This window comes from Anolis sagrei, chromosome X (genome assembly GCF_037176765.1).
Source record: "Anolis sagrei isolate rAnoSag1 chromosome X, rAnoSag1.mat, whole genome shotgun sequence".
In the NCBI taxonomy this organism is placed as follows: domain Eukaryota; kingdom Metazoa; phylum Chordata; class Lepidosauria; order Squamata; family Dactyloidae; genus Anolis; species Anolis sagrei.
Window position 1 is genome coordinate 108,748,426 of NC_090034.1, and position 141,327 is coordinate 108,889,752.

At 49.3% G+C, this 141,327-nt stretch overlaps 6 protein-coding genes across 7 annotated transcripts in view; 1 reads left to right on the forward strand and 5 right to left on the reverse strand.

Annotated features, from left to right (window-relative positions):
* Positions 1-846: 846 nt before the first annotated feature.
* On the reverse strand, positions 847-10,946 carry LOC137095015 (small ribosomal subunit protein eS19). Its single transcript, XM_067461166.1, has 6 exons — positions 10,837-10,946; positions 8,556-8,626; positions 6,902-7,002; positions 4,751-4,934; positions 2,582-2,636; positions 847-919 (listed from the first exon to the last, which is right to left on the reverse strand). Exons 2-6 carry the CDS (start codon positions 8,624-8,626, stop codon positions 893-895), a joined length of 438 nt encoding a protein of 145 aa, XP_067317267.1. The 5' UTR covers positions 10,837-10,946; the 3' UTR covers positions 847-892.
* Positions 10,947-20,314: 9,368 nt separating this feature from the next.
* On the reverse strand, positions 20,315-38,781 carry LOC132772528 (guanylate-binding protein 1-like). Of its 2 annotated transcripts, none has more exons than XM_067461170.1 (11): positions 38,560-38,781; positions 32,667-32,875; positions 29,705-29,832; positions 29,107-29,216; positions 27,188-27,387; positions 26,674-26,916; positions 25,089-25,369; positions 24,717-24,929; positions 22,118-22,220; positions 21,672-21,865; positions 20,315-21,418 (listed from the first exon to the last, which is right to left on the reverse strand). In XM_067461170.1, the coding sequence occupies exons 2-11, from the start codon at positions 32,860-32,862 to the stop codon at positions 21,158-21,160; spliced, it is 1,929 nt and encodes a 642-aa protein (XP_067317271.1). In that variant the 5' UTR covers positions 32,863-32,875; positions 38,560-38,781; the 3' UTR covers positions 20,315-21,157. The 2 variants fall into 2 exon arrangements, with proteins under 2 accessions (XP_067317271.1, XP_067317272.1); XM_067461171.1 differs by having other exon boundaries at positions 38,556-38,607.
* Positions 38,782-59,724: 20,943 nt separating this feature from the next.
* LOC137094775 (guanylate-binding protein 1-like) lies at positions 59,725-71,738 on the reverse strand. The gene is made up of 11 exons (XM_067461174.1): positions 71,493-71,738; positions 70,876-71,084; positions 69,752-69,879; positions 69,357-69,466; positions 68,300-68,499; positions 67,786-68,031; positions 66,122-66,402; positions 65,393-65,605; positions 62,267-62,369; positions 61,912-62,105; positions 59,725-60,739 (listed from the first exon to the last, which is right to left on the reverse strand). Exons 2-11 carry the CDS (start codon positions 71,069-71,071, stop codon positions 60,527-60,529), a joined length of 1,884 nt encoding a protein of 627 aa, XP_067317275.1. The 5' UTR covers positions 71,072-71,084; positions 71,493-71,738; the 3' UTR covers positions 59,725-60,526.
* An 8,008-nt stretch (positions 71,739-79,746) lies between these two features.
* On the reverse strand, positions 79,747-88,076 carry LOC132768012 (guanylate-binding protein 1-like). The gene is made up of 10 exons (XM_067461172.1): positions 87,869-88,076; positions 87,548-87,675; positions 87,300-87,409; positions 86,975-87,159; positions 85,478-85,711; positions 85,083-85,366; positions 84,782-84,994; positions 84,585-84,687; positions 84,262-84,455; positions 79,747-79,884 (listed from the first exon to the last, which is right to left on the reverse strand). The coding sequence occupies exons 1-10, from the start codon at positions 88,044-88,046 to the stop codon at positions 79,756-79,758; spliced, it is 1,758 nt and encodes a 585-aa protein (XP_067317273.1). The 5' UTR covers positions 88,047-88,076; the 3' UTR covers positions 79,747-79,755.
* A 14,686-nt stretch (positions 88,077-102,762) lies between these two features.
* Positions 102,763-120,140, forward strand: LOC137095016 (guanylate-binding protein 1-like). The gene is made up of 10 exons (XM_067461167.1): positions 102,763-102,956; positions 108,131-108,258; positions 109,529-109,638; positions 110,470-110,675; positions 112,308-112,550; positions 112,810-113,090; positions 116,735-116,947; positions 118,033-118,135; positions 119,166-119,359; positions 119,491-120,140. The coding sequence occupies exons 1-10, from the start codon at positions 102,767-102,769 to the stop codon at positions 119,767-119,769; spliced, it is 1,947 nt and encodes a 648-aa protein (XP_067317268.1). The 5' UTR covers positions 102,763-102,766; the 3' UTR covers positions 119,770-120,140.
* Positions 120,141-140,744: 20,604 nt separating this feature from the next.
* Positions 140,745-141,327, reverse strand: part of LOC132767996 (guanylate-binding protein 1-like) — a 14,719-nt gene continuing 14,136 nt past the window's right edge. Inside the window, exon 10 of the mRNA XM_067461173.1 lies at positions 140,745-141,220. Within this exon, the coding sequence (XP_067317274.1) occupies positions 141,008-141,220 (213 nt within the window). The 3' untranslated portion in view covers positions 140,745-141,007. The remainder of the gene's footprint in view (positions 141,221-141,327) is intronic.

Genomic DNA, 141,327 nt, shown 5'->3' on the forward strand with positions numbered 1-141,327 from the left:
TATTTAATTAGTCTACTGTTTATGTTTGTGCAGCAAGAAACTCTATTCGTAGGCCTAATGCAGTTGAAAAGTCTGAAAGTTGAAATGTCGCTTTAATCGTGACTTGAGTTTCTATCCTGTTTGCTTCTCTTGACTTTTCTTTTGTCTTCAAGGAAAGGATTCCCTCTTCCAATGAATGCTCCAGCAGGAGTCTGACAGCATGGACGGAGTCCATTGGCCTTGATCTCTTTTTTCCAGAGTGCTTTATTGACACACGTGCGAGGAGGCATCACTACACTCAAAAGAACAATGTAAAACAATGTTTAACGAGACTGTCTCAGTCTTCAGCTGACTGACCCTCACCGTTCAAAAGTCTGGTCTTATAGAGGGCTTTCTGGCTTTTGCACACAGCACTAATACTGTGTCATCAAACTTTCTAGAGTATTCTAGAATCTTCCATAGTGTAAGTTGCAACATGCATTTTTTCAACCATACGTGATCACGTGATTGCTTATATCATAAAATCTAGAGCCAATATACATTTTTAAATGTCATTTTTGTTTTCGGCACCCCAAAATCATAAAAGGACAACTATTTTCAGGCCCGCAACTTTTTCTCCGTTGAACAGTGTAATCAATTCCAGGCTTGCATTGCAAATAATGTTGAAACAGCCATGAAATTGCAGTAAAATAAGACAACAGGGCCACAGACTGCCTTGTAGAATAATCGAGTGACCACAAGGGCCATCTAGTCCAACCCCCTTCTTCCATGCAGGAAAAGCACAATCAAAGCCCCCTGACATCTACCGCAAACCAGCCAGAGTCTTAAGAGGAGTCCTACCCTCCAAGGAAAGGAAGCCACGCTGCATCAGCAAATAAAGAGCTTTATTCATTTCATTAGACTGGACATCAATTTAATGTTTCTTGTTTGCAGCTGCCACCTGAAAAGAGAAAAGAGGAAAGTCTGTTGAGATACAAATGGACATGAGCCAAAGGCCAGGTGCCACCAGGAACACTCCAGGCTCTGCCATGGTAGCCTCAGCAGCGCTGGAGGGAGCCAAGAGCAGGCACGGGCAAACTTCAGCCCTCGCTCCAGGTGATCTGGACTCCAACTCCCTCAATTCATAACAGCCTTCCGGCTCTGGGAGTCCAAAGCACCTGGAGGGAGGGCTGAGGCTGGCCCGTGCCTGTCCTAGGCCTTTCGCCTAAAGACTACAAAAGGCGCTCTGCTTCAGGCCTCTTTCCAATTTATTTATTTATTGACAGCTTTTCTATTCCGCCCTTCTCCTCACCCTGCAGGGGACTCAGGGCGGATTACAGTGTACACATACATGGCAAACATTCAATGCCAACTTTAACATACAACATATACAGACATACACAGAGGTTATTTAACTTTTTCTGGCCACCAGGGGAGCTGTCGCTTTCCTCGTCCATCTGCAACGCTGATGAAGCACTTCCGCATTCCCCGCATGCTTCCCCGCTGGAATGCTTTTGCTGGAGTCTTCTTTATGGCCTCATAAATCAGTTAATTCAGCCTCCCCACACTTTAAGGTGGTACCTAATTTTCCTACTTGACGGATGCAACTGTCTTTCGGGTTGCAAAGGTCAACAACAGGCTACATACAATTGGTTGGAAACCCACTCCAACCCGGGCTGGCTCCAAACTCATGACCTTTTGGTCAGAGTGATCTTTCCAAAGCCCGGAGGAAGCTGCCCTCCTGCAAAGCCACCCTTACCGGGATTGTGGCGCATCTGGCTGAGTGTCAGCTGCATTAAGATCACTCTGACCAAAAGGTCATGAGTTCGAAGCCAGCCCGGGTTGGAGTGGGTGTCCAGCCATTGTGTAGCCCGTTGTTGACCTTTGCAACCCGAAAGACAGTTGCATCTGTCAAGTAGGAAAATAAGGTACCACCTTGTGTGGGAGGCTAAATTTGACTAATTTATGAGACCATAAAGAAAAAAGACTCCGGGGAATGTGGAATGCGGAAGAACTTCATCGGTGTCGTTGATGGACGATGAAAAGCAGCATCTCCCCTGGCGGCCAGAAAAAAGTTAAATAGCCTCGGTGTATTTGTGTGTTAAACGTTGTTTGTCAAAACTGGCATTGAATGTTTGCCATATATGTGTTGACTGTAATCCGCCCTGAGTCCCCTGCGGGGTGAGGAGAAGGGCGGAATAGAAATGCTGTAAATAAATAAATAAATAAAATTACCTGGGTTGCAACCTGGGTTGCTGTAAGTTGCCTGGCCATGTTCCAGAAGCATTCTCTCCTGATGTTTCACTTCCCTCCATGGCAAGCCTCCTCAGAGGTTGTGAGGTCTAGGGTTCTATCATCATGTTGACTTCACAACCTCTGAGGATGCCTGCCATGGATGCAGGCGAAACTTCAGGAGAAAATGCTTCTAGAACATGGCCAGGCAACTTACAGTAACCCAGATTGCAACCTAATGCCCAAACAACTTACATCAGCCCAGGTAAGGGTGGCTTTGCAGCTTCCTCCAGGCTTTGGAAAGAGGCCTGAAGCAGAACATGGCCAGATGACCCAAAAAACTTGCAGAAACCCAGTGATTCCGGCCACGAAAGCCTTCGACCATGCTTACCTGCCCAGCGATCCTGTCCAGATCCCTCTGCCCTTGAGGCGTCAGTTTGCGGCCACTGAAAGAAGAAACCAGGGAGCAGGTTAGCATCTTGGAGGCTCCTGGGAAAGGACAGGAGGGGTCAGGCAAGGGCCAAACAGAGTCCTGGGCCCCTTCCTTCGGGGCTACAATAGCCAGGGTTATTACTAAAGTGATAGGAGCAACTACCAAGCTTGCTATCTTTGTGTTTTGTTTGTTTGTTTGTTAAAAATGCAATACAACTGTTTGGCTTGCTCCTGACATGATAAGTAAATAAATAAATAGGAGCAATGACGGATCTGCCCCATTCCCAGACTGCAGAATAGCCTGCTCCTGGGAGAGATTTGGCAGCTAAGCCCAAGTAAGGCCGATCTTTTTCTGGCTGACCAACTCTCGGTTTAAAAAGTTATTGGTACGCATGATTCTAATGTGTTGTGGCCTTTATCCTAGAGCTGTGACTACACTGAACGCTATGATTTCACACTGATGTGCCAATAACAATGAAAAGGTCAAAGGATGGGGTTTTGTTTCTGTAATCCTATATATATATAATGTGCATTGGGGGTGGCATTTAATTCTTTGTACAAGCACAATAACAAAGTTAATTCTATTCTAATCTCTCCCTACCTATCAATTACTTTCTCTGTCTTCCTCTTTCATCTACTTATTCTACTTAAATCTAGATTTAATATACTTAAATCTAGACATAGTTTTCTTAGATCTATAGAGACACTCGCTGGAACACCTCAGCAAGCGAGAGTCCAAAAGTGGCAGGCTCAAACCCAGAACCTCAACCAATGGCTGAAACCAAATGAGAGACTCGCCCTGGGCACACAGAAAACTGGGCAACTTGGAAGGCATTGAACAGACAGCGCTCTGGCACCACGAGATGCAGAGCCAACCTTCAGAAATGGGGCCACAAAGTGGAATCCTCAGCATGCGAGTGCGGAGAAGAGCAAACCACTGACCACCTGCTGCAATGCAACCTGAGCCCTGCCACATGATGCACAAGGGAGGACCTTCTTGCAGCAACACCAGAGGCACTAAAAATTTATTATTATTTATGTACATTATTTCTATCCCGCCCATTTCAGCCTGAAGGCAACTCAGGTATACACAGTCGGCACAATTCGATGCCAAAACAAAATACATACATTGATAAAGCAAAAACATTAAGTGCAATTAAACATAAACGACAGTGCATAATAAACAATTTAAAAAGAAACTATGTCCTCTGTTCAAATCTTCATCCGTTATATTGTCTTGGCCATTCCTGGGTCAATTTCCAACTCTAGTTTGTCTGTTTACTCCGGGGTTCTAAATGCTTGCTCAAAGAGCCAAGTTTTTACTCTTTTTCAGAAAGTCAGGAGGGATGGGGCTGATCTAATATCCCTGGAGAGGGAGTTCCATAGCCGGGGGGCCACCACAGAGAAGGCCCCGTCTCTCGTCCCAGCCAGACGTGCCTGCAAAGCAAGCAGGATCGAGAGCAGGGCCTCCCCAGACGATCTTAGGTTCCTGGGGGGCATATTACAATAAAATAAAACCAAAACACAATAACAACACAGTAAAATACATACAACATTTGAGTACAAAAAAACCATACAGCAAAATCATACACAATAAAATAAAATAACAATGAGCAGGCCGCACGTGCAAGATAAAAACTAAGATACTAAAAATACTAAAATCAGGATGAGAAAGGGATGGAGCAGATTGTTTGTGGGGGAGAAACTCATAAAGGAATGGTGTCATAAATATAGACCTTCATACAGGTGGGGAAATATACGATGGGGACAAAAACCGTTGAGGGGGAGCAACTGTGTATAATGATATGGCTACTCTCCAAATGCATTTCCCTCTTTCTATATCTATTCACCCATGACTATCTCTATAATCTACCTATTTATCCACCAACCCATCTATCTAATCATTTATCCATTCATTCACTAATAAGTTGGCATTGATAGGGGCTGTGCAAGAGTGATTCACACGTGGAAGGGTGGGTGCTTTGTTTTTGTCATTCTACATACATAATGTACATTGGGGGTGGCATTTAATTTTGTTGTATGACACACAATGGAGATAAACTTATTTTATTCTATTCGAACTGGCTTGCTGGCTGCTCTCCCTTGGTTCTGCAATGGGCTTACTCACCCGTCCTGGTCCTTCTCCACCATCTTGAGCCCTTCCAAGGCTTGCAGGACCCTCCTGGCCACACTCTTGGAGCCCCGGCTGAAGTGACTGGGCATCACGCCATTGCGCTGCCGGCCACCGTAGATCTTGGTCATGGACCCCACACCGGCCCCTCCACGCAGGTACAGGTGGCGCGCTGTGGAGGCTGTGGGGGAAGAAATGGGGGACCGGTCCAGTGGTGCACCAAGACCAAGCCAAAGCAAGCTGGGCCCAGCCACACAAACCCTCAGGCTCAACGGTCTCAGGATTTGGAGCTATTGTTTGCAGCCATCCAAATGTAACATCTACCTCTTCTGGCAGAGGGATCTCCCCAGGTAATGTTGAGTGTGAGATTTGCATGCAATTGCTGCTGTATTTGATCTTCATACCCTGTTTTGGTGGATGCATTTCGTAATAGTGTCTTCTGTGTATCTCATATATTATTTTGATATAGTTTTTTGAAGCAGCCGTTAAAATAAGGGAGCAGCTTGTGGATGATTTCAGCAGATTAAATTTTACTCATTTTATGATCCATAGCCACAGTTGTTTATTTTATTTTATGTTTATGCCTTTTTTTCTTGTATGTATTGATTATGTTACTTGGAAACCGCTCTGAGTCCCCTTGGGGAGATAGAGCGGTATATAAATAAAGTTTTGTTGTTGTTTGTAGATGTTGTAAGCGTCACATATGAAGCTGTGTAGGTCGACTCCATACTATGGACTTCTGCTTTTAAGGTTGTGAATTTCCAGTTTTAATGTCAATGCTTTAAAAAACTTCATTTTTCAAGTTTTTAAGTTTTACAATCCTGGTCTGTGACTGTAATAACAAAACCCATCCATTCATTCATAGCTATTTGAATCTAAGACGCACCCGGAGGCCCATCTCTTCTGGCAGAAGGGCCTTCCAGCCAACTTTGAATTGAGTTTTGGATTTGCATTCTATTGCCGCCTTGTTTTAATCTTTGTATCCTGGTGCATTGTGTATCTCATTGTATGTATTTTTAATGTTGAATGTGTTTAAACGGTTTGGGACCTGCCTACCTGCGTGACCGCATCTCCATTTATGAACCCATGCGCTCCCTTCGTTCATCCGGAGAGGCCCTGCTCGCGATCCCGCCTGCGTCGCAGGCGCGTTTGGTGGGGACGAGGGACAGGGCCTTCTCTGTGGTTGCCCCCAACTTTGGAACACCCTCCCCAAAGACATTAGACTAGCAGCCACGTTGGCCGTCTTTAGGAAGAGCTTGAAAACTTGGCTATTCCGATGTGCCTTTCCGGAATAGGAAAATCCCAGCACTTTGTTCCAGAAGCAGTTTACTAGAGTTTAAGACTCTCTGCACATTGCACTTGCCCAGAAATCCAATCATACCACCTGTCACACCCAGCACTTTTTAATCTGTACCCATCACTGGCCCGGCCCTGGTTTTACTGTGTAATTGTGTAATGTTTTGTTATTGTTTTATGTTTTTAATTTGCCTTGAATTGTTGTTGTTGTTATGCTGTTGTTGTTGTTATGAGTGTTGTTGTTGTTATGCTGTTGTTGTGCTGAGGCCTTGGCCTTTGTAAGCTGCATCGAGTCCTGCGGGAGATGTTAACGGGGTACAAATAAAGTTTAATAATAATAATAATAATGGAATTTGGTTATTTTTTAAAATAGCAATGCTGTTTAATTCTGCTTCAATATTTATATACGTGTATTTTAAATGGTCCTGAAATGCTTTTAATGTAGGGTGCCTTGAGTCTCCTTGTGGAATGAAAAGTAGGACATAATAATAATAACAACTTTGTGTTGATATGTCTTGACTCTGCCTTTAAGAGAGGTGGGTGACAAATAACATTATTTTTGGGGCATTTTGTGGTTTCCAAGGCCATATGCCCATGTAAACATAATACCTTTATGTTGATATGTCTTGACTCTGCCATTAAGAGAGGTAAGTGGCAAATAACATTATTATTAGGGTGTTATGTGGTTTCCGGGCTGTATGCCCGTGTTCTAGCAGCATTTTCTCCCAACATTTCGCCTGCAGTGCTGCTAGAACACAGCCTGGAAACCACACAACATCCCAGTCATCCTGGCTGCGAAAGCTACATTATTATTATTACTACTCCTATCTCTGTTTCCAGGGTGCCTCTCACCTGCTCTGGTGTAGAACCAGTTCTCGTCATACGGGGCCAGCTCCTTGTGCTTGGCCAGCTTGACCGTGTCCACCCATTCCGGCACTTTCAGTTTGCCTGACCTGCAACAAGAAGCAAACAGAAGGGAAGCCCTGACATTTGGCTCCTGCTTCATAGAATCATAGGGTCATCCAGTCCAACCCCGTTCTGTCCTGCAGGAAAAGCACAATCAACGCTCCCCACCCGACAGATGGCCATCCAGGCTCTCTTGGAAAGTCTCCATGGAAGGAGCTTCCACCAGCCTCTGGGGCAGACAATTCCGCAGTTGAGTGGGACCATGACTTCCCTCGATCTGGACACTATGATTGCTCCAGTCTAGGCTTGTATTGGCCTTTCTAGCTGCCGCATCAAACTCTTGGCTTACTCTCAGCTTGTGGTCCACTGAGACTCTTGGGTCCCTTACAAATAATGGGATGTCAACCCAGGTGTTGCCTGTCCTGTATCTGTGCAGCAAACCACTGAATTGCTTTTCAGTGGTTTGCTGCAGAACTGGATATTTTAAGGAAGGTCTGACCAAAGCAGAAGAGCATGTGACTATGGCTTCCCTCAATTCAGACACTAGACTCCTCTGGATGTAGCCTAGGATTGCACTGGCCTTTTCACCTGCTGCAGAGCACTCAGTACCTCTGAGGATGCTTGCTATAGATGCAGGCGAAACATCAGGAGATGATGCCTCTAGAACATGGCCATATAGCCCGAAAAAACCTACAACAACCCAATAAATAAAAATACTTCCCCTCCACCCGGATTCTGTACTCGTACTGACTCAGCCTACAGTTGCACTGGCTTTTGTAGCTCCTGCATCGCCCTCTTGGCTTGTGTTCAGTAGCTCTATCTTCCTATCGCCAAGCCACGGCTATATTACTTTCCTCCATCTAGACTCCTATTGAGGCAGCCGAGGACTGCATTGGCCTTTATAGCTGCTGCATTGCCCTCTCGGCTTACGTTCAGCCACCCCTTTTCCTATAGCCAAGCTATGGCTGCTTCCCGACATGAGCCCCCCCCCCCCCCCCCCCAATGCAGCCTTGGATCACCTTGCTGGCTGCCTCACATAAAGGCCCTGCACCCCGATCAGAAGACTGGGCGACTTGGAAGGCGCTGAACAGACTGCGCTCTGGCACCATGAGATGCAAAGCCAACCTTAAGAAATGGGGCTACAGGGTGGAATCCACAGCATGCGAGTGCGGAGAAGAGCAAACCACTGACCACCTGCTGCGATGCAACCTGAGCCCTGCCACATGCACAATGGAGGACCTTCTTGCGGCAACACTGGAGGCACTCCAAGGGGCCAGAGACTGGGCAAAGGACATTTAATCAACTACCAAACTCACATTTTGCAAACTACCAAGTTTGCAAAATCTGTTTGTTTGTTTGTTTAAATCTCCGTGTTTGTTTTGTTCTGTTAGAAATGTAATACAATGGTATGGTTGCTGATGACACGATAAATACCCCGATCCCAGGCAAGGAGGCCCATCCAAAGCAGGAAAGGCGCCTGGGGCGAGCCCCCTCCTTTCCCCCTCCCCCGGGGGTGTGGATTAGGGTTAAGGTGGGCAGCCTTTTCCCCTTCCCTTCCTCCCCTGGAGTAAGGCCGCCCACCCGCCTGGGTGCTACTTACTTCTTGAGGAAGGCGGCGAGGGCGCGCACGAACTCCTGCTGGTTGACGTCCTTCACGGTGACACCCGGCATCTGAGCAAGAAAGGAAGGAAGGAAGTTACCAAGTTACCTATCCAATCGCATCTCTGCCTATGAACCCGCTAGGACAGTGTTTCTCAACCTGGGGGTCGGGACCCCTGAGGGGGTCGCGAAGGGGTGTCAGAGGGGTCGCCAAAGACCATCAGAAAACACAGTATTTTCTGTTGGTCATGGGGGTTCTGTGTGGGAAGTTTGGCCCAATTCTATCATTAGTGGGGTTTAGAACACTCCTTGATTGTAGGTGAACTATAAATCCCAGTATCTACAACTCCCAAATGTCAAAGTCTATTTTCCCCAAACCCCATCACTGTTCACATTTGGGCATATTGAGTATCCGTGGTCCAGATACATCATTGTTTGAACCCACAGTGCTCTCTGGATGTAGGCGAACTACAACTCCCAAACTCAAGGTCAATGCCCACCAAACCCTACCAGTATTTTCTGCTCATGGGAGTTCTGTGTGCTAAGTTTGACTCAATTCCATTGTTGGTAGAGTTGTGAATGCTCTTTGATTGTAGGTGAACTATGCATCCCATCAACTACAACTCCCACAAGACAAAATCAATACCCTCCTCCAATTTAATCAGTATCCAAATTTGGGTGTATTGGGTATTTGTGCCAAATTTGCTCCAGTGAATGAAAATACATCCTGCAGATCATTATTTACATGGCGATTCATAATGTTAGGGTTATGGTAGGGGTCACCACAACATGAGGAATTGTATTAAGGGGTTGGTTGAGAACCACTGCACTAGGACTTTGAGATCTAGGTTCTTGTGGGTTTTTTCAGGCTATAGGGCCATGTTCTAGAGGCATTTCTCCTGACGTTTCGCCTGCATCTATGGCTAGCATCCTCAGAGGTAGTGAGGATGCTTGCCATAGTGAGGATGCTTGCCATAGATGCAGGCAAAACGTCAGGAGAAATGCCTCTAGAACATGGCCCTATAGCCCGAAAAACTCCACAAGAACCTAGTGATTCCAGCCATGAAAGCCTTCAACAATACTTTGAGATCATCCGGGGAGGCCCTGCTCTCGATCCCGCCTGCAACACAGGCTCGGTTGGTGGGGACGAGAGACAGGATCTTCTCGGTGGTGGCTCCTTGGCTGTGGAACGTCCTTCCCACGGACATTAGATCGGGTCCATTGCTAATGGTATTTCGGAGAAAGGTGAAAACCTGGTTATTTGAACAGGCGTTTGAATAGGCAGTGCAATGAATATAGGAAAGGAACAACGGATGATGAGCTTGGATCATGTTTTCAGTTCTGAGACGCCAGTGACTGGCTATTGTTGTTAATTGATTAGTCTGTCATTGTGTTAATTGTTCTTAAATATCTTGCTGGGCTCAGTTTGCATTTCATGCACAAGGGAGGACCTCCTTGCGGCAACACCCGAGGCACTCCAAGGGGCCATATACTGGTCAAAGGACATTTAATCAACTACCAAACTCACGCATTTTGTATTTTGTCTGTTTGCTTGCTTGCTTTGTTCTGTTAGAAATGTAATATATTTGACTGGCTGCCCTGACACGAGAAATAAATAAATATCTTGCTGTTGTTGGCATTGAATTTTTGCTGCTACTGTTGTGAACCGCTGTGAGTCGCCTAAGGCAGTGTTTCTCAACCTGGGGGTTGGGACCCCTGGAGGGGTCGCGAGGGGGTGTCAGAGGGGTCACCAAAAACCATCTGAAAACACAGTATTTTCTGTAGGTCATGGAGATTCTGTGTGTGAAGTTTGGCCCAATTCTATCATTGGTAGGGTTCAGAATGCTCTTTGATTGTAGGTGAACTACAAATTCCAGCAACTATAATTTCCAAATGTCAAGGTCTATATCCCCCAATTCCATCAGTGTTCACATATGGGCATACTGAGTATTCGTGCCAAGTTTGGTCCAGATCCATCATTGTTTGAGCCCACAGTGCTCTCTGGATGAAGGTGAACTACAACTCCCAAAATGAAGGTCAATGCCCACCAAACCCTTCCAGTATTTTGGGAGTTTTGTGTGCTAAGTTTGACTCAATTCCATTGCTTGTAGAGTTCAGAATGCTCTTTGATTATAGGTGAACTGTAAATCCCAGCAACTACAACTCCCAAATGAGTGATTTTGACTACCACTGGCCTCAGGGGTCTTTGCGGCCTTCTCACGAGGCCAGGCCCACCCGCCCGGCTCCTCCCTGCTTCCCTCCCTTTTCCCGGCCTGGCTCACCTCGGCAGCGGCGGAGCACCTGGCTTCCTTGCTTCCTTCTTCTTCAAGCACGGCGGGGGAAAGAAAGCGCACGGGGCCGCACGCCCGCTACTCCCACGGCCTCCCAGCCTCGCGAGACCCCGCCGGCCAATCAGGAGCCGCGAGGCTAACCTCCCAGCCTATCAGGGCTCGCGACACTAGACACCAGCGCGGAGGCGGAGGAAGACTCGGATTCAGAAGCGACATGGCGGTCGCGCTGGCTCCTGGCGTCACTTCCGGTCTCTTTGCCCGCAGAAGGGCGGAAGTAAGCCTTCGCGGCGCCACCGCCGCCGCCAGGGGTCCCCCACGTTCTCCTCTCCGCCCTCGAAGAACTCGGGCCCTAAAGTTCCGCCAGGATGATCTTTGGGAATCCCTTCAAACTATAGTGGAATACGGACTGCCCTGGTGGAGTCTACTTCTCTGGAGGCTTTGAAACATGACCTGGATGGCCAGATTTGACAAATATTAATTTGTGTCCAGAGGAGGGCGACTAAAATGATCAAGGGTCTGGAGAACAAGCCCTATGAGGAGCGGCTTAGGGAACTGGGCATGTTTAGCCTGAAGAAGAGAAGGCTGAGAGGAGACATGATAGCCATGTATAAATATGTGAGAGGAAGCCACAGGGAGGAGGAGGGAGCAAGCTTGTTTTCTGCTTCCCTGGAGAGAGACTAGGACGCAATGGAACAATGGCTTCAAACTACAAGAGAGGAGATTCCATCTGAACACAAGGAAGAACTTCCTGACTGTGAGAGCCGTTCAGCAGTGGAACTCTCTGCCCCGGAGGGAGTGTGGTGGAGGCTCCTTCTTTGGAAGCTTTTAAGCAGAGGCTGGATGGCCATCTGTCAGGGGTGATTTGAATGCAATATTCCTGCTTCTTGGCAGAATGGGGTTGGACTGGATGGCCCAGGAGGTCTCTTCCAACTCTTGGATTCTAGGATTCTATCTGTCAGGAGGGCTTGGATGGTGCCTTCCCACCTGGCAGAAAGAAGGGCTGAATGATCTTTGGGAATCCCTTCCAACTATAGTCGAATATAGAATCATAGACTCAAAGAGTTGGAAGAGACCTCCTGGGCCATCATCCAGTCCAACCCCATTCTGCCAAGAAGCAGGAATATTGCATTCAAATCACCCCTGACAGATGGCCATCCAGCCTCTGTTTAAAAGCCTCCAAAGAAGGAGCCTCCACCACACTCCCTCCGGGGCAGAGAGTTCCACTGCTGAACGTCTCTCACAGTCAGGAAGTTCTTCCTCGTGTTCAGATGGAATCTCCTCTCTTGTAGTTTGAAGCCATTGTTCCATTGCGTCCTAGTCTCCAGGGAAGCAGAAAGGAAGCTTGCTCTCCACCACACTCCAGGGCAGAGAGTTCCTCTGCTGAACAGCTCTCACAGTCAGGAAGTTCTTCCTCATGTTCAGATCGAATCTCCTCTCTTGTAGGTTAAAGCCATTCTTCCCTTGCGTCCTAGCCTCCAAGGAAGCAGAAAACAAGCTTGCTCCCTCCTCCTCCCTGTGACTTCCTCTCACATATTTATACATGGCTATCATATCTCCTCTCAGCCTTCTCTTCTTCAGGCTAAACATGCCCAGCTCCTTAAGCCGCTCCTCATAGGGCTTGTTCTCCAGACCCTTGATCATCCCATTGGCTTTTTTTGCCGCCACATCACATTCCTGGCTCATGTTTAACTTGTTGTCCACGAGGACTCCAAGATCTTTTTCACACGTACTGCTCTTGAGCCAAGCCTCATCGTCCCCCATTTTGTATCTTTGCATTTCGTTTTTCCTGTCAAAGTGGAGTATCTTGCATTTGTCCCTGTTGAACTTCATTGTGTTAGTTTCGGCCCATCATCTCTCTAATCTGTCAAGATCCCTTTGAATCCTGCTCCTGTCCTCTGGACTATTGGCTCTCCCTCCCAATTTGGTGTCATCTGCAAACTTGATGATCCTGCCTTCTAACCCTTCATCTACGTCATTAATAAAGATGTTGAACAGGACCAGGCCCAGGATGGAACCCTGCGGCACTCCACTTGTCACTTCTTTCCAAGATGAAGAGGAAGCCTTGGGGAGAATCACCCTCTGGTTCATCCATTTAACCAATTACTGATCCACCTCACCGTAGTTTTGCCTCGCCCACAACAGTGCCTGCCTCAAAAAAGTCCCACCAATCTCCTCGGCTCCAGGCTGTCACAAGAAATTCAACGTGCAGATTTGACAAATATTTATTTAATATGATGTGTGGGAATGAATGGAAGGTGGATGTATGAATGGAGTTAATAATTTTGGAGACACCAAAATTAAGGCCTGAAATTACTAACTACCTGCTTGCTGGACTTGCTAATGAGAAACCCTGATAAGAACTGGGACCGTGATAACGGAAATGTTTGCAACTTTCCTTATGTTAAGAAGGAAGTCAACACAAGCCTTGTGTTTGTCAACACCAATCAAGAAAATCAACATCTGGCCAAGAAATGGAGATGTATCCAGGATGGAAGACATCTATCATTAATTTACAACTTTGGGACGACATCAGCAGAATATTCCTATAAAAGACTCAGTCTAATAATGCTCAAAGTGTGGCAGACCTGAGGAGTCTGGTTCACCTGCCATGCTCTGCTCCATGGGAGGATATGGCGTACTCGGAGTGTGTCAGATATGCTCTGGGAAAGCATGATTCTGGACACTTAGGCCTTCTTTCTCAAGGGAAGAGGAAGAAGTGCCATTTTGGAGTCTTGGATTTTGTGCAGGGATACAGGTTCTGCTGTATGGAAAACAGGGATCTGGCCCTTGGCATTGTGCTTAGGGAAAGAAGTTTTGGCATTTTGCCATTTTGAAGTTTTGCTGTTATGGAAGTTTTGGAACTATGCATTGGCAAGCTTCAGGAAAGCAGGGTCTGGCCTAAGAGGTGCTTCTCCAAGGAGGAAGAAAATGATATGGTAATACTTGAATGCCTGAGGATGAATGCGTGTATATGTGATGTGAATGTTGAGCGAAAATGTAATTCCCCTTTGTTTGTTTGTTAACCAATGTAATTGTAAATCCAATGTAGTTGCATAGGATTTGTATGTCCAATGTCAATTCTTTGTCTAAATGTCTTTCTGTAATCTGATATACCTTCTCAAACTGGAAATTGCAATAAAAAGAATCTATGCTTCAAAGTAATTGAAAAGTCACTCATGACAAAGCCGGTCTCCAATTTGCCTTTTACCAGTAAGATCTTGGCACAGGTCAAGGAAGAACCCGGATTCTCTAGGTCAGCCTGGACCAACTCGGGCCCTCCCTCCCTCCAGGTGTTTTGGACTCCAACTCCTACTAATGTTGAACTCGAATTTGGGAGGCCCTGGCAAAGCAGAGACCGACCAGATCCAAAAAGGAGGATCCGGGACCCTGGTGGGACAGCAAGCACCCAAAATAATTTTTCCCTAATTTTTCCCAAATAAGTCTCACCAAGTTGGAAAGCCACCAAGATGTTTATTTCATTCCAATTGGAACAGATGATTACTGCAATCATTTGCCCAGGAGCCGACATGACTCATTGGGGAAAATAATGCAATATTTATAGGAAATACAGAGCTGTCAAATTCAAATTTCCCATGCCCACTCCTTGAGCTAGCTTTGCACTGATTGGCTGGAGTCATCAGCTGGCTGGGTGGTGTGGTTGGCTAGGCTGCGCTCTGTCCAATCAGAGCACTAGCCCCACTTTAGCTCCTCAGCCAATCAGGAGGCAGGAGGCAGGCCAGGCAGGAAACAATGAAGGGAATGGAAAAGTGATCGGATTAAGGTGACCAATGTTTGCCCAACGACCCAGTGATAGCTTAGGCTCTCAAGCTGAATCTAAGTTATTGTTTTAATTTTCTGAATCATCATCTTTGTCTAGCCCCAAGAGGCTAGGTCCTTCGTTTTACCATCCTGGGATATGGAGTTAATTGTTGAAGTTAATGTTAGTTTCGGCCAGACAGGATGTGACGCAATGGAGAGGCTTTGGCAAAATTCCTGGTTCCTCACAGATAGGAAGATGTCCTTTGTGTTGGGTGATACCATATGTCCATAGACCCTATTGTTCTGGGTGGCCTGGCTATCAGCCCTCCGAGGTCCAGATTGATAGAGTAATTTATTTATTGTCCATGCAAAGGAGTCTTGGTGAAGTCCTTTCGTTAGGGGATTATGAACTCAGGAAGCATGGGGGAGGCTTCCAGAGTCAAGAGTTGCTGGTTGCATGAAAAGGTGGCTTTCCCCTTCATTTTTCAAAATACTAACATATATAGGGAATGGGAAAGGGGATATGGGAACATACATGGAGTTCATAAGGAAAGGGGAAATAATGCAGAGTCAGGGGGTCCTCCCTTCCCAAAGTCTATTGAAGTTTATTAAAGTTTGTGGAAGTTATTAAAAAGTCCATAAGAGTTCATAGGGATTTGGCAAAGAGTCCATGGAAGTTCTTAAAAGTTTGTGGAAGTTTTGCAAAAGTTGATAAAAGTTTTCAAAAGTTCACAAAAGTCGAATAAAGTTTATAAATGTTCGTGGGAAGTCCATAAAATTCCACAAGAGCTCCCTAAAGTTCATGGGAGTTTATGGGAGCCAGTGGGAGCACGGAGGGGTCGGAGTCCATTCATAAAAAAGGAAACTGCAGATCCAATTCATAAAGGACAAAATGGCCTGCCAGGGGTCCGGGGTTCCCAAGGGATGATCACAAGGGACTCTCCCAGGATCGACAGGCTTCTGGGTGCGCATGAAATGGAGGCATGAACATCGTTGCAGTGTGGAGCCATGGAAAGGGACAGCATGTGGTGAGGGGAGGGATGGTTTCCGAGAGATTTCCTCTAACTTGCAGGGTCCTGCAGGGAACTATTCTCTCTCCTCTATTATTTAACATCTATATGCGACCGCTTGCCTGACTGGTGCGGAGCTTTGGGCTGGAGTGCCACCAGTACACTGACGACACTCAGCTCATTCTGGGGATGGAGGGCCGGCCGGACTCTGTACCCAAACATTTCCATCAGTGCCTTGAGGCCGTTACTGGATGGTTGCGTGCCAGCAGGTTGAGGGTGAGTCCAGTGAAGACGGAGATCCTTTGGCTGGGCCGTCTGGGTGGGAGGGAGATCCAGCTGCCTACCCTGGATGGCCAGACACTACGTCCGTCACCTTCTGCGAAAAGCCTTGGTGTCTTATTGGACCCTCTGCTCACAATGGAGGCCCAGGTCTCTGCTGTGAGCAGATCTGCGTTTTCCCACCTACGTCAGGCTAGACGACTGGCTCCCTTCCTGTCTAGGAACAATCTGGCTATGGTGATCCAGGCGATGGTCATCTCGAGGCTTGACTACTGTAACGCCCTCTACATTGGCCTTCCTTTATCAATGATCTGGAAACTGAAGCTTGTGCAAAATAGAATAATAGAATCAAAGAGTTGGAAGAGACCTCATGGGCCATCCAGTCCAACCCCCTACCAAGCAGGAATTGCATTCAAATCACCCCTGACAAATGGCCATCCAGCCTCTGCTTAAAAGCTTCCAAAGAAGGAGCCTCCACCACACTCCGGGGCAGAGAGTTCCACTGCTGAACGGCTCTCACAGTCAGGAAGTTCTTCCTAATGTTCAGATGGAATCTCCTCTCTTGTAGTTTGAAGCCATTGTTCCATTGCGTCCTAGTCTCCAAGGAAGCAGAAAACAAGCTTGCTCCCTCCTCCCTGTGGCTTCCTCTCACATATTTATACATGGATATAATATCTCCTCTCAGCCTTCTCTTCCTCAGGCTAAACATGCCCAGTTCCCTAAGCCGCTCCTCATAGGGCTTGTTCTCCAGACCCTTGATCATTTTAGTCGCCCTCCTCTGGACACATTCCAGCTTGTCAATATCTCTCCTGAATTGTGGTGCCCAGAATTGGACACAATATTCCAGATGTGGTCTAACCAAAGCAGAATAGAGGGGTAGCATTACTTCCCTAGATCTAGACACTATGCTCCTCTTGATGCAGGCCAAAATCCCATTGGCTTTTTTTGCCGCCACATCACATTCCTGGCTCATGTTTAACTTGTTGTCCACGAGGACTCCAAGATCTTTTTCACACGTACTGCTCTCCAGCCAGGCATTGTCCCCCATTCTGTATCTTTGCATTTCATTTTTTCTGACAAAGTGGAGTATCTTGCATTTGTCACTGTTGACAGCGGTGGCTCGTCTTCTCGCCGGGGTGCCGGCGAGGTGTCGTATCACCCCAATTTTCCAACAGCTGCACTGGCTTCCGATTGAGTACCGGATTACTTTCAAGGTGCTGGTACTCACCTTTAAGGCTTTATATGGTCTGGGGCCGGCGTACTTGAGGGCCCACTTATCCCCCTACCAACCCCAGAGATTACTCCGGTCCAAGGACCAAAATTTGCTTGAAGTCCCCAACATCCGGACTTATCATCTGTCCTCTACTAGGCAGAGGGCCTTCTCGATTGAGGCCCCTTATTTATGGAATGCCTTGCCAGTTGAAACCCGATCTATCCGAGACCGACTTGCTTTTCGGAAAGCCTGTAGAACCTTTCTTTTCCAACAAGCTTTCTTTTCCAATAATTCGGGACTATGTCTGTTCTTGTTTCTATTGTATTTTAAAGTTAATTGTATTGTTTTAATCTACTGCTGTAAACCGCTCGGAGCCAAATTGGGAGTAGTGGTATATAAGTCAAATAAATAAAAATAAATAAATAAATAAATAAAAGAAGCGTGTTGGTCCCCACACGAGGTTTTGCAAAAAAAAAAAAGGTGAATTCCCATGGCGTAGGGGTCCGTACAGCAGAAAGTGAGATAGCAGTTAGTCTTAAATTTGTCTCAGGAAAAGATTGGCACTGGTTTGGACTCGATCGGTTGTCCCGTGGATACGGGGACCCGGTGGGTTCTTGTATCCACGGTTCAAAGGAACGCAGTTTCGGCCTCCCTGGGACACTGTAAAGCAGTGTTTCTCAACCTTCCTAATGCCGTGACCCCTTAATGCAGTCCTCCATGTGGTGGTGACCCCCAACCATAATATTGTTTTCATTGCTACTTCATAACAGTCATTTTACTACTGTTATAAATCATAATGTAAATGTCTGATATGCAGAATGCATTTTCATTCACTGGACCAAACTGGGCACAAATACCCAATACACCCAAATGTGAATGCTAGTGGGGTTGGGTAAGGATTGATTTTGTAATTTGGGAGTTGTAGTTGCTGGGATCTATAGTTCACTTATAATCAAAGACCATTCCGAACTCCACCAGCGATGGAACCAAACTTGGCTCCCATGACCAATGGAAAACATTGGAAGAGTTTGATGGGCATTGACCTTGAGTTTGGGAGTTGTAGTTCACCTATATCCAGAGAGCACTGTGGACTCATGCAATGGTGGATCTGGACCAAACTTGGCATGAATACTCAATATGCCCAAATGTGAACACTGGTGGAGTCCGGGGGAAATAGATCTTGACATTTGGGAGTTGTAGTTGCTGGGATTTATAGTTCATTACAATCAAAGAACATTCTGAACTCCACCAACCATACACTTGGCTCAAACTTCCCACATGGAATCCCCATGACCATCAGAAAATACTGTGTTTTCTTATGGTCTTTGGCGACCCCTCTGACACCTCCTCGCGACCCCCTCAGGGGTCCCGACCCCCAGGTTGAGAAACACTGCTGTAAAGAGTGTCCCAGGCGGGCCAGCAGTGATCTGCGGCTTGGGAAAGGATAGGTTCATGCAAGAGACGTTTTTGAGTCAGTAAAGGGACACAAAGTATCACTTTAGAGAGGAAAAGTTACAATCAAGGATACTTTTATTGCAGGGGTTGCTACAATGAAACAGGGTGAGCTCAGTTAGGTAGAAAAGGAAAATCTACTGGAGCCACAGTCCCTTTGTCTTCATCAAGTCCAGGTTCTGAGGAACTGCGGAACTCCCTGCTGTAACTCAGATCAGCCTGAAGGAAGGGCCTGCAAGCTTGTTCTCACCACCATTCCTCACAGCCTCAGGCCCCCATGTGGCTCCCGTCCAGGGCACAGGAGCAACCGCCTCGGACGCTAGAAGATAGCGCAGAAATACCCCCCCCCCCCCCGCCCTGAATTTGAACGGTCAGGCATAGAAACTGAATTTAAACAAGACCCAGAAGGAAGGAATTGGCTTGGATTGAGCAGCGCATCTCAAGATGGTTTCCTACTAGGAAAAGTTTCCAGGAAAGAAAACCCAGAGTCCATTCTGTGATAACACCATTATGGCACAAAACACATCCATCACAATTGCTTTCATAGAATCATAGAATCCAAGAGTTGGAAGAGACTTCATGGGCCATCATCCAGTCCAACCCCATTCGGCCAAGAAGCAGGAATATTGCATTCAAAGCACCCCTGACAGATGGCCACCCAGCCTCTGTTTAAAAGCTTCCAAAGAAAGAGCCTCCATCACACTCCGGGGCAGAGAGTTCCACTGCTGAACGGCTCTCACAGTCAGGAAGTTCTTCCTCATGTTCAGATGGAATCTCCTCTCTTGTAGTTTGAAGCCATTGTTCCATTGCGTCCTAGTCTCCAGGGAAGCAGAAAGGAAGCTTGCTCCCTCCTCCTCCCTGTGGCTTCCTCTCACATACTTATACATGGCTATAATGTCTCCTCTCAGCCTTCTCTTCTTCAGGCTAAACATGCCCAGCTCCTTAAGCCGCTCCTCATAGGGCTTGTTCTCCAGACCCTTGATCATTTTAGTCGCCCTCCTCTGGACACATTCCAGCTTGTCAACAGCTCTATTGAATTGTGGTGCCCAGAATTGGACACAATATTCCAGGTGTGGTCTAACCAAAGCAGAATAGAGCATGCAGAGCAGGACTTCCCTAGATCTAGACACTATGCTCCTATTGATGTAGACCAAAATCTCATTGGCTTTTTTTGCCGCCACATCACATTCCTGGCTCATGTTTAACTTGCTGTCCACGAGGACTCCAAGATCTTTTTCACATGTACTGCTCTCAAGTGAGGCCTCATCGTCCCCCATTCTGTCTCTTTGCATTTCATTTTTCTTGCCAAAGTGGAGTCTCTTGCATTTGTCACTGTTGAACTTCATTTTGTTACTTTTGGCCCATTATCTCTCTAATCTAGCAAGATGGTTTTGAATCCTGATCCTGTCCTCTGGAGTCTTGGCTCTCCCTCCCAATTTGGTGTCGTCTGCAAACTTGACGATCCTGCCTTCTAACCCTTCATCTAAGTCATTAAATGAAGGGCTAGAAGGCATGATCATCAAGTGGAGTCAGGCCTTCGAGGAATAGACAACACCATAGGACTCTGGATGGAAGTGGATATAGATCCATCATATTAGGACGACTGACCACTGTAGTTTTATATTTAGTGGTTTTAAAGTTGTTTTGTAATTTGTGATATATGATCTTTTAATGAATGTATATGTTTTTATGGCTGCAAACCGGGCTGAGTCCCTCAACGAGGTTGAGAAGCTCAGTATACAAAACTGTGAAATAAATAAATAAAATAAATAAGTTTGCAGAGTCCACCGGCTCCCATGGTCCCTCCAGAGGCAGGAGGGGGAACTAAGGCGGTTGTGTTCACAGAGCAAAAGCTACGAAAGCATATATTGCAGAAAGGATTCTGCCCCTTTCTTTCTTCCTGACTGAATGCTAAAGAGCGAGGCCTGAGTCTAAGCCTAGATATCCAGGAAAGTCCTGATCCCCATGCTCTAGTCTATTCTGCCTTCGTCAGACCACTTGACCTGGAATCACACGGTGTCCAATTCTGGGCACCGCAATTGAAGGGAGACGTTAACTCTAAGCTGGAATACTGTGTCCAGAGGAGGATGGCTATAATGATCAAGGGTCTGGAGGAGCGGCTGAAAGAGCTGGGCATGTTTAGCCTGCAGAAGAGAAGGTGGAGAGAAGACATGGGAGGGCCAGGGATCAACAGGGGAGGGGAAGTCCTAGGGAGGAGGGAGCAGGCTTCCTTTCTGCTGCCCTGGAGAGAGACCAGGACACAAGAAAGGAAGGAGATTGCACCTGAACATGAGGAAGAACTTCCAGACTGTGTGTGTGTGAGAGAGAGAGAGCTGTTCAGCAGTGGAACTCTTTGCCTCGGAATGCGGTGGAGGCTCCTTCTTTGGAGACTTTGAAGCAGACGCTGGATGGCCATCTGTCGGGGGTGCTTTGAATGCAATTTTCCTGCTTCTTGGCAGGATGGTGTTGGACTGGATGATGGCCCACCAGGCCTCTTCCAACTCTAGGTTTCTAGGATTCTATTATTCTATTTGTGTGCAGGCAGCTGGGAAAGCAAAGCAGTGTGTGAGAGCAGGGCCCCAATCCCTCCCAACTGGTGCTACTTCTTTGTTGGCCCGGCCCCTTTGGGAGGCTCCGGTGCGCTTGCTGCAGCCGAAGTGTTTGCTGCTTTTGCCATATTATGAAACATGTAGTACTGCATCCCCTGATCTGCCAGGGGCTTCAGGTACGGGAGCGCTTTCTCAAGGGTTCCCATACAAATCGCAAAGATGGAGTTGTTATTTTCCTTCAGTTTCCGGATTTCATCTTCCATATCTTTGGCCTTCTGATAAAATCCTTCCTCCAGAAGTTTCTTTTGTTCCTGGAAAAGGTAAGGAACCCATGAGGCAAGTCAGGAGGAAGGACAGCAAAACACCCCAGGGTGGGAGCGGACCAGAAGGGCAACAATGGTCCTCAAGCGGAGGCAGACCTCCCACCTGTAAACCCTCAATAGTTTGTGCACAAACCATGCCAGAAATACCGAGACAGGCCGAAGGGAGGGGACCACCACAAGCCAACTGGAGTTCATCTTAACCACGGTTCTGTGGAAGAAGCCAACTGGAGTTTGTCCTTACCTGGAGCTTAAGCTGCACGATGCGTTCAGTCTCCTCCTTCATCCGCTCCTTGTCTTCCTCCATCTTCTCCCTCAGAAGCCGAATCTGCTCCTCATGGCTGCGCTCCTGATCCTCCACCAGCTGCTTCTTCCGGGCCAACTCCTGCTCCAGAAGCTCCTGCTGCCTTTGCGCGGCTTCGGCCTGCACTCGCTGGGCTGCCGTCAGGGAGAGAAAGAGCCTTAGACCCCAGAGAAGCAAGGCAAGAATAGGCAGGGGGTGGCCTGGAGGGAGGGGCTCCTCAGCCCTAAGTACTTGGACCCCCTGGACATACTCCTTAGGTTGGCTGAACTGATCCCATTTAGGCACGTGTCAAACCACCCTTTTAGCTCGTGCACATTTTTGGGGAGCATTTGACGTGTGGCATGCAGACTTGGCAAAGCCTGCGGCCTGCTTGGACACCTCCGCACCTTCCACCTCCTTCTCCTTCTCGCTCAGGGCCATGTCCGCCAGCAAGATAGAATTGGCCTCCATCTCCTTGGACTTCAGGAACCCCTCAAGCGCCTTGTCTGCCTGGGAAGGGAACAACCGAGGCCAGTTTAAGCCAAAGGCAGGGGAAACTACGGAGGCAACAGTCCTGGTCTGTGGTTCAAAACAAGCGGGATTCGCTCCTGAGTGATAACCAGGATCAAGTTGATCACAGAGGTCAACATGGGCAGGAGCAGCCAGAAGGCGTGGAGGCTTCTAAGAGGGTTCAGCAATGACCCCTCACAAACTAATACCCATGCCAACATAAAGGCAGATCAGATAGCACACCAACTCTTGAAGAATGGGAAACCCAACCTTGCCAACAAAGTAGGAAAGAAACCAATAGCCAGGCAACCAGAGATTGAGAACAACAACCTCCATGAACCCTTTACCTCTACTGAATTGGACATGGCTCTCAACAAATGTAAGAATGACAAAGCAGCTGGCCTGGATGATCTATGGATGGAACAAATCAAGAACTTTGGCCCAAAAGCAAGGCGCTGGCTGCTGGAGCTGATGAACAACTGCACTGCATCCTGTCAGATCCCCAAAATCTGGAGGAAAGCAAGAGTCATCGCCATCCTGAAGCCAGGCAAAGACCGCAATGACCCAAAAAGCTACAGACCAATCTCCCTGTTGTGCCACCTCTACAAAGTTCTGGAGAGACTTATTTTGCATAGAATTATGGAAAAAATAGACCCCTGTCTGATTCCACAGCAAGCTGGCTTCAGGAAAGGCAAAAGCTGCACATCGCAAGTGCTGAACCTGACTCAGCATATAGAAGATGGCTTTGAAAGGCAGCAGGTCACAGGAGCTGTCTTCATAGACCTGTCAGCGGCTTATGATACTGTGAACCACCGCCTCCTCCTGAGAAAAATGTATAATATCACAAAGGACGACCACCTCACCCGCCTCATAGGAAACCTGCTACAAAACAGGAGCTTCTTTGTCGAGTTCCAGGGCCAGAGAAGCAAATGGCGGAAACAGAAAAACGGCCTGCGTCAAGGAAGCGTGCTTTGCCCCATCCATGTTCAACATCTACACAAATGACCAGCCTCTGCCAGAAGGGACATAGAGCTTCATCTATGCTGATGATCATGCCATCACTGCTCAAGCAGGGAGCTTTGAGATGGTTGAACAGAAGCTCTCCGAAGCTCTAGGTGTTCTTACTGCCTACTACAGGGAAAACCAGCTGATCCCTAATCCATCTAAGACACAGACATGTGCTTTTCATCTCAAGAACAGACAAGCATCCCAAGCTCTGAGGATTATTACCTGGAAGGAATCCCACTGGAGCATTGCAGCACACCCAAATACCTGGGAGGAGTCACCCTGGACCATGCTCAGACCTACAAGAAGCACTGCCTGAACATCAAGCTAAAAGTGGGTGCTAGAAACAATATCATACGAAAGCTGACTGGCACAACCTAGGGATCACAACCAGACACAGTGAAGACATCTGCCCTTGCGTTTTGCTACTCTGCTGCTGAGTACACATGCCAATGTGGAACACATCTCACTACGCTAAAACAGTGGATGTGGCTTTTAATGAGACATGCCGCATTATCATGGGGTGTCTGTGCCCTACACCACTGGAGAAATGACACTGTCTAGCCCAGGGGTCCACAAACTTTTAAAACAGAGGGCCAGGTAACAGTCCCTCAAACTGTTGGAGGGCCGGATTATAATTTGGAAAAAAAATGAAAGAATTCCTATGCACACTACACATATCTTATTTGTAGTGCAAAAACACTTAAAAACAATACAATAATTGAAATGAAGAACAATTTCAACAAATATAAAATTATTAGTATTTCAATGGGGAAGTGTGGGCCTACTTTTGGCTGATGGGATAGGATTGTTGTTATTGTTGTGTGCTTTCAAGTCGTTTCACACTTAGGTTGACCCAGAGCGAGGGCCAGGTAAATGACCTTGGAGGGCCGCATCCGGCCCCTGGGCCTTAGTTTGAGGACCTGGGCCTTAGTTTGAGGACCCCTGGTCTAGCCGGTATCGCACCACTGGACATCCACCGGGAAGTAGCAGCCAATAGTGAAAGGACCAAGGCAGAGACATCTCCAGCTCATCCCCTGTTTGGGTATCAGCCAGCACGTCAACGACTTAAATCAAGAAATCGTTTTCTAAGATCTACAGAGACACTCGCTGGAACACCTCAGCAAGTGAGAGTCCAAAAGTGGCAGGCTCAAACCCAGAGCCTCAATCCATGGCCACAAAGTGGAATCCACGACATGAGAGTGTGGAGAAGAGCGAACCACTGACCACCTGCTGCAATTCACCCTGAGCCCTGCTACATGCACAAGGGAGGACCTTCTTGCGGCAACACCAGAGGCACTCCAAGTGGCCAGATACTGGTCAAAGGACATTTAATCTACTACCAAGCTTGCAAACTCTGTGTCTTTTGTAAATTTGTTTGTTTGTTCTGTCAAAAATGTAATACAACTGTTTGGTTGCCTGACATGATAAATAAATAACCAGGAACCCACTCCCTTGTGAGTCTCCGAAGGATCCGAGGGCGCTTCCTACCTGGACCCCTTTGTCAGGCAGCAAGCGGTACTTCTCCACCATTTGGCGCTGCTCCTCCAGGAACTGCTTGTAGCCTCCGGGGACCGAGAAGCGTCCCGCGCGGACCCCGCTCTCCAGGTCATGCGAGAGGTTCTCCAGGGCAGCCATGCAGCGGTCGAAGGACACGGCCTCGTTCCTCTGGCGGAATTCCTCCTTCTTCCAGTTCAGCTCATGCTGCCCAAACAATACAAAGGGCTCATGGCTATGGAAACTCCACACAGTGGACGGTAACCTCCCCCCCACCCAAATATACACAGCAAATAATAGATCAAGAAAGCATACTCCATGCACAGTATCCTATGCGCCTGATAGACCGCGAGGGAGAGCACGTACTGTGAGTTCATCCTGGAACTTCTTAATGTTGGCCCCAAAGGCGCGTGCCATGAACGCCCCAGCAGCCTCTCTCTCGCACTCGGCGTGCGTCCGCAGCAGCTCCTCCACGGATCCTGTGGGCAACGCCACCCGCCTCTGCATCTCCTCCTCATAACGGGAAAGGGCTTCGCGCACGGCGGCCGCGTTCTCGATCTCGGCCAGCGCTAGGAACGCGTTCTCCAGGCAAGGCACCTCCCCGCTGTTGATGGCACCCACGTAGGCCTTTGCAAGGTTTGCCAGCACTGAAAGGGGGAAGAGGAGGAGGAGGAAGGAAAGGTCTGATGAGGCATCGATGGAGGTTGGGGTGGGAAGGGCTTTGGCAGAGACACCTGCGATGCAAAGGAGTGCGCTTTCCTCCAAACACAAAGCGGGGTCTGTGCGCAAAGGGATCTAATATGAAAGGTGCCACCAGGTTCCTTCGCTTATTGATACTCCAGACCGACACACCCTCCGTCTCTAAATTCTACCCAATGACTACTCACATCACCAGCCTCTTCCAATCTCCTTGTGGAATAAATAAACATAAACATCATCAGCATCTTCACGAAGGCAGCCCAGGCTGAGTGCTGTGTGGCTCTAAACACAGTGGTTCTCAACCTTCCTAATGCCGCAACCCCTTAATCTAGTTCCTCATGTTCTGGTGACCCCCAGCCATAACATTATTTTCGTTGCTACTTCATAACTGTAATTTTGCTAGTACTATAAATCTCATTTGCAGGACCAAATTTGGCACAAATACCCAAAACGCCCAAATCTGAATACTGGTGGAGTTTGGGGAAAATAAACCTTGACATTTGGGAGTTGTAGTTGCTGGGATTTATAGATCACCTACAATCATACAGCATTCTGAACTCCACCAATGTTGGAACTGAACCAAACTTGGCACACAGAACTCCCATGACTAACAGAAAATACTGGAAGGATTTGGTGGGCATTGACCTTGAGTTTGGGAGTTGGAGTTCACCTACATCCAGAGAGCATTGTGGACTCAAACAATGATAGATCTGGACCAGACTTGGCATGGATACTCAATATGCCCAAATGTGAAAACTGTTGGAGTTTGGGGAAAATAGACCTTGACATTTGGGAGTTGTAGTTACTGGGATTTATAGTTCACCCATAATCAAAGAGCATTCTGAACCCCATCAGTGATAGAATTGGGCCAAACTTCCCACACAGAACCCTCATGACCAACGGAAAATACTGTGTTTTCTGGTGGTCTTTGGCGACCCCTCTGACACCCCCTCGCAACCCAGTCAGGGTTTCCTGACCCCCAGGTTGAGAAACACTGCTCTAAAGGTTCATTTTAAGTACTGGAACTTGGTTTTCCTCTCCCAGGCACAGCGCAGCATGGAGGCGGCCTCTTCCAACGGCAACAGAGGCAACTGGCCAGCACTGGGGTGGCTTGAAAGGTATCAGGATGAGTCCCAATCCCACCCCCCCCCCCCACCCCCAGCCACCCCTTTAGAGCGGTCAGCAGGGCAGACCTATTTGCTGCAGCCAGAAAGGCTTCTTCCTGACCCAATGCAAACAGAGCCTGGCTTACTGGCTCCTGTCACAGCTTGGCCCCCGGGGACTGTCTTGCACGTGGAGGTCTCCCAGACGTGGTCGCAGAAACGGGCCACAGGTTCCAGGAACTCCTCCTCCAGATCTTCCTCCTCCAGCTCCTCCAGACGCCGCAAGTTCTTCCTGCTTGTTGGGCGGTCAAAAGTGAAGCACTTCCGTGAAGGAAAGAACTTGCGGATGCACAACCGGGGCAGGTTGCACCTCCTGATCAGCTCTGTGTCACCTGCGGAGGAAGGACCGGCATTTTGGTGGTTCCCCCTTAGTGATAAATTCCAACCTTCCAGATACCTTTTGCCTGCAAGACTAGTCAGGTCTCCATTCTGAATTCCCTTTGAATGTGACACAACAAGAATGTCTCTGAGCATGCACAGAGCATCCTGCTCCCTTGAGAGTGTGTTCCCTCACTTGACTCTTTCACCTCTACATCCAGAGACACCCTTCCCCCTGCCCCATTCCAAGGCCCGCCCAGACCCCACTTTCTGCCTAGACATCACCTTTCTGCAGCTTCAGGGCATTCTCCAGGTAGCCGTCCTCGCTGACCGGGCGCCCGTTGATCTCCAGGTCAAGCGTGAAGTCCCTCACGGCCCAAATGAAGGCCGGGAAGTAGCGGACGAACTCTGAGGAATCCTCGTCCTCTTGGCTTTGGTCCCTGGAAGAGGTTATTCTGATCTTTTGGGTCAGCTCAGAAACGTAGCTGGGCACGGCTAAGGAAAAGGGCTCCCAGGGCCAAGGCAGCCTGGTGTGCATATTTGTGGCTGGTTGGCGGCAACGGCATGGCTCCCAAGTTTAGGCTGAGTGCCATTTTCTGTCAGAAGACAATCCGCCCACTCACCTCAAGCACCGCTGCTCTGAGATCAGAGTGAAGAGAGGGGCCAGGAAGGCAGTTCCATCTTGCCTCCAGTATCATCAGTTGGGAGCCCCCTCCCAGAGGCGGCCCAAGGCGGTATGCAAATTACGCTTTTGCGTAGAGCGCCTGTCTGGGGGGGGGGCGCTCTTGAGGAGCTCCCACACTTCTTCAGGCTAAACATGCCCAGCTCCTTAAGCCGCTCCTCATAGGGCTTGTTCTCCAGACCCTTCATCCTTTGAGTCGCCCTCCTCTGGACACATTCCAGCTTAGAGTCAATATCTCTCTTGAATTGTGGTGCCCACAATTGGACACAATATTCCAAGTGTGGTCTAACCAAAGCGGAACAGAGCGTGGGGAGCAGGACTTCCCTAGATCTAGACACTAGGCTCCTCTTGATGCTGGCCAAAACCCCATTGGCTTTTTTTTTTGCTGCCACATCACATTCCTGGCTCATGTTTAACTTGTTGTCCACGAGGACCCCAAGATCTTTTTCACACGTCCTGCTCTCGAGCCAGGCCTCATCGTCCCCCATTCTGTATCTTTGCATTTCATTTTTTTCTGCCTAAGTGGAGTCTCTTGCCTTTGTCCCTCTTGAACTACATTTTGTTAGTTTTCACCATTCATCTCTCTAATCTGTCAAGATAGTTTTGAATCCTGCTCCTGTCCTCTGCAGTATTGGCTCTCTCTCCCAATTTGGTCCCGTCTGCAAACTTGATGGTCCTTCCTTCTAGCCCTTCATCTAAGTCATTAATGAAGATCCTGAGCAGGACCGGGCCCAGGATGGAACCCTGCGGATGACACTCCGCTCCCTTCTTTCCAGGATGAAGAGGAAGAAGCCTTGGGAAGAATCACCCTCTGGGTTCGTCCATTTAACCAATTCCAGATCCACCTCACCGTAGTTTTGCCTCACCCACATTGGACTAGTTTGTTTGCCAGAAGGTCATTTTTTCCCCATGATGTAATAATTGTACCCTTTCAGTTCTTGTGGGTTTTTTAGGGCTATATGGCCATGTTCCAGAGGCATTTCTCCTGACGTTTCGCCTGCATCTATGGCAAGCATCCTCAGAGGTGAGGACCTCACCTCTGAGGATGTTTGCCATAGATGCAGGCGAAACGTCAGGAGAAATGCCTCTAGAACATGGCCATATAGCCCAAATAAACCCACAAGAACTTAGTGATTCCAGCCATGAAAGCCTTCGACAATTGTACCCTTTGTTTGATGAAAAGGGTGGGGAGGGGGGAGAGAGAGAATGCGACTATTATGCGGTGAAACACAGTACCTTGCATTTCCTGGCTGCACCTCAGCCACGGGCCTGGTTGTGTGGGAAGGGGCTGTCTTGCCCAGGTAGCCTTAACCCTCACTGACGTCTTATTTTTTTTCACTCCTTGCCTGTGGAAGATCTTCCCCCCAGGGCATCCATCCTGTGCCTGCTTCCTCCTGACCAATGTCCAGTGGGTGCCCCTCCCAGCCAGGATCCCAGAGGGAACCTGTTTGTCACTCCCTCCATCCACTTTCACCCCCCACACACACACACACACACTCATTTGCCCCCAAGGGAAGGATACTGGAGCTGTTCCAGGGCGTTCTGGTCAATGGTGCCCATGCTGTTGTAGACCAAGGTGCTGCTCAGCAGGATGGCCAGCGCAAAGATCCAGGCATCGTTTTGCGTGTTGCCCTGGAAGAGAAGAAGCAGGTCTCTCTGGGGCCCCCTCCCTCCCTGCTCACTCTACAGGAGCCCCTCCCTCAGCCCCATTCAATGCAATGGAGAAAAGTGGGGTGGATGCACAACATTAGGAAGAACATTAGGAAGAACTTCCTGGCTGTGAGAGCCGTTCAGCAGTGGAACTCTCTGCTCCAGAGTGTGGTGGAGGCTCCTTCTTTGGAAGCTTTTAAGCAGAGGCTGGATGGCCATTTGTCAGGGGTGATTTGAATGCAATATTCCTGCTTCTTGGCAGAATGGGGTTGGACTGGATGACCCATGAGGTCTCTTCCAACTCTTTGATTCTATGATTCTATGATTCTATGACATGGTCTGCCTTTGGAAGGTCTGGCTTGGCAAGAGCCTTCTGCTGCCATTCTGTGCCTTGGCCCCACAAATGCACAGAGTGGGCTCAGGTCTCATCATGAAGCAGACCCACGAGACAGACCCCCCCATGGACTTACCTTCCCCACGTCCCCCAGGCCTTCCGTGTCCAGCAGAACCAGGGTGCGGTCGCTCCGGTGGGGATGGGGGCGGCACCACATCCAGATGCCCTTGGTGTTGCCCTGTACCGTGGACCCCAGGGAGAAGCCTGGAATGGAGGGGACACCACAGCCAGTGAGGAGGGGGCCAGGCTGGGCCCTGCCCCCTTAGCTTCACAGTGATAACAAAACAATATCATGCAAATTTTAGTACAGGGTTGTTGTAGGTTTTTCCGGGCTATAATCTTCTTTGAAACACCATTAGCGAGGGGGCTGATCTAACCTCCATAGGAAGGGCGTTCCATAGCCGAGGGGCCACCACAGACAGGGCCTTTTCTGTGGTGGCCCCTCGGCTGTGGAACGCCCTTCCTATGGAGGTAAGATCAGCCCCCTCGCTAATGGTGTTCCGAAGAAGATTAAAAACTTGGATGTTTGAACGGGCATTCGGTTAAACAGTGCAATGAATGTGATGATTACAGGAATGGAAATTTGGACGACGAATTGGATCACGACTCTAGTTATGAGATGTATTGTGTTGTTTATTGTTGTGTCAATATTGTATACTATGCTCTTATGGTTTTAAATTGTATATCACTGATTGATTTTTATCGTTGTTGTAAACCGCGTTGAGTCGCCTGTTGGGCTGAGAAACTGCGGTATACAAGTAAAGTAAATAAATAAATAAAATAAATAAATATATGGCCATGTTCTGGAGGCAATTTTTCTCCTGACGTTTCGCCTGCATCTATGGCAAGCATTCTCAGAGGTAGTGAGGTCTGTTGGAATTAGGAAAAAGGGTTTATATATCTGTGGAATGACCAGGGTGGGACAAAGAGCTCTTCGCGCTGGAGCTAGGGGTGAATGTTTCAACTGACCACCTTCATTAGCATTTGAAGGCCTGGCTGACCCTGGGGGAATCTTTTGTTGAGAGGTGTTAAGGTTGTTTCCTCTCTGTTGTTGTGCTGTTGTAATTTTTGAGTTTTTTAATACTGGTAGCCTGATTTTGTTCATTTTCATGGTTTCCTCCTTTCTGTTGAAATTGTCCACATGCTTCTTGTGGATTTCAATGGCTTCTCTGGAAGAGACCTCCTGGGCCAGAGGTAGTGAGGATGCTTGCCATAGATTCAGGCTAAACGTCAGGAGAAAATTTGCCTCCAGAACATGGCCATACAGCCTGGAAAAATCTACAACAACCCAGTGATTCCGGCCATGAAAGCCTTCGACAAAATTTTAGTACAGTCGTATCTTCTTATGAGTAGCTCATAGATCAGCCGTCCACGACCGGTTTCGGCCTACTTCAGGCTTTCTTCTGGTGGACTGAAATTAATGTATAAATCTTAACACTTGTTGTAATAACAAGTGTTAATACTTTACTAATTTCTTAATGTGTAAAATACTTTAATATTTAATATTTCTACAAAATAATCGTTTTGAACATAGTAATTTTCAAACTCTCGTAGCCACATTTCGTTCCTTTGATGTAGACACCACTGAGCCAAATATCTGTATCTCCTGACGAGAACAAATTCTCAAGTGTAGAACTTTGTAAGTACTTCAATGTGTTGTAACTTGTGGTAATTAATGGATATGTTCAACAAATATTGTTGTAATAACAAGTGTGAAGACTTAACTGTGGCAGCCGTTATGAGAAGAAAAAAATAAATAATAATATTCATAATTTAAAATGAACAGAAAGTCTTACCTTGGCTCCGATGATTTTACAGAGTAAAGGAAAAAATCAGCACATGGTATAAATCAATAAAGAAGGTTAGAATGGCTTGTTCTACAACAAATATTTGAGGAAGCCAAAGGTTGACTTTAGGCTGAACCTTAAACATAAGGTAAATCGATATTATTGATCCGAGACTAGAACATCTAAGGTCATATAGTGAGAGAGCGCCATCTCCTGTCTATTTAATGTAAATAGCAGGCAATTTTAATTTTTTTTTATTTTAAACAAATCGTCTTGGTTTTCATATTAACAACTAAATAATTGAGGCTGAATTTAACTAAAAGAAGATTGCTTTAATGAAATTTTATGTTATAAATATATAAAACTATAAATCATTAAGAGATCAAGGAAATTAAGTACCAATTGAACATGTCATCTGGAAATAAGGGGTAAAAAGTTAATAATTATATAAAGTGGGCAAATGTTTGGAGTCATCATGACCTTGCCAAAAGAGTGTTCTTGGCAACTATACATGAAGGACAACTGTTAATGATTATACTGTGTAAATGTCAGGATATTTCTGCGCATGTATAAACCAGTGATTTTATGCTATAAATACTGAAGCAAGTCTGACTTCCAACTTGTGTCAGATATTGCTTTCTGTGCACCCTATCGAGCTTGATAGTAAAGCCTGAAATCAACTGCTGTCTCCGTTCCTTCCTTCCTGATTGTGCTCTAAATGATCTCGGGTAACGTATGTTCCGCAACAAACTAATTTCTTTGAGTACATTTCAGTATAAGATGTTCTATATGTATGCAACTGGAGCAAAATATTGATTTATACATTAATTTCAGTCCACCAGAAGAAGGCCTGAAGTAGGCCGAAACTGGTCATGGATGGCTGATCTATGAGCTACTCATAAGAAGATACGACTGTACTAAAATTTGCACAAAATTGTTTTGTTATCACTGTGAAGTTGAACAGTATAACATGTTTATATAACTGTTTGTTGAATTTTATTATTGTTTATCTTACATAAGTGGTATTTTTGTTGTATGCACTTCACTCAGGAACCCATTTATATTATATTACCCTGCCCCCTTGGGACATCAACCAAGCCTGCTCCAGAGTTGATCTGGCATCTGCCCCAAGGCCCGGCTCGAGAGACCCACCAGTGAATCGGATCGGAGGTCACGGCCCTTCCAGGGCAGCGCCTGGGCATGAGCCTGGATCGTGCCCTTGCCCCCCACTGCCTCTCTCCATTCGCTCACCCTTCCGCTCGCCCGCCAGGCGGTTCATGAGGTAGGACTTCCCGGTCCGGTAGAGCCCCACGATGGCCACCACCACCACCGGCTGCCGGATGCGTTGCAGGACTGCCAGGGCTTCCTCTCGCAGCACCAGCCTCCCGTCCGGGAGGTTCTCAATGAAGCAGATTGGATGGGCCATGTGGGCCTCCCCAGGAGCCATTCTGGAAGTGAATCTAGAAAGGAAGGGAGGAGGGTAGCCCATGTGGGTAAGGTCGGTTCAGGCTGCTTGGGGGACCCCTTGGATCCCTCTCAGGGACCCCCAAGTGCCTTCAGGAGGAAGGTCACACAAAGGCAGACCCGGGGGATGAGGAGGAGGGGGGTGGGCAAATAGGGCCCCCCGGAACAGGTGGCCGCCAGGGGAGTGTCGCTTTCCTCGTCCATCTGCGACACGGATTAAGTACTTCCGCATTCCCCGCATGCTTCCCCGCTGGAATGCTTTGCTGGAGTCTTCTTTATGCCCTCATAAATCAGTTAATTTAGCCTCCCCACACTTTTAAGGTGGTACCTAATTTTCCTACTTGACAGATGCAACTGTCTTTTGGGTTGCAAATTATTTATTATTATTATTATTATTATTAACTTTATTTGTACCCCGCTAGCATCTCCCGAAGGACTATGATGCGGCTTACAAGGCCAAGGCCTCAAAACACAACATAACAATACAACAAATTAAAAACGGTTAAAAACAACTAAGCAAATTAAAAACAGTTAAAGCAATATAGAATCATAGAATCATAGAATCAAAGAGTTGGAAGAGACCTCATGGGCCATCCAGTCCAACCCCATTCTGCCAAGAAGCAGGAATATTGCATTCAAATCACCCCTGACAGATGGCCATCCAGCCTCTGCTTAAAAGCTTCCAAAGAAGGAGCCTCCACCACACTCCCTCTGGGGCAGAGAGTTCCACTGCTGAACGGCTCTCACAGTCAGGAAGTTCTTCCTCATGTTCAGATGGAATCTCCTCTCTTGTAGTTTGAAGCCATTGTTCCATTGCGTTCTACTCTCCAAGGAAGCAGAAAGGAAGCTTGCTCCCTCCTCCCTGTGGAGGAAACAATGAACCAGCCTGGACACAGCATATTATTTGAGAACACAGAAATGCTGGACCACTCCAACAACCACCATGTCAGGCTACACAGAGAAGCCATTGAAATCCACAAGAAGCATGTGGACAATTTCAACAGAAAGGAAGAGACCATGAAAATGAACAAAATCTGGCTACCAGTATTAAAAAACTCTAAAATTATAACAGCAAAACAACAGAGAGGAAACAACCAGGCACAGATTAACACCTCCCAGCAACAGATTTTCCCAGACTCAGGCAGGCCTTCAAATGCTAATGAAGGTGATCAGCTAAACATTCACACCTAGCTCCAGCAGGGAAGAGCTTCTTGCCCCACCCCAGCCATTCCACAGATATATAAACCCATTTTCCTACTTCCAACAGACCTCACTACCTCTGAGGATGCTTGCCATACATGCAGGCGAAACGTCAGGAGAAATGCCTCTAGAACATGCCTCTATAGCCCGAAAAAACTCACAAGAACCTAGTGATTCCAGCCATGAAAGCCTTCGACAATACAATAAACAATACATCAAAACACTATAAAAACTGGGCCGGGCCAGGGTAATGGGTACAGGATTAAAAGTGCAGATGTGACAGGTGATATGTAGGATTATAGGGTAAGTGCAGTGTGTGGTGTGCGGCAATCTTAGTTCTAATGAAGTGCTTCTGGGACTTGGTATTGGGGTTTCCTATTCTGGGAAGGCACATCGGAACAGCCAGGTCTTCAAGTTCTTTCTGAAGACTGCCAATGTAGGGGCCTGTCTAAGATCTTTGGGGAGGGTGTTCCAGTCGGGGGGGCCACCACAGAGAAGGCCCTGTCCCTCGTCCCCACCAAACGCGCTTGCGACGCAGGCGGAATCACGAGCAGGGCCTCTCCGGATGAACGAAGTAAGCACGTGGGTTCATAAACGGAGATGCGGTCACGCAGGTAGGGTGATCCCAAACCGTTTAGGGCAGTGTTTCTCAACCTGGGGGTCGGGACCCCTCGGGGGGTCGTGAGAGGGGTCACCAAAGACCATCAGAAAACACAGTATATTCTTTTGGTCATGGGGGTTCTGTGTGGGAAGTTTGGCAGAATTGTATCATTGGTGAGCTTCAGAATGCTCTTTGATTACAGGTGAACTATAAATTCCAGCAACTACAACTCCCAAACGTCAAGGTCTGTTTTCCCCAAACTCCGCCAGTGTTCACATTTGGGCATATGGAGTATTCATACCAAGTTTGGTCCAGATACATCATTTTTTGGGTTAACAGTGCTCTCTAGATGTAGGTGAACTACAGCTCCCAAACTCAAGGTCAATGCCCACCAAACCCAGTATTTTCCGTTGGTCATAAGAGTTATATGTGCCAAGTCCGGTTCAATTGCATTTTTGGTGGAGTTCAGAATGCTCTTTGAATTTAAATGAACCATAAATCCCATCAACTACAACTCCCAAATGACAAAATCAATCCCCCCACAACCCGACCAGTATTCAAATTTGGGCATATTGGGTATTTGTGCCAAATTTGGTCCAGCGAATGAAAATACATCCTACATATCAGATATTTACATTGTGATTCAAACCATTAGCAAAATTACAGTTATGAAGTCGCAACAAAAATAATGTTGTGGTTGGGGGTCACCACAACATTTATTTATTTGTCGTGTCAGAACAACCAGTCAAATTATATTACATTTCTAACAGAAACAAAGCAAACAAGCAGATTACAGAATTTGTGAGTATGAGAGTTGATTAAATGTCCTTTGACCAGTATCTGGCCCCTTGGAGTGACTCTGGTGTTGCTGCAAGAAGGTCCTCCCTTGTGCATGTCGCGGGGCTCAGGTGGCATTGCAGCAGGTGGTCAGTGGTTTGCTCCTCTCCACACTCGCATGTCGAGGATTCCACTTTGTAGCCCCATTTCTGAAGGTTGGCTCTGCATCTCGTGATGCCAGAGCGCAGTCTGTTCAGTGCCTTCCAGGTCGCCCAGTCCTCTGTGTGCCCAGGGGGGAGTCTCTCATTGGGTATCAGCCATTGGTTGAGGTTCTGGGTTTGGGCCTGCCACTTTTGGACTCTCGCTTGCTGAGGTGTTCCAGTGAGTGTCTCTGTAGATCTTAGAAAACTATTTCTAGATTTAAGTCGTTGACGTGCTGGCTGATACCCAAACAGGGGATGGGCTGGAGATGTCTCTGCCTTGGTCCTTTCACTATTGGCTGCTACTTCCCGGCGGATGTCAGGTGGTGCAATCCACCACAACATGAGGAACTGCATTAAGGGGTCGCAGCATTAAGAAGGTTGAGAACCACTGGTTTAGGGCTTTGTAGGTCAGCACCTGCACCTTAAATTGGGCTTGGAAAATAAATGGGAGCCAGTGGAGCTCCTTAAACAGGAGGGTTGACCTCTCTCTGTAATGAGCCCCAGTTAACATCCTGGCCGCTGCCCGTTGGACCAGCTGGAATTTCTGAGCCGTTTTCAAGGGCAGCCCCATGTAGAGCGCATTACAGTAGTCCAATCTAGAGGTGACCAAGGCATGGACCACCCCGGCCAGATCAGTCTTCGCGAGGTACGGTCGCAGTTGGCGCACGAGTCTCAATTGTGCGAAAGCCCTCCCAAACACCGCCGACGCCTGAGCCTCAAGCGTGAGTGATGAATCCAAGAGGACTCCCAGACTGCGGACCTGTGGCTTCAGGGGGAGTGTGACCCCGTCCAGCACAGGTTGCCACCCTATACCCCGGTCAGGTTTGCGATCGACCAGAACAGTGGTTCTCAACCTTCCTAATGCCGTGACCCCTTAATACAGTTCCTTATGTTGTGATGACCCACAACCATAACATTACTTTCATGGCTACTTCACAACAATAATTTTGCTCCTGCTATGAATCATCTTGTAAATATCCGATATGCAGGATGTATTTTCATTCATTTGGCACAATGGAGTTGTAGTTGCTGGGATTTGAATACTGTGTCCAATTCTGGGCACCACAATTCAAGAGAGATATTGACAAGCTGGAATGTGTCCAGAGGAGGGCAACTAAAATGATCAAGGGTCTGGAGAACAAGCCCTATGAGGAGCGGCTTAGGGAACTGGGCATGTTTAGCCTGAAGAAGAGAAGGCTGAGAGGAGATATGATAGCCATGTATAAATATGTGAGAGGAAGCCACAGGGAGGAGGAGGGAGCAAGCTTCCTTTCTGCTTCCTTGGAGACTAGGATGCGGAACAATGACTTCAGACTACAAGAGAGGAGATTCCACCTGAACATTAGGAAGAACTTCCTGACTGTGAGAGCCGTTCAGCAGTGGAACTCTCTGCCCCGGAGTGTGGTGGAGGCTCCTTCTTTGGAAGCTTTTAAGCAGAGGCTGGATGGCCATCTGTCAGGGGTGATTTGAATGCAACGTTCCTGCTTCTTGGCAGAATGGGGTTGGACTGGATGGCCCAGGAGGTCTCTTCCAACTCTTTGATTCTATGATTCTATGATTCTATGATTTATAGTTCACTTACAATATCAAAGAGCATTCTGAACACCAGTGATGGAACTGAACCAAACTTTGGACACAGAGCTCCCATGACCAACAGAAAATACTAGAAGGATTTGGTGGGCATTGACCTTGAGTTTGGGAGTTGTAGTTTATCCACATCCAGAGAACACCAATATATCTGGACCAAGCTTGGCATGAATACTCAATATGCCCAAATGTGGACACTGGTGCGGTTTGGGGATGTTAGACCTTGACATTTGGGAGTTGTAATGGCTGGGATTTATAGTTCACCTATAATCAAAGAGCATTCTGAACTCCACCAATGATAGAATTGGGCAAAACTTCCCACACGGAACCCCCACAACCAACAGAAAATATTGTGTTTTCTAATTGTCTTTGCTGGGGAAAGTGGAAGGCAAAAGGAAGAGGGGCCGACCAAGGGCAAGATGGATGGATGGCATCCTTGAAGTGACTGGACTGACCTTGAGGGAGCTGGGGGTGGTAACGGCCGACAGGGAGCTCTGGCATGGGTTGGTCCATGAGGTCATGAAGAGTCGGAGACGACTGAACGAATGAACAACAACAAATTGTCTTTGGCGACCCCTTTGACACCCCCTCACAACCCCCCCAGGGGTCCCGACCCCCAGGTTGAGAAACACTGGACCAGAAGGACCTCTGTCTTGTTGGGATTGATCTTCAGCTTGTTCTTCCTCATCCAGACAGCAAAGGTCGACAATAGGCTACACAATGGCTGGACACCCACTCCAACCCGGGCTGGCTTCGAACTCGTGACGTTTTGGCCAGAGTGATCTGACGTTTTGGCCAGAGAACTCGTGACGTTTTGGCTACAGAGGAGATTCCATCTGAACATTAGGAAGAACTTCCTGACTGTGAGAGCCGTTCAGCAGTGGAACTCTCTGCCCCGGAGTGTGGTGGAGGCTCCTTCTTTGGAAGCTTTGAAACAGAGGCTGGATGGCCACCTGTCAGGGGTGCTTTGAATGCAATATTCCTGCTTCTTGGCAGAATGGGGTGGGACTGGATGGCCCAGGAGGTCTCTTCCAACTCTAGGATTCTAGGATTCTATCTTAATGCAGCTGACAAAATCAAATGACAAAATCAATTTCTTGAGTCAAGAGTTGTTAGGCGTATTCTGCCCAAATTTGGTGTCAATTTGTCCAGTGGTTTTTGAGTTATGTCAAGATTCCCCCCACCCCACCCCCCGACGCTTGTTATTGCAGTAATTCTCATGTGTATCCTTCCAGGTGGAACTCCAGGTCCCATCATCCCCAGCACCGCCCCCCTCCATTTTCCCTCTTGCCCCTCCCTGCCCCTCACCTGCCTCCTTTTCCCCTTCGCCTTCCTCTTCCTCTCCTGGGCGGCGGGTCCTTCTTCCCGGGCGGCAAAAGGCAGACTGAGGGAATGGGGAGGGGGCCGCCAAGAAGGAGCCCGGGAGAGGAGGGGAGGGGGCGAGGAGAGGGGGTAGCCCCCCCTCCCAACCTGGCGAAAAAGGAGGAAAAGCCCCGCCCGCCTCCCTTTCCCGGAAAGCAGCGCCTTGCAAAGAAAAGACCTGCAAAAGTGAAAGAGAAAGCAGAGCCGGGTGCCAGACAAAACTAATCTGCCTTTGGTAGAAATTCTCTGGAGAAATTACACTGCCTAGCCGGCATTGCACCACCTGATATCCGCCAGGAAGTAGCAGCCAATAGTGAAAGGACCAAGGCAGAGATATCTCCAGCTCATCCCCTGTTTGGGTATCAGCCAGCACGTCAACGACTTAAATCAAGACATAGTTTTCTTAGACCCACAGAGACACTCGCTGGAACACCTCAGCAAGCGAGAGTCCAAAAGTGGCAGGCCCAAACCCAGCACCTCAACCAATCATAGAATCCTAGAGTTGGAAGAGACCTCCTGGGCCATCCTCCAGTCCAACCCCATTCTGCCAAGAAGCAGGAATATTGCATTCAAATCACCCCTGACAAATGGCCATCCAGCCTCTGCTTAAAAGCTTCCAAAGAAGGAGCCTCCACCACACTCCCTCTGGGGCAGAGAGTTCCACTGCTGAACGGCTCTCACAGTCAGGAAGTTCTTCCTCATGTTCAGATGGCTGATACCAAATGAGAGACTCCCACCTGGGCACACAGACTTGGAAGGCGCTGAACAGACTGCGCTCTGGCGCCACGAGATGCAGAGCCAACCTCAAGAAATGGGGCCACAAAGTGGAATCCACGACATGCGAGTGCAGAGAAGAGCAAACCACTGACCACCTGCTGCAATGCAACCTGAGCCCTGCCACATGATGCACCAGGGAGGACCTTCTTGCAGCAACCCCAGAGGCACTCCAAGGGGACAGAGACTGGCCAAAGGTCATTTAATCAACTACCAAACTCACAAGATGTGTATTTTTCTGTCCATTGCTTTGCTCTGTTAGAAATGTAATATATAATGGACTGGTTGCTCTGACACGACAAATAAATAAAAATAAAAGAAATTCACGTTCATGCGTGTTTGTTTATAGCAGTGTTTCTCAACCTTCCGAATGCCGCGACCCCTAAATACAGTGCCTCATGTGGTGGTGAAGGCAGGATCATCAAGTTTGCAGACAGGACCAAATTGGGAGGGAGAGCCAATGCTCCAGAGGACAGGAGCAGGATTCAAAACCATCTTGACAGATTAGAGAGATGAAGGGCCAAAACTAACACAATGAAGTTCAACAGGGACAAATGCAAGAGACTCCACTTTGGCAGGAAAAACGAAATGTAAAGATATAGAATGGGGGATGCCTGGCTTGAGAGCAGTACGTGTGAAAAAGATCTTGGAGTCCTCGTGGACAGGAAGGTAAACATGACCCAGGAATGTGGTGTGGCGGCAAAAAAAGCCAATGGGATTTTGGCCTGCATCAAGAGGAGCATAGTGTCTAGATCCAGGGAGGTCATGCTCCCCATGCTCTATTCTGCTCTGGTTAGACCACACCTGGAGTATTGTGTCCAATTCTGGGCACCACAATTCAAGAGAGATACTGACAAGCTGGAATGTGTCCAGAGGAGAGTGACTAAAATGATCCAGGGTCTGGAGAACAAACCCTATGAGGAGCGGCTTAAGGAGCTGGGCATGCTTAGCCTGAGAAAGAGAAGGCTGAGAGGAGATATGATGAGAGCCATGTATAAATATGTGAGAGGAAGCCACAGGGAGGAGGGAGCAGATCAGGGGTCTGGAGAACAAGCCCTATGAGGAGCGGCTTAAGGAGCTGGGCATGTTTAGCCTGAAGAAGAGAAGGATGAGAGGAGATATAATAGCCATGTATAAATATGTGAGAGGAAGCCACAGGGAGGAGGAGGGAGCAAGCTTGTTTTCTGCTTCCTTGCAGACTAGGATGCAATGGAACAATGGCTTCAAACTACAAGAGAGGAGATTCCATCTGAACATGAGGAAGAACTTTCTGACTGTGAGAGCTGTTCAGCAGTGGAACTCTCTGCCCCAGAGGGAGTATGGTGTAGGCTCCTTCTTTGGAAGCTTTTAAACAGAGGCTGGCTGGCCATCTGTCAGGGGTGCTTTGAATGCAATACTCCTGCTTCTTGGCGGAATGGGGTTGGACTGGATGATAGCCCAGGACGTCTCTTCCAACTCTTGGATTCTAGGATTCTAGGATTCTGTGACCCCCAATCATAAAATTATATTCGTTGCTACCTCATAACTGTAATTTTGCTACTGTTATGCATCATAATGTAAATATCTGATATACAGGATGAGTTTTCATTCACTGGACCAAATATGGCACAAAGACCCAATATACCCAAATTTGAATATTGGTAGTGTTGGGGGGGGGGCATTATTTTGTCATTTGGGAGTTGTAGTTGCTGGGATTTATTTTTCACCTACACTCAAAGAGCATTCTGAACTCCACCATCAATGAAATCGAACCTATCTTGCCACATAGAACTCTCACGACCTAGAGAAAATACCGGAAAGGTTTGGTAGGCATTGACTTTGAGTTCTGAAGTTGTAGTTCGCCTACCTCCAGGGAGCACTATGGACTCAAACAATGAGGAATCAGGGCCAAACTTGGCATGAATACTCAATATACCCAAGCGTGAACACTGGTGGAGTTTGGGGAAAATAGACCTTGGTAGTTGGGAGTTGTAGTTGCTGGGAATTATAGTTCACCTACAATCAAAAAGCATTCTGAACCCCGCCAACGATAGAATTGGGCCAAACTTCCCACACAGAACCCTCATGGCCAACAGAAAATACTGTGTTTTTTTTTATGGTCACTAGTGACCCCTCTGACACCCCCTTGCGACCCCCCCAGGGGTCCTGACCCCCAGGTTGAGAAACATTGGTTTATAGAATTTTTCCCATGTTGGTGTGTTTTGACTGTGCTGTGACCCACCTTGAGCCCCCAGGAGGGATGGGCAAGAAATACAAGTAGTATTGTCGAAGGTTTTCATGGCTAGAATCACTAGGATATTGTGGACTTTTTCGGGCTATATGGCCATGTTCTAGAGGCATTTTCTCCTGATGTTTCGCCTGCATCTATGGCAACCATCCTCAGAGGTAGTGACGTCTGTTGGAACTAGGAAAATGGGTTTATATATCTATGGAATGACTGGGGTGGGGCAAAGAGCTCTTGCCTGCTGGAGCTAGGTGTGAAGGTTTCAACTGACCACCTTCATTAGCATTTGAAGGCCTGGCTGAGCACCTGATGAAGCAGCCTGGACACAGCATATTATTTGAGAACACAGAAATGTTGGACCACTCTCACAACCACCATGTCAGGCTACACAGAGAAGCCATTGAAATCCACAGGAAGCATGTAGACAATTTCAACAGAAAGGAGGAAACCATGAAAATGATCAAAATCTGGCTACCAGTATTAAAAAACTCTAAAATTACAACAGCAAAACAACAGAGAGGAAACAACCAGGCACAGATTAACACCTCCCAGCAAGAGATTTTCCCAGGCTCAGCCAGGCCTTCAAATGCTAATGAAGGTGGACAGTTGAAACATTCACACCTAGCTCCAGCAGAGAAGAGCTCCTTGCCCCACCCCAGCCATTCCACAGATATGTAAACCCATTGTCCTAATTCCAACAGACCTCACTACCTCTGAGGATGCTTGCCATAGATGCAGGCGTTTCACCAGGAGAAAATGCCTCTAGAACATGGCCATATAGCCCCAAAAAAACCAACAAGAACCTAGTAATACAAGTAGTATTGGGTTGTTGTAGGTTTCTTCGGGCTGTATGGCCATATTCTAGAGGCATTCTCTCCTGACGTTTCGCCTGCATCCATGGCAAGCACCCTCAGAGGTAGTGAGGTCTGTTGGAAACTAGGAAAAAGGGTTTATATATCTGTGGAAGGACCAGGATGGGACAAAGAACTCTTGTCTGCTGGAGCTAGGTGTGAAGGTTTCAACTGACCACCTTGATTAGCATTTGATGGCCTGGCAGTGCCTGGGGCAATTTTTTGTTGAGAGGTGATTAGATGTGCCTGATTGTTTCCCCTCTGTTCAAGCCTGTAGCCAGGATTTTGATTCAGGGGGGTGCTGAGTTTGACAATATGTATATAGAAGGAACAGGAAATTACATTTGAAGAGAGTGAATTGTCAATGTGTATTTGCATGTATGATGTGTGTTTAAATGTAATTTCATGTCGTAGAAATGTGGTTGCAATAGGATTGTATTGCCAGGATGTATGTTTACCCAGAAAGCTGTGAGAATGTGAACCTATGACCCTTTGTGAGAAAGCCACTAGCCAGCTGCAGTGTTGTTTTTCGTCTCCCGCTTCCTTTGTTCTGTGTACTTCACGTCTGTTCGCTTATGGTGTTGGTTGTGTTTTGGAACTGCTTAAGTAAATCTGAACCTGCTTTTTACTGATGACTCCAGAATCCATTATTCTGAGTTTTTCACAATACTTTTGCTGACGCTAACATATTAATGTCCACGTGGTCAGCTCTTGGAATCCTGATGTAAGCTGTAGAATACTAAAGATTGCCTCTGAGTGTGAACATAGAGAGTTGGAAGATCTCTTTCTTTGTGTACCCCCCCCCCCCCTTGGGGAGAGTGGCAGGGCTATGGCTTCCTCCTTGGCCACGTCCCTGCGTGGTTTCCCTGCTGGGAGCGACCCCAGTGCTTCCTCTTCCCTATTTTTGAAAATCTGGCTACCAGTGTTCCGTCTCCCAGGAGCCTGCTTTCCCTTACTTTACAGTTGCTCGAGATTACTTCCTCTTGCATTTTCTCCCAGGGCTGCTGCAGCTTTGCAAGAGCCCTAAAGGTCAATAGTATCAGAGTCTGCAAAGCCAGTCTGCAGGCCTCCTTTGCAGCTATTGGTTCAGAAAGGCCTCTCTCTCTGGTGCGGCTCAGAACATCATGGCCACCATGGCAACCATGGGCCTGTCCCAATTAATATCTGGTCCCACCCATAGTGCCGGGCACACCTTGGATTTGGTCTTTTCTCAGGGATGGGATGAGGGTGACGGGGTGGAGGAGCTGACCATCGCTCCATTGCCATGGACCGATTACCATCTGATCAGATTTAGACTAACTGTGCCTTCTAACCTCCGCAGGGGTGGTGGACCCATTAGAATGCTCCGCCCCAGGAAACTTATGGATCCAAATGGCTTTCTGACGGCTCTTGGGGATTTTTCCACCCTGTCGATGCTCTGGTCTCTCGCTGGGACAGTGGGATGACCAGGGCAACTGACACAATCGCTCCGGAACGCCCCCTCTCGAGTAACCGAGCTAAACCAGCCTCTTGGTTTACTGAGGAGCTCGCAGCGATGAAGCGAAAGAAGAGGAGGTTAGAGTGCGTGTGGCGCCAGAATCCCACCAATCCAGCCCAAACACATCTGAATGCCTTTTTAAGGTCCTACGAGGTGGCAATAGCGGCGGCACAGAAAACATTTCTTGCAGCCAATATTGCATCTGCGAAGAATCATCCAGCCGAGCTTTCCTGAGTTGTCAGGGGTCTGTTAAACCCGCCGAAAAGCGAGGTCTCTGATAACTCGGTGGCTCGCTGTGAAGCATTTGCTCGTTTCTTCGCAGATAAAATTGAGCGGATTCGGTTGGGTTTTGACGTCATGTTAACGGCAGTCTCTGGGGATGTAACGCGAGCATCTGCTTGTCCAGTTTTGTTTGATTCTTTTCAATTGGTTCAGCTTGAGGATGTGGACAGAATCCTTGGAGAGGTGCGACCTACCACATGCATCCTAGACCCCTGCCCATCCTGGCTGATAAAAGAAGCCAGAGGGGGTTTGGCAGAGTGGGTGAAGGTGGTGGTTAATGCCTCCTTACAGGAGGGAAAGTTTCCAGCGAGCTTAAAACAAGCTATTATAAAACTGCTGTTGAAGAAACCATCACTGGACCCCACTCAATTCGACAACTATCGGCCAGTTTCCAATCTCCCCTATTTGGGCAAAGTCATGGAATATGTGGTGGCAACACAACTCCAGGGATTTCTGGTAGACACTGATTATCTAGATCCGGCACAGTCTGGCTTTAGGCCGGGACATGGAACTGAGACAGCCTTAGTCGCCTTGGTAGATGATCTTCACCGGGAGCTGGACAGGGGGAGTGTGTTCCTGTTAGTTCTGCTGGACCTCTCAGTGGCCTTCGATATCGTCGATCACGGTATCCTTCTGGGGCGCCTCACAGAGATGGGGCTTGGGGGCACTGCTCTGCAGTGGCTCCGATCCTTCCTTGAAGGTTGGTCCCAGAAGGTGTTACTGGGTGACACCTGTTCGGCCCCACAACCATTGTTGTGTGGAGTCCCACAGGGTTCAATCCTGTCCCCGATGTTATTTAACATCTACACGAAGCCGCTGGGAGAGATCATTCGGAGTTTCGGACTGAGGTGTTATCTCTACGCAGATGATGTCCAAATCGGTCACTCCTTCCCACCTGTCACCAAGGAGGCTGTCCAGACCTTGAACCGGTGCTTGGCCGCTGTGTCGGACTGGATGAGAGCTAACAAATTGAAACTGAATCCAGACAAGACAGAGGTCCTCCTGGTCAGTCGGAAGGCCGAACAGGGCATAGGGTTACAGCCTGTGTTGGATGGGGTGACACTCCCCCGGAAGGCGCAGGTTCGCAGCTTGGGAGGGATCCTGGACTCATCGCTGAACCTGGAACCCCAGGTCTCGGTGGTGGCCGGGAGAGCTTTCGCACAATTAAAACTTGTGCGCCAGCTGCGCCCATACCTTGAGAAGCCAGATCTGGCCACGGTGGTCCACACTCTTGTTACATCCTGATTAGATTACTGCAACGCACTCTATGTGGGGTTGCCTTTGAAGACTGCTCGGAAACTCCAACTAGTCCAGCGGGAGGCAACCAGAATGCTCACCAGAGCGTCATACAGGGAGCATACCACCCCCCTGTTGTGTCAGCGCCACTGGCTGCCGAGCACAATTCAAAGTGCTGGTTTTGACCTACAAAACCCTATACGGTTCCGGCCCAGTGTATCTGTCTGAACGGATCTCCCTCTACGTTCCACCTCGGAGTTTAAGATCTTCTGGGGAGGCCCTGCTCTCAACCCCACCTTTAGCACAAGTGAGATTGGCAGGGACGAGGAGCAGGGCCTTCTCAGTGGTGGCCCCTCACCTGTGGAATTCACTCCCCGGGGAAATTAGATCGGCGACCTCCCTCCTTTCCTTTAGGAAAAAATTGAAAACTTGGATCTGGGACCAGGCATTCGGACATTCTGGCAGCTAAAGAAAAGACTTAGACGATGGACAGGAATTGACTAAACGGAATGGAAACATGGAACTCTGAACGCTGAGCATGAGATTAGTTTACTGATTGGGTTATGTACTGATTATTTTAACTTGGTAATTGTTTTTAATTGTTTTAATAGCTGTTTTGTTTTGTATGTATGTATATCTGGTATAGGCATCGGACGGGGTAGAAGTAATCGAAATAAATAAATAATAAATAAAAAGGTATCTTTTTTGGGTCTAGGGACTGCCTTTTCTCCCAGGGAAGAGATCTCCATTTTGGAATCTCCCCTGCCTTTTCAGTTTTTAGAGGAAAGACTTCAGACGTGCTGATGGTTAGGCAGTCAGCTCTGGGAAAACCATTGCAAAAACTACATTATAGATAAGTATTAAGAGATATATATATATATATATATATATATATATATATATATATATATAGATATATATATATATTTGTCGTGTAAGGAGTGACTCCTGGTGTGAGAGAATTGGCCGTCTGCAAGGACGTTGCCCAGGGGACGCCTGGATGATTTGATGGTTTTTTTATCATCCTTGTGGGAGGCTTCTCTCATGTCCCCGCACAAGGAGCTGGAGCTGAAATAGGGAGCTCATCTGCCTCTCCCCAGATTTGAACCCGCGACCTGTTGGTCTTCAATCCTGCTGGCACGGGGCTTTAACCCACTGCGCCACCGGGAGCTCCATTAAGCTATATTGAGTTAATATAGATAGTATATTGTGTATTGAGCTAAATTGAGATATCATAGATAGATAAGCTTAATTGAGAAGATTGAGTTATATAGGTATAGAGAGAGAGTCTTCACTGCTTTGTCTGCAGAACTAACTTTAAGTAATAGATAGGGAAAAAACTTGCTTTTTTTCTAACCACAACAGCTTAGGGTTAGGGTGTAAAGATTCCAGGATCTTCTCTGCCACCTGGAGAAAAGGTTACCCCTGTAGCTAAAGAAAAGAAAGAATATCTCTGTAGTTTCATTTATTAACTGTTTGTTTGCAACTGTGATGAACTCTGCCAAGTCTTCAGGGACTTTGTATAAATAAATAACCTTTTTTGGTGTTTAAAACCAGTAATAGTCTCAGTTGCTGAGTATCTCAAACTTCTCAAGAAAGACACCCGCAGTTCGCTCAGACATAGAGAGAAGCACGTCACAGTTTTATTTTTTATATCGTCTGGGCGGACGGCACAACCAGTATTAAAAAAAAACCCTAAAATCAGGACAGTAAATAAAGAACACCACTCGGAAAACAGAGGAATTCCAGACATGAAACAATCAGGGTCAGGTAACACCTTCCAACAAAAGATTTCCCCAGGCAGGAAGAAGCCAGGCTTTGAAGCTGCAAGGCTACTCAGTGGTAATCAAGGTGGGGAATTGCAACATTCACACTGGGGTCACAGTGAAGACATCTGCCCTTGCGCTGTGCTACTCTGCTGCTGAGTACGCATGCCCAGTGTGGAACACATCTCACCACGCTCAAACAGTGGATGTGGCTCTTAATGAGACATGCCGCATTATCACGGGGTGTCTGCGCCCTACACCACTGGAGAAATTACACTGCTTAGCCGGTATTGCACCACCTGACATCCGCCGGGAAGTAGCAGCCAATAGTGAAAGGACCAAGGCAGAGACATCTCCAGCTCATCCCCTGTTTGGGTATCAGCCAGCACGACAATGACTTAAATCAAGAAATAGTTTTCTTAGATCTACAGAGACACTCCCTGGAACACCTCAGCAAGCGAGAGTCCAAAAGTGGCAGGCCCAAACCCAGCACCTCAATTCATGGGTGATACCAGATGAGAGACTCCCCCCTGGGCACACAGAAGACTGGGCGACTTGGAAGGCGCTGATCAGACTGCGCTCTGGCACCACGAGATGCAGAGCCAATCTTAAGAAATGGGGCTACAGGGTGGAATCCACGACATGCGAGTGGGGAGAAGAGCAAACCACTGACCACCTGCTGCAATGCACCCTGAGCCCTGCCACATGATGCACCATGGAGGACCTTCTTGCGGCAACACCAGAGGCACTCCAAGGAGCCAGAGACTGGTCAAAGGACATTTAACCAAATACCAAATTTACAAAATCTGTGTGGTATTTTTTTTCTTTCTTTCTTTTTCTTTTTCTTTTTAATCTCTGTGTTTGTTTTGCTCTGTTAGAATTGTAATACAATGGTTGCTGATGACATGATAAATGAAATGACTGGGGTCAAGTAGGAAAGAGTTCTTTCTCCCCCCTTGGAGCTTCCACAGATCTATCTCTCTTTGTTTTGCAGTGACTTGTCCCTTTGCAGTGAGGTTAGCCTGAGAACAAATGGCAGTTCTGTGTCTAATGGCGCAGTGTCCGAGGGTTCTGGGATCCACGATAATGCACAGATGTGGTTGCAAAGACCTCGGTTTCCCAAATATTTTCCCTCTGATGTGCTTAATCAGTAAGTGTGAATTCCTCCTCTCCTTAGAGAGAGCCATTTGGCTTGCAGGCATTTACACACACTCTTTGATAGGCTCATTTCTATTTATAAAGATATATATTATATTTTAATACGTATTTCTCTCTCTCTCTCACACACACACACACATACTTTTAAATGTAATATCTCATATGCAGGTTATATGTGTATTCGAATATATAAAAAATATAATAATCTATATTACATAATCCTATGTGTGTATATATTATCTATATAAATAAAAATATAATGATCGGTTGTGGGATTAACATAACTCATAAACCACTGGACGAATTGCTACCAAATTTGGCCACAATACACCTATTAACCCAAGGAGTACCCTTTATATATCTGTGGAATTGAAAGGGTCTTTGAGTGAAATTTGCAAATGCTAAGCAAGGGGCTTTGAACGAAATTAACAGCAAAAGAGAAACATATCCTTTCTCTGTAGAAAAGGAGCAACAGGGTAGAAAATGTTTTTAAGAAGCAAGATGTGACATGTAGAGGTTGGAAGTTGTGTTGTGGTTAAGTTCAAAGATTGTGGTTAAGCGTAGAGTGTGCAGGTACAAGAAGGTACTTTCCATCAAAAGGTCAAGGGAGAGGGGCTGGAAAGAGAGTACTTTCCATGACCTATTACTTGAGTATAAAAGTCAGCAGAAAAAGAGGAGGGGTGAACTGTACAGTTCAACAAAACAGTCACTTGAAGGGTAGCATCTGCGTATGCTGCCAGGCTGTCCGTCTTCTTCATGAAGAAACTAAAATAAACCTTGTTTTTTGATCTTTTTTGGGACTGTCTCTTTGCTTACGTGTACCTGTGATGTGGACCTAAGAAGACCCAATTTAGGGTCTCTAACAGAATGACCTGGGTGGAACTAGGAAAACCCATTTTCCTAGTTCCAACAGACCTCGCTACCTCTGAGGATGCTTGCCATAGATGCAGGTGAAATGTCAGGAGAGAATGCCTCTAGAACATGGCCATATAGCCTGAAAAATCCTACAACAACCCAGTGATTCCAGCCATGAAAGCCTTCGACAATAGACTGTCAACATATTGCAGGCTACCAAAAATGTCCACATCTACTCTTTGTAATGTTTTGCGAAGCTGAAGGGATGATGACAGAAGCTTTCTTAGGATGTGTGTGGTTACTACAAATCCAGCATTCAGAACAGTAAAAAGAAGTCGTTCAGCTTGGGAAGAAGTCTCGCTGTCGTATAGAGGGCTCTCTTTTAGTTCTTCAAGTGTTCTCACCACCACACTGTACAGTTCAACAAAACGTAAAACTGCATCATGTCGTTGAACCCAACGGGTTTCACAAAATGGCAACAGGCTCTTTGCTCTTGATTCAGGAAAAGAGTCCTTTATATTTTTCTTCAACAGTTCCAGTCTGATGGATGATGTTCTGAAGAAATTGCACACAGATGATATTGTTCCTTGGCAGTTTCTGACAGCTGGAATGCTGCAAGCCTTTGCTAAGGCTAGATTTAGTGAGTGAGCACTGCAGTGAATGCAGACACAGCCTTTGGATACTTTTCCGATATAATTGCATGTGCTCCACTAATATGACCACTCATATTAGCAGCTCCATCATAACCCTGTCCACACAAATATTGCAAGTTCAACCCAATTTTTTCCAGTGATTTCAAAATGATGTCTGCAAGTCCTCCACCTGTCATATCATGTATCTTCACAAAGCCTATACAGTCTTCTCTTATTCCTCCAATTTCAACATCAATGTACCTTACCGAGAGTGATAACTGTTCGGAGGTACTCACACCCAAAGTTCCATCTGCCAAAATAGAGAAAAACTGTGATGCATTGCATCATTCAACAGTTGTTTGGACTAGCTTGTCGCCACAAATGTTTATTAGTTCACTAGCTGTACCCACCACGCATTGCTGTGGCCAAACTTCCCTCCCCCTTTCTTTCCTTCCTTCCCTCTTTCCTTCCTCTATTTCTTTCTCTTCCTATTTCTCTTCTTTCTTCCATCTCTACCTGTTTCTTCCCCCCTTCTTTGCATCCTTCCTTCTGTCCTTCCTTCCTACCTTCCTTCCCTGTTCCTTCTCTCCTTCTTTCCCTCTTTTTCCTTTCACTTTTTTATTTCCTTCTCTCCTTCGTTGCATCTCTATCTTTCTTTCTTTCCTTTCTTCTTTCCCTCCCTCCTTGTCTCCTTCCTTCCTTCCTTCCCCCTTTCCCTTCTTCATTCCTTCCCTCTTTCCCTCATTACTTCTTGACTGTCCCTTCCATTTAATTTGTATATATATTAACATATTATATTGTAATCTATATAACAATATATAAAATATTGTATTTATATCTTACATAGAAAGAAGGAAGGTAGGAGGGAAAGAAGGGAAGGAAAATAAAGAAGGAGGGACAGGAAGAAAAGAAGGAAGGAGAAGGAAGGAGGGAAAGGAAGGAGGGGGGTGAAGAAAGGAGGAAGGGAAGGAAATGAAGGGGAAGGAAATGAAGAAAGGGAAAGAAGGAGGAAAGGGAGGGAGGGAGGAAAAGAAGGAAAGGAAGAAGAAAGGAGGGACAGGAAGGAAGGGAAGGAGGGAGGGAAAGAAGGAAAGGAAGGAGAAGGAAGGAGGGAGGGACAGGAAGGAAGGAGGAGGGGAGGAAAGGAAGGGGAAGGAAGGAAGAAAAGGAAAGAAAGGGAGGGAGGGAGGAAAAGAAGGAAAGGAAGAAGAAAGGAGGGACAGGAAGGAAGGGAAGGAGGGAGGGAAAGAAGGAAAGGAAGGAGAAGGAAGGAGGGAGGGACAGGAAGGAAGGAGGAGGGGAGGAAAGGAAGGGGAAGGAAGGAAGAAAAGGAAAGAAAGGGAGGGAGGGAGGAAAAGAAGGAAAGGAAGAAGAAAGGAGGGACAGGAAGGAGGGAGGGGAAGGAGGGAAAGAAGGAAAGGAAGGAGAAGGAAGGAGAGAGGGACAGGAAGGAAGGAGGGGGGGAGGAAAGGAAAGGGAAGGAAGGAAGAAAAGGAAAGAAAGGGGGGGAGGAAAGAAAGGAAGAGAGTACTTTGGGTGGAGTGTGGCAGAGACAGCTACCTCCTGTGTGTGTGTGTGTTAAATGTGTGCTCGTGTTGCCGGAGACAGGTGAGCAGGTCAGACAGTAAGGAAAGAGTTAAAAAAGAAAGAAGGGTCTACAGAAAGTCCCACTCCCACCTGCCGGCCTCTTCCAACAGGGGAATGAGGAGGAGGAGGAGACCGCCCTCCTGGCAGAGCAGGTGCTCCATGCTGCCCACTCTCACTTGTGTGTGGGGGGGGGGGCATGCACGTGCACCTGGCTCCTCATGCTTTATCGGCCGGATGTTTCACCATGAGGAGGAGGAGGGGGCGTGGCCATGGGTCTCTTTGTAGACATGCAGTTTCTCCTTTGTGGACATGTAGTTCAGAAGTCCTTTCTGCTTTTTGTTTTCGTGGGTTTTTTGAGTGGAGAACATACATTGGGTTCTTAAGTGTATCATGTCCAAATTTGGTGCCAATTCATCCAGGGGTTTTTGAGTTCTGTGAATACCACAAACGAACATTACATTTTTCTTTATATAGATCTTGTATTTGAGGACTAGTATATTGGGCATTCATAGCTGCAGTTTTGAGATGAATTTTCAAGTCAGTGTCTCCTGATCTGGCACGAGATCTCAACAAGGCCCTGAAATTACCATCATTGTGCAAAGGTTCTTGAAGGGTAATAGGTCCTGAATCTTTGCTCCCTCTTAAAGCCAGTTCTTGTTGGCCACAAAGGACAATAATTTCCACAATTGGCAGAAGTTTCTTTTTTGTTTTCTTCTGCTTTCTTCTTATTTCCTTTATCATGATGACTGGTTACATCAGGATGTTTTCCACTATGAATTAGCAAGAAATTTTCAGCCAAGCACAAGTTGTTCTGATGGTACTCTGTTTTGTTTTTGTTTTTTTTGTTTTTGTTTTTTTTGTGCCTATTGAAGATTTCTATTGCATTTTTCTATTGGTTTAGCCACCAATGCACCAAGTTGCTGATGACCACCTTTACCCCCAACTTCTCCTCCAAATACCACACAGTAGAATCATAGAATCAAAGAGTTGGAAGAGACTTCCTGGGCCATCCAGTCCAACCCCATTCTGCCAAGAAGCAGGAATATTGAATTCCAATCACCCCTGACAGATGGCCATCCAGCCTCTGTTTCAAAGCTTCCAAAGAAGGAGCCTCCACCACACTCCGGGGCAGAGAGTTCCACTGCTGAATGGCTCTCACAGTCAGGAAGTTCTTCCTCATGTTCAGATGGAATCTCCTCTCTTGTAGTTTGAAGCCATTGTTCCGCGTCCTAGTCTCCAAGGAAGCAGAAAGCAAGCTTGCTCCCTCCTCCCTGTGGCTTCCTCTCACATATTTATACATGGCTCTAATCATATCTCCTCTCAGCCTTCCCTTCTTCAGGCTAAACATGCCCAGCTCCTTAAGCCGCTCCTCATAGGGCTTGTTCTCCAGACCCTTGATCATTTGAGTCGCCCTCCTCTGGACACATTCCAGCTTGTCAATATCCCTCTGCAATTGTGGTGCCCAGGATCAGACACAATATTCTAGGTGTGGTCTTGTCATCAAGGGCAGCGGAGGCCCCCGACCCCAAGTTGGTCTGACACGCAGCAGAGAGTTCCTGGAAGTCACAATTGGGACAAACGGATGAAATGTGCCCCAACAGACAGCTCAAAACTAGGACTGCACTCAGCCTCTGTGCCTTTCTATCACTTTCCCCCTGGCCCTAACATTGTAGCTATTCCCTAAGAAAGGTACTTGAAAATTGCAACTTTTAACTTTTCCACTTGATACTTTGTCTTTCCTTGCCTGAACCATCAATTGCATGAAATAAACCTTTTTCCAGGCTCCAGGGAACCGTGAGTCTGCCTGGAATGCCTTCCTGGCGTTCCAGAGACGCCAAATCTGCGTTTTATGAAACCGCGGATACAGGATTTCTCCTTTCGGATCTCGGTATCCACAAAATCATAAAATGGCAGATCGGCTCCATTTTAATGCCATATTTTTCTGTACTAAATTCTAAGCCTATCTGCTATCTCGCTTTTCTCACTATGGATCCCTACGCCCGGAAAATAACCTCTCGATTTTTGAGAATATATTTTGTCAGAAAACAGCTGATTGCCAAAGTGCCGGTTCCATATGGACAATTCGACTGCTCCTCGCTGCTGCTCGCCCCCGCCTGGCTCAGGACCCGGGGGCTTGATGCGGTTCCTCCATGGGACTTCGGAGAGGAGCCTGGCCAGGGGGCCTCAGCCCTTGGGAAGGGATTATAGTTTCCCAAGGACCGAGACATGGATTCATGGCAGCTTTTCTGCTGCCTGACTTGGACTTCAGGAAACATTATTTCTCATGGATTTTCTACCAGAACATTGGACTCAAAGTCTTCAAATAAAACATCAATACTTTTATTAAATATTTGGGACATGGGGTAGGGATGGGATCTTTGTTGCTATGAAATGGTTATGCTTTAAATGTATGTATATCTTCCTATGCCCTTCTATTTCACCCTTGCCTCAGAAAAGCGGCCAAGAAATGCTCAGTGCCTGAGGGGGCTGTTGTCCCCCTCAAAACCAACCTTATCACAGACACTTGCATGGACAATAGCAACTGGAAATTCTTTGTTTATTTTCTGAGTCTGATAAACAGGGTATTTCTCTAGGCACATTTTAATTTAATCACAAAAGGGCGAGATTGGCCCCAAGGGTCTTCTTGCCCAGCTCTGTTTGTTTAATCCACAAACCCATCAGAAAAACACACCTTATCAGATCAGAGACAGGAAAACTCTTCTTAATCTAATCAACCTTTTTTGGCCAAACAATGCCTCAATGCCCCAGCTGGCCGATCATGTCATAATCTCATTGGCCTCCATTGTCCGTGATCGTCCCGCCTCCTCTTCCCTGATTCGTCAATCCCCAGAAGTGAGATTAGCTCTCCAGAAGCAGGGAAGCCTCCTGATTGGCTCGGGCTAAGGGCGGGCTGCAAAACCTCCTCCCAGCTGTTCGGGCCACCAACCAATCAGCAAGAAGCCGGGCGGGGAAGGGCGAGCAGGAAATTCAAAATCTCTGTATGTGTTTTGTCTATAAAATGCTTGCAAAACTCTGTACCGGCATGCTTGTGGAGAAGCTATCCCCACAATTGCATTCGATCCAGCTGAATTGCTAATAAAGAGCCTCGGTCGCCATCTTCTTCCACTTTGGTGGGATTTTTATTATTTAATATTTTTCGTCACCGGAATTCGTCTTCTCTGTCCTCACCAAAGTTAAGGGACCCTCTTTGGTGCAGACCTAGGGGTCTCTCTTACTGGGGAGACCCTCCAAAAGTCTGTATTGATCTCAGTCTAACCAAAGCGGAATAGAGCATGGGGAGCAGGACTTCCCTAGATCCAGACACTATGCTCCTATTGATGCAGGCCAAAAACCCATTGGCTTTTTTTGCCGCCACATCACATTGTTGGCTCATGTTTAACTTGTTGTCCACGAGGACTCCAAGATCTTTTTCACACGTACTGCTCTCGAGCCAGGCCTCATCGTCCCCCATTCTGTATCTTTGCATTTTGTTTTTTCTGCCCAAGTGGAGTATCTTGCCTTTGTCACTGTTGAACTTCATTTTGTGAGTTTTGGCCCATCATCTTTCTAATCTGTCAAGATCATTTTGAATCCTGCTCCTGTCCTCTGGAGTCTTGGCTCTCCCTCCCAATTTGGTGTCGTCTGCAAACTTGATGATCATGCCTTCTAGCCCTTCATCTAAGTCATTAATAAAGATGTTGAACAGGACCGGGCCCAGGACGGAAACCTGCGGATGGCACTCCACTCATCACTTCTTTCCAGGATGAAGAGGAGGAAGCCTTGGGGAGAATCACCCTCTGGGTTCGTCCATTTAACCAATTCCAGATCCACCTCACCGTAGTTTTGCCTCGCCCACATTGGACTAGTTTGTTTGCCAGAAGGTCATGGGGGACCTTGTCGAAGGAAGACCTTCCTGAAATCCAGGTACGCTACATTCCTTGTTTGAAAATGTTCCTGGTTTGAAAATGTGATTTCCTGTTTAATTGTGTGGTCCTGACTTTGAAAGTCATAGTTCGACACCAGACACTTTGCTTTTGTGGCACAAACTATGTCGAATTGGTTGAGACTCGACAATGTGACATTCCTTATAAAACTAGAGCAAAATGTGCTGCTGCTGCTGCAGGATGTCTCACAGAAACAAAGTTTTTGCAATTGAATAAACTTTCCCCATGTTTACGTTATACAATCAATTGGGAAATAATTATATTGATGAGCCAAGACCAAATTGTGTTACCTATTATTATGATTAGGTTGCCATGAGTTTTCCAGGATGTATGGCCATGTTCCAGAAGCATTCTCTCCTGACTTTTCACCCACATCTATGGCAGGCATCCTGAAAGTTTGTGAGGATTGCCTACTATAGATGTAGGTGAAATGTCAGGGGAGAATGATTCTGGAACATGGCCATACATCCTGGAAAACTCACAGCAACCCAGCGATTCCGAAAATGAAAGCCTCTGACAACAGATATGATTAGGATCAAGCCTGTAGCTGGGGGGGGGGGGCCTTCAACCCCCCCCCCCCCAATTTTCAGGTTATAAAAAACCTGGTTTACTCATGAATTTTAACTGGTTAACCCAATCCCCGTGCTAAGTCTATGAGACACAAAAAATTAAGAGCCCCTCCAGAACTGCAAGCACTATCTCAAGCAAATATTAGCAATTTATTCACACTGGTTCATCCTGTGTGTCCTGCAAAGAAACCATAGAACAGGAGGAAAGATAAGAAGCTGTGTCATTGTTAGACTTTGGACTTTATATAAACAAGACTATTTCTGATAACCAGTTGAAAGTTCAATTAGTGCAGAATCCACAGACTCCATTGCCAGGATATGTATTTCCTTTGGATAAGAAGAGGTTTTCAGCACAAATGGCTCAGCAGATTTCCCTGGTTAGCCTACTCATTTCATGCACAAGGTGCACTCTGTAAGTGTGACTGGAGGAGGGCCAATGTGGTCCCAATCCTCAAGAAGGGAAAAAGGGATGACCCAAACAATTACCGTCCAGTCAGCCTCACGTCAATACCGGGCAAGATTCTGGAAAAGATTGTGAAGGAAGTGGTCTGCAAACACTTAGACACAAATGCGGTCATCGCTAATAGTCAACATGGATTTATCAAAAACAAGTCATGCCAGACTCATCTGATCTCTTTTTTCGATAGAGTTACAAGCTGGGTGGATGCAGGGAATGATGCCGTGGATGGAGCGTGTCTGGATTTCAGGAAGGCCTTCCTTTGACAAGGTCCCCCATGACCTTCTGGCAAGGAAGTGCCATCCGCAGGGTTCCCTCCTGGGCCCGGTCCTGATGCCGTCAGAGCCTTTGCCGCTTGATTTTTAGGTCTTGATAGTGACTGAATTTTTCCTGTTGTTTTTTCTCAATGCAACTGTCACCTGGAATGGTGACATCAATAATCCAGACTTTTTTCTTTTTCACAATCGTGATGTCTGGCATGTTGTGTTCCAAAACGTTGTCAGTCTGGATTTGAAAGTCCCACAATATTTTTGCATGTTCATTTTCCACGACCTTTTCAGGTTTATGATCCCTTCACCAGTTCTTTGCTGCTGGCAGGTGGTCCTTGTGGCATAAGTTCCAGTGAGTCATCTGGGCCACAGAGTTGTGCCTCTGTTTGTAGTCCGTCCGGGCAATTTTCTTGCAGCAGCTGAGGAGATGGTCCAGGGTTTCATCCGCTTCCTTGCACAATCTGCATTTTATTTATTATTTATTTATTTACATAATTTCTACCATTTTGGGTGATCTGATGATTTTTCGATCCTGGCCTTAATTGCATTGGTTCTGATGGCTTGCTCCTATTATTATTATTATTATTATTATTATTATTATTATTATTATTATTAGTTCCAGGGGCAGAAGGTGGAGGGCTGAGCTGGATACTGTGGTGATAACTGAAATGGAAATATAAAAGTGAAATCCAGTCTGAAGAACATAGCGATCAATGACAACAACTGACAACGGACGTAGACCAAACTTGGCACGCAGACCCACTGTGGGCAACTGTGCATACTGGCAACGGCCACTTTTGGGGTGCCTTTCCTCCTGCTGTTTCCTTCTCTCCAGCATATGGACCGTGCCTAGCATGTGGTTCACTTGTGTCACAGGAAGTCATTCCCCCTCTCCCTTTATATCATAACCATCAAGGCCGAACGGGGTATAGGGTTACAGCCTGTGCTGGACGGGGTCGCACTCCCCTTGAAGGCGCAGGTTCGCAGCTTGGGTGTGACCCTGGACTCATCGTTGAGCCTGGATCCCCAGGTGTCAGCGGTGACCAGGGGAGCATTTGCACAGCTTAGGCTCGTGCGCCAGCTGCGCCCGTATCTCGGGAAGTCTGACTTGGCCACGGTGGTACACGCTCTGGTCACATCCCGCCTTGACTACTGCAACGCTCTCTACGTGGGGCTGCCCTTGAAGACGGCCTGGAAGCTTCAGCTGGTTCAGCGCGCGGCAGCCATGTTACTAACCGGAGCGGGTGGCAGGGAGCACACAACGCCCTTGTTGTCCCAGCTCCATTGGCTGCCGATCTGCTACCGGGCCCAATTTAAGGTGCTGGTTCTGGCCTACAAAGCCCTAAACGGTTCCGGCCCAAAATACCTTTCGGACCGCATCTTGGCCTACGAGCCCACGAGGACCTTGAGATCGTCCGGGGAGGCCCTTCTCTCGGTCCCGCCTGCCTCACAGGCACGTCTGGCGGGGACGAGGGAGAGGGCCTTCTCGGTGGTGGCCCCCCGGCTGTGGAACACCCTCCCTGCAGATATCAGACAGGCGCCTTCCCTCATGTCCTTTCGAAAAAGTCTCAAGACATGGCTGTTCGAGAGGGCATTTAATTAATGTGCTATAACATTGTGGTAAAGATGACTGGAATGGAACAAGGAATATGAGATTGGTTATGATTCCACTATGAGACGAAGCGGATTTTTAGTGAAGTTTGTAATTGTTGTGTAGATTAGATGTTGTTGTAATTGCCTTTTGTAATTGTCTTCTATATGTATGTACACCGCCATGAGTCGCCCTGTAGGGCTGAGAATGGCGGTTAATAAATGCATCAAATAAATAAATAATAAATAAATCATCACCCCCCCCCCTGCCCCCCCAGATATTGACCCAATACAAATTTCTCAAGCCAGTTCTCGTATGCAGTTGTGAAAGGCAGTAACTGATACTTTTATTTAGCATGTCTGGTCCAAGGTAAGCATACAGCACATGGTCAAAACATGCGTATTCCAAGCCAAGGCTTAAAACCATCCCTCTGACAGGTAGATATTGACAGGTTGGTAGGCAGGTGAAGAGATGGACAGGGCAGCCTCCCCGAATCACTCACTGTTAGTCAGGGCCCAGAAATAGTTGGAATGCAGAACCAATGTTATCAGCACCAATGTAAGTATGAATACTGTATTGATAGCACCAATCTGCAAGAATACTGTATGGCAGTGTTTCTCAACCCGGGGGTCGGGACCCCTAGAGGGGTCGCCAGGGGGTGCCAGAGGGGCAGGCCTGTAGCCAGGATTTTGTTTTTTTTTGGGGGGGGGGGGCTGAGTTTGGTTCGGGGGGGGGTGTGAGTCTGAGTGAAAGAGGGTCTGCCCTAGCAAACCTTTTGTATCATTACCCCAATATCCCCATGCATATGAGATATATTGAGCATGGTGATCACTGTCAGATCATGATATGAATAAACATAACAGTTTAAATAATGTACCAGTAAGGCCTTTTCGCGAACCACCATGAGAATTTCGGGGGGGGGGCTGAAGCCCCCCAAGCCCCCCCCCCCCGGCTACATGCCCGCAGAGGGGTCACCAAAGACCATCAGAAAACACAGTATTTTCTGTTGGTCATGGGGGTTCTGTGTGGGAAGTTTGGCCCAATTCTATCATTGGTGGGGTTCAGAATGCTTTTTGATTGTAGGTGAACTATAAATCCCAGCAAACTACAACTCCCAAATGTCAAGGCCTATTTTCCCCAAACTCCACCAGTGTTCGCATTTAGCATACTGAGTATTTATGCCAAGTTTGGTCCAGATATAGTGGTCTCTGTAGGTGAACTACAACTCCCAAACTCAAGGTCAATGCTCACCAAACTCTTCCAGTTTTTTCTGTTGGTCGTGGACATTCTGTGTGCCAAGTTTGGTTCAATTCCATCATTGGTGGAGTTCAGAATACTCTTTGATTGTAGGTGAACCATAAATCCCAACAACTACAACTCTCAAATTATGTTTCAAAATTACAGTTATGAAGTAGCAAAAGATTGTGCTCTCTGTGGGTGAACTACAACTCCCAAACTCAAGGTCAATGCCTACCAAACTCTTCCAGTGTTTTCTGTTGGTCGTGGGCATCCTGTGTGCTAAGTTTGGTTCAATTCCATCGTTGGTGGAGTTCAGAATACTCTTTGATTGTAGGTGAACCATAAATCCCAAAAACTACAACTCCCAAATGAGCAAAATTACAAGGCCTTTTTCCCCCAAACTCCACCAATGTTCACATTTAGCATACTGAGTATATGTGCCAGGTTTGGTCCAGATATAGTGCTCTCTGTAGGTGAACTACAACTCCCAAACTAAAGGTCAATGCCCACCAAACTCTTCCAGTGTTTTCTGTTGGTCGTGGGCATCCTGTGTGCCAAGTTTGGTTCAATTCCATCGTTGGTGGAGTTCAGAATACTCTTTGATTGTAGGTGAACCATAAATCCCAACAACTACAACTCCCAAATGAGCCAAATTACAGTTATGAAGTAGCAAAAAATAATATTATGGTTGGGGGTCACCACAACATGAGGAACTGTATTAAGGGGCTGTGACATTAGGAAGGTTGAGAAACACTGCTGTATGGTGTGCTCAAATAACGGATAAGAGAGGCACGAAGGATCGAGAGAAGGAAAAGCATCCCTCGAGGAAGCGTAGCTGAGTGAGTGCGCCTGCAAAACGGGTGGCAAGGCTCTTTGAGGGAAGCACAGCATCCTTCTCTAACTAATAGCGCATTGAGTCCAAAGAAGCACACGGACAGGCCACCGCGGGCCAAAGGCAGCAGCGGAAGAGGCCTCGAGGGGAGGGGGTGGTGCTGGGAGCCCCTGATCACATGTCCCTTAACATGTTCGTGATGATCCCCATCGCCTTGCCGGCGATCCCTGGCAAAAAGAGGCTGAGGCCTGTCACCAGCCCCTCCAGGGCTCTTTCTGGCCAGGAGGGATCCTTGATCTTGGCGCTCTCCTCCTTCAGGCGCTGGATCTCCTTTATCATCTGCTCGGCCTCCTTCCGGTACCCCTCGATCAGCAGCGCCTCTTTCTCCTGCAGAAAGAGAGAGGTGGACCAATGAAGGGTGGGGACCCCATTTCTGTCCAAAGGCCTGTTTCACAGAGCAAAGGGTTACAGCCTGTGTTCAACGGGGTCCCACTCCCCCTGAAGACACAGGTTCGCAGCTTGGGAGTGATCCTGGACTCATCGCTGAGCCTGGAACCTCAGGTCTCAGCGGTGGCCAGGAGAGCATTCACACAGTTAAAACTTGTGCGCCAGCTGCGCCCATACCTTGGGAAGCCTGACTTGACCACGATAGTCCACGCACTGGTTGCATCCCGTATAGACTACTGCAACGCTCTCTATGTGGGGTTGCCTCTGAAGACTGCTCGGAAGCTTCAAATGGTCCAACGATTGGCAGACAGGATGCTAACAGGAGCGGCACTCAGGGAGCATACAACTCCTCTGTTGCGCCAGCTCCACTGGCTGCCAATTTGCTACCCGGCATAATTCAAAGTGCTGGCATTAGCCTTTAAAGCCCTAAATGGTTCTGGCCTGACTTACCTGTCCGAACGCATCTCCTCCTATGAACCAGTTAGGATGTTAAGATCGTCTGGGGAGGCCCTGCTCTCGGTCCCGCCAGCCTCACAAGTGCGCCTGGCGGGGAAGAGAGACAGGGCCTTCTCAGCGGTGGCCCCCCGGCTGTGGATTGCTCTCCCTGCAGATATTAGATCGGCCCCCTCCTTGCTGGTATTCCGGAGGAAACTGAAGACCTGGATGTTCGAACAGGCATTTGGCTAAGCAGTGTGACTGATTGATTATTGGAACACGGAATAATGGATAACGAGATTGGATACTGATTCTAGTGAGGAGACCTGATGGATTTGCTATACTGATGTAATTTTGTATTGATGCTATGTTTATTGATTGTGATGCTATTGTTTTAAAGGCCTATTGTCTGTACTATGTATACTGTTGAATTGTTGTAAACTGCTCCGAGTCGCCTAAGGGCTGAGAGGAGCGGTATACAAATGAAGTAAACAAATAAATAAATAAATAAATAAATAAATAAAGGGGCTCCCATAGTGGAAGGGATGGGGGGGGGGAGGTGTCTCACTGGCCAGGTGAGTGGGAGGTTGCAAAGGGGTCCCTAACTGAGGTGTGCAAGGGACAGAGCCAAAGGGGTCTGGTGAGGGAGGAGTCGCTGGGACTCAAAGGAGGCTTACCGCCAGCTTGTTCTCCATCATCATCTTCTGCTCCTCCAGGAGCTGCTCCCGATTCTGCTCTATCTTGGCCTTCAGCTGCTGGACGTTCTCCTCGTAGCTCCGCTGCTGGTCCCGCATCTTCTGCTCCAGCTCAGCCTGCCTCTGCCGTTGGACCTCCTGCTCCCTCTGGGTCGCCTCCGCCTGTGCCCGGGCCTCTGTCCAGCGAATGGGCGAAAGGGGGAAAGGGAGGAATGGAAAGGAGGGTGAACCTCTCAGACCCCCACCCCTCACGAAATGGTTACTTGACACAGCTCTGGACTTCTGAAGGGGGAGCCCCATGACCAATTCCTCTTTCTGGGCTGGGAGTGGGGCTCACCTGCCATTTGCTTCTCCTTCTCGCTAAGGGCCGTGTCCTTTTGGAGAATGGCTCTGCCGACAGCCTCCTTGCCCTCCAGGAACTGCTTCAGCGCCTCCTCTGCCTGGATGGAAGAAGCATTGCTCAGGAGGACCGCCAGGAAGGGCCAAAGGATCTGCCCCCTCTCCTGGCACCAGTGAGGGGATGCTGGGGCTACCAACACAAAGACACTTCCCTCGGCTTCAAAATTTGGAGGGCTGTCCACATACTTTGGGAATCTGCAACATCAGTGCAAGAAGACTTGTGAAAGGAAGCCACAGGGAGGAGGGAGCAAGCTTGTTTTCTGCTTCCCTGGAGACTAGGACACAATGGAACATTCAAACAACAAGAAAGGAGGGAGAGCCAAGACTCCAGAGGACAGGAGCAGGATTCAAAACGATCTTGACAGATTAGAGAGATGATGGGCCAAAACTAACAAAATGAAGTTCAAAGGGGACAAAGGCAAGAGACTCCACTGAGGCAGAAAAAATGAAATGCAAAAATACAAAATGGGGGACAATGCCTGGCTTGAGGGCAGTACGTGTGAAAAAGATCTTGGAGTCCTCGTGGACAACAAGTTAAACATGAGCCAGGAATGTGATGTGGCGGGGAAAAAAGCCAATGGGATTTTGGCCTGCATCTATAGGAGCCTAGTGTCTAGATCTAGAGAAGTCATGCTCCCCATGCTCTATTCTGCCTTGGTTAGACCACACCTGGAATATTGTGTCCAATTCCGGGCACCACAATTCAAGAGAGATGTTGACAAGCTGGAATGTGTCCAGAGGAGGGTGACTCAAAGGATCAAGGGTCTGGAGAACAAGCCCTATGAGGAGCGGCTTAAGGAGCTGGGCATGTTTAGCCTGAGGAAGAGAAGGCTGAGAGGAGATATGATGAGAGCCATGTATAAATATGTGAGAGAAAGCCACAGGGAGGAGGAGGGAGCAAGCTTGTTTTCTGCTTCCCTGGAGACTAGGACGCAATGGAGCCATGGCTTCAAACTACAAGAGAGGAGATTCCATCTGAACATTAGGAAGAACTTCCTGACTGTGAGAGCCGTTCAGCAGTGGAACTCTCTGCCCCGGAGTGTGGTGGAGGCTCCTTCTTTGGAAGCTTTTAAGCAGAGGCTGGATGGCCATCTGTCAGGGGTGATTTGAACAGTTCAACAGTGACAAATGCAAGATACTCCACTTTGGCAGGAAAAACAAAATGCAAAGATACAAAATGGGGGACAATGAGGCCTGGCTCAAGAGCAGTACGTGTGAAAAAGATCTTGGAGTCCTCGTGGGGAGGAAGGGGAACAGGAGCCAGGAATGTGATGTGGCGGCAAAAAAAGCCAGTGGGATTTTGGCCTGCATCCATAGGAGCCTAGTGTCTAGATCCAGGGAAGTCCTGCTCCCCATGCTCTATTCTGCTTTGGTTAGACCACACCTGGAATATTGTGTCCAATTCTGGGCACCACAATTCAAGAGAGATATTGACAAGCTGGAATGTGTCCAGAGGAGAGCGACTCAAATGATAAAGGGTCTGGAGAACAAGCCCTATGAGGAGCGGCTTAAGGAGCTGGGCATGTTTAGCCTGAGGAAGAGAAGGCTGAGAGGAGATATGATGAGAGCCATGTATAAATATGTGAGAGAAAGCCACAGGGAGGAGGAGGGAGCAAGCTTGTTTTCTGCTTCCCTGGAGACTAGGACGCAATGGAGCCATGGCTTCAAACTACAAGAGAGGAGATTCCATCTGATGAGAGGAGATATGATGTTGTTCATTCGTTCAGTCGTCTCCGACTCTTCGTGACCTCATGGACCAGCCCACGCCAGAGCTCCCTGTCGGCCGTCACCACCCCCAGTTCCTTCAAGGTCAGTCCAGTCCCTTCAAGGATGCCATCCATCCATCTTGCCCTTGGTCAGCCCCTCTTCCTTTTGCCTTCCACTTTCCCCAGCATCATTGTCTTCTCTAGGCTTTGCTGTCTCCTCATGATGTGGCCAAAGGACTTCAACTTTGTCTCTAGTATCTTTGTCTCTAGAGATATGATAGCCATGTATAAATATGTGAGAGGAAGCCACAGGGAGGAGGAGGGATCAAGCTTGTTTTCCGCTTCCTTGGAGACTAGGATGTGGAACAATGGCTTCAAACTACAAGAGAGGAGATTCCATCTGAACATGAGGAAGAACTTCCTGACTGTGAGAGCCGTTCAGCAGTGGAACTCTCTGCCCCGGAGTGTGGTGGAGGCTCCTTCTTTGGAAGCTTTGAAACAGAGGCTGGATGGCCATCTGTCAGGGGTGATTTGAATGCAATACTCCTGCTTCTTGGCAGAATGGGGTTGGACTGGATGGCCCATGAGGTCTCTTCCAACTCTTTGATTCTATGATTCTATGATTCTATGATTCTATGAAGCCACAGGGAGGAGGAGGGAGCAAGCTTCCTTTCTGCTTCCCTGGAGACGAGGACGCGGAACAATGACTTCAAACTACAAGAGAGGAGATTCTATCTGAACACGAGGAAGAACTTCCTGACTGTGAGAGCCGTTGAGGAGTGGAACTCTCTGCCCCGGAGTGTGGTGGAGGCTCCTTCTTTGGAAGCTTTGAAACAGAGGCTGGATGGCCATCTGTCAGGGGTGATTTGAATGCAATACTCCTGCTTCTTGGCAGAATGGGGTTGGACTGGATGATAGCCCAGGAGCTCTCTTCCAACTCTAGGATTCTATGATTCTATGATTCTATTCTATGACTAATTCTGGCCTGAAAACATGGACACGACCCTCTGCTGAGATCCACACATTGCCATTGACGTTTGTGTTACAGAGAAATCTTTGGTTTGGGATGAGCTTTCTTTGCATATTCACTTATTTTTATGCCTGCGTACATAACTTTACTGATCTGGCCAAGAATCACCAAAGTATTGTCAAAGGCCTTCATGGCCGGAATCACTGGGTTGACCTCACAACCTCTGAGGATGCCTGTCATAGATGCAGGCAAAATGTCAGGAGAGAATGCTTCTAGAACATGGCCATACAGCCCAAAAAACTTACAACAACCCAATCACTAGAGTGGTCTTGCATGACTTCCTTCCATGGCCCAGCCTTCCCCCTTCCTTCCTCCTTTTCTTTCTTACCATCACCCCCTTCTTTGGCTTCTGGCGGTATCTTCCCTCAATGTCCTTCAGGTCGTCTACAAACTGCTGGTGTCCGTTGGGCTGGAAGTAGACCCAGTTGCGCACCTTCTCCTCCAGCTCCACAGAGAGAGAGGCCAGCAGGGCCTGGCAGCATTGAGTGGACTCCTGCTCATTCCTTTGGCAGTATCCCTCCTTCCGGTCATCCAGGGTTTTCTGGCAGGAAAGGGGACACAGGGGAAGGACACGACGGATAACTCTCAGGAACAGGCCTCCTTTCCTAAGTCTTCAGCCACATGGAAATCTGCCCAGCCCTCCTACTGTTCTCCAGAGAAGAGGGGGGCACCATGCAAGATGTCTCCAAACTCTTAGAGATTGAGAGCGATACCCCGAACTTTCCTATATATAAATTCAGTCCTGTCCAATAAGACAGAATTTTGTAACCCTGAATGCCTGTCTGTGTTGAATGCATTACTAAACCTCCTTTGCTCTGCTGCTGCTGTGTTTGGAAGCTTCTGCTCTGCTAAACTGCTACATTTTGCTGCTGCTTCATTTTACTGCTTTTTCCTTTTTAAAAAAGCTCCAATGAAGACACCTGTGGAACTGGGAGTGCTGCCAGTGGGACTGGTGACCCTTCTGTGCTGGGGCTCCCTTCCTTCTCCATAAGAGACCCCCCCCCCCCCCACCTGCTATCAGTGCTTACCAATGGCCTCATCTCATGGGGTAACCTACCACGAGTTTAGTCTGGAAGTGGCTATGATCATCCTTGAAGGCACGTGCCATGAACACCCGGAGGGCCTCCTTCTCACACTCAGCATGGACCCCCAGCAGCTCTGGAACGCTCTCCGTGGGCAGGATCAGCTTCTCCCCCATCAACCTCCCATAGTGAGCCACAGCCTCCTCCACGGCAGCCGTGTTCTCCATCTCTGCCAAGGCCAGCACCGCACTCTCCAGGCAGGGCACCTTACCACTGCAGATGGTCTCCACGTAGGTCTCTGCCAGCTTGGCCAGCACTGCAAGGAGGAAGACGGCAAGGCAAGCGTCAAGTGATGATGCCCAGTACTGTGTGGAAGCAGGGGTCTGTCCTAGCATGGGTCCCCACCTCGTTTGGCCTTTGGCCTCACAACCCGCCAGTGGGACCTGGTGCCCAGAGGCAGAGGAGGATGGTCTCCCCAGAGGAAGAAGGGAAAGGCCAGAGATTGACCAGCATCACATTGCAACTGTGGCATCAGCTCAGAGGAAGGAGAGTGGGAGGGCAGGACAGACTCATGGTGCCCAGTGAACACATGCCACCCGGGAGGGTCTTCTCCTTGGACGTCCCATAGATGTAGTTGCAGAACTGGTCAGCCTGCTCCACAAGTCGGGCTCTAAAGGTAGTTTGGGATTGCGATTGTGTGGACGATTTGGCTCTTATAACTGTGAAAATAATGTTTTTAATGTTTATGGTGCTTATATTTTAATCGTGTAATGGTGTTGCATTGTGTTGTTATTGTATATTTTTGTATGTTAACACATGTTGTGAACCGGTCCGAATCCCTCTTTGAAGGTGAGAGGGTCGGTATATAAAACCTCGAAATAAATAAATAAATAATAATAAAAGGCAGCCCAGCTTTAATGATTCATTTTAAGAACCGGGACCTGGTTTTCCTCTCTCAAGCACAGCACAGCACGGAGGAGACCTCTTCAAAATGCAACTGAGGCAACAGGCCAGGACTGTGGCGGCTTGAAGGGCATGATTCGGATGGTCCAAAATGCGGCAGCCAGGCTGCTAGCGGGATCATCTCTAAGATCCCATATGACACCAATTCTGCAACAACTGCATTGGCTACCAATAGAACATCGGATCTCTTTCAAGATCCTGGTCCTGACATTGAGAGCTCAAAATGGCCAAGGATCTTTATATCTTAGGGATCACCTCATTCCTCTTCTCCATCAGTGGTCACCTCGATCCACCCAGGAAAATCTCCTCTGTATACCGGGTCCTAGGGAGGCACATTTGGAAGCTACAAGGCATCGTAGAGCTTTTTCAATCAATGCTCCAATTCTGTGGAACTCATTGCGTCCATACGTTAGAGCAATGTCGGAGTTGCGACCTTTTGTAAAGGCACTCAAGACTTGGCTGTTTGGTTGTGCATTTAAGTAATTGGATCAAATTTTGCCATAGTCACTGCTGAATGTTTTTATATTGAATGTTTTATATTGTGTATAAGCTATTTTAAATTGTAAGTCGTTCGGAGCACTTTGGTGGAGAGCGACTAATTAAGAAATAAAGTGATGATGATGATGATGACACTTTGGTGGAGAGCGACTAATTAAGAAATAAAGTGATGATGATGATGATGATGAGCACAAGTCTCAACTCCCCCGCCCTGGGCCACCCCTAGAATCTGGCTTACTGGCTCCCGTCACGGCTTGGCCCCCAGGAACCGTTTTGCGCTTGGCGGTCCCCCAGACATGGTCGCAGAAACGAGTCACTGCATACTGGAACTCCTCTTCCAAATCTTCCTCCTGCAGCTCCTCCAGCTGCCGCAAGTTCTTCTTCTTGCTAGTTGGCCAGAAAAAAGTGAAGCACTTCCGGGAAGGAAAGAACTTGCGGATGCACAACCGGGGCAGGTTGCACCTTCTGACCTGCTCTGTGTTACCTGCAGAGGAAAAACAGGTAGTATTGATAAATTCCAGAAACTTTGCCTGGGACCCACCCTCTATTTTCTTTGCAAGACTGTTCAGGTCTCCATTCTGACTCCCCTTTGAGCGTGACACAACAAGAATGTTTCTGAGCATGCACAGAGCATCCTGCTCCCTTGAGGGTGTGTTCCCTCACTTTCACTTCTACATCCAGAGACACCCTCTCCCCTCCCATTCCAAGACCCCGTCAGCCCCCACTGCCGTCACTTTCCGCACAGAAGTCACCTTTCCGCAACTTCAGGGCGTTCTCCAGGTAGCCGTCATCGTCGACCGAGTGCCCGTCGATCTCCAGCTCGAGCGTGAAGTCCCTCACGGCCCAAATGAAGGCCGGGAAGTAGCGGGCGAACTCTGAGGAATCCTCGTCCTCTTGGCTTGGATCCCTGGAAGAGGTTACTCTGATCTTTTGGGTCAGCTCAGTAACGTAGCTGGGCACGGCTAAGGAAAAGGGCTCCCAGGCTATGTTAGTGTTGTGTGTTGATTAATGGCTCTGGAGTTTGGGCGGAGAGCCATTTCCTGTCAGAAGAAGACAACCCGCATGCTCACCTCAAGCAAGGGTTCACATACGAAGGAACGCTTGCTGCTAGTTTCCTGTTTCGCATGTTTTTGCACCCTCGTCCCTTTCTTCTTCTGAGTCACAGGTACATGAACTCTGAGGCATATGGGAACTCACTTTAAGGTTTGCAAGGGGCTGCGTTCCTGAAGTCCATAAGGATATTTTCTTTGTTCTCCAAAAGGAACACAGAGCTGAAGACTCAGGGGAAGGAGAAGGAGGAGGAGGAGGGAGGAAGGAAGGAGAGAAGAGTGGAGCTCCAGAGACCTCCATATAAAACCTGTATTCATCCCCCTTTGGAAGCAAGGTGTGTAAATAGATAGATAGGTAGGTAGACAAAATATTTTTTCCATAATGTTATAGTGCACCCTCTTCTTTGATTAAAAAATGGGGGGTGGGTGTGACTATGATGCAGTGAAACACAGTAGCCTGTATTTCCTGACTGCACCTCAGCTATGGGCCTGGTTGTGTGGGAAGGGTCTGTCTTGCCAGGCAGTCTTAACTCTTGCTGACGTCTCGCTTTCAGTCCTTGTTCGTGGAAGAGGCCCCAATACCCCTGATTCTCCCCTGGATGTGTCCCCAGGGCATCATCTCTCCTGTGCCAACCACCCCCCCCCCCTCTCCAATGACCAATGGGCACCTCTCCCAGCCAGGATCCCAAAGGGAACTGGGTGTCACTTCCTCCACCTGCTTCCACCCCCACCCCCAAAATTGCCCCCAAGGGAAGGATACTGGAGCTGATCCAGGGCGTTCTGGTCAATGGTGCCCTTGCTGTTGTAGACCAAGGTGCTGCTCAGCAGGATGGCCAGTGCAAAGATCCAGGCATCGTTCTGCGTGTTGCTCTGGAAGAGAAGAAGCAGGTCTCTCTGAGACCCCCTCCCTCCCTGCTCACACGTAGGAGTCCCTCCCTCTGCCTCATTCATTGCCATTGAAGGGGGAGCACATGTCACAGCCTGCTTTTGGAAGGTTTGGCTATTCTGTGCCATGGCCACCCAAACACACGGAGTGGTCACGGCTCTCACCGTGAAGCAAACGCATGAGGCAGGCTTGGGGCGTAACTGCCTGGCCCCACACCCAGCCCTCCCTTCCCCCGCTCCCCCAGCCCCTCCTCCTCCCCCACGACTCACCTTCCCCGTGTCCTCCAGGCCCTCCGTGTCCAACAGAACCAGGGTGCGGTCGCTACAGTGGGGATGAGGGCGGCACCACATCCAGATGCCCTTGGTGTTGGCCTGCACCGTGGACCCCAGGGAGAAGCCTGGAATGGAGGGGACACCATGGCCAGTGAGGAGGGGGCCAGGCTGGGCCCTGCCCCTTAGAATCATAGAATCATAGAATCAAAGAGTTGGAAGAGACCTCATGGGCCATCATCCAGTCCAACCCCATTCTGCTAAGAAGAAGGAACATTGCATTCAAATAACCCCCGACAGATGGCCATCCAGGCTCTGCTTAAAAGCTTCCGAAGAAGGAGCCTCCACCACACTCCGGAGCAGAGAGTTCCACTGCTGAACGGCTCTCACAGTCAGGAAGTTCTTCCTCATGTTCAGATGGAATCTCCTCTCTTGTAGTTTGAAGCCATTGTTCCATGTCCTAGTCTCCAAGGAAGCAGAAAACAAGCTTGCTCCCTCCTCCTCCCTGTGGCTTCCTCTCACATATTTATACATGGCTATCATATCTCCTCTCAGCCTTCTCTTCTTCAGGCTAAACATGCCCAGCTCCTTAAGCCACTCCTCATAGGGCTTGTTCTCCAGACCCTTGATCATTTTAGTCGCCCTCCTCTGGACACATTCCACCTTAGAGTCAATCTCTCTCTTGAATTGTGGTGCCCAGAATTGGACACAATATTCCAGGTGTGGTCTAACCAAAGCAGAATAGAGCATGGGGAGCATTACTTCCTTAGATCTAGACACTATGCTCCTCTTGATGCAGGCCAAAATCCCATTGGCTTTTTTTGCCACCACATCACATTCCTGGCTCATGTTTAACTTGTTGTCCACGAGGACTCCAAGATCTTTTTCACACGTACTGCTCTCGAGCCAGGCATTGTCCCCCATTCTGTATCTTTGCATTTCGTTTTTCCTGCCAAAGTGAAGTATCTTGCATTTGTCATCGAATCTGCATTTGTCATCGAACCTTAGGACATCGAATCTGGGATCTGCCCCAAGGCACGGCTCCAGCATATTGGAGGCCGTGACCCCTTCCAGGGCAGCACCTGGTCCTGAGCCTGGGTCGTGCCCTTGCTCTTTCCGCTCACCCTTCCGCTGGCCCGCCAGGCGGTTCATCAGGTAGGACTTCCCGGTCCTGTAGGGTCCCACGATGGCCACCACCACCACCGGCTGCCGGATGCGCCGCAGGACTGCCAAGGCCTCCTCTTGCAGTACCAGCCTCCCGTCCGGGCGGTTCTCGATGAGGCAGAGCGGATGGTCCATGTGGGCCTCCCCAGGAGACATTCCGGAAGGGAACCTGGAAAAGGCGAGGGCGGCAAGGTTGGTCCAAGCTGCCTGGAGCCCTCTTGGATCCCTGCCAGGGGCCTCAGGGGCCTTCAGGAGGGCCACAGAAAGGCAGACCCAGAGGAAGAAGAGGAGGATGGGGAAGCAGGGTCCCCAGGGACAGGTGCCTTCCTTTCTGGTGGGGAGGGGGGGTGAGGCCTAGAGACGTAGGAGAGTTGCCCTTCCAACTCTTCCCCTCCGCACCATCACTCCAAGGGGGACTTCTCCAGGCAGTCATTGTACCCCCCCCCCCCCAACATTATGGTCATTATTTTATTTCTATCCTTCCCGGTGGGATTCCAGCTCCCACGGTCCCGGACCTCGAGCCCTGTTCTCCCCAGTATTTGCCTTTTGGAAGGCACCCCCCCCCCCCATCACTTACCTCTCTTTCTCTCTTTTTCTTCCTTCCTTCCTTCCTTTCTTTGGCCCCGGGGTCCTTCTTCTTGGGCGCTCAGATGCAGAGTGAGAGATGGGGGGAGGAGGCAGCAAATAAGGAGCCCGGGAGGGGCAGGAAGGGGTGGAGAGGGGGCAGCCCCCCCCCCCCTCCGGCGGAGAAGGAGGAAACAGCCTGCTAGCCTCCCTTTCTCAGAAAGCAGTCCCTTGGAAAGAAAAGACCTTCAAAAGTGAAAGTGATAGGAGAAAGCCAGGTGGGGATGCAGGGAGGGGGATTGGCCTTTGGACTTCTAATCCGGATCAGGGTATAGGGTGGCAACCTGTGCTGGACGGGGTTACACTCCCCCTGAAGTCACAGGTACGCAGTTTGGGTGTCCTCTTGGACTCATCACTTACGCTTGAAGTTGAGGCTTCGGTGGTGGCCGGGAGGGCTTTTGCACAATTAAGACTCGTGTGCCAACTGCGTCCGTACCTCATGAAGGCGGATCTGGCCAGGGTGGTCCATGCCTTAGTCACCTCTAGACTGGATTACTGTAATGCACTCTACGTGGGGCTGGCCTTGAAAACGGCTTGGAAATTCCAATTGGTCCAACGGCCAACGGGTGCTCCTTACAGGGAGAGGTCAGCCCTCCTGTTTAAGGAGCTCCATTGGCTGCCGTTCATTTTCCGGTCCCAATTCAAGGTGCAGGTGCTTACCTACAAAGCCCTAAACGGTTTGGGACCCTCCTACCTGCATGACCGCATCTCTGCATACGAACCCACACGAACTCTTCGATCATCCAGAGAGGCCCTGCTCACGATCCCACCTGCATCGCAAGCGCGATTGGTGGGGATGAGGGACAGGGCCTTCTCGGTGGTGGCCCCTCGACTCTGGAACTCTCTCCCCAAGGACATCAGACAAGCCCCAACATTGGCAGTCTTTAGGAACTTGAAGACGTGGTAGTTCCAGTGTGACTTCCCAGAATAGGAAACTCCAAGCATCATGTCCCAATGCACTTTACCAGAGATTTAAGATTGTCTGCACACTGCACCTATCGCCAAACTCATCCATTTCACCTCATCCATTTTATTATTCTCTCCCCCGCCCCCCCATAGAGGAGCAGGAGGCAGGGACCCCCACCTCATCCCCCTCCCACCTTGAGCCACAAGGAGGTGGGCAAGAAATGTAGTTATTATTGTTGTTGTTATTATTATTATTAGGTTCAGGGGCAGAAGGCGGGGGGGAGGGGTCTGGATGCTGTGGTGACAACTGAAATGGCCACTTTTGGGGTGTCCTTGGGTGTCACACAGATCTCCTCCTGATGTTTCCTCCTCGCCAGGAAATCAACCACATCCAGCATGGGGTTCCCTTCTGGCATAGGAAGTCTCTCCCTGTCCCCCCCCCCCCTCAATGCATCAACATCACCACCATCACCGTCCCCTCTACTCACCTTCCCCCCACCCCCAGATACTTGTTGATGTGTTTTGAAAATGTGTAATGTAGTTGTCAAAGTTTGTTTGTATGTTTAAAATGCAATGCCATGTGCAGAGAGAATTCCTGTGTGTGTCGTCGAGGGCGTCCCAGACCCCTGCCTTCAAGCTGGTGTGACCAGCAGCAGGGAGTTCCACAGTTCCTGATTGCCAAGTTGAGCTAAACTGATGAAATGTGCCCCAGCAGCAGCCTCAACCAGGGACTCTATACAGCCGTGTGCTCTCTCCTTTCACTTCTTTGCTAGCCCCAACCATGTAACCAATCCCCAAATAAAGGATAATCAAATTGCAACTTTTAAACTCTCCAGCTTGGTACTTTGTGTCTCTTTCTTGCCTGAAACTATCAATTTCCTCCCCAATGAAATCAGCTCCCACCCTCCTGTCTTTCAGGAAGAAGCCGAAGTCGTGGCTGTGGGGCCAAGCCTTCAACCAGTAAATAGTGCAAGGATAACGGACTAATGGAATTGACAATTGGACAGGGCTCAGACTATGATTTGGGTCACATGATTTGAATTGGTGTTTGTGGCACAGCTGGTTGGGAGTCAGCTGCATTAAAATTACTACTGACTGAAAGGTCATAAGTTTGAAGGCAACCTGAGATAGAATAAGCTTCAATTTACCTAGCTTGCTGTTGACCTTTGCAGCCCAAAAGACAGTTGCATCTGTCAAGTAGGAAATTTAGATACTGCTTATGTGGGGAGGCTAATTCAACTAATTTATGATGCCATAAAAATCTCCAGCAGCATTCAAAAGAATGAGGAAGTACTTCATCGGTGTCACAAGTGGACAGTGAAGCAACAGCTCCCTCAGTGGCCGGAATTCAAACATACCCTCATGAAGCTGGAAGTTAAATAGCCTCTGTGTCTATATATGTTGTGTGTCTATGGCAGGGGTCCTCAAACTAAGCCCTCCAAGGTTATTTACCTGGCCCTCACTCACATAGAATCATAGAATCCTAGAATCAAAGAGTTGGAAGAGATCTCCTGGGCTATCATCCAGTCCAACCCCATTCTGCCAAGAAGCAGGAATATTGCATTCAAAGCACCCCCAACAGATGGCCATCCAGCCTCTGTTTCAAAGCTTCCAAAGAAGGAGCCTCCACCACACTCCGGGGCAGAGAGTTCCACTGCTGAACGGTTCTCACAGTCAGGAAGTTCTTCCTCGTGTTCAGATGGAATCTCCTTTCTTGTAGTAGCCATTGTTCCATTGTGTCGTAGTCTCCAGGGAAGCAGAAAACAAGCTTGCTCCCTCCTCCTCCCTGTGGCTTCCTCTCACATATTTATACATGGCTCTCATCATATCTCCTCTCAGCCTTCTCTTCTTCAGACTAAACATGCCCAGCTCCTTAAGCTGCTCCTCATAGGGCTTGTTCTCCAGACCCTTGATCGTTTTAGTCGCCCTCCTCTGGACACATTCCAGCTTAGAGTCAATATCTCTCTTGAATTGTGGTGCCCAGAATTGGACACAATATTCCAGGCAAAGTGGTGTAACCAAAGCAGAATAGAGCATGGGGAGCATGACTTCCCTAGATCTAGACACTAGGCTCCTATTGATGCAGGCCACAATCCCATTGGCTTTTTTTGCTGCCACATCACATTCCTGGCTCATGTTTAACTTGTTGTCCACAAGGACTCCAAGATCAACCTAAGTCTGAAACGACTTGAAAGCACACAACAGCAGCAACAACAACCCTATCTCATCAGCCAAAAGCAGGCCCACACTTCTCATTGAAATACTAATAAGTTTATATTGGTTAAAATTGTTCTTCATTTTAATTATTGCATTGTTTTAAAGTGTTCTTTGCACTACAAATAAGGTATGTGCAGTGTGCATAGGAATTGATTCATTTTTTTTTTCAAATTATAATCCAGCCCTCCAACAGTTTGAGGGACTGTGACCTGGCTCTCTGTTTAAAAAGTTTGTGGACGCCAGGTCTATGGCACTGAATGTTTGCCATGTATATGTGCATTGTGATCCGCCCCGAGTCCCCTGTGGGGTGAGAAGGGCAAAATATAAATACTCTCAATAAATAAATAATAAATAAATTAGCATGAGAATCACTGTCTGCTATAAGGCTGCCCTGAGTCCCCTTTTAGATGAGAAGGGCAGGATACCAATACCTGAAATAAAATAAGTTATATATTATTACTATTATTATATTACTATTTTATTATTACATTATATATTATTACTTTTATTATTTTATCATCTATATATATAAAAAATGCTCTGTGCATAATGAGTACCTTAAAAACAAAAGAACCAATGAACGAAATCACACCAAATTTGGCAACAAAACATCTCTCAACACAAGGAGTGACCATCACTCACAAAATTATGATTTTGTCATTTGGGAGTTGTAGTGGCTGGGATTAAGAGTTCACCTACAATCAAAGAGCATTCTGAACTCCATCAACGATGGAATTGAACCAAACTTGGCACACAGAATTCTTATGACTAACAGAAAATACTGGAAGGGTTTGGGTGGGCATTGATCTTGAGTTTGGGAGTTGTGGTTCACCTACATCCAGAGAGCACTGTGGACTCAAACAATGATGGATCTGGACCAAACTTGGCACAAGCACTCAATACACCCAAATATGAACACAGATGGAGATTGGGGGGAATAGACCTTGACATTTGGGAGTTGTAGTCACTGGGATTCACAGTTCACCTACAACCAAAGAGCATTCAGAATCCCACGAATGACAGAATCGGGGCAAACTTCCCACACTGAACTCCCATGACCAACAGAAAACTTAAGGCCACCCAATCCAGGTATGTAGCCGGGGGGGGGGGGGGCTTGAGGGGCTTCACCCCCCCCCCCCGCAATTCTCATGGTGGTCCGCAAGAAGGCCTTACTGGTACATTATTTCAACTGTTATGTTTTTTCATATCATGATCTGATCACCATGCTCAATATATTCCATATGCATGGGGGTATTATTGGGATAACAATACAAAAGGTTTGCTAGGGTAGACCCTCTTTCTCTCAGACTCACCCCCCCCCCCGAATCAAACTCAGCCCCCCCCCCCCCCCCCAATCAAAATCCTGGCTACGGGCCTGATCCAATCCAACTCCCTTCATCAGGGCAAAAAAACATAATCAAAGTCCTCCTGACAAAGAGCCATCCAGCCATAGAAAGATAGATAGATAGATAGATAGATAGATATAGATAGTTACTTACTTACTTACTTAGGCGATCCCTCGTTGGACGAGTAAGATGGTCTTCCATTATGGATTTCCCTGTGGGTCCGTATGTGGCTGTGGAGCCCTATTCTTGCTCTGCATCTTCTTCCGCAGTGAGGAGGGCATTGGTTTCCAGGTGGAAGGCGGCCCCGATCGGGGTTGGCTTGACGCGCTTTCCTCCTGGCACGTTTCTCTCTTTCACCCTCCACTCGTGCCTCCTCAAATTCTGCAGCACTGCTGGTCACAGCTGTCCTCCAGCTGGAGCGCTCAAGGGCCAGGGCTTCCCAGTTCTCAGTGTCTATGCCAGAGTTTTTGAGGTTGGCTTTGAGCCCATCTTTAAATCTCTTTTCCTGCCCACCAACATTCCGTTTTCTGTTCTTAAGTTCGGAGTAGAGCAACTGCTTTGGGAGACGGTGGTCAGGCATCCGGACAACGTGGCCGGCCCAGCGGAGTTGATGTTGGAGGACCATCGCTTCAATGCTGGTGGTCTTTGCTTCTTCCAGCTCACTGACGTTTGTCCGCTTGTCTTCCCAGGAGATTTGCAGGATTTTCCGGAGGCAGCGCTGATGGAAACGTTCCAGGAGCTGCATGTGACGTCTGTAGACAGTCCACGTCTCACAGGCATAGAGCAGGGTTGGGAGGACAATAGCTTTATAGACAAGCACCTTGGTCTCCCTACGGATGTCCCCGGTCCTCAAACACTCTAAATGCTGCACTTGCAGAGCTCAGGCGGTGTTGTATTTCAGCGTCGATGTTGACTTTGGTGGAGAGGTGGCTGCCAAGGTAGCGGAAATGGTCCACATTTTCTAATGTTACGCCATTAAGCTGTATTACTGGCATTGGAGAGGGATGGGCTGGTGACTGCTGGAAGATAGATAGATAGATAGATAGATAGATAGATAGAGATAGATATGATTCACGCACACACAGAGATATAGTATCATAGATTTGAAAGGAGCCCTTAAAGAAGGACAATGACATCTTGCATGTCCCAGGGTGGGCAAACCAGACACTCTCCACATCAACGCTGACAAAGAAACAGCAAGAAATACTGTTTACTCACAAGCATAAAGAAATTACATATATTAGAAACCAACACTTTCTCATTATTTTATTTTCCAGATCAACAGACTGGGCCACAGCAACGCATGGCAGAGGACAGCTAGTTTTATATGAATACAGGCCAGCCCCGCATTACAAACACCTGCCTTATATATGACTCCTAGATGCAAACAGGACTGAGACCATACCAAGTGAGAAGCATCTTCCCCACTGAAGGAAGGGAGGGAGGAAGGAAGGGAAGGAGGGAGGGAGGGAAATCCACTCCTGGAAGAGTCATTCTTATCGGGTGGGGGGGGAGGGGTCTCCAATGAAGCTGTGTCTCCAAGCCTTGTTTCCACAACACGCCAAACTTCTCAAAATCATGATCACAGGGACAGAAATTGAGGCGGAATCACAGGCAGCAAAAGAAACACCACGGGGGTCTCAGTCCTTCCCTATGCAATGCAAACGTACATGTGTGTGTCTGCGTCTGTCTGTGTATTTGGCTGGAGTTACATTTCAAAATGCCCCTGTTCCGACTTACATACAAATTTAACTTAAAGAGAAAACCTACAGAACCTCTCGTTTGTAACTTGAGGGCTGCCTGTAGTCTGCTCGTGCCTTTCAAGTAAATATAAATGTGTGCCGAGTCCATTCATGTCAACCCTGTAATGCTGTTTCATGGGGAGTGTCCGGTTCCAGGCGATGCTCGGCTTGTTGTTGGGGAAGTCCAGGTGAGGGAGGGGCCTGGGAAGCCCCAGAAAGGCCAGAGAGATCAGGGTTGGCCCAGGGAGAAAGGGACAAGGGCCCCCTCGGCCTCATAAATGACCTTTGATGGGCAGCCTCCGGACACAGGCGCCTCACACACTTTCCATTTCAGTTCTGGATCTGTTTGCATCACGGATCTCAGGCTTCCCTCCGAAACTCCCCCCTCAAGGCAAGACCCACTGAAACGGTGGGAGAGGATGGTGGTGGTTGTGCCTCGTCCTTTCGGGGGCTTTTGGGCCAGGCTTCTTTTAGAGCAGTGGTTCTCCACCTTCCTAATGCCGTGACCCCTGAATACAATCCCTCATGTTGTGCTGACCCCCAACCATAATATTGTTTTCGTTGCTACTTCATAACAGTCATTTTACTACTGTTATAAACCATAATGTAAATATCTCATACGCAGGATGCATTTTCATTCGCTGGACCAAACTGAGCACAAATACCCAATACACCCAAATGTGAATGCTAGTGGGGTGGGGGAGGATTGATTTTGTAATTTGGGAGTTGTAGTTGCTGGGATGTATAGTTCACTTATAATCAAAGAGCATTCTGAACTCCACCAGCGATGGATTTGAACCAAACTTGGCTCCCATGACCAATGGAAAACTCTGGAAGGGTTTGATGGGCATTGACCTTGAGTTTGGGAGTTGTAGTTCACCTATATCCAGAGGGCACTGTGGACTCATGCAATGGTGGATCCGGACCAAACTTGGCATGAATACTCAATATGCCCAAATGTGAACACTGGTGGAGCCTGGAGAAAATGGACCTTGACTTTTGGGAGTTGTAGTTGCTGGGATTTATAGTTCATTGCAATCAAAGAGCATTCTGAACTCCACCAACGATAGAATTGGCTCAAACTTCCCACATGGAATCCCCATGACCATCAAAAAATACTGTGTTTTCTTATGGTCTTTGGCGACCCCTCTGACACCCCCTCGCAACCCCCTCAGGGGTCCTGACCCCCAGGCTAAGAAACACTGTTTTAGAGGGAAGGGGAGGCTGCCTTCCTTGATCTCGCCCCATTCTCCCACCGGGTTTCATGCCGGTCCTTTTGAGCAAGATCCTCCTGCTTTAAAGCAGTTTATCATGACAACAAGCCTTTCAAGCAACACAATAAATACACTCAGGTCTGGTTGGCACTGTTAAACCCCTGTGCTGGCAGGACTGAAGACCGACAGGTCGCAGGTTCAAATCCGGGGAGAGGCGGATGAGCTCCCTCTATCAGCTCCAGCTCCTCATGCAGGGACATGAGAGAAGCCTCCCACAAGGATGATAAAAAAACCCCATCAAATCGTCCAGGCGTCCCCTGGGCAACATCCTTGCAGACGGCCAATTCTCTCACACCAGGAGTCACTCCTGACACGACAAATATATATAAGGTAAAGGTAAAGGTTGTCCCCTGACTTTAAATCCAGTCATGTCTGACTCTGGGGTGTGGTGCTCATCTCCATTTCTAAGCTGAAGAGCCAGCGTTGTCCGTAGACACCTCCAAGGTCATGTGGCCGGCATGACTGTATGGAGCGCTGTTACCTTCCCGCCAGAGCGGTACCTATTGATCTACTCACATTTGCATGTTTTTGAACTGCTAGGTTGGCAGAAGCTAGGGCGTCCCCTGGGCAACGTCCTTGCAGACGGCCAATTCTCTCACACCAGAAGCGACTTGCAGTTTCTCAAGTCACTCCTGACACGACAAAAAAAAAAAAAAAAGAGCAGCTTAAAAGAGAAGTTGGCGCCAAGTCCAGGAGGAGCCTGGAGCGAGGCCAAGACGGTCGATGGATCCTCAAGAGATGGTGCAGATCTTGCCTCGGCAGCTCCTCTGGTTCTGGATCTGGTGCCTCAGTCCTTGGATCTCGCCCTGCAGCCGGGAGACCTCCCTGTGGAAGCCTTCCTCTTGGAGGCGGCGCTGCTCCTGCGAGGCGGGCGGGAAAGGAGGCGTCAGGGAAGGGGTGGGAGGGGGGCGGCTCTGGGGTGCTATCCCCCCTATTCATCAGGGACCCCCAGAGGCACATTCCACACCTTTCAGATGCCCCCCTCCAACACCATTTATATTTGGGAACAGGTGAAGAAGCAAACACCCACTAAAGCACATGAAGTAACACTAGGTCACAAAACATCTGAAAAAAGGTTCTGTTCCTGGTTTAAAAGTGTTATTTCCTGTTTCATAGAATCATAGAATCAAAGAGTTGGAAGAGACCTCCTGGGCCATCATCCAGTCCAACCCCATTCTGCCAAGAAGCAGGAATATTGCATTCAAATCACCCTTGACAGATGGCCATCCAGCCTCTGTTTCAAAGCTTCCAAAGAAGGAGCCTCCACCACACTCCACGGCAGAGAGTTCCACTGCAGAACATAGAATCCTAGAATCCTAGAGTTGGAAGAGACCTGGTGGGCCATCCAGTCCAACCCCATTCTGCCAAGAAGCAGGAATATTGCATTCAAATCACCCCTGACAAATGGCCATCCGGCCTCTGCTTAAAAGCTTCCAAAGAAGGAGCCTCCACCACACTCCGGGGCAGAGAGTTCCACTGCTGAACGGCTCTCACAGTCAGGAAGTTCTTCCTCATATTCAGATGGAATCTCCTCTCTTGTAGTTTGAAGCCATTCTTCCATTGCGTCCTAGTCTCCAAGGAAGCAGAAAACAAGCTTGCTCCCTCCTCCTCCCTGTGGCTTCCTCTCATATATTTATACATGGCTATCATATCTCTAGAGACAAAGATACTAGAGACAAAGTTGAAGTCCTTTGAATGCCACATCATGAGGAGACAGCAAAGCCTAGAGAAGACAATGATGCTGGGGAAAGTGGAAGGCAAAAGGAAGAGGGGCCGACCAAGGGCAAGGTGGATGGATGGCATCCTTGAAGTGACTGGACTGACCTTGAAGGAGCTGGGGGTGGTGACGGCCGACAGGGAGCTCTGGCGTGGGCTGGTCCATGAGGTCACGAAGAGTCGGAGACGACTGAACGAATGAACAACAACATCATATCTCCTCTCATCCTTCTCTTCTTCAGGCTAAACATGCCCAGCTCCTTAAGCCGCTCCTCATAGGGCTTGTTCTCCAGACCCTTGATCATTTTAGTCGCCCTCCTCTGGACACATTCCAGCTTAGAGTCAATATCTCTCTTGAATTGTGGTGCCCAGAATTGGACACAATATTCCAGGTGTGGTCTAACCAAAGCAGAATAGAGCATGGGGAGCATGACTTCCCTAGATCTAGACACTAGGCTCCTATTGATGCAGGCCAAAATCCCATTGCTTTTTTTGCCGCCACATCACATTCCTGGCTCATGTTTAACTTGTTGTCCATGAGAACTCCAAGATCTTTTTCACACGTCCTGCTCTCATTGTCCCCCATTCTGTCTCTTTGCATTTCGTTTTTCCTGCCTAAGTGGAGTCTCTTGCATTTGTCACTGTTGAACTTCATTTTGTTAGTTTTGGCCATTCATCTCTCTAATCTGTCAAGATCCCTTTGAATCCTGCTCATGGAGCAATCCTGGCTTTGAACACAGTTTTTTTACTCGAGAAACACAATGATGAGACATCCATTGAAACTCTGTAACAAAATGTGCAATAGCAGGATCTCCCTCCCGCAAATATAACCTTTCGGCAGTTTAACCCACTTTCCCAATCTTTGTTAACTGATAGAACCAATTAGGAAATGGCGGTTGTAACCCAGAAAATAAAATGGTGTTACATATTGTTGCGTATTGTTGTTATTATTTATGTCTATCCACCTCTCCTTGCAATTTGAGGTGGATACAGATAAATAATAACACTGTTCTACAAATTTTCAGTTTTTCTCGGTTGCGGAAGCGAAATGTGCCGTTTCTTAATAAATTTAACATGCTGAATTCAAATATAATTAAATGTGTTAATTGGCTCTGGTTTTTATGCAACAGCTATTTCCATTTTCTCCACAATAGGTAATCCGTTAATATGATGATAATGCGCCTAACCTTACTGCATGTATATAAACCGTGAATATTTACTAAATTTTAGTCAAGTTACATTGCCAATAGTTTATACATGAGAAATATTTATTTAATTAGTCTATTGTTTATGTTTGTGCAGCAAGAAACTCTATTCGTAGGCCTCATGCAGTTGAAAAGTCTGAAAGTTTAAATGTCGCTTTAATCGTGACTTGAGTTTCTATCCTGTTTGCTTCTCTTGACTTTTCTTTTGTGTTCAAGGAAAGGATTCCCTCTTGCAATGCTCCAGCAGGAGTCTGACAGCATGGACGGAGTCCATTGGCCTTGAGATCTTTTTTCCATAGTGCTTTATTTACACATGTGCGAGGCAGAACTACAGTCAAAAGAACAATGTAAAACGATGTGTAACGAGACTGTCTCCGTCTTCAGCTGACTGACCCTCACCGTTCAAAAGTCTGGCCTTATAGAGGGCTTTCTGGCTTTTGCACACGGCACTAATACTGCGTCATCAAACTTTCTAGAGTATTCTAGAATCTTCCATAGTGTTAAGTCACAACATGCATTTTTTCAACCATACGTGATCACGTGGTTGCTTATATCATAAAAACTAGAGCCAATATACATTTTTAAATGTCATTTTCGTTTTCAGCACCCCAAAATCATAAAAGAACAACTATTTTCAGGCCCAAAACTTTTTCTCCGTTGAACAGTGTAATAGGAAATGACATTTATAACCCAGGAACAGAAATTATGTGACATAATAAATCTACGGTGAGTCGGCATACGTGGAGCGGAGGCACACCCCTCCCTCACCCCTTCCACAGCAACTCCCCTGTACTTTGGGGGCCATCGTCTCTGCCCCTCAGACGGTGGCCTTTCAGCCTCTTGGATGGGGCAGGGAGCCTTTGGGGGATCTACCTGGAGCCTTTGGGGGGTTCTACCTGGAGCCTTTGGGGGGGTCTACCTGGAGCCTTTGGGGGGTCTACCTGGAGCCTTTGGGGGGTCTACCTGGAGACTTTGGGGGGTCTACCTGGAGCCTTTGGGGGGTCTACCTGGAGCCTTTGGGGGGGTCTACCTAGAGACTTTGGGGGGTCTACCTGGAGCCTTTGGGGGGTCTACTTGGAGCCTTTGGGGGGTCTACCTGGAGCCTTTGGGGAGTCTACCTGGAGCCTTTGGGGGGTCTACCTGGAGCCTTTGGGGGGGTCTACCTAGAGACTTTGGGGGGTCTACCTGGAGCCTTTGGGGGGTCTACTTGGAGCCTTTGGGGGGTCTACCTGGAGCCTTTGGGGAGTCTACCTGGAGCCTTTGGGGGGTCTACCTGGAGCCTTTGGGGGGGTCTACCTAGAGACTTTGGGGGGTCTACCTGGAGCCTTTGGGGGGTCTACTTGGAGCCTTTGGGGGGTCTACCTGGAGCCTTTGGGGAGTCTACCTGGAGCCTTTGGGGGGTCTACCTGGAGCCTTTGGGGGGGTCTACCTAGAGACTTTGGGGGGTCTACCTGGAGCCTTTGGGGGGTCTACTTGGAGCCTTTGGGGGGTCTACCTGGAGCCTTTGGGGAGTCTACCTGGAGCCTTTGGGGGGTCTACCTGGAGCCTTTGGGGGGGGTCTACCTAGAGACTTTGGGGGGTCTACCTGGAGCCTTTGGGGGGTCTACTTGGAGCCTTTGGGGGGTCTACCTGGAGCCTTTGGGGAGTCTACCAGGAGCCTTTGGGGGGTCTACCTGGAGCCTTTGGGGGGGTCTACCTAGAGACTTTGGGGGGTCTACCTGGAGCCTTTGGGGGGTCTACTTGGAGCCTTTGGGGGGTCTACCTGGAGCCTTTGGGGAGTCTACCTGGAGCCTTTGGGGGGTCTACCTGGAGCCTTTGGGGGGGTCTACCTAGAGACTTTGGGGGGTCTACCTGGAGCCTTTGGGGGGTCTACTTGGAGCCTTTGGGGGGTCTACCTGGAGCCTTTGGGGAGTCTACCTGGAGCCTTTGGGGGGTCTACCTGGAGCCTTTGGGGGGTCTACCTGGAGCTTTTGGGGGGTCTACTTGGAGCCTTTGGGCGGTCTACCTGGAGCCTTTGGGGTGTCTACGTGGAGCCTTTGGGGGGTCTACCTGGAGCCTTTGGGGGGTCTACCTGGAGCCTTTGGGGGGTCTACCTGGAGCCTTTGGGGGGTCTACCTGGAGCCTTTGGGGGGGTCTACCTGGAGCCTTTGGGGGGTCTACCTGGAGCCTTTGGGGGGTCTACCTGGAGCCTTTGGGGTGTCTACGTGGAGCCTTTGGGGTGTCTACGTGGAGCCTTTGGGGAGTCTACCTGGAGCCTTTGGGGAGTCTACCTGCAGCCTTTGGGGGGGTCTACCTGGAGCCTTTGGGGGGGTCTACCTGGAGCCGTTGCTGCAGCAGCCGCTCCTGCTCGGCCAGGAGGGTCCTCCTCTCCTGCTCCATCTTGGCCATCAGCTGCTTCTTGTGCTCCTCAAAGCTCCTCTCCTTCTCCCGGGCCATTTGCTCGGCCCGTTCTTGCATCTCCCTCTGCAGCTGTGCCTCCCTCTGCGCGGCCTCCGCCCGGGCCTTCTCCACTGGAATTGGAAACAAACAGGACTGGGAGGTGCCACCTGTCCTCCCAGCAAGGCCCTTCCTCCCCCGGCCAGTCCTCCAGAGGTGGACACGCAGAGCAGGTGACATGGCCCCCAAGGACACTCACTCACCTTCCAACTCCTTCTCTTTCTCCTGGAGGGTCTGGTCCGCCTGCAGGATGGACTGCGCAGCCTCCTCCTTGGAGGCCAGGAAGTCCTGCAGGGCCTTGGCAGCCTGAGGGAACAGGGAAGGGGCTGGTGATCAGAGATAGAGGCCATGAGGGAGGGAGGGAAAGAGGGAGGGAGGGGCTCCCGGCTGCCCCGCCTACCATGAGCCCCTTGTCCTCCGCCTGGTGGAACCACTCCACCACGCTCTGCCGGTCTCTCAGGAACCGCTGGTAGCCCCCCGGCTGCAGGTAGTGCCCGCGCACAATGTTGTCCTCCACCTCCTGGTACAGCTCCATCAGGACAGCCTGGCAGCGGTCCAGAGAGGCCCCCTCGTTCCGCCGGCAGAGCTCCCCTAGCTTCGCCTGCAGCTGATCCTGTTGGCAGAAGCAGAGAGGGAGGGGTGGAGCATGCTCCCTAAGACCCCCATGCCCCCCTCCCACCTCGCCAGCCCCCTGTAAGTACCGCCAGCTGCTTCTGAAAGTGCTGGCCCTCATCCCTGAAGGCCCGGCCCATGAAGACCCGGAGGGCCTCCTCCTCGCAGCAGCTATGGGCCACCAGCAGACTCGCCACATCCTCCGTGGGCAGCATCGGGCGCATCAGCTCTTCCATCTTGTCGTAGCGCTGCACCGCCTCACGCACAGCGGCCACGTTCTCCAACTGTGCCAGGGCCAGGACCGCGTTCTCGATGCAGGGCACTTCCTTGTTGCGAATGGCTCCCACGTAGCTCTCCACCAGGGACGCCAACACTGGCCAAGGGGGGGAGGGACGGACACACAGCTCTGGCGCCAATCCCATCTAAATGAGAGCCAGCCCCCCCCCCCATGCCCCTCAAGAAGCCATCTCACCCCCCAACTCACACGTCCCGTTCACCAGGCGCCCCCCCTGGATGGTCTTGGCCTTGGCGCTCTCCTGAATGTGGCGGCAGAAGCGGTGCGCCTGCTCCAGGAACTCCTGGCTCAGCTGCGACTCGGGGAGTTCCTCCAGGCGCTGCAGGTCCTGCCGCGAAGCCGGCCGGTCAAAGACGAAGCACTTGCGCCAGGGGAAGAGCTCCCGGATGCACCGCTTGGGCAGGTCCTGGCTCTCAGGGGCCTCTGCGGAGACATAAACACAGACACATCGCACCCTCCTCAGGACTGCTGGACAGCCGGGCCACAGAAAGGAGCGAACACTGGTCGGATGGGCCCTTAACATTAGAGCAACAGGCATGGCAGATGGGAGGCATGCTCCAAAATGCCAGAGGATAGAGTTGAGCATCGAAGGAAACACTCCTCCAGCAACCTGATGTTGAGCACCCCCCCCCTCCAAATAAGGGATAGTGACTTATAGTTCTGCAAAGAGCAAGGGCACCAGACTACACAACAAGGCATGGAACAAGACTGCCACTTGAGAAGAAATATGTCAACTCATAGACTCCAGACTATGTGGAACTGGGAGATTCCCATAGTCTCACTGGACTTCAGTACATACTCTCTCCCTCATGAACTTTCCTCAAAGACCTTTTAAAACATTGGACTTCAGGCTTCTTCATGAAAATTAATCCTTTTATTAAATATACTTGGGATGTGGGACAAAGATGGGGTTTTGTTGCCATGAAATGCTTATGATTTGAATGTATGTATCTTGCTATGAAATATCTTTTGCCCCCTTTACCTTTGCTCTTTGCCCCAGAAAAATGTGACCAAGGACTGTTAAAAATGCCTGAGGGAGAGCCAAGCTTCCTCGAAACCATTTTGCATGAACAATAGCAAGTTGAAACATCCTCTTGTTTGCTTTGTCTGGCAGGCAGGGAAGTTTTCTTTGGACATTTTGATTGAATCACAAAGGGACAAGGCTGACCCCCCTGGGGTCCCTGTTTGTTCCCTTCTCAAAATCCATCAGAAGACACACCTTATCAGGTCTAAGGCAGGAAAACCTTTCATAATGAAATCAACCTTTGCTGGCCAAAACAATGCCTAACCAATCAGAGAGAAGCCGAGTGGAGAGGGGCAGGTGGAAAAACATTTGAGATGTTTTCCTGTATTTTGCCTATAAATATGCCTGTATCACTGTGCTCCTGCATGCTTGTGGTGGAACTATTCCCACTTGCATCCGATCTCAGCTGAATCGCTAATAAACACCTCGATGCCTCTTCTTCGCTTTGGCAAGGGTCTCATTTCAATGATTAATATTAAATAAAACTGCTGGAATCAGGCTTCTCTGAAGGCTTGCCAAGGTAGCGTTCCCTCTTTGGTGGGAACTAAGGGTCATCTCTCCTTGGAGTTAACCCCCCTAAAGTCTAGTTTGGCTTCAAACCTGTCTCACCAAAACGGCTCCCACCCAGCCTGGCCCCCACGTCCAGCCCCTACCGGCCCCACCTGGCCTCCTCTCCAGCGCCCGCTCCAGGTATTGGTCCTCCGTGATGGGGGTCCCGTCCTCCAGGCACAGCTGCAGAGTGAAGTCGCGTACAGTCCAAACGAAGGCGGGGAAGGCGCTGGCCAGGTCGTGGCTCTCCTTGTCCGAGGCCTTCATCTTGATGTGCTGCGACAATTCCGTCACAAAGCTGGGAGCAGTAGTTAAGGGAGTGCCTTCTCCTGCAAATGGAGGGGCAAGGTTCCCCCCCTCCCAGGTGCATCTCCATGAACCCTGGAAGGGGCCCCAGGGACCACCCAACCCAGACCCAGTGGCTCCCTGGAAGGATACTGCATCTGCTCCAGTGCATAGTGGTTGATGGTGCCCATGCTGTTGTAGACAAAGGTGCTGCTCAGGAGGACGGAGAGGGCGAAGATCCAGGAGTCGTTGTCGGTGTTGCTCTGCAAAGGAGGAGAGGGGCGGACCCTCAAAGTCAGTCCAGAGAGACTTTCGGCCAGGAGCCCCTTCCCCAGGAAGCCCTCCCCCTCCCCATGGCTCCCTTGAAGGAAATGCCTCCTACGGAGCCCATCCCGGCTGACCTTCTCCACGTCCCCCAGGCCCTCCGTGTCCAGCAGCACCAGCACATGGTCAGCCCTCAGCGGGTGGGGGAGGCACCACATCCAGATGCCCTTGGTGTTGGCCTGCACTGTGGCCCCCAGGGAGAAGCCTGCCAGAGGGGTCAGAGGGCAAGCAGAGGTCAGCCGCCCCCCAAGGAGGCTTCTCAGGGTCGGGAGTGAGGGACGCGAGGAGGAGGCCAGGCAGCCCCATCCAGACAGTCGGAGAAGGGCACCTCTTGGGGCGGAGGCATGAAGGACCCCCACCAACTGTCCGGCCCAGGCCCCTCCCTCTTCCTCGCTCACCTCTGGTGCCCCTCCCAGCCAAGCGGTTCATCAGGTAGGACTTCCCCGTCCGGTAGAGCCCCACGATGGCCACCACCACCACCGGCTGATGGATGCGCTGCAGGATGCCCAGGGCCTGCGCGTTGATCTGGAGGGGCTGCCCGGGACTGTTCTCTATCAGGCACATCGGGGCCTCCATAGCTGGGAAGGCCGCCCTTAGAACCAGGTGGGGCTGGACGTGAAGCTGAAGTGGGGAAGGGGATGAGAAGGGTTGGTTCCGCCCCACACGCACCCCTCTGCGTCTGACCCCGTCTGCCTTCTGACACTCCAGCGAAGGCAAGGGAAGAAGCATGAAGAGAGGTCAGCTGCCTTGAGTCCCTGCATGGAGAAAGGCAGGATATAATGTTTATTTATGCATTTATTTACATTGAGGGGAGGGGGATTAATTGTGAATCAAGATAAGACTGTGGACTGAACGAGAATATTTGCACTGTTTTGCACTGTTAGTACATCCAACGCTGCTAATTTCTCCTAACTGCCGGCACTTTAACCATTGTTTATCATCCGCACTTTAAATTCCTTGCACTTTAATCCCATTATCCCTCTACCACAGCACTTTAGCTCATCAAACTACGTGATAGTTCCCAGTGCACTTTAATAATCTTAACAACTAGCACTTTAATACCTGCTGGCACTTTAAATTCTAGGGACTTGTACCAACACAGTACCAACACTGCCACTCATGTCGATTCTCATCCCTTGGTACCTACTAACAGTTTTGTTGGTGGATTGGGAGGGAGACAGGGGGTGGAGCGGGTGGGAAGATCCCAGAAATAACAATGCAGGGTTGGGAAAGGATTGGAAGGGAGTAGTATGGCAAGAGGGAAAATCAACAGAGCAAATAACCTGGAATGAACCACGGGAAGAAGCTATGAAAGTGAAGTGCAATATGGTAGAAGAGGGGTATTCCGACGGCCGAGGGGTCCCCATAGAAACCATAACGGGGAGGGGGAGATGCAGGAAAGGGAGACCGCCAATTCGGCCTAGAGATAGTGGAAATTTGACAACTCAAATTCAGCCTAGAGATAGAAGAAGAAATTTAACAACTTGTAATCGGTCTCCTGACAAGGTAAGTTGGTGTACCCAGGATGGCGGTTCCTCTGGTTTGAAGATGGTGCTGTTGAACGCCAGATCTGTCAACGGTAAAACATCCTTCATCCAAGACGTAATTTTGGAGGAACGGGCAGATCTGGCGTGCATCACGGAGACCTGGCTGGACGAAGCTGGAGGGGTAAATTTGACCCAGCTTTGTACACCAGGCTTCTCCGTGCAGCACCAATCGAGATCCAGAGGGCGGGGAGGCGGAGTTGCAGTGGTCTATAGAAATACAATCCCTCTGACCAAAGGCCCCATCCCACAGTCAACTAATTTTGAATGTGTCCACCTGAGGGTGGGTGACCGGGACAGAATAGGGATTCTGTTAGTGTACCGCCCACCTCGCTGCACTACGGTCTCCCTACCTGAGCTAGCAGGGGTGGTCTCGAGCTTGGCATTGGAGTCCCAACGGCTTCTTGTGCTGGGGGACTTCAATGTACACACTGAGGCTACCCTAGTAGGAGCGGCTCAGGACTTCATGTCTTCCATGGCAACCATGGGGCTGTCCCAACGGGTATCTGGCCCCACTCACAGCGCTGGACACACATTGGATTTGGTTTTTTGTCAGGGATGGGAGCATGGTGGCGGTGTTGAGGAGTTGTCCACCTCTCAGTTGCCATGGACCGACCACTATCTGGTCAGATTTAGACTTACTGCACCTCCTAACCTCTGCAGAGGTGGGGGACCCATTAAGCTGGTCCGCCCCAAGAGGCTTATGGATCCAGATGGATTCCTGACGGCTCTTGGAGACTTTCCCGCCTCCTCGGTTGGTGATTCTGATGATGCCCTGATCTCCCTCTGGAACAGGGAGATGACTAGGGCAAAGACACGATTGCTCCGGAACGTCCCCTCTCAAGTAGCCGAGCTAAACCAGCTCCTTGGTTCAACGAGGAGTTGGCAGTGATGAAGCAAAAGAAGAGGGAACTAGAGAGTGTGTGGCGTTCGGATCCAAGCGAGCCAAACCGAACACGATTTGTGTCCTTTTTTAAGGGCATATGCCGCGGCAATAAAGGCCGCAAAGAAATCTTTCTTCGCAGCCACTATTGCGTCTGCAAAGAACCGACCGGCGGAGCTGTTTCGAGTTGTCAGAGGCCTTTTAAATCCCAAAGCTTAGGACGGGAGCCCTGACAACCCGGCAGCCCGCTGTGATGCTTTTGCTCGGTTCTTTGCAGACAAAGTCGCTTTGATCCGTTCTGGTCTGGATACCATATTAACGGCAATAGCTAAGGATGTAGCTGGAGCATCTGCTTGTCCGGTTTTATTGGATTCATTTCAATTGGTGAAACCCGAGGATGTGGACAAGATACTTGGGAGGAATGAGGCCTACCACATGCATCAAAGACCCCTGTCCATCCTGGCTTTTGAAGGAAGCCAGAGGGGGATTGGCCGAGTGGGTAAAGGTGGTGGTTAATGCCTCCCTTCGGGAAGGCATCATTCCAGCGAGCTTAAAACAAGCTATAATAAAACCGCTGTTGAAAAAACTATCACTGGACCCCACTCAATTCGTCAACTATCGGCCAGTTTCCAATCTCCCCTTTTTGGGCAAAGTCCTGGAACGTGTGGTGGCTTCACAACTCCAGATATTCTTGGACAACACGGATTATCTAGATCCGGCGCAGTCTGGCTTTAGGCCGGGACATGGTACCGAAACAGTCTTGGTCGCCTTAGTGGATGATCTACGCCGGGAGCTGCTACTAAGGAGGCTGTTCAGGTCCTGAACCGGTGCTTGGCCGCTGTTACGGTCTGGATGAGGGCGAACAAATTGAAATTGAATCCAGACAAGACAGAGGTACTCCTGGTCAGTCGCAAGGCCGAACAGGGTATAGGGTTACAGCCTGTGTTGGATGGGGTTACACTCCCCCTGAAGACGCAGGTTCGCAGCTTGGGAGTGACTCTGGATTCATCGCTGAGCCTGGACCCCCAGGTCTCGGCGATGGTCAAGGGAGCTTTTGCACAATTAAAACTTGTGCGCCAGCTGCGCCCGTACCTTGGGAAGTCTGACTTAGCCACAGTGGTCCACACTCTGGTTCCATCCCGCTTAGACTACTGCAACGCTCTCTACGTGGGGTTGCCCTTGAAGACTGCTCGGAAGCTTCAAATGGTCCAACGCTCGGCAGCCAGGTTGCTAACAGGAGCAGCACTCAGGGAGCACACCACTCCTCTGTTGCGCCAGCTCCACTGGCTGCCAATCTGCTACCGGGCACAATTCAAAGTGCTGGCGTTAGCCTATAAAGCCCTAAACGGTTCCGGCCCTACTTACCTCTCCGAACGCATCTCCACCTATGAACCGACTAGGACATTAAGATCGTCTAGGGAGGCCCTGCTCTCGGTCCCGCCCGCATCACAGGCGCGTTTGGCGGGGACGAGGGACAGGGCCTTCTCAGTGGTGGCCCCTCGGCTGTGGAATGCCCTACCTGTAGACATCAGACAGGCCCCTTTGCTGCTGGTGTTCCGGAGGAAGGTCAAGACTTGGCTTTACAAACAAGCGTTTGGCTAAATAGTGCAACGGAATACAGGAAGATGGTACAATCGAACATACGAAATGGTATAAAGGATTATGATTACAGTTTCTGATTCTGATTTGTTGCTGAGGCGCTACGATTATGATAATGATTGTTTTTTGATCTTGTATGCCATGTATAATGTGTTTTAATTGCCTTTTTGATATTGTTGTGATAGCTTGTATTATGTAAACCTCTTTGAGTCGCCATTTCGGCTGAGAAAAGCGGTATAGAAGTAAAGCAAAGAAACAAATAAATAAATAAATAAATTGTGCAACCTAGAAAGGGGAGGTAGGAGGGCAGTCCCTTGGGGCCCCAGCAAGGTCGGTTCAGGCTGCTTGGGGGACCCCTTGGATCCTTCTCAGGGCCCCCCAGGTGCCTTCAGGGGGAGGGTGACTGAAAGGAAGATCCAGAGGAGGAGGAGGGGGGGTGGGCAAACAGAGGCCCCAGGGACAGGTGCCTTCCCTGCAAAGTGTGTGTGTGTGGGGGGGGGGGGGGGGGGGGGCTATGGCAGCAGTTCTTTGTGGAGAGCCTGGGGTCTGTGAAGCACCCTGGGGGGGGGGAGGGCTCTGTGCTTCCCTCCTCCTTCCTCCCTTTCCCCCTCCAAGCTCGCCCCCTCCACTCGTGCCTCCTCGAATTCTGCAGCACTGCTGGTCACAGCTGACCTCCAGCTGGAGCGCTCAAGGGCCAGGGCTTCCCAGTGCTCAGTGTCTATGCCAGAGTTTTTAAGGTTGGCTTTGAGCCCATCTTTAAATCTCTTTTCCTGTCCACCAACGTTCCGTTTTCCATTCTTGAGTTCGGAATAGAGCAACTGCTTTGGGAGACGGTGGTCGGGCATCCGGACAACGTGGCCGGCCCAGCGGAGTTGATGGCAGAGGACCATCGCTTCAGTGCTGGTGGTCTTTGCTTCTTCCAGCACGCTGACGTTTGTCCGCTTGTCTTCCCAGGAGATTTGCAGGATTTTCCGGAGGCAGCGCTGATGGAATCGTTCCAGGAGTTGCATGTGACGTCTGTAGACAGTCCACGTCTCACAGGCATATAGAAGGGTTGGGAGGACAATAGCTTTATAGACAAGCCCCTTGGTATCCCTACGGATGTCCCGGTCCTCAAACACTCTCTGCTTCATTCTGGAAAATGCTGCGCTTGCAGAGCTCAGGCGGTGTTGTATTTCGGCGTCGATGTTGACTTTGGTGGAGAGGTGGCTGCCAAGGGAGCGGAAATGATCAACATTTTCTAATGTGACACCATTAAGCTGTATCTCTGGCATTGGGGAGGGATTGGCTGGCGACTGCTGGAAAAGCACCTTGGTTTTCTCAATGTTCAATGACAGGCCGAGCTTCTCGTATGCTTCTGCGAAGGTGTTTAGAGTGGCTTGTAGATCTTCTTCTGAATGCGCACAGACGACATTGTCATCAGCATACTGGAGTTCTATAACAGATGTTGTTATAGAACATCTGCAACGTTCTTGCAGACGGCCAATTCTCTCACAACAGAAGCTACGACAAAAAATTTCTGGGAGCTCCGTGAGAAACTTTTGCTTCAAAAGGGTTCCAGGGCTGGAAAAGTTTGAGAAGCAGCCCTGGAATAGAACAAGGGGTGAGTTGCCCCCCAGCCTCCCCCCTTCACTCCAAGGAGAAATTCTCCAGGCAGACAGCCCCCCCCCCCCGACCCTTGTTATTAGAGTAATTATTTGTATCTTTCCTGGTGGAGCTCCCATCGTCCCCAGCACAGCTCCCCCCCCATGCCCCCCCTCGGAGGGCGCCCCCGGCCCCTCCCTGCCCCTCACCTGCCCGTGCCTCCATTTCCCCTTCGCCTCCCTTTCCTGGGCAGCGGGTCCTTCTTCTCCGGCGCCCAGAGGCAGACTGAAGGAGCGGGGAGGGGGCCGCAAAGAAGGAGCCGGGAGGGGAGGGGAGGGGAGGGGGAGGGGGCAGCCCCCCCCCCTCCCGCCAGCCCCCTTTCCCGGAAAGCAGCGCCTTGCAAAGCAAAGACCTTCGAAAGCGAAAGCGAAAGTGAAAGCAGAGAGCCGGGCGGGGAGGGAGGGAGGGGGCTGGGCATTTGCACTCCTTCCCCCCCCCGCGCGGAGTGGGCGTGGCTAGCCTCCCCCCCCGCAGCCCTGGGAGCTCGCTGCCCATCCAAACAGGGGCCAAGGCTAGGATGCATTCTATAGAGCCCAGGCCCATAGCCAGGATTTTGATTCGGGGAGGGGAGGGGGGCTGAGTTTGATGATGGGGGGGGCTGAGTCTGAGTGAAAGAGGGTCTACCCTAGCAAACCTTTTGTATCGTTATCCCAATAATGTTGTTGTTTATTCGTTCAGTCGTCTCCGACTCTTCGTGACCTCATGGACCAGCCCACGCCAGAGCTCCCTGTCGGCCGTCACCACCCCCAGCTCCTTCTAGGTCAGTCCAGTCTGGACCACACCAACAACCACCATGTCAGACTACACAGAGAAGCCATTGAAATCCACAAGAAGCATGTGTACAATTTCAACAGAAAGGAAAAGACCATGAAAATGAACAAAATCTGGCTACCAGTATTACAAAAACTCTAAAATTACAACAGCAAAACAGCAGAGAGGAAACAACCAGGCACATCTTAACACCTCTCAACAAAAGATTCACCCAGGCTCAGCCAGGCCTTCAAATGCTAATGAAGGTGGTCAGTTAGAATCATAGAATCATAGAATCAAAGAGTTGGAAGAGACCTCATGGGCCATCATCCAGTCCAACCCCATTCTGCCAAGAAGCAGGAATATTGCATTCAAATCACCCCTGACAGATGGCCATCCAGCCTCTGTTTCAAAGTCTCCAAAGAAGGAGCCTCCACCACACTCCGGGGCAGAGAGTTCCACTGCTGAATGGCTCTCACAGTCAGGAAGTTCTTCCTCATGTTCAGATGGAATCTCCTCTCTTGGAGTTTGAAGCAGTTGAAACATTCACACCTAGCTCCAGCAGAAAAGAGCTCTTTGCCCCACCCCAGCCATTCCACAGATATATAAACCCATTGACCTAATCCCAACAGACCTCACTACCTCTGAGGATGCTTGCCATAGATGCAGGCGAAACGTCAGGACAAATGCCTCTAGAACATGGCCCTATAGCCCGAAAAAACCCACAAGAACCTATTCAGTCCAGTCCCTTCAAGGATGCCATCCACCCATCCTGCCCTTGGTCGGCCCCTCTTCCTTTTGCCTTCCACTTTCCCCAGCATCATTCCCTTCTCTAGGCTTTCCTGTCTCCTCATGATGTGGCATTCAAAGGACTTCCGCTTTGTCTCTCGTCTCCTTCCCTCCAGTGAGCAGTCGGGCTTTCTTTCCTGGAGGATGGACTGGTTGGACCTTCTCACAGTCCAAGGCACTCTCAGCACTTTCCTCCAACACCACAGTTCAAAAGCATCTCTCTTCCTTGGCTCAGCCTTCCCGAAGGTCCAGCTCTCACATCCGCAGATGACTACAGGGAAGACCATGGCTTTGACTAGGCAATGGATCTTGGTTGCCAGTCTGATGTCTCTACTCTTGACTATTTTATGGAGACTGGACCTTGCTCTCCTCCCAAGAAGGAAGCGTCTTCTGATTTCCTGGCCACAGTCTGCGTCTGCACTCATCTTTGGGCCTAGAAATACAAAATCTGTGTAAGATACTATTCCTTTTAGGTACTGCAGCCAGATTGCTAATTGCAAAAGTTTGGAAACAAACTAAGATCCCAAGTATCGAAGACTGGATCCTAAAGGTCTTTGATTTAATTCAGATGGATAGCCTTTCACAGAGACTGAGCAACACCCAAAAGAAGACAAATTGGGACGGTTTCAGGAAGTTTATTGTTGATAGAAATCTTACACTAAAGATAGATTTGTCCAACATTTGAAAATCTAGAAACAAGATGAGGCCGAGCAGGCAGAAGTGACGGACAATTTTTGAAAACGTAACAGATACGAAAAGTTGAGAGGAGAAAACTGATGGATAACATTACTCCATTCCAGAACTATGAGAAACAACCTTGGAAGACATTGGGAAGTCCGGCACAATTTTTTTTTTCTGTTTGTTCTTTCCTCTTTTCTAAATACCTACTCTATTTTCCTCCTTTCCTCCTTTCCTATAACACTGTTTGTTTTCCCTCACTTTTGCTGTTTATACTGAAAAAGCACAATAAAAATTATATTTTTTTAAAAAAAGAAATACAAACCCTGTCACGGCCTCCACGTTTTCTCCCTCTATTTCCCAGCTGTCAATCATTCTTGTTGCCATCATCTTGGTTTTTTTGACGTTTAGCTGCAACCCGGCTTTTGCGCTTTCTTCTTTCACCTTGATGAGAAGGCTCCTCGGCTCCTCCTCGCTTTCGGCCATCAGAGTGGTGTCATCTGCATATCTGAGGTTGTTAATGTTTCTTCCAACAGTTTTCACCCCAGCTTTGCATTCCTCAAGCCCCGCACATCCTCGCACGATGTGTTCTGCATACACGTTAAAAAGGTTGGGTGAGAGGATGCAGCCTTGCCGGACGCCTTTCCCAATCTTGAACCAGTCTGTTGTTCCGTGGTCAGTCCTGACTGTGGCTCCTTGGTCCTTGGACAGATTCCTCAGGAGAGAGGGAAGGGGGCTTGGGATGCCCATCCCACCAAGAACTTGCCACAATTTATTATGATCCACACAGTCCAAGGCTTTAGAAGAGTCAATGAAGCAGAAATAGATGTTTTTCTGAAACTCCCGGCTTTTCTCCTTTATCAAGTGGATATTGGCCATCTGGTCTCTGCCTTTTCTAAACCCAGCTTGAACATCTGGCAACTCTCGCTCCATGTATTGCTGGAGTCTTCCTTGCAGGATCTTGAGCATTCCCAATAATCCCAATAATACCCCCAGAATTTTTGTAACGTTGGTGTATTTTGAGCCCCCAGGAGGGGTGGGCAAGAAATACAAGTATTATTATTGTTACTACTACTACTACTACTACTAGTAGTAGTTGTTGTTGTACCCAGCCGCACGGTGCTGTGTCCAATGGGAAAGGAAGGCTCGAGAAAGAGGAGGCCTCAGATTGATGTGATTTCAGTGACACTGTGACTGTGTTATTGAGGCTCTCTCTGCCTCTCTTTGTTTTGCAGTGACTTGTCCCTTTGCAGTGAAGTTAGCCTGAGAACAAATGGCAGTTCTGTGTCTAATGGCACAGTGTCCAATGGTTCTGGGATCCACGATAATGCACAGATGTGGTTGCAAAGGCGTCGGATTCCCAAATACTTTCCCTGTAATGTGCTTAATCAGTAAGTGTGAATTCCTCCTCTCCTTAGAGAGAGACATTTGGCTTGCAGGCATTTACACACACTGTATTGTCGAAGGCTTTCATGGCCGGAATCCATGGGTTGTTGTAGGTTTTTCCGGGCTATATGGCCATGTTCTGGAGGCAATTTTTCTCCTGACGTTTCGCCTGCATCTATGGCAAGCATCCTCAGAGGTAGTGAGGTCCTCACTACCTCTGAGGATGCTTGCCATCGATGCAGGCGAAATGTCAGAAGAAAATGCCTTTAGAACATGGCCATATAGCCCGGAAAAACCTACAACAACCCATTTACACACACTCTTTGATAGGCCCTGGACTGCATTTTTATTTATAAAGATATATATTATATTTTAATATATATGTGTGTGTGTGTGTGTGTGTGTGTATATATATATATATATATATATACACATACATATATATACACACATACACACACACACACTTCTATATGTAATATCTCATATGTAGGTTATATATGTATTAGAAAATATATAAAATATAATAATCTATATTACATAATCCTATGTGTGTATATATATTTTATATATATATATATATATATATATATATATATATTATAGAATAGATGGATGGATGAGAGATGAAATTGAATCCAGACAAGACAGAGGTCCTCCTGGTCAGTCGAAAGGCTGAACAGGGCATAGGGTGACAGCCTGTGCTGGACGGGGTTCCACTCCCCCTGAAGACGCAGGTTCGCAGCTTGGGAGTGATCCTGGACTCTTCGCTGAGCCTGGAACCCCAGGTTTTGGCGGTGGTCAGGGGAGTTTTTGCACAATTAAAACTTGTGCGCCAGCTGCACCCGTACCTTGGGAAGTCAGATCTGGCCACAGTGGTCCACGCCCTTGTTACATCCCAGATAAATTACTGCAATGCGCTCTACGTGGGGTTGCCTTTGAAGACTGTTCGGAAACTTCAATTAGTCCAGATTACTAATGGGCGGCAGCCAGATTACTCACCGGAGCGGCATACACGGAGCACACCACCCCTCTGTTATGTCAGCTCCACTGGCTGCCAGTTCAGTTCCGAGCACAATTCAAAGTGCTGGTTTTGACCTACAAAACCCTTTACGGCTCCGACCCAGCATACCTGTCCAAACGTATCTCCCTCTACGTCCCACCTCGGAGTTCAAGATCTTCTGGGGAGGCCCTGCTCTCGGCCCCACCTCTATCACAAGCGAGGTTGGTGGGGACGAGGAGCAGGGCCTTCTCGGTGGTGGCCCCTCGCCTGTGGAATGCACTCCCCGGGGAAATTAGGTCATCAACATCCCTCCTCTCCTTTAGGAGGAAGTTAAAAACCTGGATGTGGGACCAGGCCTTTGGGTAAGCTGGCAAATGGACAAAAGACAATGACGACCAGAGCAGGAAAGGACAATGACGATGCTGGATGGATGATGGAATTATAAATCGGTGAACTTTGGCCATAGGATGACTTTATTACTGTTATTGTATTGATGTGATGTTTTAACTAGTGACTAGTGACTACGGTATTCTTCTGGGACGCCTCGAGGACATGGGACTTGGGGGTACATGTATAAATATGTGAACATGTATAAATATGTGAGAGGAAGCCAGAGGGAGGAGGAGGGAGCAAGCTTGTTTTCTGCTTCTCTGGAGACTAGGACGCAGTGGAACAATGGCTTCAAACTACAAGAGAGGAGATTCCATCTGAACATGAGGAAGAACTTCCTGACTGTGAGAGCCGTTCAGCAGTGGAACTCTCTGCCCCGGAGGGAGTGTGGTGGAGGCTCCTTCTTTGGAAGCTTTTAAAGAGAGGCTGGATGGCCTCCAGGTGTGTCTTAGATTCAAATAGCTATGAATGAATGGATGGGTTTTGTTATTAGCTGGAATACAAGCTGGAATGTGTCCAGAGGAGGGCGACTCAAATGATCAAGGGTCTGGAGAACAAGCCCTATGAGGAGCGGCTTAAGGAGCTGGGCATGTTTAGCCTGAAGAAGAGAAGGCTGAGAGGAGACATGATAGCCCTGTGTAAATATGTGAGAGGAAGCCACAGGGAGGAGGGGGCAGATCAAGGGTCTGGAGAACAAGCCCTATGAGGAGCGGCTTAAGGAGCTGGGCATGTTTAGCCTGAAGAAGAGAAGGCTGAGAGGGGATAGGATAGCCATGTATAAATATGTGAGAGGAAGCCACAGGGAGGTGGGAGTAAATCAAGGGTTTGGAGAACAAGCCCTATGAGGAGCGGCTTAAGGAGCTGGGCATGTTTAGCCTGAAGAAGAGAAGGCTGAGAGGGGATAGGATAGCCATGTATAAATATGTGAGAGGAAGCCACAGGGAGGTGGGAGTAAATCAAGGGTTTGGAGAACAAGCCCTATGAGGAGCGGCTTAAGGAGCTGGGCATGTTTAGCCTGAAGAAGAGAAGGCGGAGAGGAGATATGATAGCCATGTATAAATATGTGAGAGGAAGCCACAGGGAGGAGGAGGGAGCAAGCTTGTTTTCTGCTTCCCTGGAGACTAGGATGCAATGGGACAATGGCTTCAAACTACAAGAGAGGAGATTCCATCTGAACACGAGGAAGAACTTCCTGACTGTGAGAGCCGTTCAGCAGTGGAACTCTCTGCCCCGGAGGGAGTGTGGTGGAGGCTCCTTCTTTGGAAGCTTTGAAACAGAGGCTGGATGGCCATCTGTCAGGGGTGATTTGAATGCAATATTCCTGCTTCTTGGCAGAATGGGGTGGGACTGGATGATGGCCCAGGAGGTCTCTTCCAACTCTTGGATTCTAGGATTCTATGAATTGTTGATGTTAAATTGTAAATTGTATATTGTACTTTTTGAATTGTTGGGCATCGTTTTGCGCCTTTTTTGTAAGCCGCCCTGAGTCCCCCCTCGGGGGTTGAGAAGGGCGGGGTAGAAGCACTCCAAATAATAATAATAATAATAATAATAAAGGCACAATTGCAGTTGTAATTGCAGTTGCCCAAAAGATAGGCCGTCCCTTCAAAGCCTCCAGGTCTTCATGGGCCGGGCCTTAAGGGATGCTGATGGAGTTCTACCAGGAGGTTGAGAAAAAGGTTGTGCACAGGTGTTTCCTGCAGCCCGGGGGGGGGGGGGGGGGGTTACCAGCGGTTCCTGTCGTTGTTCATTCGTTCAGTCATCTCCGACTCTTCGTGACCTCATGGACCAGCCCACGCCAGAGCTCCCTGTCGGCCGTCACCACCCCCAGCTCCTTCAAGGTCAGTCCAGTCATTCGTTCAGTCGTCTCCGACTCTTTGTGACCTCATGGACCAGCCCACGCCAGAGCTCCCTGTCGGCCGTCACCACCCCCAGCTCCTTCAAGGTCAGTCCAGTCATTCGTTCAGTCGTCTCCGACTCTTTGTGACCTCATGGACCAGCCCACGCCAGAGCTCCCTGTCGGCCGTCACCACCCCCAGCTCCTTCAAGGTCAGTCCAGTCATTCGTTCAGTTGTCTCCGACTCTTCGTGACCTCATGGACCAGCCCATGCCAGAGCTCCCTGTTGGCCGTCACCACCCCCAGCTCCTTCAAGGTCAGTCCAGTCACTTCAAGGATGCCATCCATCCATCATGCCCTTGGTCGCAAAGGGAAAACGGGGCTTCCACCAGGCAGAGGACAAGGGGCTCATGGTAGGTGGGGCAGCCAGGCCCCCCTCCCTTCCTCGCGGGCTCTATCTGTGAACACCGAGCCCCTTCCTTGTCCTGCAGGGCTGCCAAGGCCCTGCAGGATGAGGCACAACAACCCCAATCTGCTCCCAGACTTTCAATGGGACTTGGCTTGGTGGTGGTGGGGGGGCATTTCTGAGCGGACCCGTGACAGAAATAGAACAAGAACAGAAACAGAAAGCGCCGCGATGGGCCTGTGCCTGGAGGTTGTCCATCAAAGGTCATTCCTGAGGCCCTGGTCCCTTTCTTCTTGGGCCAGCCCGGACCTCTCTGGCCTTTCTGGGGCTTCCCGGCCCCTCCTTCAGCTGGACTTCCCCTAAAACCCTGGGGGAAAACTCGTCAGCAACAAGCCAAGCATTGCCTGGAACCAGGATTTTGATTCGGGGTGGGGTGGGTGGGGGTGGGGGCTGAGTCTGGGTGAAAGAGGGTCTAGCCTAGCAAACCTTTTGTATCGTTACCCCAATACTACCATCGTGCATATGAGATATATTGAGTATGGTGATCAGAGCATGATATCAATAAACATAACAGTTTAAATAATGCACCAATAAGGCCTTCTCCCGAACCACCATCAGAATTTCGGGGGGGGGGGGGCTGAAGCTCCTCAAGCCCAGCCCCCCCCCCCCCCCCAGCTACATGCCTGCCTAGAACCAGACCCTCCCCAGCAGGCCCGTAGCCAGGATTTCGTTTGGGGGGGGCTGATTTTTTTTCAGGGGGGCTTTCGGGGGGTGAGTTTTGGGGGGGGGCTGAGTCTGAGTGAAAGAGGGTCTAGCCTAGCAAACCTTTTGTATCATTACCCCAATAATACCCCCATCATGCATATGGGATCTATTGAGCATGGTGATCAGAGCATGATATCAATAAACATGACAGTTTAAATAATGCACCAGTATCAGAATTTCGGGGGGGGGGGGGGCTGAAGCCCCTCAAGCCCCCCCCCCCCCCGCCACATGCCTGCTCCCCAGGAAACAGCACCACAGGGTTGGCGTTCATGGACTCGGCACACATGGACACAAGGGAGGACCTTCTTCTTACGGCAACCCCAGAGGCACCCCAAGGGGCCAGAGACTGGTCAAAGGACATGGAATAGAATACCAAGCTTGCCAACTTTGTGCTTTGTTTGTCTGTTTCTTTAATGCAATACAACTGTTTGGTTGCTCCTGGCACGGTAAATAAATAAATATACCATAAGACGGATGTTCGTAACTCGGGACGGCCTCTCCCTCTAGATATATATATGTTGTTGTTGTTCATTCGTTCAGTCGTCTCCGACTCTTCGTGACCTCATGGACCAGCTCACGCCAGAGCTCCCTGTCGGCCGTCACCACCCCCAGCTCTTTCAAGGTCAGTCCAGTCCCTTCAAGGATGACATCCACCCATCTTGCCCTTGGTCGGCCCCTCTTCCTTTTGCCTTCCACTTTCCCCAGCATCATTCCCTTCTCTAAGATTCCCTTCTCTGGAAGTCCCCCCCGGGTGTGTGTGTGTGTGTGTGTGTGTGTGCTTGGCTTGTCTTGGCCAGCTGGCCCCTCTCCCCTCCCCTCCCCCTTCTGCAGGCGTTGGCGAGTCATGGGTGGGCGGGCGGGTCCCTTGCCATGTCGGGGAAGGGAGAGGGGGCGGCCCTGCCTCCCCCCCCCCCAACGGCACCGCTTCCGAAAATAGCCCCCGGCGCTTTCGCTTTGGCTTTGGCTTCCCGGCAGAGGAGAGCCGCTCGCCTGCCCCCCACCCCCGTGATGCCCCAAGGGCCGGGGACCCCTCCCCTTCAGACCCCCCCCCCCCGAGGGAGAGAGAGGGGGCGAGGGAGCCGCGTATAAAGGGAGGCCCCCACGGGCGCCCACCCAAGAGAAGGGCTTCGCCTGCCTCCCTTGCAGACCCGCGTCCCAACTCCAACGAGAGAGGCTCCACTTCAGTCGGAGGAAGAACTTCCCCAGGTCAGCGCTGGTTGGGAACTGCCGCCCCCGCTCCCCCCCCCCCCCGGAGCCTGCCTTCTTCTCGGGGGGGGGGGTCTCCGCCCAGGGAGGGGTTGGATGGCCTTGGTGGGCCCTTCCGCCTCTTGGGTTGGGTCGCCCTCCAACCACGACCCTTCTAAGGATGAGGATGGGTGGCCGCCTGCCGGGGAGGTTGCGGGGGGGCATTCCCCTTGGGGGTCCCTTCCCACTCTGGGGTGCTATGATTATTGTGCTCCTATTCCCAAGCAGAGACTGGGTGCCCACCTGTAGGGATGAGGGTTTGGATGGGGCTGGGGGGGGGGGGAGCAGGTTAGGCTGGGTGGCCTGGGGGGTTGTTCTCTGAGCCCCCCCCCCAGGTGACCCCCCTTCCTTTCCTCCTTGCACCTGGCAGCAGAACCATGTCGTCCCCCGTGGGGATGCCCAAGCCCATCTGCCTGATCCAGAACCAGCAGGGGAGGCTGTCCACCTGCCCGGAGGCTCTGGAGGTCCTGCAGTGCATCCGCCAGCCCGTGGTGGTGGTGGCCATCGTGGGCCTCTACCGGACGGGCAAGTCCTACCTCATGAACTGCCTGGCCGGGAAGAGGACCGGTGAGTAGAGCGGGGGGGGGGTCTTGGCATGGCAGCCTTGTGGCCCTGGGGTCCCCTCGGGGTGAGGGGGGGCAGGGGCGGTTCATCCATTACGCAAAGTAAGCGGTCGCAGAACACTTTTTTTGCCAGGGGTGCAGAGGCGCCTCTGTAAATGCCCCTCGACCGCCACTTGAGGAGCGCCCCCTCAACTCACAACAGCCCTAACAGTCCGTGGGGAGGGGGGGAGCCTCGGCTTTCTTGCCTCGTTGCCGGGTGATCCTCTTCCCAAAGGGGCCGGGCCTTTGAGTCTTGCCTAGCCCCTCTTGTTCCTGCTCCACCCGGCCACTGGGTGCGCGAGCAGAACCGGCACTCAATCATTCTCTGCGTTCGATCCCTTCCCCATGATCGGCTCCCTTTCTCGATCTCCCGGCGCTCCACCTGCCTCCTCTCCTCTCCCCAATCTGTGGGTGGGCCAAGGGGCGGAGCCGCTGTGCCTGGCCCGCTTTGGGTCCGGAGGTGTGCCTGAAGACCCTGGCATGTGCACCAAAAGTCGCCTCTTCTCCTGACTTTCTCTTCAGCCATTGGGACCAAGAGAGAGAGAGAGAGAGAGAGCCCCTCCGGCTGGAGGTATCTCCCACCTCCGCTCCCTCCTTTGTTTTTGCACCTACCTTCAGGAAAGGTGGGCATCTCCTCTTCCCAATCTGCGGGTGGGCCAAGGGGTGGAGCCGTCATGCCTGGCCCGCTTCGGGTCCGGAGGCGTGTCTGAAGACCCCAGCGTGCGCACCAAAAGTCGCCTCTTCTCCTGACTTTCTCTTCAGCCATTAGGACCAAGAGAGAGAGAGAGAGAGAGAGAGAGAGACCTTCCGGCTGGAGGTATCTCCCACCTCCGCTCCCTCCTTTGTTTTTGCGCCTACCTTCAGGAAAGGTGGGCATCTCCGCCTCTCTCTCTCTATCTCTCTCTCTCTTGGTCCCAATGGCTGAGGAGAAAGTCAGGAGAAGAGGTGACTTTTGGTGCGCACGCCCCGGGGTCTTCAGGCACGCCTCCGGACCCAAAGTGCGCCAGGCAAGGGAGCAAGTGCGGCAAGTGTAGTTACTGGGATGTATAGTTCACCTACAATCAAAGAGCATTTTGAACTCCACCAGTGATGGAATTGAACCAAATATGGCACACAGGACTCCCACGACAAACAGAAAATATATATCAATGATTGGTTGGGGGGGGGGGCACCAAAATACTGTTTGCGTACCATTGAAAATTACTTAGGGCCGCCTCTGGGGAGGGGGCACCTCTGGGCCAGGAGGGAAGGCACAGCTTCACCCTTCGCTCTCCTGGCTGTTGGACCTGCCTCTTGCCCATACGGATTGGATGGATGTATTTCAAGAGCCTGACCTCACTGTTGCAATTATGTTGTAACCCACCTCGAGTTGCAAGGAGAGCCGAGTAAGACTACAACAACAATCATATAAGAAAAACATAAGGTCAATTTTCATGATCAAACAAATAAAATAACATAAGTAGCAGAGGTAGGTCTGTTCCCATTGGGAGAGAGGGAGTGGGAAAGGGATACGTATTTATTTGTTTGTTTGTTTACCGTATTTCTATCCCATCACTCCTCAACCCCCGAAGGAGGACTCAGGATGGCTTACAACGGGCACCGTTACAATGCCAGTACATAACAATTACAATAACAATTACATAGTTAAAAACAGGACATAAGCAATATAATAATGGAATGCTTTAATTGTTTTAATTACTGCTTCTATATGTTTTATTTTTATCTTATTGTTGTGCTGGCATTGAATTGTGGACTTGGCCACGGTGGTCCACGCTCTTGTTACATCCCGATTGGATTACTGCAACGCACTCTACGTGGGGTTGCCTTTGAAGACTGCTCGGAAACTCCAATTGGTCCAGCGGGAGGCAGCCAGATTGCTCACCGGAGCGACATACAGGGAGCACACCACCCCCCTGCTGTGCCAGCTCCACTGGCTGCCGATCCAGTTCCGAGCACAATTCAAAGTGCTGGTTTTGACCTACAAAACCCTATACGGTTCCGGCCCAGTGTATCTGTCCGAACGGATCTCCCTCTACATCCCACCTCGGAACCTAAGATCTTCCGGGGAGGCCCTGCTCTCGACCCCGCCTTTATCACAAGTGAGATTGGCGGGGACGAGGAGCAGGGCCTTCTCGGTGGTGGCCCCCCACCTGTGGAACTCACTCCCCGGGGAGATTAGATCATTTAGGAAAAAGTTGAAAACCTGGATATGGGACATCATGGCAGCTAAAGAAAGATCTGATGATGAACTGGAATCTGACGAGATGGAACGGATTTACGAAACTCCGAACGCTGAGCTCAGGATTAGTCTATTACTGTGTTACTATATTGTTGTGTAGTGATGTTTTTAATCTTTAATGTGTAATTGTTAATTTGCTTATATATGTATGTATATGTGTCAAGGCATCGAATTGTGCCTTCCTCTGTAAGCCGCCCTGAGTCCCCCCCTGGGGGGTGAGAAGGGCGGGGTAAAAGTGACGGAAATAAATAAATAAATAAATTGTGCCTTTTGTAAGCCGCCCTGAGTCCCCCCTCGGGGGTTGAGAAGGGCGGGGTAGAAGTGCAAGAAAGAAAGAAAGAAATCATTAAAACCGTAAAACAATCTCATCCGCCGTATCGCCGTTCCAGTCAATGTCCTTCTAAAGTGCTGCTTGCATCTATTGTCTGAAAGCCTGGTCCCAAAACCATGAGTTTAATTTATTTCAGAAATCCAGGAGGGAGGGAGCTGATCTTTCCTCAATCAGAATGTGTTGCATAGGCGGGGAGCCACCACCAAGAAGGCCCTGTCTCTCGTCCCTGCCAGACGCATCTGTGCTGTTGACGGGAGCGAGAGCAGGGCCTCCCTGGGTGATCTTAGATTACGAGGTGGGACGGAGGGGTGGATGCGTTCGGACAAGGAAGATGGGCCAGAACCATATAGAGCTTTATAGGTCAAAACCAGCACTTTGAATTGGGCTCAGAAATGGATCGGCGGCCAGTGGGGCTGGCACAACAGGAGGGTGGTACGTTCCCTGTATGTCGCCCCAGTTAGTAATCTGGCTGCCGCCCATTGGACTAGCTGAACCGTCTCCAAAGGCAGCCCCAGGTAGAGCGCGTTGCAGTAGTCTATACGGGATGTAACCAGAGCGTGGACAACTGTGGTCAGATCAGACTTCCCAAGGTACGGGCGCAGCTGGCGCATGAGTTTTAACTGTGCAAAAGCTCCCCTGACCACTGTCGAAACCTGGGGTTCCAGGCTCAGCGATGAGTCCAGGATCACTCCCAAGCTGCGAACCTGCGTCTTCAGGGGGAGCGTGACCCCGTCCATCCAACACAGGCTGGAACCCCGTGCCCTGTTCGGCCTTGCGACTGACCAGGAGGACCTCTGTCTTGTCTTGTACGCAGAAGTAGCAGATGAGTAAGTATAGAAATGCAACGGAGGGGAATCCACAGAAAAGTTATAAGACTGGTTATCAGAAAGTACAAATATAGGGAAACAAACTGCCATTGTAACCATTATAATTTATCTCCAAAACCAAATATATAGTATAGTCCTAATCCTATCTGTTGTCAGAGGCTTTCATTTTCAGAATCACGAGGTTGCTGTGAGTTTTCCAGGATGCATGGCCATGTTCCAGAAGCATTCTCTCCCGACGTTTCACCCACATCTATGGTAGGCAATCGTCACAACCTTTGAGGATGCCTGCCATAGATGTGGGTTTATTTGTCGTGTCAGAACAACCAGTCAAATTATATTACATTTCTAACAGAGCAAAGCAAACAAGCAGATTACAAAATTTGTGAGTATGAGAATTGATTAAATGTCCTTTGACCAGTCTCTGGACACTTGGAGTGCCTCTGGTGTTGCTGCAAGGAGGTTCTTCATTGTGCACGTAGCAGGGCTCAGGTTGCATTGCAGTAGATAGTCTGTGGTTTGCTCTTCTCCACACTCGCATGTCGTGGACTCTACTTTGTGGCCCCATTTCTTGAGGTTGGCTCTGCATCTCGTGGTGCCAGAGCGCAGTCTGTTCAGTGCCTTCCAGGTCGCCCAGTCCTCTGTGTGCCCAGGGGGGAGTCTCTCATTGGGTATCAGCCATTGGTTGAGGTACTGGGTTTGGGCCTGCCACTTTTGGACTCTCGCTTGCTGAGGTGTTCCAGCGAGTGTCTCTGTAGATCTTAGAAAACTATGTCTTGATTTAAGTCGTTGACGTGCTGGCTGATACCCAAACAGGGGATGGGCTGGAGATGTCTCTGCCTTGGTCCTTTCACTATTGGCTGCTAAAAGTCAGGAGAGAATGCTTCTGGAACATGGCCATACATCCTGGAAAATTCACAGCAACCCAATCATAATCATAAGTAACACAATTCTTAGTCTTGGGTCATCAATGTAATTATTTCCCAATTGATTCTATAACTGAAAAATGGGGAAAGTTTGTTGTTGTTCATTCGTTCAGTCGTCTCCGACTCTTCGTGACCTCATGGACCAGCCAACGCCAGAGCTCCCTGTCGGCCGTCACCACCCCCAGCTCCTTCAAGGTCAGTCCAGTCACTTCAAGGATGCCATCCATCCATCTTGCCCTTGGTCGGCCCCTCTTCCTTTTACCTTCCACTTTCCCCAGCATCATTGGGAAAGTTTATTCAACTGCAAAAACTGTGTTTCTGCGAGACATCCTCCAGCAGCAGCAGCACATTTTGCTCTAGTTTTCCAAGGAATATCGCATCATCGAGTCTCAACCAATTCGACATAGTTTGTGCCACAAAAACAAAGTGTCTGGTGTCGAACTATGACTTTCAAAGTCAGGACCACACAATTAAAAAGGAAATCACATTTTCAAACCAGGAACAGAACATCTTTCAAATTGTGTTCTATAGTATAATAATAATAATAATAATAATAATAATAATAATAATACATCGCAGTAGTAAGCCGTGCCCAGTGTGCAGGGGCCACTCCGTCCTCAAGGGCCTTTGCCACAGAGGAACTGCTTTCCCATCTCTCTCTCTCTCTCTCTCTCTCTCTCTCTCTCTCTCTCTCTCTCCCCCCCCCCCCCCCCCCCCCGCTTTCCTGCCTTTTACAAACTCTCCATGGAACCCTGGGCTGCTCCCCCCCCCCCCAAGAATCCTTCTTATAGTCTCCCACTGAGCCATGTCTTTGCACAGGTTTCCCCCTGGGCTCCACGGTGCAGGCCAACACCAAGGGCATCTGGATGTGGTGCGTCCCATACCCGAATCGGAACGACCAAACCCTGGTGCTGCTGGACACGGAGGGCCTGGGCGACGTGGAAAAGGTGGCTGTGGGAAGGGGAAAGAGGGGGCTGGGGGTGCTTTGGACCCTTTCTGGACCACGGGCCACCAAGACCAAGGTCCCTGCATGGAGGCCGGGAATGGCTCCCCACGGCCCTCAAGTTGGCCTCCAGCTCCCTAACAGGAGTCGCATCATTGTGGTGTCAGGAGTCAATTTCTGACGGCATGAAGACATCACAAATTCCCTCCGTGACATCCTGACTGAATCATCCTGGCTGCCTCAATTCTCTCTCTGTGACATTTTGAAGCCAGCACAGGGTGCTGGAAACCTTGTATTGGAACTTGTGAAGCAACAAGCTCTAAGTAGGAAACTGAGAAGAGGGGGAGATGGGCAGGACAAGTGTATAAAAGGAAGTGGTGGTGGGAAAAAGTCAGTAGTGTCCCTCTTTGCTGGAGAGATACAAGCAATATATCCATTTCAAAGCAAAACCGGCTTGTGAGTGGTCATTTAATATTGCTATATAAAACCTACAGTCTTACACGTGGTGAGCTCCTTGCGGAAAAGACTTCACTCTTGATTTAGAGCAAGCCTCTTCAGGTGTTGTGGGCTTCAGCTCCCTGACCACTGAACTAGTTGGCAAGGGCTTCTAGGAGGTGGAGGGTCAAATGCAACTGATTTGGAGAGTTTCCCAGCTGCAGAAGACCCAGGTTCCTTCTTCTGGAATGTCCTCTGCACCGACCCTGCCTGGATGTGGCCCGGATTCTTTTCTTATGGATGAGCTCTTCTCTTAAAGAGCTGGGCATTTTTATCCTGCAGAAGAGAAGGCTGAGAGGAGACAGGATGAGGGCCATGGATCAAGATGGGAGGGGAATATGTCACAGGGAGGAGGAGAGAGCAAGCTTCCTTTCTGCTGCCCTGGAGACTTGGATGCAAGGGAGCGATGGGTTCAACTACAGGAGTGGAGATTCCACCTGAACATGAGGAAGAACTTTCTGACTGTGAGAGCTGTTCAGCAGTGGAACTCTCTGCCCCGGAGGGAGTGTGGTGGAGGCTCCTTCTATAGAGGCTTTTAAACAGAGACTGGCCATCTGTTGGGGGTGCTTTGAACGTGATTGTCCTGCTTTTGGCAGAACGGGGTTGGACTAGATGGTTCACCAGGTCTCTTCCAAATCTAGGACTTTATGAGTCTAGGGAGGAAGGGGGGAGGAAGGGGAGGCAACCTCGCAGCCCCAAGGTCCACCAGTCTATCCACCAACCAGCCGGACCTTGATCAGAAGCCTGTCTTTTATGTTTCTCTCCCTCTCTCCTCTCAGGGCAACACGCAAAATGACGCCTGGATCTTTGCCCTGGCCGTCCTCCTCAGCAGCACCCTGGTCTATAACAGCATGGGCACCATTGACCAGGACGCCATGGACAAGCTCCAGTATCCTTCCATTCTTCCTTCCTTCCTTCCTTCCTTCCTTCCTTCCTTCTTTCCTTCCTTCCTCCCTCTCTCCCTTCCTTCCTTTCCTGGGGCAGTACCCCCCCAACCCCGACCACCAGGTGTTCAGGTCCTGGCCACTCCAATGGGACACACCTGAGCCCATCTTTAGAGAAAGGCAGGATTTGGGCCACAAGAATAATAATAATAATAATAATAATAATAATAATAATAATAACTGTATTTTTGTACCCTGCCTCCATCTCTTCAAAGTACTCGGGGCGGCTTCCATGGAGTCAAGCCCGGTCAAGTAAAATGCATAATGTTGGTGCAAAACAAAGCCCAAGACAAGCCAGGTGACACCCGCATGATCCATTCATGAAACGCCAGGGGGATAGGGATAGAAGGTTCTACTCAGATGGAAAATTGGCCACCCACTGCATGCCATCACTGGGCAGACCAGAACCAAAGAACACCCAGAGAACTGGGAACATATGCGTATAGGTCAGTGGTTCTCAACCTGGGGTCCCCAGATGTTTTTGGCCTTCAACTCCCAGAAATCCTAACAGCTGGTAACTGGTTGGGATTTCTGGGAGTTGTAGGCCAAAAACATCTGGGGACCCCAGGTTGAGAACCACTGGTATAGGTGGTAGACTTCCAATGAGTGGGAGAGAGAAAGATTGGCCCCATCAAAAGCAGGCTTGACCAATACCTGGCCTGCCCCCACCCCTCTGTCCATGTGTTCCATGTCCATACGCAGCCAGGGGGGGCTTGAGGAAAGAGGGGTGGCGTGGTGAGTGGCATCCCTTGATTCCTGAACCAGACCGCCTGCAGCTACGTGACGGAGCTGACGGAGCGCATCAAGGCCAAGGCCTCTCCCGGGGACAGCGCAGGTGGGGGCCTAGAGGATTCCACCGAATACTTGCGCTTCTTCCCCAGCTTTGTCTGGACCCTGAGGGACTTCACGCTGCAGCTGGAGCTGGACGGGAGGCCCATCACCGAGGACGAGTACCTGGAGAATGGCCTGAAGTTAAAGAAAGGTACCTTGCACTCCACTGGGTGCCATCTGATCCTGAAGGCCATGCAGGGGCGGCCCTGGTTGTGATATCGAGCTGCTTTTAGCAGGGTCTCCTTGAGAGAGAGAGACCCGAGGACCGTGCCTAAAGGGCTCTGGGTCCCTTGGTGAGGCCAGCGAGAGCCAATCCAAAGAGTAAAAATATTATAAATAATAATGCCTCATCCAAGTGGAAGAAGTTTCTTTTCAGCAACCGAGGTTTATTGTGATTCAGCTGAGATCAGATGCATTACAGGAATCATTCCACTGCAAGCATGATTTTACAGAATTTCCAAGCATTTTTATAGTACACAGACAAAGGAAAACAGTTTCAAAACCCCCGCCCACCCTCTGTCAGCCGGCTTCGGGCTGATTGGCTGGCTGCGGAACAGCTGGGAGGAGGCTTGGCAGCATGCCTCGCCTCCTGTCCAATCAGCGAGCTCCGCTGCCTCTAGGGGGCCAATCGGCGCCTTCCTAGCGCCTCTGAAGATGGTCCAATCAGCAGCCAGGAGGCGGGACAAAGCTTGACAGCTCAGGGGAAATGGTGTGCCCAGGGGGCATCCGCCAGCTGTTATTCAAGTCTTTGTCCTCATCGGCGGGGTGACAGACAAGGGGAACAATGAGTTTCCTGGTTTATGATTGGATTTGGGAGGAAGTATGAAAAGGAGCTATTGATGGCATTCGGACCTCAAAACCTTGTAAACAAGGGGGATCAACAAATACCTAAAAATGATACAATCAGCTTTTTATCCTTGAGTTTCTGTTGACCCTCCTCTCATCTTACTGTCTGCTTTGAAAGTAAGTTTGAAGAGGGGGCCAACTATAGGCCCATGCAAATGTAAATATGAACCGTTTCGGGAGGACAAAGGATTTCCTCCCTGCCACAGTAATCCTCAGGTCACATTCCTTTTGGGGCAGGGGTCAAAGAGGAGAAGCAGGGAGGGGGACCAGAGTACATTTCATACAATATTCCATTACATAGATTTCATATATCTTACATTTCATGAGGCAATCCCACCCCCCATCCCAAGCAAAGCTTATTACAATATTGGATCTTTATTATAACACAAACTGGAGATCTCATAGTCCTTTGGCAAAGGTGCGTGGAAACGGAGGCTGCTTGCATTTCAAGGCAAGCACCAGAAGGAAGTTCGTGGCCAAAAACAGTTCAGAGAGTCAATAAGAAAAAGGCAGAAGTCCAGTGATGGGCGCTGGGTTGGGTAGTAGCAGAGTCCATAGTCCAGTGCATAAGTCAGAGAGTTCATAAAAGAGGAAACAGGAACCCAGTTATGTGCGCTGGGTCAGGAAGCAGCAGAATCCATTGTCCGGCCCTTGGCGAACTACAAATACTTGGGAGGGGGGGGGGGGAAGATGCTCGGCATCAGTTGGGACTGGATGGGAGGCCGCAAGGATTCCCAGGGGCTGCAGGTTACGTTTCAGAGGGAGGGACCCGCAAAGTCACCTCCGAGTTGTCCTTGCCTAAGAAAATCCTAAGGAATCCATGGGGCTCCCCGAAAGCAACAGGCGACATGAAGGAGATATCCAGGATGGGTTTTCTATGCAGAAACGATAACATATAAGTACAACTTGGACTTCTCCCTGTCTCTTCCCTGTGCAGGGGACACTCCCGACGTCCGGCTGTTCAACCTGCCCCGCAAGTGCATCCGCTTCTTCTTCCCCACCCGGAAGTGCTTCATCTTTGACCGCCCCACCAGTCGGAAGAACCTGCACCGCCTGGAGCAGATGGAGGAGAGCGAGCTGGAGCCCGACTTTGTGGAGCAGGCCAACCGGTTTTGCAACTACATCTATAGGACCTCCAAGGAGAAGACCGTCCCAGGGGGACATGTGGTCACTGGGCACCGTGAGTCCACCCTGCCCTCCTCCTCTGAGTCAATGCTGCAGTTGCACTGGAATGCAGGGCTATCTCTGGCCTTGCCCTTGTTCCTCTGGGGAGACCATTATCCCCTGCCTCTGGGCAACGGGCACCACTGGTGGTTTGTGCACCCAAAGGCGCTGGGGACCCATGTCTCCTCCCTCTGGCTGCCGGGGAAGTAGCCCTTCTTCCATCCAGCGCTGGGCATCATCACCTGACATCTGCCTTGCCGTCTTCCTCCTCGCAGTGCTGGCCAAGCTGGTGGAGACCTACGTGGAGACCATCAGCAGCGGGAAGGTGCCCTGCCTGGAGAGCGCAGTGTTGGCCTTGGCGGAGATGGAGAACGCGGCTGCCGTGGAGGAGGCTGTGGCCTGCTATGGGAAGCTAATGGAGCAGAGGCTGAGCCTGCCCACGGAGAGTGTCCCGGAGCTGTTGGGGGTCCATGCCGGGTGCGAGAAGGAGGCCCTGCAAGTGTTCATGGCGCGTGCCTTCAAGGATGATGAGCGACGCTTCCAGTTAAAGTTCATGGTAGTTTCCCCCACGAGATGAGGCCACTAGTAAGGCCTGATTTGGGGGGGGGGGTGTCTCATGGGGGAGGGAGCCTCAGGGGCAGAAGGGGCACCAGTCCTATTGGCAGTACTCCCAGCCCCACTTGACTGGTCTCTTCATTGGAGTTCAGCACTAAAGTAGGGCGGTTTAGCAGAGCAAAAGCTTCCAAACACAGCAGCAGCAGCAGAGCAAGTGAAATCTCGCAATTCAAGGAGCAAAGGAAGGCTTCAAAAATTACAAAGATCTTATCTGAAAGAACTACATTTATATTATTATTGTTATTGTTATTGTTCTGGGCACCACAATTGACATATTGAGAAATTGGAATGCGTCCAGAGGAGGGCAACTAAAATGATTGAGGGTCTGGAGAACAAGCCCTATGAGGAGTGGCTTAAAGAGCTGGGCATGTTTAGCCTGAAGAAGAGAAGGCTGAGAGGAGGTATGATAGCCATGTATAAATATGTGAGAGGAAGCCACAGGGAGGAGGAGGGAGCAAGCTTGTTTTCTTTTTCCCTGGAGACTAGGACGCAATGGAACCATGGCTTCAAACTACAAGAGAGGAGAGGCGCTTTTTTTTGTCGTGTCAGGAGTGACTCCTGGTGTGAGAGAATTGGCCTTCTGCAAGGACGTTGCCCAGGGGACGCCTGGATGATTTTGATGTTTTTATCATCCTTGTGGGAGGCTTCTCTCATGTCCCCGCATGAGGAGCTGGAGCTGATAGAGGGAGCTCATCCACCTCTCCCCAGATTCGAACCTGCAACCTGTCGGTTCTCAGTCCTGCTGGCACAGGGGTTTAACCCACTGCACCACTGGGGGCTCCTCCTAAGAGAAGGCCGAGAGGAGATATGATAGCCATGTATAAATATGTGAGAGGAAGTCCCAGGGAGGAGGAGGGAGTAAGCTTCCCTTCCACTTCCCTGGAGACTAGGACGCAATGGAGCCATGGCTTCAAACTACAAGAGAGGAGATTCCACCTGAACACGAGGAAGAACTTCCTGACTGTGAGAGCCGTTCAGCAGTGGAACTCTCTGCCCCGGAGTGTGGTGGAGGCTCCTTCTTTGGAAGCTTTGAAACAGAGGCTGGATGGCCATCTGTCAGGGGTGATTTGAATGCAATATTCCTGCTTCTTGGCAGAATGGGGTTGGACTGGATGATGGCCCAGGAGGTCTCTTCCAACTCTAGGATTCTATGATTGCTGTTGTTGTTGTTATACCATTGTGTACCATTGTGGCCAGATCTCACAGTTGGCACACAAGTTTTAATTGTGCAAAGGTCCTCCCGGCCACCACAGATACCTGGGCCACCAGGTTCAGCACTGAGTCCAGGTGGACCCCTAAACCGCAGGCCTGTGTCTTCAGGGGGAGTGTGACCCCATCCCACACAGCTCAATCTCTATTCCCTGATCTACCTTCCAGCTGACCAGGAGCACTTCTGACTTGTCTGGATTACGTTTCCATTTCTTTGCCCTCTTCCAGTCCATTTCTGATGACAGGCACTGGTTTAGGGTCAGGACAGCTTCCTTGGCATTAGGTGAACAGGAGTAGGAGAGCTGGGTGTCATCCGCATATGTTGTTGTTGTTGTTCATTCGTTCAGTCGTCTCCAACTCTTCGTGACCTCATGGACTAGCCCACGCCAGAGCTCCCTGTCGGCCGTCACCACCCCCAGCTCCTTCAAGGTCAGTCCAGGCACTTCAAGGATGCCATCCATTCATCTTACCCTTGGTCGGCCCCTCTTCCTTTTGCCTTCCCCTTTCCCCAGCATAATTGTCTTCTCCAGGCTTTGCTGTCTCCTCATGATGTGGCATTCAAAGGACTTCCACTTTGTCTCTCGTCTCCTTCCCTCCAATGAGCAGCCGGGCTTTATTTCCTGGAGGATGGACTGGTTGGATCTTCTGGCAGTCCAAGGCACTCTCAGCACTTTCCTCCAACACCACAGCTCAAAAGCATCTCTCTTCCTTCGCTCAGCCTTCCCGAAGGTCCATCTCTCACATCCGTAGGTGACTCCAGGGAAGACCATGGCTTTGACTAGACAATGGATCTTTGTTGCCAGTCTGATGTCTCTACTCTTTACTATTTTATCGAGACTGGACATTGCTCTCCTCCCAAGAAGGAAGCGTCTTCTGATTTCCTGGCCACAGTCTGCATCTGCACTCATCTTTGCACCTAGAAATACAAACCCTGTCACGGCCTCCACATTTTCTCCCTCTATTTCCCAGTTGTCAATCATTCTTGTGGCCATAATCTTGGTTTTTTTGACGTTTAGCTGCAACCCGGCTTTTGCGCTTTCTTCTTTCACCTTGATTAGAAGGCTCCTCAGCTCCTCCTCGCTTTCGGCCATCAGAGTGGTGTCATCTGCATATCTGAGGTTGTGAATGTTTCTTCCAGCCATTTCCACCCCAGCTTTGCATTCCTCCAGCCCCGCACATCCTCGCATGATGTGTTCTGCATACACGTTAAAAAGGTTGGGTGAGAGGATGCAGCCTTGTCGGACGCCTTTCCCAATCTGGAACCCGTCTCCTGTTCCGTGGTCAGTTCTGACTGTTGCTACTTGCTACATCCGCATATAGGTGGCACCAAATCCCAAATCTCTGAATGATCTCTCCCAGCAGCTTCATGTATATGTTAAACAACACAGGGGACAGAATGGAACCCTAAGGGACCCCACAGGTCAACGGCTGGGGGTCCGAACAGGAGCCCCCAGCACCACCTTCTGGGTACGACATTCCAGGAAGGGCTGGAGCCACTGTAAAACAATGCCACCCAGTCCCACCCCAGTGAGATGACCCAGAAGGATACCATTGTCAATAATATAGGAAAGGTAAGGGTCTCACTAAGTGTCTAGAGACATCTTGCATGCTTCGTCTCTGGAGTACCATAGGAAGACTGGGTGTGGATTTCCATGTGGCCGGAGACTTAGGAAAGGTGGCATGCTCCTGAGAGTTTTCAGTCTAATGAGGAGGAGAAAACAGAGAGACAGATGCCAAGGAGAACGGGGCATGGCTTCCCCCTGCAATGCTAATCTCAGCTGCCTGTCTACCCTTGCCATCAGAGTGGAGTGTGACCTTATGGAGGGCATGGCCAGTCTTCTGGCTGCCAGAGAAAGCGCTCCATGCCCCTTGGCAGCCCTTCCGTGGCCCTTGGGCTCTAGGGCCCCATTCAGTCGTGCCCTTCCTCTGTGCCTCCTTTCCTGCCAGAAAACCATGCATGACCGGAAGGAGGAATACTGCCGAAGGAACAAGCAGGAGTCCACCAAACGCTGCCAGGCGCTGCTGGAGTTTAAAAAAGGAAAAAGTAAAATAAAGCAGCAGCAAAATGTAGCAGTTTAGCAGAGCAGAAGCTTCCAAACACAGCAACAGCAGAGCAAATGAGCTCTAGCAATTCAAGGAGAAAAGGCAGGCTTTCAAAGTTACAAAAGTCCATCTTATGTGGCAGAACTAAATATGAGAAAGTTCAGGGTCTTGCTCCCTGTCTCGAACTGTCTGGAGACATCTTGCATGCTCTCCTCTCTGGAGAACAGTAAGAAGACTGGGTGTAGATTTCCATGCAGTCAGAGACTTAGGAAAGGAGGCATGTCCCTGAGAGTTATCAGTCCTGTCCTTCCTCTGTGCCTCCTTTCCTGCCAGAAAACCATGGATGACCGGAAGGAGGAATACTGCCGAAAGAATGAGCAAGAGTCCACCAAACGCTGCCAGGCGCTGCTGGCCACTCTCTGCGTGGAGCTGGAGGAGAAGGTGCGCAGCGGAGTCTACTCCCGGCCTAATGGACACCAGCAGTTTGTGGATGACCTGAAGGACGTTGAGGAAAGATACCACCAGGAGCCAAAGAAGGGGGTGATGGTAAGGAAGGAGGGAGGGAGGGAAGGAGGGAGGAAGGGCTGGGCCATGGAAGGAAGTCACACAGGGCCACCCTGCCGATTCTTGGCCAGATCAGGGAAGTTTATTTATTTATTTATTTATTTATTTTATTTGGGGTGCTTCTACCCCGCCCTTCTCAACCCCTTAGGGGGGGACTCAGGGCAGCTTACAAAAGGCACAATTCGATGCCTAACAATTCACAAAATACAGTACAATATACAATACACAAATTTACCGTATAATGTCAACAGTTATAACTAATTAAAACAATCAAACAGTATACTAGCAGCAATAAAATCATCTTGTGGTCAATGTTCGGCAATTCATAGTCCGTAATCCATCTAGCATTGTCATTATCCTTTACTACTCTGGTTGTCATTGGTGGTCTTTGTCCATCTGCCAGCTTACCCGAAGGCCTGGTCCCACATCCAGGTTTTTAGCTTCCTTCTGAAAGCAAGGAGGGATGTTGATGACCTAATCTCCCCCGGGAGTGCATTCCACAGGTGAGGGGCCACCACCGAGAAGGCCCCGTCCCTCGTCCCCACCACCACCTGTGATAAAGGTGGGGCCGAGAGCAGGGCCTCCCCAGCAGATCTTAAACTCCGAGGTGGGATGTAGAAGGAGATACGTTTGGACAGGTACGCTGGGTATCCAGGTTCACGTATCCAGGCATAAAAATCAGTGAACATGCCAAGGAAGCACACCCCAAATCCAAGATTTCTTAGAACTTGCAAAACAAATGTTAATGGCAACGTGTGGGTCTCAGCGGAGGAGCAAGAGTGCAGCAACCATAATGTCAGTGTCCATGTTTGTGGGCCAGAATTGATCTTCTTGCACTGATGCTGCAGATACCCAAAGTGTGTGGATGGCCTTCCAAATTCTGAAGCTGAGAGGAGTGTCTTTATGTGGGTAGCCCAAGGGTGGGGGGTGGGTGCCCCCATAGGCCCCTCAGCCATATCCCCAGGGCACCAGAATCCCTCCAGAAGGGTCCTTGGGGCAGACCCTTTGGCAGCGTCCAGTCTGGGCCCTTCCTGGCGGTCCTCCCGAGCTCTGCTTCCTCCATCCAGGCAGAGGAGGCCCTGAAGCAGTTCCTGGAGGGCAAGGAGGTCGTCGGCAAAACCATTCTCCAAAGCGACACGGCCCTTAGCGAGAAGGAGAAGCAAATGGAAGGTGAGCCCCCCTCCCCATCCAGAGAAAGGAGTGGGGAGCAGAGCCCCTGCTTTCTGCTCTGGCCACAAGGCTCATCCAGTGCCTCTGAGAGGAAAGGCAAAAGCCAGAGGGAGGGTCATGGATCGGGTTTCTGTGCCGGACATCAGTGCCTCCGTTGAGCCCCTGCCCTTTCCAGGAAGGCCTCCCAGTTCTGAATACACCCCAAATCCATCCCCACCAAGTCTTTACAGAGTGTTTGGAGCAGTTCCATAGACGGGCTAAGACTCTAAAGGCATCACCCCAAAAGCCCTTTTGCAGGGTATAGATTTGTTTTGAGTCCTCTGTGGTTCCAAGGACATCACATTAAATCTGGGAGTTGCCATGCACCATGGTGAATCGGGTGGGACCTGGCGGAAGCATGGGCAACCCAGCACCCCAGTGCACCCCCTGCCTTCCCCGTCACCTCATCCCACAAGGTGAAGCGTTGCTGCTCACCTTCCCCAGGTTGTGTTCAAAGCAACACAAGAAGCCTCCCTTGCTGCCACCATCACTGCCGCCTACACTGATTACACACATCCTCGGGCACGGAGCCCCGCCAGCAATAGGTCAATGCCGTGTGATGGGAGCCAGCGAGCTCCGTGCCTGAAGAGAGGTGAAATCAGCAAAGGGCGGGCAAATTTGGCCCTCTGATGAGGTGGCAAGAAAGCCTTGAAATGCTGTATGTGTGTTTTTCAGCACTTAAGGGCCCAGTACCGTGTCTTTTCTTAAACGCTACCAAGTGACCACTGTGTGTGGGGTTTATTTATTTATCGTTTCAGGCAACCAAACAGTTTTATTACATTTTGAACAGAACAGACAAACAAACATACAAAAGACACAGAGTTTGCAAGCTTGGTAGTTGATTAAATGTCCTTTGACCAGTATCTGGCCACTTGGAGTGCCTCTGGTGTTGCCTCAAGAAGTTCCTCCATTGTGCATGTGGAGGTGGGGTGGGGGGCCTTCAGAGATTGACCGCCCTTTCCTTTCTCCTTTCCCCCCATTCGCTGGACAGAGGTCCGGACACAGGCGGAGGCGGCCCGGAGGGAGCAGGAGGTCCTGCGGCAGAGGGATGCTGAGCGGGAGCAGAAGATGCGGGACCGGGAGCGGAGCTTCGAGGAAAACATGCAGCAGCTGAAGGTCAAGATGGAGCAGGATCGGGAGCAGCTCCTGAAGGAGCAGAAGAAGATGATGGACAGCCGGCTGGCGGTAAGCCACCCTGGGGTCTCAGGGACACCCCTTCCCCGTCTCTTCCGTTATGGGAGCCCCTTGGAGCCCCCTTGGGTCTGTGAAATATGCCTTTGGACAGAAATAGAAGTCCGCCTCTCTCTCTTTTGCAGGAGCAAGAAGCGCTGCTGAACGAGGGGTTCCAGAAGGAGGCCCAGCAGATGAGGGAGGAGATCCAGCTCCTGAAGGAGGAGAATGCCAAGGTCCAGGAGCCCTCCTGGCTGGAAAAAGCTCTGAATGCGATGTGGAAAGTCACCACCCTCGTTTTTGAAGGGATTGCAAAGAGTCTGGAGTCCTTTCTAAACCGTTCAGAGAGTAGTGGTCGGAGCCTCCCCAGACCACAGCAGGCCCCTGCCCTCCCTTCTTCTCCAGCTGTTGCCTATTGCTCTTGATGACCCGGCCGGCCGGTGTCTGTGTGGCTCTTTGGACCGAATGCGCTGTTAGTTAGAGCGGATGCTGCGCTACCCTCGCCGGAGAACGGTGCCGGGAGGTATCCCCCCAGGGTCTTCCCACACATTTTGCAGTTGCTGTCACTCAGGCACACTTCCTTGGGGGTGCCCCATGAGCAAGGCCAATTGCCTTGACTTGGAGGGGGGCAATGGTGGCCCTTGGAGCCCCCAAGGAAGCGGCCGCTGAAGGCACCCTTGCCACTGCTGCGTGCATTGACAGGCAGACGAACACGCTGGAGTGGTGGGAGCCAAGAACACGCTCTCATTGCTTATATAGACAGAGAGATAGGGCTCAATAGGTAGGTAGGTAGGTAGGTAGGTAGGCACAAGCACATGCTTTTCAGTGGTCTGCTCTTTCATGCTCTTTGATTGTACCCAGAACTCATGTATTTGATCCAGAGTCTGCTGTTTGGTTGTGTTTAATGCTGCTTTTCTGACCACGAGCAGCTTGGTTGTATCTCCACCCACCTGAGTCCATAGAGCCTCTCTCAAACATTATTCGAGCACATCATCCAGGATTCATACTCACATTGGTGCTGATATCATCGTATCTGCACTCCCAACTATTTCTGGGGAGACCTCTCGGTCCCTCTCTTCACCTGCCTGCCTCATCTGTCAATATTTACCTGTCTGAGGGCTGCTTTTAAGCCCTGGTTTGGAGTTCTGCTTGTTTTGACGATGCGCTGTGTGCTTACCTTGGACCAGATGTGACTCTTTGCAAAATAAAAGTATCAGCTGCTGTCTGAGAACTGCCTTGAGAAACTTTTGTTGGGTCAATATTTGGGGGGGGGGGGTGGGAAGGGGAAATTCAGGCCCGATGAACGAAGGTTAACCCCCCCCCCCCCCACCTTGCCTGGCTTGGAAAGTCCCAGTCAATAGTCCTGGGATGTCTTTGTTATACTGTTGGCATTGAATTTGTGCCATTAGGATGTTGTAAACCGCCTTGAGTCCCTCCAGAGGTGAGAAAGGCAGTATATAAATACAGCAAATCTATATAAATAAAAATGTAATGTTAGTTTGTGGGATTCACAGAACTCAAAAACCACTGGGGGAATTGACACCAAATTTGGACACAAGACACCTAACAACCCAATGTATGTCCTTCACTAAAAAAAATATGAGTTTATCATTTGGGAGTTGTAGTTGCTGGGATTTATAGTTCCCCTACAATCAAAGAGCATTTTGAACTCCACCAATGATGGAATTGAACCGAATGTGGCACAGAGGACTCCCATGACCAACAGAAAACACTACAAGGGTTTGGTGGGCATTGACCTTGAGTTTTTGACCTTGTAGTTCAGCTACATCTGGAGAGCACTGTGGACTCAAACAATGATGGATCTGGACCAAACTTGGCACGAATACTCCATATGACCAAATATAAACACAGATGGAGTTTGGGGGAAATAGAATCTTGACATTTGGGAGTTGTAGTTGCTGGGATTTGTAGTTCACCTACAATCACAGAGCATTCTGAACTCGACCAACGATTGAATTGGGGCAAACCTCCCACACAGAACCCCCAGGACCACCAGAGTGGGCCACAGCAACGCAGGGCAGGGGACGGCTAGTAAATAATAAAGCAGATGGATAGACAACGGCAGGAGGCTTATCAGGACTGCTAAAGGGAGCTGGGCATACTGCATTTCCAGATCTCCTTCCAGATGACTGGGTGACTTGGAAGGCGCTCAGCAAAGCATGTGGAATGAAGTTGGTACGGTTTGGGTAGAGTGGCCTCTGGAACAGCCTATTGCTCTCAGGTTTGGTCAGGGTGACCACCAAATGGGTTCAAGTCAGATAAAGAAAGGGGCTTTGGGGGGGGGGACTGCAGGGGGAGAACATCTTAAGCCCCTAGATCAGGGGTCCTAAAAATATGGCCCGGGGGCCAGATACGTCCCTCCAAGGTCATTTACCTGGCCCTTGCTCGGGGTCAACCTAAGTCTGAAATGACTTGAAAGCGCAACAACAACAACAACAACAACAACCCTATCTCATCAGCCAAAAGCAGGCCCACACTTTCAATTAAAATACTAGTAAGTTTATATGATTTTTTTGCATGGCTTGAGGAATGCAAAGCTGGGGTGAAAATTGCTGTAAGAAACATTCACAACCTCAGATATGCAGATGACACCACTCTGATGGCCGAAAGCGAGGAGGAGCTGAGGAGCCTTCTCATCAAGGCGAAAGAAGAAAGCGCAAAAGCCGGGTTGCAGCTAAACATCAAAAAAACCAAGATGATGGCAACAAGAATGATTGACAACTGGGAAATAGAGGGGGGAAATGTGGAGGCCGTGACAGGGTTTGTATTTCTAGGCGCAAAGATGAGTGCAGATGCAGACTGTGGCCAGGAAATCAGGAGACGCTTCCTTTTTGGGAGGAGAGCAATGTCCAATCTCAATAAAATACTAAAGAGTAGAGACATCAGACGGGCAGCCAAGATCCATTGCCTAGTCAAAGCCATGGTCTTCCCTGTAGTCACCTACGGATGTGAGAGCTGGACCTTCGGGAAGGCTGAGCGAAGGAAGAGAGAGGCTTTTGAGCTGTGGTGTTGGAGGAAAGTGCTGAGAGTGCCTTGGACTGCGAGAAGATCCAACCAGTCCATCCTCCAGGAAAGAAAGCCCGACTAAAACTCATTGGAGGGAAGGAGACTAGAGGGAAAGTGGAAGTCCTTTGAATGCCACATCATGAGGAGACAGCAAAGCCTAGAGAAGGGAATGATGCTGGGGAAAGTGGAAGGCAAAAGGAAGAGGGGCCGACCAAGGGCAAGATGGGTGGGTGGCATCCTTGAAGGGACTGGACTTTCCTTGAAGGAGCTGGGGGTGGTGACGGCCGACAGGGAGCTCTGGCGTGGGCTGGTCCGTGAGGTCACGATGAGTCGGAGACGACTGAACGAATGAACAACAACAAGTTTATATTTGTTAAAATTGTTCTTCATTTTAATTATTGTATTGTTTTAAAGTGTTTTTTGAACTACAAATAAGATATGTGCAGTGGGCATTGGAATTCATTCATGTTTTTCGCACAATTAAAACTTGTGCACCAGCTGCGCCCGTACCTTGGGAAGCATACAACTCTCACATTACGCCAGCTCCACTGGCTGTGTTTGCTACTGGGTACAATTCAAAGTGCTGGCTTTGGCCTATCAAGCCCTAAACTTGGCCACGGTGGTCCACGCTCTAGTTACATCTAGGATAGACTACTGCAATGCACTCTACATAGGGCTGCCTTTGAAGACTGCTCAGAAGCTTCAAATAGTCCAATGAGAGGCAGGCAGGTTAAGAACTGGGGTGACAAACAGGGAGTATACAACTCCCATGTTACGCCAGCTCCATTGGCTGCCAGTTTGCTACCGGGCAGAAGTCAAAGTGCTGGCTTTGGCCTATCAAGCCCTAAACGGCCCCGGCCCAAATTACCTGTCTGAACGCATCTCCCCCTATGAACCATCTCAGAGATTAGGCCCTACTCTCTGTCCCGCCATTGTCACAGACATGATTGATGGGGATGAGAGACAGGGCCTTCTCAGTGATTGCTCCCTGGCTATGGAGCTCCCTCCCTGGTGAGATCAGGTTGGCCCCCTCCCTCCTGTCCTTTAGAAGGAGGGTCAAAACTTGGTTGTGGGACCAAGCTTTCGGGACTGGGCAATAAAGCGGCAATAGGAAAGATGACCAGGCCAATTAGATGTGACGCGGATGACTAGGACGGTTTTAAACGGTGTGTTTTAATATTTTGATCAATGTTTTTTAATGTTTATGTATGTGTATGTGAATTTGTGTCCTGGCATTGAATGTTTGCCGTGTATAAGCTGTGCTCCGCCCTGAGTCCCCTTCAGGGTGAGAAGGGCGGAATATCAATGTTGTAAATCTATATAAATAAAAATGTAATGCTCGTTTGTGGGATTAACAGAACTCAAAAACCACAGGACAAATTGACACCAAATCTGGCCACAAGACACCTAACAACCCAATGTATGTCTTCGCTCAAAATAAATTGATTTTGTCATTTGGGAGTTGTAGTTGCTGGGATTTACAGTTCACCTACAATCAAAGAGCATTCTGAACACCAACGATGGAATTGAACCAAACTTGGCACACGGAACTCCTATGGCGAACAGAAAACAGTAGAAGTGTTTGGTGGGCAATGACCTTGAGTTTGAGAGTTGTAGTTCATCTACATCCAGAGAGCACTGTGAACTCAAACAATGATGGGTCTGGACCAAACTTGGCACAAATACTCCATATGCCCAAATGTGAACACAGATGGGGTTTGGGGAAAATAAACCTTGACATTTGGGAGTTGTAGTAACTGGGATTTATAGTTCACCTACAATCAAAGAGCATTATGAACCCCACCAATGATAGAATTGAGCCAAAACTCCCACACAGAACCCCCATGACTAACGGAAAATACTGTGTTTTTGATAGTCTTTGAGGGCCCTTCTGACACCCCCTCATGCCCCCCCCCAGGGATCCCAACCCCCAGGTTGAGAAATGGTGCCTTAAGGCCATCCACTCCACCTCCCTTCACCAGGGCAAAAAAACATAATCAAAGCCCTCCTGACAAAGAGTCATCCAGCCATAGATATAGATAGATAGATAGATAGATAGATAGATAGATAGATAGATAGGATTCACACACACACACATGTATATAGAATCATAAAATCAAAGAGTTGGAAGAGACTACATGGGCCACCCAGTCCAACCCCATTCCGCCTCGCCTTGCCATCGCTGCCGCCTTTCCACCGCGGCCGCCACCATTTGGCGCCTCGCCGCCTTGCCACCGCTGCTGGATTTCGCCTCTACCATCACGGCTGGATCTCCCTGAATTTTCATCTTTCCAGTCCGGCGTCCAGCTGATTCCCACCGCCAAGCAGTGCCTACAACAACGCTGGTCGTGCCCTGAACGGCCCTACCACCCTCCATCATCATTTGGGCCCTTCCACCTGGGCAAACCGCACATAGTCCTTTAGGCCAACAGCGGCTGTGTTGCCGCGTTGACTATTATTGTGTAGAACCTTTGTGTGGCCTTAATATTGTGTAGACCTCCTGTGCTGGCCTTAATATTGTGTAGACCTCTTGTGCCGGCCTAATATTGTGTAGATCTCTTATGCTGGCCTTAATATTGTGTAGACCTCTTGTGCCGGCCTTAATATTGTGTAGACCTCTTGTGCTGGCCTTCTTTGGATTGATAGATATACGATAAACCAACTGTGCTGACCGCCGCTGTGTAGACCGCTGTGTAGACCATCTCCGGATGACCCATCCGCTCTCACACCAACCGTCTAGAGGTTACATCTGAATCATAACAACTCTAGTCAATTGTATTACCATCATCCTCATAAGAGTGTGACTACATATTACTATCATAGCACACTCCTTTGGTTGTCTTTGCTGCTAATTTGATATAAGAACGCAGTATAGCACCTTAAGGCGCCTGCCACCTGCTGCTAAATAACACTAGCACTTACGCCCCCTTCCTTATCCCTCTATGCCGCACTTTAGTGAATGCTGAAAACCCAGTTTCAGGTACCTATTGCACTTTAGATCCTGCACTTTATGTATGTGCCCAACGGCACGCAGTGTGTTGTTAACTGAGTGGTATTACTGACTGTGTTGCACTAAAGACTCTCGCACTCTCGCACTTTAAGAACTATCTACTGGTGTGGCTGGAACGCCTTCCACCATCTGAAGTTATTGTTATCCATGTGGTCCCCCATCCCCCTATTTGTGCTGTCCCTGTTGCTACTGACTAGCGGAGAGGACGGGGGAGGAGGTGGGCTGGAGCCTGTGGACAAGAACGGGGCGGGGAGGGGGGAGGAAGGGGAGCAGGGATGTTGGCAGGGGCCAACAAATCAAACAGCTGATGAAGCAGTAATTAAGACCTTGACATTAGATCGCGGCATGGAGGGGGGGAGGTGTTCCACTAGCCGAGGGGCTCCCATAGAGGTCGTGGTGGGGAGGAGGAGATGCGGAAAAAGGAGACCTCGAATTTGGCCTAATTCGGACCGTTTATCTACATTAATAATCCCCAACCGGTCTCCTAAGGTAAATTGGTGTAACCAGGTGAGCGGGCCCTCGGGATTGAAGGTGGTGCTGCTGAACGCCAGATCTGTCAACGGAAAAACGGCCTGGATCCAGGACCTAATCCTGGAGGAGCGGGCAGATCTGGCGTGCATTACGGAGACCTGGTTGGAGGAGGCTGGAGGCGTAAATCTGACCCAGCTTTGCCCCCCAGGCTTCTCCGTACAGCACCAACCGAGATCCGGAGGACAGGGAGGCGGGGTCGCAGTGGTCTATAGAGATTCCATCCATCTGACCAGGAGCCCCATCCCGCAGACCACAAATTTTGAATGCGTCCACCTAAGGGTGGGTGACCGGGACAGAATAGGGATTCTGTTGGTGTACCGTCCACCTCGCTGCACTACAGTCTCCCTACCTGAGCTAGCGGGGGTGGTCTCGAGCCTGGCGTTGGAGTCTCAACGGCTTCTCGTGCTGGGGGACTTCAACATCCATGCCGAGGCGACCCTCACAGGAGCGGCTCAGGACTTCATGTCCGCCATGGCAACCATGGGGCTGTCCCAACGAATAACTGGCCCCACCCACTGTGCTGGACATACATTGGACTTGGTTTTCTGCCAGGGATGGGAGCAGGGTGGCGGTGTGGAGGAGTTGTCCATCTCTCTGTTGCCATGGACCGACCACTTCCTGATCAGATTTAGGCTCACTGCGCCCCCTAACCTCCGCAAAGGTGGAGGACCTATTAAGATGGTCCGCCCCAGGAGGCTTATGGATCCGAATGGATTCCTGACGGCTCTTGGGGATTTTCCCGCCACCTCGGTAGGTGACCATGTCGAGGCCTTGGTCGCTCTCTGGAATGGGGAGATGACCAGGGCAATTGACAGGATCGCTCCGGAACGTCCCCTCTCAAGTAACCGAGCTAAACCAGCTCCTTGGTTTAGTGAGGAGCTGGCAGCGATGAAGCGAAGGAAGAGGGAACTAGAGAGCGTGTGGCGCTCAGACCCAAGCGAGCCAAATCGAGCACGGTTTGTGTCCTTTCTAAGGGCATATGCCGCGGCAATAAAAGCCGCAAAGAAAACTTTCTTTGCGGCTACTATTGCGTCTGCAAAAAACCGTCCGGCGGAGCTGTTTCGGATTGTCAGAGGCCTTTTAACTCCCCCTACCTCAGGTGGGAGCCCTGACAATTCGGCCACGCGCTGTGAAGCATTTGCTCGGTTCTTTGCAGACAAAGTCGCTTTGATCCGCTCTGGGCTGGACACCACTTTAAATGCAGTCTCCGTGGATGTGACACAAGCACCTGCTTGTCCTATTTTGATGGATTCTTTTCAGCTTGTGAAGCCCGAGGATGTGGACAAGATACTTGGAGGAATGAGGCCCACCACGTCCATCCTAGACCCCTGCCCATCCTGGCTTCTGAAGGAGGCCAGAGGGGGATTGGCCGAGTGGGTAACGGTGGTGGTTAATGCCTCCCTTCGGGAAGGCAAGATTCCAGCGAGCCTAAAACAGGCTATTATAAAGCCGCTGTTGAAGAAACCATCATTGGACCCCACCAAATTTGACAACTTTCGGCCTGTTTCCAATCTTCCCTTCTTGGGCAAAGTCATGGAAAGCGTGGTGGCCTCACAACTCCAGGTATTCTTGAGAGACACGGATTATCTGGATTCGGCACAGTCTGGTTTCAGACCCGGGACATGGTACCGAGACAGTCTTGGTCGCCTTAGTGGATGATCTGCGCCCGGAGCTAGACAGGGGGAGTGTGTCCCTATTGGTGCTCCTGGACCTCTCAGCGGCCTTCGATACCGTCGACCACGGTATTCTTCTGGGGCGCCTTGCAGAGATGGGTCTTGGGGGCACTGCTTTGCAGTGGTTCCGGTCATTTCTGGAGGGTTGTACCCAGAAGGTGTTATTGGGGGACTCCTGTTCAACACCACAGCCTTTGACCTGTGGGGTTCCTCAGGGCTCTATCCTGTCCCCCATGCTGTTTAACATCTACATGAAGCCGCTGGGTGAGATCATCCGGAGTTTCGGGGTGCGGTGTCATCTGTACGCAGATGATGTCCAACTCTGTCACTCCTTCCCACCTGCTACTAAGGAGGCTGTCGAGGTCCTGAACCGGTGCCTGGCCGCTGTAATGGTCTGGATGAGGGCGAACAAACTGAAATTAAATCCAGACAAGACAGAGGTACTCCTGGTCAGTCGCAGGGCCGAACGGGGTATAGGGTTACAGCCTGTGCTGGACGGGGTCGCACTCCCCTTGAAGGCGCAGGTTCGCAGCTTGGGTGTGACCCTGGATTCGTCGCTGAGCCTGGATCCCCAGGTTTCAGCGGTGACCAGGGGAGCATTTGCACAGCTTAGGCTCGTGCGCCAGCTGCGCCCGTATCTTGGGAAGTCTGACTTGGCCACGGTGGTACACGCTTTGGTCACATCCCGCCTCGACTACTGCAACGCTCTCTACGTGGGGCTGCCCTTGAAGACGGCCCGGAAGCTTCAGCTAGTCCAGCGCGCGGCAGCCATGTTGTTAACAGGAGCAGGGCGCAGGGAGCATACAACGCCCCTGCTGTCCCAGCTCCACTGGCTGCCGATTTGCTACCGGGCCCAATTTAAGGTGCTGGTGTTATCCTACAAAGCCCTAAACGGTTCCGGCCCAAAATACCTTGCAGACCGCATCTCGGCCTACGAGCCCACGAGGACCTTGAGATCATCTGGGGAGGCCCTTCTCTCGGTCCCGCCTGCCTCACAGGCACGTCTGGCGGGGACGAGAGAGCGGGCCTTCTCGGTGGTGGCCCCCCAGCTTTGGAACTCCCTCCCTGCTGAAGTTAGACAGGCGCCTTCCCTTATGGCCTTTCGCAAGGGCCTGAAAACATGGCTTTTCGAGATGGCCTTCAACTGAGTGCTATGTTATTGGAAATGACGACCGGAATGGACTGCGACTATGAGACTGATTATGCCGCCATGATATGACGAAGCGGATTTTTAGTATAAGTAGATGTTATGTAGTAGTAGAATGTTGTTTACTGTCTTGATTTATTGTAACTGTCTTCTCTATGTTGTTGTACACCGCCACGAGTCGCCCTAGGGCTGAGAGCGGCGGTTAATAAGTGCAAGTAATAAATAATAATAAATAAATAAATAAATAAGAAGCAGGAATATTGCATTTAAATCACCCCTAGCAGATGGCCACCCAGCCTCTGCTTCAAAGCTCCCAAAGAAGGAGCCTCCACCACACTCCAGGGCAGAGAGTTCCACCGCTGAACGGTTCTCACAGTCAGGAAGTTCTTCCTCGTGTTCAGATGGAATCTCCTTTCTTGTAGTAGCCATTGTTCCATTGTGTCGTAGTCTCCAGGGAAGCAGAAAACAAGCTTGCTCCCTCCTCCTCCCTGTGGCTTCCTCTCACGTATTTATACACGGCTAACTTATCTCCTCTCATCCTTCTCTTCTTCAGGCTAAACATGCCCAGCTCCTTAAGCCGCTCCTCATAGGGCTTGTTCTCCTGACCCTTGATCATTTTTGTCGCCCTCCTCTGGACACATTCCAGCTTGTCAATATCTCTCTTCAATTGTGGTGCCCAGAATTGGACACAATATCCCAGGTGTGGTCTAACCAGAGCAGAATAGAGCATGGGGAGCAGGACTTCCCTAGATCTAGACACTAGGTTCCTATTGATGCAGGCCAAAATCTCATTGGCTTTTTTTGCCGCCACATCACATTGTTGGCTCATGTTGAACTTGTTGTCCACGAGGACTCCAAGATCTTTTTCACATGTACTGCTCTCGAGCCAGGCGTCACCCATTCTGTATCCTTGCATATGACAGATATATCCCAGATCTGAAAGGGACCCCTAAAGAAGGGCAATGATATGTTGCATGTTCCAGAGAAGGCAAACCAGACACTCTCCACATCAACACTAGCAAAGAAACAGCAAGAAATACTGTTCACCCACAAGCAGAAAGACATTACACACATGAGACACCAACACTTTCTTATTCCTTTATTTTCCAGATCACCAGGCTGGGCCACAGCAACGCCTGGCAGGGGATGGCTAGTAAATAAATAAATAAATACATACATGAGTGTTTTTAAAAAAGTGGCAGACGGATTTCCTGAACCCATTCCTTGTGCACAAGGGAAGGGTGGGGAGAAAAGGGGGAAACCCAGGAAACCATGACAGGCCCCAAAGAAGTCCCGGAAAGACACAGTTTGTTGGGGGGGGGGGGCAATTTGGGTGGGTGCTATAGCCACCTACCCATCGGTGCCTCCTCACAGTTACCCGCCAGACACCACTGTGGCCACAGCCTCCCCCCCACCCACCCACCCAGTCCCGCCACTGGCTGCAAAAGTGCAGAGAGGCTCAAGGCAGAGTCGCTTAGCTTGTGTTCCAGGGAAACGCCCCATGGGGACCCACCAAGATAGCCAAGTTAGCAGCAGACCTAAAGGGGAGATATTCCACGAACCCATCCTACACTGATAGCCAACTCAGAGCTCCAGCCCCACAACACTGTGATAATTTTATTATTTATTTACGGCATTTCTACCCTGGTTTTCTCCACCCTGGAGGGGACTATTTCAAGGTGCCTTACACTTATGTAGATATTTGATGCCTTCAAAATAAAATTATAAAATACATAAAACATTTAAAACATATAAACAATACTTTCACTGTAAACCACGTTATCCAAAGTCATAGTCTGGGCCATTCCAGACTAAGCATCGGGACTGTGGTGCCGCTGGCTGGGTGTCACCTGCATTAAGATCACTACTGACCGAAAGGTCATGGGTTCGAAGCCAGCCTGGGTCAGAGTGGGCTCCCGACCAAAATTGTGTAGCTTGTTGTCGACCTTTGCAACCCGAAAAACAGTTGCATCTGTGAAGTAGGTAAATTAGGTACCACTTTGTGGGGAGGCTAAATTAACTGATTTACGGGGCCATCAAAAATTTCCAGGAAGTATGCAAAGAATGAGGAAGTGACAGCTCCCCTGGTGGCCAGAAGCTTGAAAGTTAATAGCCTCTGAGTGTCTGTCTATATATGTTGTGTGTCTATGGCAGGGGTCCTCAAACTTTTTAAACAGAGGGCCAGGTCACTGTTGGAAGGCTTTTCCTCAATGCGACTGTCACCTGGAATGGCGACATCAATAATTCAGACTTTTTTCCCCCACAGTCGTGATGTCTGGCGTGTTGTGTTCCAAAACTTTGTTAGTCTGGATTCGAAAGTTCCACAGTATTTTTGCATGTCCATTTTCCACGACCTTCGTGGGTTTATGATCCCTTTACCAGTTCTTTGCTGCTGGCAGGTGGTCCTTGTGACATAAGTTCCAGTGAATCATCTGGGCCACAGAGTTGTGCCTCGGTTTATAGTTTGTCTGTGCGATTTTCTTGCAGGAGATGGTCCATAGTTTCATCTGCTTCCTTGCACAGTCTGCATTTTATTACTTATTTACATAATTTCTACCATTTTGGGTCATCCGATGATTTTTCGATCCTGGCCTTAATTGCATTGGTTCTGATGGTTTGCTCCTATTATTATTATTATTATTATTATTATTATTATTATTATTATTACTATTAGTTCCAGGCAGAACTCCCAGCTGGATACTGTGGTGATAACTGAAATGGAAATATAAAAGTGAAATCCAGTCTGAAGAACATAGCGATCAATGACAACAACTGACAACGGACGTAGACCAAACTTGGCACGCAGACCCACTGTGGGCAACTGTGCATACTGGCAACGGCCACTTTTGGGGTGCCTTTGGGCGTCACGCAGATCTCCTCCTGCCGTTTCCTTCTCTCCAGCATATGGACCGCGCCTAGCATGTGGTTCACTTGTGTCACAGGAAGTCATTCCCTCTCTCCCTTTATATCATCACCCCCCCCGCCCCCCCCCCCAGATATTGACCCAATACAAATGTCTCAAGCCAGTTCTCGTATGCAGTTGTGAAAGGCAGTAACTGATACTTTTATTTAGCATGTCTGGTCCAAGGTAAGCATACAGCACACGGTCAAAACATGCGTATTCCAAACCAAGGCTTAAAACCATCCCTCTGACAGGTAGATATTGACAGGTAGGTAGGCAGGTGAAGAGATGGACAGAGTAGCCTCCCCGAATTACTCACTGTTAGTCAGGGCCCAGAAATAGTTGGAATGCAGAACCAATGTTATCAGCACCAATGTAAGTGTGAATCCTGTATTGATAGCACCAATCTGCAAGAATACTGTATGGCAGTGTTTCTCAACCTGGAATACTGTATGGCAACCAGGGGGTGCCAGAGGGGTCACCAAAGACCATCAGAAAGCACAGTATTTTCTGTTGGTCATGGGGGTTCTGTGTGGGAGGTTTGGCCCAATTCTATCATTGGTGGGGTTCAGAATGCTTTTTGATTGTAGGTGAACTATAAATCCCAGCAAACTACAACTCCCAAATGTCAAGGCCTATTTTCCCCAAACTCCACCAGTGTTCGCATTTAGCATACTGAGTATTTATGCCAAGTTTGGTCCAGATATAGTGGTCTCTGTAGGTGAACTACAACTCCCAAACTCAAGGTCAATGCTCACCAAACTCTTCCAGTTTTTTCTGTTGGTCGTGGACATTCTGTGTGCCAAGTTTGGTTCAATTCCATCATTGGTGGAGTTCAGAATACTCTTTGATTGTAGGTGAACCATAAATCCCAACAACTACAACTCTCAAATTATGTTTCAAAATAACAGTTATGAAGTAGCAAAAGATTGTTATGGTTGGGGGTCACCACAACATGAGGAACTGTATTAAGGGGATGCGGCATGAGGAAGGTTGAGAAACACTGGCTTAAAACCATCCCTCCAACAGGTAGATATTGACAGATAGGCAGGCAGGTGAAGAGATGGACAGGGCAGTCTCCCTGAATCACTCACTGTTAGTGTGCTGGTACGGCTATACCAGGAGCTCCAACTTTATTTGCTTTGTATTAAATGTTTGCTTGCTGTCCAAGGTTTCAGGGATTCTGCAGAAAGGTGGCTTCCTTTGGTTGCAGTCGTAGGGCAAGTAACCTGTCAGGTTTTACAATGTATTGTAATGTAATATAGCTGAGTCATGCACTGCTAATGGGCTTCTATTGGAAATGCTGAGTCATGCATTAACTGTATATAGAATTTCATTTGGGGAATGTGTTGTGGCCTAGTCCAGATGATTGTGAATGATGTAATCCTGGGTCTGAGTTAAGTCAATGAGTTGGGAACCAATCAGAGATTGCTATGTGTAATTGTATAGAATTGTATATAAGGAAGTCATGTACAGTGTATATCTCTCCTTGTGCTGTGATGTTGTTCGTCGAAGGCTATATGTAATTAAAAGAACCTGTTTGGTAAGACAAGATATAACTGTATGCTGTGGTAAGTTTGTAATGTCATCTAGACTGGGGGAAAGACAATGGTAAAACTGACAATGGCCGGGCATGTGCTCAAGTGTCTGCAGTCTGTGGGAGCAGTTGACTGAAAATACTGTGCAGGAAGAAGCTACTGGAAAGCGCTGAAGTTGTGCAACTGATCTGATGCTGAATTGTGAAGTTAATCTCAACATCACCTGTCCATCATCATTAAGTTTTGGTTCCGCCCCTTGTTCAGGGCAATTGGGAAGGGAAGGGAGCCATTTTTAGTTAGTCTCAGTAAGGAAAGCTAATTTAGAGGATGTTTACAACTTTCTCCTGTACAAAAGCTTCAACCCTTAAGACTTTCCGGGGGAGAACAGTCTTAAGAGCATCCAAAGATTTCCAGGGAAACAGCCCTAAAGCTTTGAGGAATTTTGGAGGGTAAACAGTTTGGAAGACCAAAGAACTCCAACTGGAGAATCTACTGGCCTTACTGGTAAGTCCACTCGGTGCTTGAGTCTCAGTTCGACCCGGTAGCGGAGCCCACATCAGTAAGTCTTAGATTACAGTCAGTTTGGGAGAAGTTAAAAAGGGATTTTCCTTTAAAGTAAAGAAACAGTTATTGAAGACAATTGCCTGTCCCTCGTGGACAAGATTAAGAAGTATAGGTTGCTTACCTGTAAACATGGTTTCCCGAGTGACCACCTGTGGATTTGCATCTATTTGCACCTAGCTGCCAGATAACATTTTAGAGAGGATATTGACAGACCCGAGTCCATCAAGGATACTAAGAAATCTAATATTAATGATGTAGACGCTTCTAGGGGGTTTATATCCTTTTCCAAAGTGAATTTTGTGAATTGTGCCCACTTATACATGTAAGATCTTTTTGTTGACTGCCTGTGGGCAGCCTCAAGGACTGCTTGCACAGGCTTAGAGAGAGAGGAGGTTTAGTTCACTGGCCCGGAGATATACTCCATGCCGTTAGTTTTAGAGCTTGTACATCCAGGTAGAGGACTAAATTGTTTTGTGTTAACAGAAGGTCCTTCCTGTTTGGTAGTGGTGTGAATATTCTTTTTGACATCTGAAGCACCAGGGAGAACCACGGTTGTCGTGGCCACCATGGAGCGATTAGAATTCCCTGGGCTCCATCCTGGAATAATTTTGACACTACCCGCAGTAACAAGGGGATCAGAGGAAAGGTGAATATCCTGAACCTCCCCCAATTTAGTAGGAATGCATCGTCCAGACAATTGGGTATTGCGTTCCGGTTCAGACGAGCACAAAACAATCAGCACTGTCTGTTCTCTGGTGACACAAATAGGTCTATCTCTGGCCAACCCCATGCCTGAAACAGAAGACATGTTACTTCCCTGTTCAGCGTCCATTCGTGGTGGGCTAATGGAGATCTGCTCAGGTAGTCTGCTAGTATGTTTTGCTCTCCCGGCAGATGGACGGCTATTAGGTAAATGCCCTTTTATAGGCACCAGTGCCATATCTTGAGTGTCAACGAAAGTAATGTGGGGGAATGAGTTCCTCCCTGTTTGTTTATATAAAACATCACCGTGGTGTTGTCTGTGACTAGTTGGATGGTCTGATTTGTGAGACCCAACTGGAATGTTTTTAAAGCTTTTTCTACTGCCATCAGTTCTAATTGATTTATGTGATATTTTGACTCTTGTGTGGTCCATATGCCTTGGGCAGTTAGACCTTCTACATGAGCTCCCCAGCCTTTGAGTGATGAGTCTGTGGTCAAAACTGTCAGCTTGGGTTGATGGAAGGGTAGGCCAGCACAGATCACCATAGCAGAGGTTTGCATTGGTCCACATGGAGGGATAAATAAGTGTTGGGTTTGTGTTGTAAAGGATTGTAAACTGATAAGAACCATGATTGCAATGGTCTGAGGTGCAATCTCGCATTTGGAGTTACAGCAGTGGTTGATGCCATGTGATGTAGAATTTTTTGAATTTGTTTTGTCTTTATTTTTTTCTGCTGTAATGTCTGTAGAACTAGAGTTCGAAGGTTCATAAATCGGTCGTTGGGTAGGAATGCCTTCTGCTCTTCCGAATACAACGTTGCTCCGATGAACTGTATCCTTCTCATTGGTGTTAGATGGGATTTCTCCCAATTCACTATCAGACCTAGGGACTGGAGAGAATACAATGTTTTGCTAATGTCAGATTCCAATTTTTCCTTAGAAATAGCAACTATCAGCCAATCATCAATACACGGGTAAATTGTTATTCCTGTTGTGTGGAGATGTGTATTTGTCCGAACGGATCTCCCTCTACATCCCACCTCAAAGCTTAAGATCTTCTGGGGAGGCCCTGCTCTCGACCCCGCCACTCTCACAAGTGAGGTTGGCGGGGACGAGGAGCAGGGCCTTCTCAGTGGTGGCCCCCCACCTGTGGAACTCACTCCCCGGGGAGATTAGATCAGCGACCTCCCCCCTGGCATTCAGGAAAAAACTAAAGACCTGGGTTTGGGACCAAGCCTTTGGACACGCTGGCAGTTAAATTAAGGATCTGACGACAGACAAGGACAAACGGAATGGAATGGATATATGGACTCTGAACCCGAGCATGAGATTGTTTTAATATTTTATTATGCGCTGATGTTTTAATTCTAATTGTTGAACTGCTTTTTTGTATTTGTATTACTGTCAATTGTTTTAGGCATTTAATTATGCCTCCTCTGTAAGCCGCCCTGAGTCCCCCCCGGGGTGAGAAGGGCGGGGTATAAGTAAATGAAATAAATAATAAATGTGCAGCTACTATGGCCATACACTTTGTAAATACTCTTGGTGCAGTTGCTAAACCGAAGGGAAGCATATTGAACTGATATGCTTGGTTGTTGACCCTAAAAGTAAGAAATCTGCGATGTTCTTTGTTAAGTGATATGTGGAAATAAGCGTCTTTCAAATCCACCGTTGCAAACCAAACATTTTTATTCAATAATGGAAGAATTACTTTTAGTGACACCATTCTAAACTTTTTTGGTGTAATATACTTATTCACATTACGCAAATCTAGAATGGGGCATTGACCACTTCCCCGCTTGGATACTAGAAAATATCTTGAGAAGAAACAATGTCTGTGTGCTGATGGGTCTACACAACAAATTGCTCCTTTGGCTAATAAATTATTAATCTCCTCTAGTAACGGGTAAGAGGAAGGTGTGCTTCTTACATGTCGAACTAGAGGTATCTTCTCAAACTCAATATAATAACCGTTTTTAACTATTTTTAAAACCCGGGCATCAGTAGTAATATTTGCCCATGCACCATAAAAAGGAGTCAAACGTGACCCAAAACAAGGGAACTGTGATTGTCTTACATCTGAAATTTGTTTTGAAAAACAGTTAACATTGAATAATACATTTGGTTTTAAACAAACATTTAATATAGGAAGAACAAGCCGACCTGACGTGTATAACGGAGACCTGGTTGGACGAGGAAGGAGGGGTGAATCTCTCCCAACTGTGTCCGCCAGGTTACTCTGTGCAGCACCAGCCAAGACCCGGAGGGCGGGGAGGAGGAGTTGCAGTGGTCTATGAGGATTTTATTCCCCTGATCAGGTGCCCCATTCCACAATCACCTTCATTTGAGTGTGCCAGTTTCAGGTTAGGTGAGCGGGACAGGATAGGGATTCTGTTAGTGTACCGACCACCCCGCTGCACGACAGTCTCCCTACCTGAGCCAGCAGGAGTGGTCTCGGATATGGCGTTGAGCTCCCAATAGCTTTTAGTCCTGGGGGATTTCAATGTCCATGCCGAGACCTCTCTTTCAGGTGCGGCTCAGGACTTCATAGCTGCCATGGCAACCATGGGCCTGTCCCAATTAGTATCTGGTCCCACCCATAGTGCCGGACACACACTGGATTTATTTATTTATTTATTTACTTTATTTGTATACTGCTCTTCTCAGCCCTTAGGCGACTCAGAGAGGATTTGGTCTTCTCTCAAGGATGGGGTGACAGTGTCGGGGCGGAGGAGCTGACCATCGCTCCATTGCCATGGACTGATCACTACCTGATTAGGTTCAGACTTACTGTACCTCCCAACCTCTACAGGGGTGGTGGACCGATTGGAATGGTCCGCCCCAGGAGACTTATGGATCCAAACGGTTTCCTGACGGCTCTTGGGGAATTTCCCACCTCCTTGGCTGGCGATTCTGTTGATGCCTTGGTCCCTCGCTGGAACAGTGAGATGACTAGGGCAATTGATACAATCGCTATGGAACGCCCCCTCTCAAGTAACCGAGCTAAACCTGCCCCTTGGTTTACTGAGGAGCTGTCAGCAATGAAGCGAAAGAAGAGGTAGCTAGAGCGCGTGTGGCACCGGAGTCTGGCCAAATCAGCCCAAACACATCTGAATGCCTTTTTAAGGTCTTATGATGTGGCAATAGCGGCAACACAAAAAACATCCTTTGCTGCCAATATTGCATCTGCGAAGAACCGTCCAGTTGAGCTCTTCCGAGTTGTCAGGGGTCTATTAAATCCGCCAAAAAGCGAGATCCCTGACAGCTCCGGAGCTCGCTGTGAAGTATTTGCTCAATTCTTCGCAGATAAAATTGACTTGATTCGGTCTGATTTCGACGCCACTTTAACTGCAGTCTCTGAGGATGTAACGAGAGCATCTGCTTGTCCGGTTTTGTTTGATTCATTTCAATTGGTTCAGCTTGAGAATGTGGACAGGATCCTTGGACAGGATCCTACCACATGCATCCTAGACCCCTGCCCATCCTGGCTGCTAAAGAAGACAGAGGGGGTTTGGCAGAGTGGGTGAAGGTGGTGGTTAATGCCTCCTTACAGAAGGGCAAGGTTCCAGCGAGCTTAAAACAAGCTATTATAAAACCGCTGTTGAAAAAACCATCACTGGACCCCACTCAATTAGACAACTATCGGCCAGTTTCCAATCTCCCCTATTTGGGCAAAGTCATGGAACGTGTGGTGGTGGCAGCACAACTCCAGGGATTTCTGGTAGACACTGATTATCTAGATCCGGCACAGTCTGGCTTTAGACCGGGACATGGAATGGAAACAGCCTTGGTCGCCTTGGTAGATGATCTTCGCCGGGAACTGGACAGGGGGAGTGTGTCCCTGTTAGTTCTGCTGGACCTCTCAGCAGCCTTCGATACCGTCGATCACGGTACCCTTTTGGGACGCCTCATAGATATGGGACTTGGGGGTACTGCTTTGCAGTGGCTCCAGTCCTTTCTTGAAGGTTGGTCCCAGAAGGTGTTACTGGGTGACACCTGTTCGGCCCCACAGCTGTTGTCGTGTGGAGTCCCACAGGGTTCAATTCTGTTCCCAATGTTGTTTAACATCTACACGAAGCTGCTGGGGGAGATCATTCGGAGTTTCGGACTGAGGTGTTATCTCTACGCAGATGATGTCCAAATCTGTCACTCCTTCTCACCTATCACCAAGGAGGCTGTCCAGACCTTGAATCGGTGCTTGGCTGCTGGATGAGAGCTAACAAATTGAAATTGAATCCAGACAAGACAGAGGTCCTATTGGTCAGTCGTAAGGCCGAACAGGGCATAGGGTTACAGCCTGTGCTGGACGGGGTTACACTCCCCCTGAAGACACAGGTTCGCAGCTTGGGAGTGATCCTGGACTCATCGCTGAGCCTGGAACCCCAGGTCTCGGCGGTGGCTGAGAGAGAGATTTTGCACAATTAAAACTTGTGCACCAGTTGCGCCTGTACCTTGGGAAGTCTGATCTGGCCACAGTGGTCCATGCTCTTGTTACATCCCGAAAAGACTACTGTAACGCACTGTACGTGGGGTTGCTCTTGAAGACTGTTCGGAAACTTCAACTGGTCCAGCGAACGGCAGCCAGATTACTCACCGGAGCACCATACAGGGAGCACACCACCCCCTGCAGTGTCAGCTCCATTGGCTGCTGGTCCAGTTCCGAGCACAATTTAAGGTGCTGGTTTTGACCTACAAAACCCTATACGGTTCCGGTCCAGCATACCTGTCCGAACGCATCTCCCTCTACATCCCACCCGAAGTTTGAGATCATCTGGGGAGGCCCTGCTCTCGACCCCACCGCTATCACAAGTGAGGTTGGTGGGGAGGAGGAGCAGGGCCTTCTCAGTGGTGGCCCCTCACCTGTGGAACTCACTCCCGGGGAAAATTAGGTCATCAACTTCCCTCCTCTCCTTCAGGAGGAAAGTAAAGACATGGTTGTGGGACCAGGCCTTTGGGCAATCTGACAACTAGATAAGGACAATCAGACGATTAGGACTGACAGGACTGACAAAGTGGAATTGGAAACTGGACTATGAGATGGTGAACGCTGACTGTTAATGATGTGTTATCGGTTTTATTGGCTTTATTGGTTTTATTGTTGTAATGCAGAAACTGTTTGTTAACTGTTAATTGCTGCTAGATTGTTTTATACTACTGTTATGTGATGTCGGCATCGAATTGTGCCTTTGTAAGCCGCCCTGAGTTACCTCTGGGGTGAGAAGGGCCGGGTAGAAGTAACCGAAATGGTACATGCTTGAGTGAGGTGAATTTCTCCCAAGCAAATTAGGCAGTTGGTGTGAGCGTCGTTATCCGGGAATTTGTTAGGGCACGATGCGCATTTTTTAAAAGAGGTTGTAGACATTGCTTCTTTTGGATTAGTTGAAGGAATTAAATTGAAGGAATATAAGTCTCAATTTTCCGGCTGTCTGAAGTGACAGATTTAAAGAACTGACCGGTAGCCCCGCCGCAAGCTATTTATGTTGACGGAGGTGGGTGGGGCTATGCTAATGGTTTTTGAGTCTCGAGATTTCCGATGCTGCATGCACACACGCAGAAATTATACCATAGGTGCAAATCACAGGTAGTCACGAGGGGAAAGCCACCAGTTGCATAAAAGCCTGGAAGCATTTGTTTAATTTTATTTAATACAAGAGAAGTTTCTGTTTGATTGTTCATCAATAAAGGACTTTGTTATACTTCACAAGCCATCTAAAGACCATTTGTGGTGGAAAATCCTTGAGAACTTCTCTTCGGGGCGCCCTGGCTTCCTGCTGGGCTCAAGTTGCACATCCTATCTTAGAGGCAATTCTTTACAGGCCCAGCGCGTGATAGAACAAGTAGTCAGGGCCCAGAAATAGTTGGAATGCAGAACCAATGTTACCAGCACCAATGTAAGTATGAATACTGTATTGATAGCACCAATCTGCATGAATACTGTACGGTGTGCTCAAAGAATGGAGAAGAGTGGCACGAAGGATCGAGAGAAGGAAAAGCTGCTCGTGGTCAGAAAAATACCATTAAACACAACAAAGCAGGGGAGTCTGCATCAAGTATGTGAGTTCTGGGTACAATCAAAAACCATTGCATAGCAGACCATTCACAAGTGCATGCATGTGCCTATCTACCTAACCACATACCTATCAATCTCTGTCTGTCTTGTCTGTCTATACATCCTGTGGGAGAGTGATCTCGGCTCCCACCACTCCAGTGCATTGACCCGCCTGGCAATGCATGAGGCAGTGGCAAGGTTGCCTCCTGCAGCCACTTCCTTTGGGCCCACGGGGCCAGCATTGTACACACACACACACACACACACAAGTCCAACTTCACAATGGACAGACTGAATGGGCCCTGCTCATGGAGCGCCATGCCCCAGTGCATCCCCCGAGGAAGCGTGGCTGAGTGAGTGCGCCTGTGAAACATGTGGCAAGGTCCTGGGAGGGAAGCACAACATCCTTGTCTAACTAATAGCGCATTGGGTCCAAAGAGGCACACGGACAGGCCAGAGCGGGCCAAAGACAGCAGTGGAAGAGGCCTCGAGGGGAGGGGGCGGTGCTGGGAGGCCCTGATCACAAGCGCCTGAACAGGTTTGTGACGAACCCAATTGTCCTGTCGGCGATCGCTGGCAAAAAGGGGCTGAGGGCTGTCACCAGCCCCTCCAGGAATCTTTTCGGCCAGGAGGGCTCCTGGATCTTGGCGCTCTCCTCCATCAGGTGCTGGATCACCTTCATCATCTGCTTGGCCTCCTTCCGGAACCCCTCTTTCAGCAGCGCCTTTTGCTCCTGCAGGAAGAGAGAGGCGGACCAATGAAGGGTGGGTGATACCGAGCGCAGCCCAGGCCCCTGCTTTCAAGTTAATCTGACCTGCAGCGGGGAGTTCCGCAGATCCT

Coding starts and splice junctions, on each gene's coding strand:
- LOC137095015 (XM_067461166.1), bottom strand. CDS start 8,626: ATGCCGGGTGTCACCGTGAAGGACGTCAACCAGCAGGAGTTCGTGCGC. Junction 7,003..8,555: donor CTCGCCGCCTTCCTCAAGAA/GTAAGTAGCACC, acceptor TTCTTGTTGCAG/GTCAGGCAAACTGAAAGTGC. Junction 920..2,581: donor TGGACAGGATCGCTGGGCAG/GTAAGCATGGTC, acceptor TTCTCTTTTCAG/GTGGCAGCTGCAAACAAGAA.
- LOC132772528 (XM_067461170.1), bottom strand. CDS start 32,862: ATGGCTCCTGGGGAGGCCCACATGGCCCATCCAATCTGCTTCATTGAG. Junction 27,388..29,106: donor AACGCCCTGGAACAGCTCCA/GTATCCTTCCCT, acceptor AGCCGTGCCCAG/CTACGTTTCTGAGCTGACCC. Junction 21,419..21,671: donor TCGTGCAGCTTAAGCTCCAG/GTAAGGACAAAC, acceptor TACCTTTTCCAG/GAACAAAAGAAACTTCTGGA.
- LOC137094775 (XM_067461174.1), bottom strand. CDS start 71,071: ATGTCTCCTGGGGAGGCCCACATGGACCATCCGCTCTGCCTCATCGAG. Junction 68,032..68,299: donor CGCCCTGAAGTTGCGGAAAG/GTGACTTCTGTG, acceptor TTTCCTCTGCAG/GTAACACAGAGCAGGTCAGA. Junction 62,370..65,392: donor AGCCAAAGAAGGGGGTGATG/GTAAGAAAGAAA, acceptor TCTTCCATCCAG/GCAGAGGAGGCGCTGAAGCA.
- LOC132768012 (XM_067461172.1), bottom strand. CDS start 88,046: ATGGAGGCCCCGATGTGCCTGATAGAGAACAGTCCCGGGCAGCCCCTC. Junction 84,995..85,082: donor ACTTTCAGAAGCAGCTGGCG/GTACTTACAGGG, acceptor TTCTGCCAACAG/GATCAGCTGCAGGCGAAGCT. Junction 84,456..84,584: donor GAAAGAGAAGGAGTTGGAAG/GTGAGTGAGTGT, acceptor TTCCAATTCCAG/TGGAGAAGGCCCGGGCGGAG.
- LOC137095016 (XM_067461167.1), top strand. CDS start 102,767: ATGTCGTCCCCCGTGGGGATGCCCAAGCCCATCTGCCTGATCCAGAAC. Junction 116,948..118,032: donor AGCCAAAGAAGGGGGTGATG/GTAAGGAAGGAG, acceptor TCCTCCATCCAG/GCAGAGGAGGCCCTGAAGCA. Junction 118,136..119,165: donor GAAGGAGAAGCAAATGGAAG/GTGAGCCCCCCT, acceptor TTCGCTGGACAG/AGGTCCGGACACAGGCGGAG.